At 39.8% G+C, this 144,179-nt stretch overlaps 1 protein-coding gene and 1 long non-coding RNA gene across 3 annotated transcripts; one reads left to right on the top strand and one right to left on the bottom strand.

Annotated features, from left to right (window-relative positions):
- Window positions 1-34,997: 34,997 nt before the first annotated feature.
- cibar1 (CBY1 interacting BAR domain containing 1) lies at window positions 34,998-46,884 on the bottom strand. 2 transcript variants are annotated; one of them, XM_041809258.1, is made up of 9 exons: window positions 46,717-46,884; window positions 45,618-45,852; window positions 45,444-45,512; window positions 42,705-42,806; window positions 42,529-42,534; window positions 41,951-42,055; window positions 41,550-41,663; window positions 38,425-38,544; window positions 34,998-35,398 (listed from the first exon to the last, which is right to left on the bottom strand). In XM_041809258.1, exons 1-9 carry the CDS (start codon window positions 46,743-46,745, stop codon window positions 35,282-35,284), a joined length of 897 nt encoding a protein of 298 aa, XP_041665192.1. In that variant the 5' UTR covers window positions 46,746-46,884; the 3' UTR covers window positions 34,998-35,281. The 2 variants fall into 2 exon arrangements, with proteins under 2 accessions (XP_041665192.1, XP_041665193.1); XM_041809259.1 differs by lacking the exon at window positions 41,550-41,663.
- Window positions 46,885-46,887: 3 nt separating this feature from the next.
- LOC121524075 lies at window positions 46,888-66,871 on the top strand. The gene is made up of 7 exons (XR_005993085.1): window positions 46,888-47,019; window positions 48,596-48,657; window positions 49,481-49,574; window positions 50,870-50,965; window positions 59,452-59,550; window positions 59,687-59,829; window positions 66,776-66,871. It is a non-coding gene; the product is annotated as an uncharacterized LOC121524075 (long non-coding RNA).
- The last annotated feature ends 77,308 nt before the right edge of the window (window positions 66,872-144,179 follow it).

The raw sequence follows: 144,179 nt of genomic DNA, 5'->3' as shown, positions 1-144,179 counted from the left end.
CTTTTTGAAGCAGTTAATCTGTATTTATTTTTTAGGACAACAGATTTCTGATCAATAAAAGAAAAAGTTGTATGAAATGTTAAAAGGGCTTGTGCTAACTCATGGAAAAGTTTTAATCTAGAAGGAAGACCAGGACACAACCTTACACAGAACAAGAAGAGAGATATTGTGCGCTGTGTTAAGGATGAATCTGTCCAGATGAACTCTCATGTATCCTGTCCAGTCTAAACAGGATACTTTATAAATTTCCACACACTTTTCAGACAGACGATCTCACTGACTCAGTGTCTCTCTCTTCCTCACTCCATCTGTCTCTCTCTGCTGATCATCTGTCTTCTCTCCTCCTCGTGCATTTGTTCTCTCGGGTCGTCCTCATCCCGTTGGCTCATTGTAGATAGGCTGTTTCATAAAACTTGGGATGTTTACATACACTGACAAGTTAAAATAAGACAATCTAACCTTAAATGGACAGAAGATGTTCCCAACAGTCATCGATTAGAAGAAAAAATTTTGACTGAGAGTTTTGGGAAATGTCAGACATCATTAAGGAGATATTATGGGCTAGACTGGTGTGACCACATAGCTTATTCTAGGAGCAGTACAATGACAAGACATCTGAAATTATAAGTGGGTTTGGATCTACTTTGTCCTTTACATTAATGTTTTAAATTAAGTTTAGTACTGTGAAACATTTGTATATAAGTCAAATCTTTCAAGTCAAAGGGAGCATTATCACAACACTGACCTCAAATAAACAAGGCTCTGATGTTGTAATAACAGAGCCTGAATATAGCGCTTTTTAAATACAGGAACAGAAAGAGTTAGAAATAATGAAACCAATGACTGTGTGGTCTGTACTTCCCAATATTGTAATGAAATCAAAATGTCAAGATTCCATCAATGCATTCATCCAATTCTCTACAGTCAGTTTGTACTGGAAATGTTGGTTAAGTTTGAAAGTTGTCTTTATTATCCCTGTGAAGAGCAGTTTACTTTGCTGTCAGCAGACGTCAATACATCAGGCCAGTGATCAATACAAAGGCCAACAATAAATACCAACAAAACAAAACAAAAGATTAAAATGACTATGATTTAGCATAAAAACAAGCCCACTAGATATTCATTTAAAGTCAGTAGCAGCTGGGACATATGTCTTGTGAGAGGGCAGGCTGGATCTGCGGCTGAGGTCAGCCGGGCTTGACTAAACCTTCTTTAGATGGATTTGATCTACTGAACTCCACGTGAAATGCACACATAGACTGTACATAACATGGATGCAGTCTTAGTGAAGGGGAGTTTTGGAGCCCTGTTGTGGTGGTCTAACCTTGCAAAGCAGATGGATTGGGGAGACTCCATGTCTGTCATCAGGCTAACAGATCTGGTAAAGTTCCTGTCTATAATATTTGTGTAAGACCCAAGAATAGTTCTGACCAATCAGCAGCATTTTAAGAGAATAAGGTAACTGCTAACAGCTGAGGTACTCTGTGCTGGACATCGATCCCAGTAGAAGTAGTCACAGAGTTACCCTGGAGGTGCTCTGCTGACCACTCAACAGTCACAGAGTCACTCTGCTGACCACTCAGCAATCACAGAGTCACTCTGATGACCACCCAACAGTCACAGAGTCACTCTGATGACCACTCAACAGTCACAGAGTCACTCTGATGACCACTCAACAGTCACAGACTCACTCTCATGACCACTCAACAGACACAGAGTCACTCTGATGACCACTCAACAGTCACAGAGTTATGCTGATGACCACTCAACAGTCACAGAGTCACTCTGATGACCACTCAACAGTCACAGAGTCACTCTGATGACCACTCAACAGTCACAGAGTTACACTGATGACCACTCAACAGTCACAGAGTCACTCTGATGACCACTCAACAGTCACAGAGTTACCCTCATGACCACTCAACAGTCACAGAGTTATGCTGATGACCACTCAACAGTCACAGAGTTATGCTGATGACCATTCAACAGCCACAGAGTCACTCTGATGACCACTCAACAGTCACAGTTACCCTGATGACCACTCAACAGTCACAGAGTTACCTTGATGACCATTCAACAGTCACAGAGTTATGCTGATGACCACTCAACAGTCACAGAGTTGCCCTCATGACCACTCAACAGTCACAGAGTTATGCTGATGACCATTCAACAGCCACAGAGTCACTCTGATGACCACTCAACAGTCACAGAGTTATGCTGATGACCACTCAACAGTCACAGAGTTATGCTGATGACCACTCAACAGTCACAGAGTCACTCTGATGACCACTCAACAGTCACAGAGTCACTCTGATGACCACTCAACAGTCAGAGAGTTGGTTTGCCTTTAATTGTATATAGACAAGTGGTATCGTACTCCTAACCTTTTTTTGCCAAGAGACGATGAGCTCAGCCACTAATTGATGGGAGCATTCCATTTAGAGACACCTGTAAGAAATGTCTCGTCTTCCTCTATGAATATCCACTTAGAGCTGTGCAACAACAGTTTCAACAGAAGAGCCAAACAGTCTAAATTTAGCCCGACTTGTCCTTGTCTGGTCTGCTTCAATAGATACAGAAGAACAGACTACACAAGAACAAGTTATTTTTACAATGTATGAAAACCACAGCAGGTCTGATGGTAAGGAAGAGGCCGACTGTTACTGGAAGGGAAACCTTTCTGATGACTTCAGACCTCTGCTGTCAGCTGCTGCTGAGCAGAAATCATCTATTTTCTCTGTCCATGTCCTCTACTGTATACAGGACAGCATTCCATACCTAATATAGCCAGTTATTTACGTAGGCTGATGAGAGAAAATGACCGTAATGACACATTGTTAAGAGAACTGAACGTGTTATGAGAAGAATGAGCTTACTTTACTGTCTCAATACTTCTTTCTCTCCTGAACTCTCTCAGTCATTCATGGGAAAATACTCATTTAGCTCAGTTGAAAATGATTCAGCTGTTTATAGTAGCTCTGAAAAGTTTTGTGTTTCCAGCTTTGACTAAAAGCCAAAGGAATGATTCCACACAGCTAAAAAATGAAGCGTCTGAGTAGCCAAATGCTCCTAACAGCCAGATAATGAATGTAATTCTTACTGATTTTGATGTTGGCGAGTAAATGGCGTTCACTTTGAAGTCACCGTTCATACGAGGCTGCCCTGTGATGTGCTATGATGATTCAGACATGCCTGTTTTCACAGACACTGCTACATGAATATGAATGAAAGGAAAACAGCCTGTTTTGACCTGAAACAGGCTTATTAAGGAAAGAAATTCCACCGCTCCCCCTCACAGTGTGTGGTCTGAGGCATTAATCAAACCAAAAGGAAAAAAAGAAAGAGGAACATTTTTACATTTCAAATCTGCTGCATTTCAAAAGCTTCTCTGTCCGTGGGTTATGCCGGGTATACGGCTGGCAGACAAAGAATTGCACAGGGCGAGATGACTCAAGTGACGAACGGGTGGTAAGGAATTTGCTCATAACCGGAAACCCATCATTACTGGGAATATGAGAATATCAGAGCAATGCTACATGCAATTAAAATGTGACCGTGGGTTTCAGCCTAGAAATGTGGCATACTTTTGAATTTGTGTATATTTAAAACACATATGAGCCTGAGTCTAAATGAGCTTCTTGCAGACAATCAGCACATGCAGTGCATGAAATTCAAAGAATAGAGTGTAATATAAACAGTCATGACGTCCCACCTCTTCATCTCAACTTATGACTCAACAGTGATGGCACGTTTAGCAGCTTTTGATCAACTCAGAGGCCCAGTAACTGGAGGAATTCATCCAGTGTTTATAACGATAGAACAGTGAGGATGTAAATCATAAGAAAGCTGGGTTTCTCCCTCATAATAAACAACATTTTCATGTCGTGCACACTGGCAGATCAAACAGCTGGGGAAGTTTAGTGCTGGCTTCAAAGCCTGATTCTGTAATTACAGCGCAGTAACCACCATCGCTCATTTCTGCACTTTTCCTCTCTTATTAGTCGCCACAGGACGGTGATTTTGTTCGTGTGACGATTAAACAGTGTGACTTTCCAACTGGGTTGGAGCGGCCTTAGGAGAAGCTCTGAACAGATGAGTGACTTACATCCTGATTAGAGGAGGAGCAGACATCCGTATGTTGCTGCATGGGGAAGTGCTCTGACTAATAGGCTGTCATATGTATGCTTAGTGACTGTGAGCCATCCTAGTACCAGGCACTGGCTGGTGTTTGTGTGGTCAGCAAACACAAGATTCCCATTGATAAAGGTAATAACAGGTTAGGTCAGCGTGTCCAAAGGACAGGAGGAAGAGTTGAAAACATCAGGATCTGTTTGGTGTAAGTTTCACAGATTTCCCAGGAAGCCTGGAGGATTGCACACACATGCAAACTGCTGCATAGTTCAGTGTTGACTGTAGAGCTGAAAGGGTTAGCCAGGCACTGAAACATCTGTTTCATCACGCTTCATATTTGTCTTTCAACACAGGTGTTCTGCTTTCCTGTTTGCTGTGGTCGGGTCAGGTTTTTACTGCAAGTTAAAATAAATCCACTCACACCACACCGGTTTAGTTTGTTTTCTAGATCTAGTCAGTTTCTTTACTGGGGTGATTCGTGAAAACATCTGCAAAAAGTTGATTTATATCATCAAACGTCTTTGAAAAGAGTCCACCTATTTTACATCCAATCCAAAACTAACTGATAAAATTTATGACACAACTTGGAGATTTGTGGATTTATGCTGCCATGGGCTTTAAACTATTTGTTTTCTAGTCTTGGCTCATTTATGATCTATGTTTAAAACAGATATGGGCGGAGCTTTCTGTCGGGTTGGTGGGTCCTCTTTGTTCCATACCTATGTCTGCACGTTGCAAGAAATTGCAATATCACTGGTAATCATGGGGCAGTGTTAAGAAATTAAGCCTCAATTTAAGCCTGAGCATCAAAACACAACAAAAAAGTAGCAATGGGAATTACAGCTCTTTTCAGTGATCAGGATCATTTGGCTCGGTTCAGCAAAAAGAGCCGGCCCCCACGTGGCTCTTCATTCGAGTACCAGTTTGGCTTTATTTGACCTGCCAGTTTTAGTAATATCATAACCTTTAACTGATATTCAGGCAGGTATTTTACTACAAGTAAGCTCAATTTTTAAAATTGCTGAAAATATCGCTGAATTATTTTTCAAAATATTCTGTCTCCCCAACAGATAGATGAAATCTGCTCACTGGCTGGGCTGTATGACACACCTGAAATAAAACATTAATGTTACACCATCAAACATGAGTCCTTAATGAATAGTGTGTCTGTGGAAGGGAATAAAATATTATCCTTACTAATCAATCAAATAATACACAGACACAATCAACATAAAAACAAAATTGGTAAAAGTAATAATTATATGAAACGGCTCTCAAAAGGAATTAGGCTCTTATCATTCACGTTAAAGAGTCAGCTCTTTAAACTGGCTCATTGACTGATGACCCATCACTACAAAGCAGCATAATTTGATAAAATAGCAGAACAACTTCCTTTAGAAATACTGCTAAATATATATTTTAAGTTGTTGTATATGGCATTAGCTCACCTGGGAACAGAGACCAGGACAATCTGGCTGCAGATCACACTCTCTTGCAGACCACTACTGTGAGAAGTGGCTTTTGTCACAATGGAAATACACACTAAAACTTCCGAAGTAAAATCTAATTAAACTTCCAGTTAGGGTTAGGTTTAAGGTAGGTTAAGTTAAATGTCAAAAACCTGACCTGCAAAACCTGAGTACAAAACATCTAACAGATTCAAGTAAACAGCCTGGAAAAAAGCTTGTCTTTATGAAAACACTCCAACGCAGTTAACCTAACTAAGGCTAAAGCTAAGAAGCTAAGATAGCTACTTAAGCTACATAGGTAAGACTGAACACCATTTACATTAACCCATATTTTATTCAAGCAAAATAACTACCAAGCTAACATAGCTAAAGTTTACACTAACAAAGCACATTTACAAAAGCTAACTTAGCTACATTGGCTACATAGCCTATGTAGCTACATTAGCTTTAGATGCATTTGCTAAAGCTCACATAGTTAAAGTTAATGTAGCAACATTAAATTTTAGCTTCTTTGCTCAGACTGTCAGTATGTTGATCCCAGGGTAAACACTGTTATTCTGGTAGATGAATGCTGTATGTTGTATTTTTTATATATATTTTGTCTGGATGCCTCATGAACTATGAACATGCACCTCCAAAGTATGTTGTTTTTATCTTTCTGAATAGCTCAGTGACCTCAAGTGAGGTACTGTGATGGATGCCACCTTTGCAATAAGACGGTTGGTGAAATGTCATCCCTGCTGGATATTTTACAGTCAACTGTGAGTTATATTTTGAGAAAGTGGAAGAGTTTAGGAACAACAGCAACTCAGCCATGAATTAGAAGACCAAAATCTCAAAGCAGGGCTAAATACTGTGTATGTGTACACCAGCTGAAGAGTTCTTATCTTCCATTGGCATTAATGTCAGCACTAAAACTAAAACTTTATGAATGGGTTTCAATGGCCGAGCAGCTGCATGCAAGCCTTACATCACCAAGTCCAATGCCAAGCATTGGATGGAGTGTTGTAAAACACACAGACACTGGACAGTGGAGTAGTGGAAACATGTTCTGTGAAATAATGAATCATGCTTCTTGGTTTGGCAATCAGATGGTGAGTCTGGGTTTGGAGGATGCTGGTAGAACATTACCAGACTGACTGCATTGTTTCAGCTGTGGAGTTTGGTGGAGGAGGGATAATGGTATGAGGCTGTTTTTCAGGGTTTGGGCTTGGCCCCTTACCTCCAGTGAAGGCCAATCTTAATGTCTCAACATACCAAGACATTTTGGACAGTGCTATGCTTCCAATTGTGTGGCAACAGTTTGTGGAAGGCCCTTTTCTATTTCAACGTGACTGTGCCCCAGTGCACAAAGGAAGGACTGTAACGACATGGTTTGATGATTTCAGTGTGGAAGAACTTGACTGGCACACACAGCGGCTTGACCTCAACCCCATCCAGCACCTTTGGGATGAACCAGAATGGAGATTGTGAGCCAGGCGTGTAAAGGACAATTTAGGATGGGGCTGTTGTACTGGATTGCATTTGATTGCATTGGTGGTGTTGTTAATTTTATGGCTGATTGTTTTTATCCTGTCATTTTAACATGTTTTACATTTGAACAATCTAAACCCACCTTTGAAATATCTACAGAAACTCTTACATCACTGTCTCTGATGCACAGAAAGCATCTTGATACCTGTTTTCTGATATTTTTTTAACTTTTGCTCTTTGAGGCTGTCATTTACACTTTCACTTTTCAAACCAGTGAACACGCAAAGCTTGAGGCTTTCACCTGGAAACCTGCTGCTTCCACAGGTTACGGTTATGCAGGAATGCAAGCAGACTTACACGCTCTTACAAGTTGAGCCAGCACCTATTAAGCAAGGCATTTGTGCAAGATGGATGACCTTTTCAAATATCCCAAAGCCCACAGGAAGCCTGTCATTATAGTCCATGATTTAATCTCTATTAAAAAGACTGCAGAGGTCTCACATCCGCGCTCCTACGGTGTACTTCAGAGAGCTGTTTTTGAAAGGAATGCCACAACTGTTTGTGACCTTTATCGAAGTGTTGCTCAACATCAAACGTAACAGAAAATTGTGCAAGGCCGGGAGATTTAATACGAATGACACCGGTGGAGAAGCATAAAGGAAAAAAAGAACATGAAAAAAAAAAAAAAGCTTTGGTAGAGCAACAACCCTCCCCCTTTCTCTTTTCTTAGAATGTTGCTATTTGCTTTGGGCAAATGGGCTGCAGTTGCACAACTGTGTAGCCACCAGCTCCTCTACACTTCACACAGACAGACAGAGGCTTTGCTGCAAACTCAGGTCAAACCCTCAAATTTAAAACACCTTATGCTCCTGTGGAGGGCCGTGCCACACATACATTCTCCTGTTTTTATTGAATCATAACACGCACAGACTTCAGTTTCATAAGAGCATACTGACCCCAAAAAGCCTGTGAGAGTGTGTTATGGCTGCAGACGTTATATATTTAAGCTTTGTTTGTATCTTACATCACAGGAATTCCCTCTTAAGGATAAGCAGCTTTTAACTCTTGTTATTCATGGTGAAATGTGCTTTAGTGAAAGTCTGGTCCAGATTAGCTGCATTTTGGGGACCTCCTTCTATCCAGTAGCTGATGGATGGGTGGTCTTATGTTTCATTTTCAATGCCCAGTCTTCACTGAGCTAATCTTAGTGGTTGCTTCAGGGATATACCCTCCTGATCTAGCTTGGATTACCAAGAATGAAATGAAAAAAGAGAAGTTACTCTCACAGTGGCTCTGGGAAAATCCAGACTTGTGCTGAACATGTCTGTGGCTTCTATATCCCTTTTTATGGCTTCAGTTCTACTTATGATGTAAATTAAGCATAAGCAGTAATGCACCATCAAATATAAAAATGAATTTCACTGGAACTCCCATGCAGATCATTCTTAAATTGAGGTTACGTTGATTTTCATCGCTTTATTGGATACCACCCTTCCTCTCTTTTTCCTCTTACTTTATTTTTCTTTCATCCCAAAAGTTGTCAAATTTGTGATCTCTCCAGAGATTCCACACTGGCCCTCATATCTATCCCTCCTCCCTCTACTTGCAGTCCTGTCCTTGGCCAGATCAGGCAGTTTCCCACCTCAGGGCCTGGCCATATGCGAGTGCCCACTCAGTCCCCCATGTGAAGGTCAGGCCTGACGGGACATGTGAGCCCCAGATTGTCACCCCTGGGGTAGTGAGGCAGGGCTAATTGACTTTAAACCAGACTGCATGACACACATCAGGACACAGTGACTGAACCACTGGGGGACAAAGGACAAATTCACAGAGGGATGTGGTCACCTAGTTGAACTTCCTCAGTGTGAAAATATACTGAAACTGAGTGGATTTCAGAGGAATGAGAGTCATAGTACCACTCTCAGAATACTAAATGAAAATATTTCGGTTAATCACCAGGAATTTCCCCTAGTATACAACAGAAATAAAAGGTTGGCATGCTGGAGTTTTTTTTTTGCTTTTACCTGATACAAGACAGAGATCAGCAAATTCCACATGTGCTACTTGGAAATAGTTTAACATTACACAGGGCTGTACTTATTTCAGGGACTAAAAATGTGACTGAAAAAAACAGCACATTGACATGAGTGTTTCACAGTGATATTATTTTTTCAATTTGGCTCATTTAGTCAGGTTTAAGAGAAAATGTATGTATTTATCATTTATTTTAGCAGGGAGGACTCAGCAAGAACAAGGTTTCCTTTCCAGGGGTGCCCTGCAGCAATACAATGAAAGAAAGAAAAGAAACTATAGAATGAACAATCCCTGGTACACTCATAGACACACCCTCATTCTTGTAGTCCCATGCCCTGAATAATAAATCATATTTTGAAACAGTGGCAAACAGTTCTTTGAAAACAATGTGTGGTACCAGAGAGGGCAACCTAGCCAACATTTGGAGGTTATCCCATATAATGGGTGCAGCAACACTAAAGGCAGTCTTTCCCCATTCAGTCTTAGGCCGAGGGAGTTTACCTGTAAGTATCCTGTAAGAAAACAGAATACTGGGCTGTCTCCTACACTGACCATAAGAAGGCCAGCCAACTGACTGATACAGGAATGATTCGTTTTTGAGGTGTGTAACTGTGCTGTCCCTTACGTCTTTGGGTTGATAACTGAAGGATCCCAAAAGTTTAAAAAATAAAGCCCTGTAAACAGCAAACCTTACATGCTGCATGGACTGTTTCATATATCCATTGCATGGCTATATTTGGCATTAGTCTGGGAAAGCTCCCATAAAAACGTTTGGAGGCAGGACTTTTCCACAAATTCCCCAAGGGTCATTGGAGGAACATTCTGTTAGTCACATTCATAACAGGCCAAACAGAGCCATAGATGATGTTGTGCGCATACGCTACACTTGTGCTGACAGGCCTTCGATTGTTCATGGCGGAGCTTGTGGGTGAATAAAACTGATGCTAAGACAAGCTTTCGGTGTGGCTCTTTTCTCTTTTTAAAAAAAAAAATGTGGTTCAGTTCTGATTAAACTGCTGCTTTTCTACAGCTACAGCCAAGCTAAAGGCTACCGTGGCAGCAGCCATTGGAGACCCCACCTGTAACGATCGCAACGATCGTGTGCTGAAGCAGACCGGGATAAGAGTGAAAACATCTTTTCTGTCACGACAAGCTCTCAGTGTTGCCCTCTGCCCTTGTTTTAATAAAGACATGTTTTCCAGTTCTGTGGCTAAGTCAGAGCTAATCACTCCACTAGCAGCCATTGTAAATACCCTCTCAGACAACGCAACCCTGTCCCCCCGTAACTATCACACACTCATGCAGAAGCAGGTTGGCAGAGGAGCGAAAAGCTTTTATTGATGTTTTTATTCTTTTTTTTATTACAGAAACATGTTCCAGTTCTAGTAAACTGATGCAATGCTGAAGCTACATCTGAGGTAAACACTGCACTGGAGGCGACCATTACTGATGGCTTTGAGTACAACTAAACCCTGCCCATAGCACAACTCTGTATGTATGGCTCTGAAAGTATTGTCACTCACTTACTCGGTCAGTTAGGCAGACACATACAGACCCATGTGTAGGGCTGACCTAAGCCGTCAGCCAAAAACCTATCACCAGTGTTAAAACGAAAACAGGCAGTGTAGTATCCTGAAATATCTTGTTTCGATTACTCATCGTTACGCAAGACTTATTCCTATGAATACACCCTTGCTGGGGCCTTATTTTTCCTATTAAATTTGAAATGTGTGCTTTAAAAGACAAATTCTGCTCAAGCCAAATACCCAGATACTTGAATTCTTGAGCACGTTCGATAATTTCATCTTTTAGTGTAGACAAAATAGCATCATAAGGGGTAAAGTTCTGTGTGGAAAAGAACATGTTTTTGTTCTTTGTGGGGTGCAAAGTGAGCTTAAGCTTAATCAGAGCTTGTTGTAATGAATTTGAATCATGTTGCAACTGAGAGAGAGAGATTGACTGTATGAAGGTGCACAAGTATATCAAATCATGTCATCAACATAAAGATGAATTTTACTATTTTGTATTGTTTCTAACATTGCAAAGCAGATGGATACGCCTGTTTCCTTGTTTTTCACTGGCGAATCCATCTTGCAAAGCTCCCATCTTAACTGTTTGAAAGTGACAGGACCAATCGGCGACGAGGGGCAGTACTTTCAGCCACGGCAGAGTTGTGACGTAAACAAGCAGCAGCAAGAGGCCGGTGCAGTTATGGCGAAAGAGCTTAGCGTGGATGCTGTTAAAGCACCAGTTTTATCAGAACTTGAAGACATTTCTTCGTTAAAAGAAGAACAAAGAACATCAGTGAGTTGTTTTCTTTTCAAAAACAACAAAAAAAGGGTACTTTCGCTTCATTCCCACAGACTGTAGAAAAAACGGTTGTTCCTCGGTAGCTGCGCACACGCAGCTCGATAGTGGCTACGTCACGTGTTTTGTTGCTCTGGTTGGCCTGTAGAGATGTGACAGACAGAACGTTCATCCAATCACACTCCGAGCTTTTTATCAAAGCCTCTGCTTTTTCCCAAACGTTTCTTATTGAAGCTTTCCCAGATGGATGTATGAAACAAATCCATCTGGCGTGTCAGGTTATTGTGTCAGTGTTGCCGTCAATATACAGTGAGAACAGAAGTGATAGAGCCCTGAGGCACCCTGTACTAGTTACCATATGAGGTGACTTTACATCACTGTGACAGCTGACTGAGTCTTGTCAGTCAGATAGTTGGCAAACCAAAAACTGTTTTGAGGGATGTTTTGACAAAAACTGTAAGTGCTTTTTATCGACTAAAACTGGACCAAGATTTTAGTTTCCTGAGCTAGATTTTTCCTTAAATCTAAGGCCCGTGCACATCAAGAACTACACAAATAAAAGGAACTAAAATGTCAATAATTCAAAGATGAAACACTGACGCGTTTTTTTAAGCACTTTTGAAGTGATGTGATTTTCTGAATAAATTATGACAAAATATTTATCTTTGTGGATTTAAGCTTGTTTCTCTTTTCTTTTTTTTGGGTGGGATGGGGTTGTGGTGGTGTCTAGTTTTGAATCCAGACTTGATGGTCACTAACCTGCTCTCAAACACACATCTACAGGTATAAGCAGTAGTCATTCAACACCTGTCACTCTTAGCCTCAGCATCATAACCCCTGTCAAACAGCTGACCTCAGTGTTGTTAAATCCCTCAATGATCCTTATTGCTCTGGCCTCCCCTCGGCTCCCTGTGCTACTTCCATCTCTGCTGGGCCATGTAAGGACAAATCAGAGGGAGAAGCGGGCCACTCTAACGCTGGTCTACGTGATGCTGGATCAGACATCCAGTCAGGGCTGTCTGCTGATGGAGGCAGACCAGGGGGAAACATTGTGCAATCAATTGGGTCGCTTAATTACAATAGATCAAACACGAGCGCCATGGCAACCCCTGCCACATTTTCCAAAACAAAGGTCTACGAGGTATTCAGCATGCACGCCGTCGTGACATGGTGTTGTTACACATGGCTGTTAGAAGGACCATTAGCAGTGGCACAGTGTTTATTTCCAGGTATGGGTGCAGAGCTGGTCTATGCTGTCACTGTACAGCAGTCATTAGCAATGTTACACAATATACATTACACAAGTAGAGAATATCCTCACAGAGAGAGGGATGTAAGTCAAAATGGTTTAACACAAAGTCATGTATATATTTACCAAATCAAAGCTTCACCTTGGCTTCATGTTTCATATTAATCATTTTTCTTTTTTATAGTCAATGAAGATAATTATTTGGGTTTAAAAGCTTGTCATGTTTTGTTGCTCTGATTGGCCCCTGATGAATGTGACAGACAGAACATTTGTCCAGTCACCTTCCCAGTTTTTTAAAAAGTCCTGCATTTCCCAAATGCCTTGATAGCAAGCTTTCCCTGATGAATGTGAAAAATCCATACAATGGATATATGGAACAGTGGTGTGTCAGGTTAGTTATTTTTATGATGCACTTTATTCAGATCCATAATCTGAAAAAAATCCATCATGCACTCAGACCTTGCACACTGAGTCCGATGTGTTTATTTGTATTCACTGTGAAAAATGTGGCAAATTGTTTAGTTCTGTGAAGATGATTTTGTGGGTCTTTGACTTTGAATAAACACAGTGGACCCATCCATCCTGTCAGAGAGCTTCATATAGCATGAACTTGCGTGTCATATTGTCAAAATGGAGCGAAGTAAAGAAACGTTTTAATTCGGTTTGTGTTGTGTGGCTTAATATAGACCTTTGGTTTTTGCAACCTTTAACTTTTTTTTTTTTTTTTAAACACTTTTCACTACTTTAGTCACCAATTTTGCCTCTTTTTGGCACTCATAACCCATTTTTGCCACAGTTTAACCACCTTTCACAATGTTTAGTGCACATTTTTGCAACTTTAAGCCAGGTTTTGCCACTTTTAAAGATCTTTTGCCGCTTTAAGTAAAATTCTTGCCAGTTTTAACCCATTTGCCACTTTTTAACTGCTTTTCATCATTTTTACTACTCATTTTTCGTAACCCAAAGCCAGTTTTTTGCCACTTAACCACACATTTTTGCAACTTATCAGCCATTCTTTGAAATTTAATGACTTTTTCCCACTACTTAACAGTTTGTTTAAACTTTTCATTTTGGCTTAAGGTTTTTGCAACATTAAGCCATTTGTTTTCACATGAATCACATTTTTACCACTTTTAACCTTTTGTTGGTGTTATTAAAACTTTCACTACTTCAGCCCCCCATTTAACTCTTTTTGCCACTTTTTAAATGCTCTTCACTGTTTCTACTACCCATTTTTACAACTTTAAGCCAATTTTTGCCCTTTTGACCCCTTTCTGACACTTTTTTTTACAGTTATTCACCATGATACTGCCCATTTTTGGCATTATAAGTCATTTTTGGGCCTTTTAAACCAATTATTGCCAATTGTAACCAATTTTTGCATCTTTTTAACTGCTTTTCACAATTTTTACCACCAACTTTTTAAGACTATCAGCCTTTTGTTGCCACTTTTTAACCAGTGTTTGCCACTTTTAACAGTTTTTCACAATTTCTACTGTCAGTTTTTGCAAGGTTTAAATTTTTTTGACACTGTAAACCCCCTTTTGCCAATTATAACCACCACAGTCACTTTTTGACTGCTTTCACCATTTTTCCCTATCCATTTTTGCCAATTTTTTTCTCAACCCATATTTGCTGCTGCATCCCTTTTTTGCCTCTTTTATCCAATTTTTGCACCACTATTCACTTTTCTCAATTTTGATTTTTTCTCAAAAATCTCACTTTTATTATATATTTTGCCACTTAAAACCCATTTATGCCACTTATTAACTGCTTTTCACCATTTTTAACACTATTAGCCCATTTCTTTCCACTCTCAGTCTTTTTTTGCCACTTTTAACCCATTTTTGCTATTCATTAACCACTCTTTGCCACTCTTTAGCCATTTTTCACCACTTTTCTGCCAAATTTTACTTTATTTTGCAACTATTTAAATATATTTCCTTTAATGTTATTTCAGTGTCTTCTGCTTTTTTCTGTGGTATCCTGAAATGAATGAACATGATGGTTTAGCTGTGAAGTCTTACATTACTTTCCAAATGTTTTAGTCAGTGTGCCCATCCATATTGTTGACATCATCAAATTAAATGCAAAAGTGTTTTAAGAAAATGGGTTTATATTTTAAAAATTCAACATTGTGCTACAGCATAAATAAATAAAATACATTTTGATATGAGTGACTATTATTCAGGTTAAATGTAAAATATGGTTATCACTGCTTAACTTTAAAATGGATTATAGTTTTCCTGACTTCCGTGGGCCCCCCGTTTGGCTGGGCCCCAGCAAGTTTTCCCCTTTATCCCCCCTTATGAGCGGACTTATCCATGTTTGACATCCACTTAATACATGGTCAAATCATAGCTCTGGGTAAGTGATGATTTCTGAATTCTTGATTACTCATCTAAACGGCCTGGACGGATGCAAAAAGATGCAGACACCACCTATTCCAAAAAGGATGACAGACAAAAGGTTTGAAGTCCGTGTGTAAAAACACGATTAGAACAACATGAAATATTTTTTATTCTTTAATGTGTGGAAATTTTGGATGACCAAACTCAGTGTGTAAAAACCTTTGTTTTTTTAGGTTTTACAGAAACAATTACAGCCAATCACATCTTCTTGATTCTTGCAAAGGAATAAACATACATCAGTAATCAAAGATTATGGGAGAAGCACTTCTCTTCATGTTTTTGATGACAGATTTTCTCATAGTTTCTTCATGTTTATGATCATATTGGTATTTGAAGTTGACTTATGGGCTGTACTGTGGAGGGCTGTATGTGGCCACCCTGCACTGAGATAAACTCTAAAGAGCAAACTTCACTTTTCTGGTTTTCAATGACAACATCTATGGAGGGAAGATGTGTAGAAATGAACGATTTCAGTGTTGGTTTTTGCCTTGTAATTACAGAATTAGGCTGTAAAACCACCAAAGGCTTCCTCTTTTGTTTGTTCGGCATGTTGCAAGAACAAAAATATTCTTTGTAAGGAGTAAAAGCACCACTTTCTGATGATTTGTTACTGTATAGTTGTAATACTGTACTTCTGGGGATAAATGCATACTAATTTGAAGACATGACTAGGCCCCTGGGTCAATAACAGACTGTCATCAGTGAGACCTCACCAGCATTCAGTCATGTGTGGTATTAAAGTGACGGCGTTTTATCCTGTATGATTGTGTTTATGTGTAGTCCATATGTCAAGCTAAAATAGTCAGTTGTTGTCTGAACTCAGGTTTTAGTTTTATAGCATAAAGAAGAGCTGCTTTTACTGTTAAATGATGAAGTTAAACTCTAACACTGACCTCAGAACCCCTGTGAGAATCACAGTAATGAGGCGCTCAGTCCACAGTGGTGGGCTCATTTGCGTGTTCTCTGGGAGAGTCGTGACAGAGCCGGACACTCATGCTGTCAGTCTATCAGCTAGCAGCAGGACTCATCAACAGGCCACCAACGACGGGCCCCGTCTGCTTCAGACACCAGATCTGTTCTAGTAAACTCGCTGAAAGTTGGCTCACGTATCCAAACCCAGAGCCAATCTGGAGAACAAATGTTAAGTGCAAATAAAACTCTGAGATTTATCTCCTCACAAGTCAGTGTCCATCTCTCTTTGGGCTGCTTTCCCTCTCTGACCCTCCTGTGCCCTTGTTTATTTATTCCTCCTCCTCATTCTGTTTTCTCATCCCCTCCTCTGCCTCTACTCGCTCTCGTCTCAAATTAGTGTCAAATTCCCCAGTGGTCCTGTTATGTTTGCTTTTAATGCAGTACCTAGCACATTACAAGTGCCCTATTCTTGGCTCCCCTTCCATCGATTCTCATTCATGTGTAAGAGGGCAGCTTTGGGACAGTAGAGTAGCATTGTGAGTGTGTGTTTGTGTAAGTGTGTGTCAGGGCAGGTCAGTCATGAGAGCGGAGAGCCTGCATTCCTCTGTGCAGTACTAAATCCTCATGGGATAGACCTCATTAGTGGACTAGCTGTTCCCAGGCTGTCTCATAGTCACTCCAGTCAGAGTGTGTGAGTGGAGGTGAAAGCATTTGTTTACATGTTCACACATTATTTTTGTGTGTCTATATCCTCTTATGAGAATCTACTCGTTCTCTGTTTGTTTCTGTGACGCTTTTGTTCATCATAGTCACACGGCAGCCAGTGTGCTCTGATGCCACGCTGAGGGTTGGGAGCTAAAATGGTCCGATAATGTCATAATGTTGTTTCAGGACACAAATCAAGGACAGAATAAGACAAACATTTTCTATTCACTGCAGATGATTGATTAGAAACTACATGAATAGAACAGTTTGGATGGATGTCAAAACATAAAGCCCTTTTAATCATTAAAACACTGAGACCACACAAGATTTAGGGTTGAAAGAAACATTCCCAAGCTTTATTGAAAAAGTCATAAAAATATGCAATCAATGAAAAACTCAAAGAAACAAAAGACGCTGGACAAATGTATCAAAAGAAGGAGGCTAGTCGAGCCAACCCTGCAGTGGGTCATAGGTCAGTGTATTTCCTAGCCGCTCTTTTTCCTGGTTGAAAACAGGCTATAAAATCAGAAGAAACTACAGTTATTCTGTTATTTCATTTTGACAGAAAATGGAAAAAATGGAAAAACTGAAAAAATGAGCCATTTTCTGATTTTTTTGTTGCTTTCATAAAAACAGAAAAATAAAAACAAAACTTTTAAAGAGGGTTCAATTTTTTTTAATTCCATGATTTTGTTTTCTTGAAACACTGTAAGGAAAAGGAAATCATGTGACCTTTTGGGAAAGGTGAACATTAAAAAAAAAAGCCCGCATGTCAAAATTCAAGCCCATATAGCCATCCACTAACCTTTCAAAGCAGATGGATATGTCTGTTTCCGTGTTTCTCACTGGTGAATCCATCTTGCAAAGCTCCCATCTGAAGCGTTTGGGCCCGATTAGAAAGGGACCGGACTAATCAGGAGTAAGAGGCGATACTTTTGGGCGCGGCAGAGTCGTGTTGCAAGTAAGCAGCAACAAGGGGCCGGTGCAATTATGGCGGAAGAGATTAGCGTTGATGCTAAAGTGTCAGTTTTATCAGAACTTGACGACATTTCTTTGTTAAAAGAAGAACAAAGAACAGCAGTGAGTTGTTTTCTTTTCAAAAACAACAAAAGTCATGTACTGACATGTCTATAGTCGCCACTGTTTACGCTATGCAGTTCTCTATGGAGGTTACGTCTCGATAGTGGCACACCCATGAACTGTAGAAAAAATTGGACAAACCCTGTGTGACGTCAGTCGTCTGCTTACAATAGGTGGACTCAAACGGCTCTTGAAGCCAATCGGTGGAGGCTTCCATATTAACCGAACGTTGGATCAACCTAACGGCCCGCCCACTAAGCATGACTTCCTGTCAGCCTGCTAGCCATCATTCCGGTTGACAGAAACGTAGCCTCTGCCTGCCGAGCTATCTGTCAATCAAATGAGACGCGCCAATCAGTTTTCATCTTAAATATAATCCAAACAAACATGGTACAAAAAAATTCACCCCCCGTACAGTGGGAGCACAATAAGACACTATAGCTAATGAGACATGTTTGGTGTGGCAAAACAAAAATGTGACCCCTTTTTAAAAATATTATTTGTTTTTCTGTGATTTTTGAGTCTGGTTTCAACCCGGAAATGGATCTGATAGAAAATACTCTGACCCCTTGGCTCTTACAGGCATTTACTGTAAATCAAAATGAGAATCAAAACAGAAAAAATAAATCATTTACCATTTCTGTTTCTTTTTTTTACATTTTCCGAAAAGAATAAAAAATTAAATAAAACAATCCTCCATCTTTTTTTTTCTGTGTTCTGATCAAAAAAAGAAGATCAAAGTACAAAACACTGGAGATGTAGTTCTTTTTCCCACTTTTTTTCACATTGCAAAATAGTTCCAAACACAGAGGCTTTCTGGATGAAAAATAAAACTCCTAAAAATTATTTTCTATAGTGTACAATCAACCTGGGGGTTGGGACCCCCTTAGAGGATGCAAGACACTGAGAGGGGGTCGCCAGATGCCCTCCAAATAAAAAGACTATTTTTAAATGATAACAAAGGGTATATTTTACCCATTTTTCAAATAAAAATAGATGCACAAAATCAATTAAATGTAAATTAAACAAAGTCATTTGGTGGGATTTATGATAAAATAAAAAAATGTAAAAAAATAAAACATCATGGCTGTATTCAACTATGCCTCAACCACTCTTAGGTACAGAAGGGGCCTACGTTCTCTGACACTGCTATTTTTGGGGTTGCGGGCCAAAAAGTTCGAGAAACCCTGGCTTATACAACCCAACTTGAAACAAAAATATCCAAAATATTCCTTTAAGACTGGCACGGCTCAGCACTTTTCACTTCCTCAGCCTTCTTCTCAATATGATGTCTAATTTTAAAATGAGGACTCACTGAAGGCAATGAAAAAAAAATGCTTCCTGGTCAGGCTGTTAGTGACGCTAGACCATGACTGCTTCAAGCCTTACATGGAAGCGCCTCCTTTAGTGTTTTTCTACCTTGTTGTGAGAAAGTAAAACAAGAAGAATTTCTGTTTAAGAAATATGCCTCACAAGGGGCCATTTTTATTGAACAGTCCTCAAAACAAGTAATAAGCAGCAGAGCTGGCAAGCGCTGGTCTCTACTTCTCATATTGTTATTGTTTTGGTTGAGAGCCCCCTGGTGATGGAATTTAAAATACTACCGCTGTTTTGGGATGAACATGGGATCGTTCTTTCATACGGTGTACATTTTAGGACATATTTAGGTCTGGAAGTGAGGTGTTAGGTGTCATGAAAAAGCATCAGGTCTCAGGAAAAAAAAGACATCAAGATAAAAGGTGTCAGGACTCAGGAAAAGCATCAGAAAAAAGGCATCAGGACAAAAGGTGTCAGGCCTCAGGAAAAAAAAGCACAGTGGAAAACAGGCATCAGGAAAAAGGCATCAAGTCTCAGTAAAAAAGGCATCAGGTCTAAGGAAAAAAAGCATCAGGTCTCAGGAAATGGCATCAGGAAAAACGATGTTAGGTCTCAGGAAACCAAATGGGTAACACTTTTTATGCCCTCTCTCTCTATAATGCTTTTTTTCCTGAAGCCATTTTTTCTGGTGCCTTTTTCCTGGGACCTGACTCCTTTCTTTCCTGACACCTTTTTTCCTGAGACCTGATGTTTTTCATATGACACCTGACACCTCATTCCGAGACATGGGGATGTCCTAAAAAGTTCTTTCACTATGTGCTACTGACCACTGTGATGTTAAAGTCAATGTAAAGCTACTCAATTACAGTAATTTGAGTAAGTGTTCCCCTTCAACAGGGTAATGCTAATAACATGATGCTCTTTATTTAAAATTCTATAAACATACAACAAATAGTCTACTTGCTTCTTAGGTATCATTGCTTTTAAATCTCACAACACAGACGTAAGGGTGCAACTTCATTGCAAAGCTAAGTAATAGAAACATTTGCTAGGTGATAATTAAATGCTAAAGTAAGCAGTTGTGACTTAGCTGCTACCCTAAAGTGATATATAAAGAGAAAATGTGTGAACTCTCAGGAGCATAAGATATAATAGCTGACATTCACGCTTTAGTTTAAACCTTTATGTGAATCTGGATCATTGCTGCAGAGTCTGACATCTTGATGAAACAGCTGTGATTTAAAAGAGTTTGTATCCTGTGTTATTATGTGGATTGAACAGACAGGTTGGACTGCTGTAGCTGGTTTCCTGCCCATGTTTTGACATGATGTGTGACACTGAGTAACGGAGCATTTGGAGGTCAGTGAAGTCTACAAGGGCATGAGATATACTCTGGGGACTAAGAAGAGACTCCTCTCAACCTTGGAGAAATCATAAATGGACTCACACACACACACAAACTCTCGGTCCTCTCTTTATACCATGCTGTCATGTGCTAAAGTGTCCCTGAGAGACACTTAACACATCACTCGGTGACTCTTTGGTTCCAGACATAGCTTTGACCCCCTGTGCTTGACTTCAGCCGGCCCTGACAGCTTCTCATGTCACATTCTGTCTTTGGTTTCACTTTATTTTTCAGTCTGGGGAGCGTCAGAGAAGAGGAGGGGGTGGGGGGCTCTGTGGCATTCAAGGGGAACAGTTCAGATTTTTAAAAAAAGTGGAAGGAGATCACGGTCTCTGTGGTGCTAGAGAGCAGATGAACATTTTTTTTCCACTCCTTGTGACCTCAGTGTTAACATGTAGACACTTTACACCCTCCTCTGAACTGTTACTCACATGAGACATGAAAACCACTGCAGCCTGAGCCTCATGTTTCTGCAGAGAGAGGGACAGTTTCACCTCTTTAGATGTTTATCTAAAAAAATGAGACTTCTGTTTTAAAAATAGCTTCAGTATCAGGCTGTCTATCACCGTTAATGTACATCTCTGTCTCTGTACTTTTATAGAAATATTACATCTGCATGTCTGGTCTGCTTTCACCTGGACGCCAAACAGAGACATGCTACTTAGTGAGCACCAGTGCTAAATAAATACTGTCCACTAAGTCTTCACAGTAATCTGCAGAGCACATGTTGTACAAAGAAAGCTCAGAAAGCCTGAAATTTCAGCATTAGACTGCAAATCATTTTATGGAGCATACAGCATTACTTTCCATAGCAACATCTCTGAACAGAAAAAATGGACAGATGTTACAGAACATGACCCTTCACAGCTAACTTTCACCTAAATGACATGTCAGAAACAGAGACAGGACTCTTCTGTGTAGAGTTTTACATTAAATACATGTCTGTTAGGTATATTTTGATTTTTTTAAATAAAAAAACTAAACAAAGAAAGACTCACAAAGACAGCTGCTTAGGCATCTAGTCTTTTGCATGCTCTTAAATAGTGGTTCCCAACCATTCTTCCTTAAACAACAAAGATTCTTTCCCTTTTAGCCCATATACACAGTGTCTAAGATCCACTGCTTCTAAAAGTACATTTAGACTTTTTTCCCATCATTTCGACTTCAGTCTTGAAATCGAATTTAGACTTTATTCTTGAAATTTCAACTTTATTCTCAACATTTCAACCAAAATCTCGAAGGGCCCAGCATTATTTTTCCTCCACTTGTGTGCCTAATCTCCTTTTATCAGGACAACCTGGGCTTTATGGATATGTGGGCTGCAGTATTGTCACTGTAATTTTAAAATGTTGTGGGACTATAAAGACAAAAGAAAAACAATAAATGTATATTAAAACTCAAAGATTTTCTTGTTTTACACACACAAAACAATAATGACATAGACTTTTTGTACAGACTTGTTCAGCCATCTCTTTTGGACCAAAATTGAAAAAAATAAAATCAGTCTGTGACAAAGTGTTCAAAAATATTGTCATATTTACAAAAAAAAGCTTTTGCGATTTTTGGAATTGGCTTTTTTTGAGTCATCATTTAAAGTGGTACCTGTCTGCAGAGAAACAGAGGGACACGTCACAGCCTCTCTGTGTCTCTTTCTTTCTATTATGAGTAAGACAGACCTCCATTTTTAAATTCAAGATGGTGGCTAATGCTAAGCTAGCGTCAGAGGCGATCGAAAATTGATTACATTATGGATATTTACTGGTGTGGAGTTCATCTTTAAAGCCCAGAAAGTCACCCAAATTCCAGGCTCACTAGAAAAGCTTCTGTAAGAGCTACGATTGCGTAGATAGCGTCATTGCAACAGTGAAATGGAGGGCTTTCACAGGGGAAAAAAGGGCACGGCTACAATTTAAGGTTCACAGTAGCTAATTAAAGAGCGCTCACTGGCGATGGCGACAATTTTTATATCTCACCATTTTCACAGGAAGTTGGCCTAACTCTGATATGAAACTTCCAGTTTGCTTCAAAATGTACATGTATGATCAGGGTCTGCCCCATTATGCATTAAATGCTAATTTCATGGTGCTGTAGCGCCACCTACTGTAAGATGCCAGGAGCAACTCTTACAGAATACATCCCATTTTCTTTGTATTTCACACAATAAATAATGGTTCCTCTTTAATCATCTCTATATATCTGCATCCTCCTTTGTCATAATGCCACCTACTGTTGATGGGCGGTACTACCTCATATACAAACTGCAATGTTTTTAATTTAACCATAGTCCCACTGTTGCCACAAATCCTGGCATACGCTGGGGTACAAGGGCCTTGAGTGCTGCTTGCAGCCCTAGTTGAGTTCAGGTATTTCTTTACTGAGTGCTTACCCTCTCAGAAGGGCTCAATTCTCATGTGTTAACTTTAAATGTGGGTTGGAAAGCGACCAAACTTCAGCCTAAGTGGAAGTGTTTTTCTGCAATTAATATTTCAGAGTTGTTAAAATTGTAAGATTGATGGTAGTGAGGCTTTTAAATTAAAATGTTTGTATAAAATGTCTTATTTTTGCTTAATGATGCTCTTAATATTTGTCATTTTGAATGTTTAAAACACTTTGTGTGGCTCTTTATATAAATGGTGCTAAATAAATGACCAATTAAGTTTTTTCCCTGTTTGTCTTTCTGCTTAATATCGTCTCCTTTTAGCTCACATGAGGATCTGATTTGCAGCAATCTGCACTATCTAAATAATGCACATTTTTAGGACAGAGTTTTTAAAGCTTCTATTTTTAATGTTTTTCACTGATTAAATCCTAATATGGTATTGCATGTATTTGTTTTGCTGTATCAGCGGTAGAAAAGCTCATTCGACCTGTAAGCTTAATGTTTAGCTAAGTTAAGGAAATGTTTATAGAGCTAAAGTGCATTAAAGTGTTGATATTATGATGGACTGTAGCCTGGCTACAATAAAGATAATAAGTTGTGGGTTATAACTGATAGGGCTGAAGTGTTATACTAGGAAGTGGTTGAGCAACTGTAAACACACCTGCTGCTCACCTGGCAGGAGCCCCAGGTTGGCCAACACACAAACAGGCTCATAATGACCCTCTGGAACCAGGATGACGACTGATGAGAGGTGCAGGATAGAAAAACAAGAGGGCCACATGCACACAGATGTGCACAAAGACATGCACGTTTACCCACACAGCTCCTGGCCAAGTCTGCAGCGACACTGAGCTCTTGAACAGACCTGAGCCGAGGCCTCCCTCTCTGATCACAGCACAACCACGGCTGATAAGCATCTTGCGCAACACAAAGATGTAAGTCTGCCGTCACACATAAAACACACCAAGACTCCTTCTCTCTCCTTCTGTTCACTTTGAACAGAGATGTTTTCATTACTGGCAGCCACAGACTGGGAGGAAGAGAGTGAGGTCAAAGCTGGACTATAGGTCAACAAAAAATAAACGTATGAGCGTCAAAAACATGACCTGAAACACAGAAAAGCACACTCTTGTTTTAAACAGGAATACATTTTGTATTTACATACATAAACTTGGAAGTATGAAACTTTTATTTTACCTAATAATCACACTTTTAAGCTCCTCTGAGCACATTTTGGTCTGTGTTGATTTGGCGCCCCTTGTAAACAAACACTCAGTCCTGATGCTTGTTTTCTAGTGTGCCCTTTGCCCAACAAAGAGGGGGCTAGTGGTGAGATCATCCAAAATGGGACAAACCTTCAAGAGCTCAATACGTCGAGAATAGCTGTTGACAGTGGTAAGTTTCCCAAGCCTTGAAAGGCAGATGGATTTGCCAGACTCCATGTCTGTTATCAGACAAATCCATCTTGAGCAGCTCCAATTTACAAAGTTTGAGCTGAACTAAGCATGGTTCTGACGAATCAGCAGCATTTGGAAGAATGAGGCGTTAGCTACAGGTGGGGTGTAGTTCTACCTAAAGCTGTTAGCAATGGTTTCAGCTTGTGCAGCAGTAAGCTCGGTCATATCTTTAGTATAGCAGCAGTTTTATCAGAACTGGACCACGTTTCTGCATGAAATAAAGAGCAAAAAAGCATTGAAAGCTCTTTATGATGAAAAGATGTTTTTGATCTGTTTCATCATGAGTGCGTCCAGTGAGGGTTTTGCTGGTGTTTACAGTGCCTGCTGCTGTGGTAGCAAATAGCTCAGATTTTGCTGTAAAAAAACAACTGTAGATGGCAGAAAAAACCCCTGGGACAAAACACTGTATGGACTTGGCTGCTTGACCACCAACAAGGACTTTAGCAGCTATGCAACCACAACTCTTCTTGGAAGGCTTTCTAAGAGATTTTGGACTGTTTCTGTTGGAATTTGTGCACATTCATTCTGTAGAGCATTTATGAGGTCAGGCACTGATGTTGGACCAGAAGGCCTGGCTGACAATCTCCGTTCCACTTCATCCCAAAAGTGCTTGATGGAGTTGAGGCCAGGGCCAGTAAAGTTCTTCCATAATGAACTCATCAAACCATGACTTTACTAATACAGTCCTTGCTTTGTGCATTGGGGTGCAGTCATGTTGGAACAGAAAAGGGCCTTCCCCAAACTGTTGCCACACAGTTGGAAGCATAGCAGTGACCAAAATGTCTTGGTATACTGTCTTGGTATACAGCTCCACAGCTCCATCCAATCCAATGCTTGCCATTGCACTTGGTGATTTGAGGCTTGTATGCAGCTGCTCAGCCATGGAAACCCATACATGAATCTCCAACTGCACACTTTTAGTGCTCACATTAACGCCAATGGAAGGTCAGAACTCTCAAGCTAGTGTGTTGGTGACTGTTACACAGCCGTTGACCCTGCTGTGATTTAATGTGGTCTTCTGCTTCATGGCTGAGTTGCTGTTGTTCCTAAACTCTTCCACTTTCTAATAATATCACTCACAGTTGACTGTAGAATATCCAGCAGGGATGACATTTGATGACAGAGATGTCTTACTGCAAAGATGAGACTGGATTGCTTGGTAATTTTCCTGTCGATTTTGGCGAAAAGATGTACATGACGGGTGTGTGAGACCCAGTGCTCATGCAGTTCTGAAAGCCCTGACTTACTTAACATGCTGAAATGAAAATCAAGCTGTGATGCAGACGTTATGCAGCTGCCATGCACCCAGTCTGACACAGCAGTAAGTAGTAGGGGTTAGGGATGTTTTGGTACTAAGCCATAAGTAGTCTCCCGGCCAGAAAGAAAAAAAACCCTGCTATCTATAACCAGTCACATTTATCACTACTTCAGAATCTTTGCCATGGAAAATGTAAATAAAGCCTGTTTGAGCAGCGTCCTGTTATCTGATAACGATTACAAGAATTAAAAATATGATCTGATATGAATAATCAGTCATGTGGCTGATGGTCTTGCTTTATTTAATTGTTCATAAAGGGTCATCAGCGTTAAGTTTATCCTCTTAAACACTCCTCACGGGAGCTTTAAGACAAACTAAAACTACATTAAAAGCACTTTTTAGAAGCATGGTTTGCATTTCCGCCCTCTCATATTTCTCAGGATTTATGACTTTCTCCATAATAGTGTGTCAGTAAAGAACACACACCCACCAGGTTTCTCACTTCCCTCTTATTCTTTGCAAACAGGGATTTATGCTGAGCAGGGACGTCCAACCGACGCCACTATCAGGTTTGGGAAGTAAATAAGAATTCTGCTTTATCATCAGGAGATGATATACTGCAGCCGAGCATGGCGGTAAAATGTCGACATGTACAGATTTACAGCGCTGAACTGTATGCTTGTTTAAAGCACAGACATCCTCTGATTTACGTGTTTACCTGTGACGCTGGTATGCAGGACAGATAGTGAACAACAACTGTCCTGACTTACTGCCCTGACAGCAGTACGCTGCCTTTTATGTTGCTGCATAAATAAGGCAAACGGTTGTTCATGTAAAGAGGACATTCCATAGAAGCTTGAGGTTTCCTATCTTAATCACAAACACGTGACTGGGAGTGCATATACAGCACTTCTGTGCTTACATGAAAACACACAACAGTGCTTTAAGCAGAGGGAGATGAGACATCAACTTCCTTCTTTAAGAGATAACGGTGGCATTTTTACACTGTCATCTATGGTTTTAGATTTGATCTATAGCCAGGTTTAATGTGTGAGAAGCAGATTTTACTTCTGTATTACAGACTGAATAACAATTCATTTATTCTGCCTTTAGAGGAAGTTAATTTGTTAAAAAAAATCTTTCCTTCCTGTTGCATTTCTATCATGTAACTTTTATGTTGAAGACCAGGGTTATTTTGTACATGTCAGACATTTAAAGCTCCTGTTAGGAATTCTTAGCTTGTTATGGAACAGACTTAATACCGAAGCCTCTTTAAGAGCGAAAAACTAAAACAGACCACCAGCAGCAGGTTTCATTATTTCTATGTATTTGCTTCTAATGTTGGGTGGTAGGCTCCGTAGTATTCTGCACCCTTTTTAAACATTTATTCAGGGCCAGGATTCCCTGTGACAGGCACTAATTACTCCTCAAAGAGGCCAAGATACTGTTTGGCATCAAAAACATTTCCAGGACAAGATCAACACAGCAATGAGACTTACTGCTTCCACAGGAGGTGCCAAACTTGACACAAACCCAGATTTCCTCTCAGGAGCTTTAAACTGTTGACTGGGGTGTGATGGTTCACGGGACCGGTATAAAAATTAACTGACACTGGTGCAGCTTCCAGTGTCTCCCATGTGGAGCTCAGCAAAAGTTCAAGCAGGCTGTTTCTACTCGTTCATATCACTCCAATCTTTCTCTCGTCCTGCTCTGGTGATCAGCTGATTATGGGCCTTCACTCTGTGAAGTACTCAGCTAATCAGATTGTGCCACAACCAGGTTTGACCAATCATCATGCACCTGTCATACTTAAAATGTCAATCTGTCTTTCACAGTCGTTTCAACCCTCCTCCACCCCAGCCACCTCCATTCAGTTCATCAGCTTCTAGTCCAGATCCCCACAGGTCTTCTGCTTCTCTTATCCTGCATACTTCCAGGACATGTCATTGGCTCCTGGTCCAGCTTCTCAGATGTCTACTCCATATATGATCTCTCATCAATACCACCGCCAGTATCTGGACTCTATAGAGGGGTATCCTATTCCTGCTGTTTGCCTCCCTAACCCTTCAGGTACAGGAAATCATCACTAATTGCCAAAGACAGTTCTCTTCTGGAAGAGTTTAGGAACAACAGCTACTCAGCCATGAAGCAGAAGACCAGGTTAAATCACAGCAGGGTCAATGACTGTGTAACAGTCACCAACAAACTCGCTGAAGAGTTCTGAACTTCCACTGGCATTAATACGAGCACTAAAAGTGTGCAGTGGGGGCTTCATGAATGGGTTTCCACAGCCAAGCAGCTGCATACAGGCCTCACATCAACAAGTCCAATGGCAAGTGTTGGATCGGGTGGTGTGAAGCATATCGACATTGGACTGTGGAGCAGTGGAAATGTGTTTTCTGGAGTGACCAGTCACGCTTCTCACAGTCAGATGGGTAAGTCTGGGCTTGGAGGATGCTGGCAGAACGTTACCTTCCTGACTGCATTGTGCCAACTGTGAAGTTTGTTGGAGGAGGGATAATGGTATGGGGCTGTTTTCAGGGTCTGGGCTAGGCCCCTTATCAGTGAAGGCTAGTCTTAATGCTTCAGCATACTAAGACATTTTGGACAATGCTATGCTTCCAACTGTGTGGCAACAGTTTGTGGAAGGCCCTTTTTTATTCCAACATGACTTTACCCCAGTGCACAAAGCAAGGACTGTAAAGACAAGGTTTGATGAGTTCAGTGTGGAAGAACTTGACTGGCCTGCACAGAGCCCTGACCTCAACCTTTGGGAGGAACTGGAACGGAGACTGTGAGCCAGGCCTTCTGGTCCAACATCAGTGCCTGACCCCATTAATGCTCTACAGAATGAATGGACACAGAAACACTCCAAAATCTTGTGGAAAGCCTTCCGATAAGAAGGAGGCTGTTGTAGCTGCAAAAGGGGGCCAACTCCATATTAAAGTACATGGATCTGAACACAATGCCATCAGGCAGCTGAATACTTTTGTTCATATAGTGTTCGGCCCATCTGTTAACATGAGGGAGGCGTGCTTTATGACCTTTACTTTAGCCAGTCAGCTGGGGCATCTCTACACATCCTGGCTTCACTCCCAGGCAGCTGTTGCTCCGTCCATCTTCATATACAGTCAGTTAAACTCTAGCAGGTGATCTCTACAGTCTGGTGATTTATAATTCACGCATCACTCTCTACTGCAGCTTTGTGATGCTCTAGATTTAATATGACCTTATGTAGCTTTTACATATTGTGTGTTTGTGGAGTCATCAGACTGCGGCATTAAGCTGAGCTCTCATTGGCTCAGAGTGAGAGGCGGCAGCGGATCACGACTGCATTGATGATGTGGTTATCTGCATATTTTACTTTTCTTCTTTGTCGTGTGTTTGCATTTTTTCTGTGTTATGTGCAGGTTTTTTTTTTTGTCTGCACATAGACGACATACAGGCTGCTACAGGAAGAAGCACACACCCAGTCGCACACATGTGTAACCTTATTTACTGGTGTGAACTCCGGGGATTGTATCAGAGTTCAGAGTTCTTAGAACACCAGCCACACTCAGCGGGCCTGCCAGAGGAGCCACAAAGAGGCAGACGCTCACACATGCACAGAAACATACACACGCCACGGCAGCGCTGTCAATGAGTCAGTGCGTGAGTCACACTCCGGCTATGCTGCCTCTCGATTTTATAACAGCCGCCAGCACGGCACTGTATCAAATATTCCAAACAACTGTACTGTGGGACTGTGTGGCACCTACACTTTCATATGCATATATACTGTACTTACACATTATACATTATACATTCACATACATCTCCTCCAGCCGAATACGCCTGCACAGGCTGAGGAGGAATATTCACACATACAAACAACACCTTTACTTTAAGATCCTGCATACACGCTCACTAATAGACGCACCCTTGTCATTAGGGATGGCTGCACATGAGTCAGAGGGGGAGTGGAGGGAATCCTTACCTGTGTGTCTGCTCTATAAAAGAGCCAGTCACAGGGTTCTGCAGCACAGATACAGACTCCATTAGAGGTGACCTATGATTCACTCTGTGTACTCACAGGAGAGCTCGCGGCTTCAGATAGAAAGGTGGATTATATAGAGGGTGTGTGCACAGAATTTCACATCATAACATGCATTTATATCAGCATCACAGTGAGAGGTGGAATATTCAGTTCCCACCTGTTACACTTTGCTAAATCTACAGGTAGGCAGGTAGCACTGACTGACATGGTGCTAGATGAAAAGGACTGTGTGTCTTATTTATCTGATTCTCTGTAGATACCCTCTTCTTTACTTTAAAGGTACAGTTTTATCAAATAATGTCTTTTGCATATCCTCATCCATCTGTTATATCAGGGAAATGCCACACTGTCCTGCAGAATGACAATAAACTCTTGAATCCTCAAGTTTACGTTCTTAACGTGTGCAAAGTCTTAGCATAAAGTCCCAGTTTTATGAGACAGCAATGTGACACATAATCGGATGTTTTCAAAGCTCAGGTTTGTGTCTTTCTAAACACAATCAGTCTGTTTTTATAGGGAGTTAACAGATAACACACAAACACACCACAGCTATCTACAGGTTCAAAGGAACAGGATGTCTCCATCAGTTTCCTAAATTTTACCATCCAGGTAATACATTTTTTAATCATCGCCCTCTGGTGGCGGCTTAGAGGAAGTAAACAACCTCAGGAACTTGACACTTCTAACTCAAGGTGTTCTTAAGAGAAGAGTGGTTCTGAGCTAGTCCAGCCAAAGGACCCGCCGCCTTCAGAGATTGAAACAGAGATCCAAAAAAAAAAATCAACTATAAAAATTAGTGTAATAAACAAGTTACATTTTAGACTTAAGATGGAACAAAAGATGATTGAACAAAGAGACTGACATATTTTCTTTTACTCTGCCATTAAAACCTGATTCTGGATGTTTTCTGAACGTCTCAAGAAATCTAGACATTATCATAGAAAAAGCAACTTTCTTCAAAATACTTCTATCCAAGATAACAGGATAAATATGCCAAATTCTCAGATAAACACCCAGAGTTTACTCCTTATCCTGCAGAATAAAGAAAAATAAATACATAGGCAAATGTCTGCCTAGAGCTTCAGTACATCCTAGATATTTTACCATAATTTTTTTTTCCAATCACCAATTTGTGACCTGAAAACAACCTTGCGATCCACTTTTGGGTCCTGCCCAACCAGTTGAGAACCACTGTTTTAGAACAATAGATTAAGTCAGTTTTAGTTTTTTAAGCTATCATCACAAAAACTGGAGTGTTGAATTCTCCGTGTTGAACATTTCAGAGTTGATTTTAACTCCATTTTGAGTGAAATAGTCTTCAGTACTGGAGTTATCTGGCAGTGTTGATCCACCAGTGTTAGTTTGACTCTATAGAGTAAATCTATCACTCGTCTTACATCAGTCACTTTGCCCTCATGGTTCCAGTTTTAGACGATTGTTTTTTGGTTCAACTTTATTCATAAGCAAAGTCTGGCAGTCACTTCATGAAATAACCACACTACAGACTAAGGAATAGTTCATGAACAAAACAGAAAAAAAGTCAGATGTTTAATCTGGGATAAAATTATGTACAGACCAGATTTAGAGGTAGGCACACAAACAGTGGCTCGCTTTATCTCTGTCAGTTTTAGCTAATGTTAAAATGGCTACGCTAGCTATGTTACCTCATAAGCCTACGCAGCTAATTTAGCTTTAGCAACAGAAATTTGGCAAATGTAGCTAAAGCTCTTTTAGCCATGCAGATTACACGCCAAGCTTGTGTAGCTGCCTGTGAACTTAGCTTTAGCTTTGTAAACGCTGTAAGCTACGTAGCTCCGTTATCTACATATCTTTTACAGCTAACAGAGCTATGTAAGCTACACTTACTGTGTTTGACTGTCTTCATGGAGGGCAAGGATTTTTCCTGTAAGCAGACTGTTTACTCCACTTTTTTAAATGTTTTGTATTCAGGTGTTACAGGTCAGGTTTTTAACTTTAACCCTTTGGTATCCGAACTCTGAACTGAAGTTTAATCTAACTTTATTTGAAGGTTTTAGCATGTCTTTCTTTTCTGAGATAAACTGCGTCTCAGATAAACAGTCTGCAGCCAGACTGTTTTGAAAATGCACACTACAAGACAGTAAACATATTAACCCTTTCCGAAGTGTTAATTTAACTTGGAATCTGTGAGGATTATATAGACTCAGAAATGTGTCAAATTTAAGTTGAGTTGAGTTGATTTAACTCTGAAGATTTCGCAGTGGGATTTTAAAGTTAGGGGATGCTCAGCTTAATAAATTTCAATCCTTAAAACAGACTTTGAAGTGTGAGGAAGGATGACTGAATGATGAAAAAGACTTCAGCTGACCTACGTCTGTCTGTCCAGACCAAAACTCCACTCACTTATTTGTTCGTACACCCAATATTACAGCTGATATAGACAGATTTTTATAGCCAAAATGTCGGTTATATGTATCTGCAGAAATGTTCATACTGATATCATACCGATAATGTTGTTAATCCCTAATTTATAGTTTGCTATTTAATTTAACTTTCCCATTAGTTCCACTAATGGCAGTGTGCAGTGATCAGTGTTTACTGAAAAAATAAAAAGACCAAAAAAGATTCATGATTTTAACACATTTCATGTCCAGGAATGAGCAGAGAAAAGACTAATCTAAATTTGACTCACTCTTACTCCAAACACAAGTGAACAATAGCTGCTCTGTCTGATTGTAATTACTTAGCAACCAAAATCACAGGACCATGAGCCAAAATAAACAAATAAATAAATAAATAAAAGCAAATGTCTGGTCTTTAGTCTTTGACTACTCTTCCCATCAATAAAACAAATGATGTGTAACGTTTCATATAAAGGATGTGGATTTTAAGGAAATAGGGATTCATTCCATTGATAGTATGGTTGCAAGATGTGCAAAGCTGTATGATGTATGCTGACTAGCCACGATCAGAAGTATAGAACATGCAAGGGCAGATTTACACGAGGGGTATAAGACGATTTAAGATGGTTGATTAGGGTAAATGTACATGAAGTGAGGCATTTTACTTCAGAGAGCCTTCTTATAGCATTCAAGATATAGTAAAGCAGTAAAAGTGCAGGATGTTTTACATTAAGAGGGGCTAAGGTGCTTGTAAAATGAAAGTTCTATTTTATGACACTCTGTTTAGTGGTCACCAGCATAACTCTGTGACTAAAAGAAAACAAAAGCAGAAATGATGACTGTTGTAGGAAAGTCCAAATGTAATGTCCTGACATGTTCATGCAGGGTCTGAGGAGGTTAAAATTCTGAGAGGCTCTTGAATTGTTTCTTTTCACAAATATGTTCATATTGAAACCTCTCTGTCATGTTCTGGACTTGTGTTTGTCTTAGTCTCTGTCCTGTGGGTGACTCAGCTGTTTTTCTTTTCATTTATGCTGTAGTAAAATATATCCTTTTCCAAAATGTAAACCCCTTTTCATAAAACATATAACCGTTTTATTAATGATATTAACAACGTGGATGGGCAAAAACGTCAGGATGCCAGAAATTAAAGTAGAAGAAACTGAGACAACATTTTTTTGGAAAAGCATAGAATAATTGTGAAAAGAGACAAAAGATGGATGGAGGTAACAAAGTGCAGTGGCGGAAAAATGCGTGAAAAATGGCAAAATGGAATAAAAGTGGCAAAAAGATGTTGAAGAAATGGGCAAAAATGGGGTAGAATAGCAAAGGAAGCGGCAAAGATGGGAAAAAGCTGCAAAAACAATGCAAAACTTTGCAAGTGGCAAAAAATGGATTAAGTGACCAAAATGGGCAAAAAGGTGGCATCAATAGGCAAAATGGGTTTAAACTGACAAAAAAATGGGCGAAAAGTGCCAAAGAATGGACAAAAAATGGGAAAAATGCAGCAAATTTGTGTAAAAATCAGCAAAAAATGGCAAAAGATGGCTAAAGTTGGCAAAAGTTGCCAAAAAATGTTGCAGAAATGCACAAAGAAGGGCAAAAAGTACTAAAAAGTAGTAAAGCAGCGTCATCCTCTGTGCTAAAAACTTTTGCAGACTTTGTGGTACCTTTATTCCCTGTGCACAACTTTGGGTGTCTGTAGTTCAGCTAAACTTTAAAGCATTAATTCTCCCTTCATGGTTATGGGTGAAATCTGAAGACATGAGTGATCTAGTTTGCCATCTCCAGAAGAAAAACCTGTGGAACATGACAGCTCATGGCAAAGTGAGATCAGTGGCACACGCAGCTCTAGGGAGAGGTAGCGCATATGAAAGCAGCTGCACGAGTCTGTGCAAGGGTTGACGTGCGCCGTGGGTGATAGATCTGAAAGGAGTGGCGTGACGCTTATGGGCAATGAGTCAGAGTCAACGATAAGGACCCGGGGTTATGACTGACCTCTCTCAACTGTCCCTGTTTTCTCCCCTCCTCCTCCTCCTCCTCCTCCTGTTTTCCCTCCACATCTGGTTCTCTGCATGAGCTTCCTTGTTTGTATTTTACAGTCAATGACTCATAACTAACTCCCTCTTCCTTTGTACCCTTTCTCTTTCAAACCTTCTCCTCTCGGCGATCCATCCTTCCTATCAGTCCTTCCCTCTTGTGATCAGGGCGTGGAGCCTTCAGGTTTACCTGCAATTGGAAAAACTCTGACTCACACAAACACACTTTATAGGCGATGACTCATTGCAGCAGAGACCATTCAGATCCACAGTAAACCAAAGACAAACTGGTGTTAGCGTGACTGTGTTTGCATACACATTAACCTTTATATGCATCAAGGTGTTGTTGCACAAAGGATTGATGACACACCACCTACGCAGCTTTTAAAAGGCAGAGGTAATCAGCTGTACTGGAGGGGGAATTTTTGAAGGCTAAATATTTGTTTTACCAGAATGAAAGAAAATCTTGCAGAAAAACAAAACAAATCTCAACTTGTGCATAAATTGCTTCTATTCAGACGGAAAATGATCTAAACTTGTGCTGTTTGTGCGTACGAGTCCAGAGGCAGAAAAGTGTTGATCATGACACGAGCAGCCGAGGAGTGATGAATGTGTTGAGTGGCTCACAGGAGCCATCAGCCAACACAGTGGCAGCAGGCTCCGCTGTGACAGACAACACATACTGTAACGACACTCGCACATACGTCCTGATAAGCACAGACTGTGTGGTGCAAAATGTCCCCGGCTTCATTTGTACCACTCTTTGCATGTCTGTGGAAGAGATGAGTCACTTTCAACAGCGGCCGTCACGTAACTACTGCCACTTAGACTGATTCACATTTGCAACAATTTTCTAAAATAACAATCAAGCTCTCTGCAGGCGTTTTATGCAAAGTGACTGAGGGTACGCCGTGCACTTATTATAGAACAGCAATACACTGGAACAATGCAAAATAAGAAAAGGGATTTATTCATAAAAGATGGCAACATGAAGCAATAAAAAGCACAATGATGAAATACTTAAAGAGCATTTTGACTCTGTTATGTACAAAACTAGACTGTTTTTAAGGCAAATGTCCGTCTAGAACAGCACGTTCTCTATCCCACAACTACAACGTACTTTCACTACAATACTGCTCTGAGTGCCGGTTTCAGGTGAGTTTGGCAATGACTCAGCTCTGCTTTTACAAGGCTGTAAAACATGAACAAACCTTTTTTTTTCTTCCGCACATATTAATTAATTTTCATCATCTGTGTCATCTTCTTCATCCTCCTCTTCTGATTCCTCCTCATCCTCCTCGTCTTCCTCTTCCTCCTCCTCTCTCCTTGTCTGCCGGTTGCCGGTTCTTTGTTGCTGTGACAACAAATATATAGTCACTATGCAACTCAAACACTTAGCAGGTAGTCATTAAGCACAATTGGAGCTTCCGCTCGGTTGGTTTTCTCTGTTAATGAAGGATGTGGTTAAGAGTGGAGATAATACAGGTAAGAACCTGAACACAGAATACCCCCATGGTTCTTTTGTTCTAAATTTGTAGTCGAGTACTTTTGGAATATAAATGTGTCAATGGCTTTAAGAAGGTGAACATGTTTAATCAAAGAAAAAAATGTGTATGATTTACTTTTGTTAGCAGTATTTTTTGCATGCCACCTGCAGTTCCAGCTGTTTTCATGCAAGTCTGTTATTTGTCAAGTGATGATTACATTTTTTTCACAGGATTCATCACACTGTCATGTGGTTTTGTAAGCTATAATCTGGACATCTGTAGATAAAACATATGAAGAAAAGAAGATGGCTCTTTAAAGATTAAAAATGCTGCTTTTAAGTAAGTGAAGACTAGCTGTTCAGATCTGTAAGACAGTGCAGAGTCATCACTAAGATGCTGGAATAAACTGAACATAGAGATAAATGCATGAACCTACAGTTGTGCAATGACATATAAGTAACCTTGTAAAGCTGATGGGTTTGCCAGACTCCATCTCTGTCATCACACAAATCCATTTTGAAAAGCTCCAGTCAACATGCATTGTGCCTAACCGAACACATAATCAGCGCCATTTGTAAGGAACAAGGCGGTAGCTAGGGGTGGGCCTTAGTTGTAGTCAAAGCCATTTGTAATGGCAGCCTCCAGGGCGATGATTAGCTTGACTGTAGCTTTAGCATAGCGCCAGTTTTACTGGAACTGGACCATTTTTCTGTATGCAATAAAGAATGAAGACAACACAAAGTTTTTATGATATGAAAGATGTTTTTTCGCTCTCCTGGCGACCTGCTTTGGCAGGAGTTTGTGAGAGTTATGGGGGAAAGGATTAGTTGTTGTGTGAGTGGTTGTGCACAATGGCTGCTAGTGGAGTGATTAGCCCAGACTTGGCCACAGTGGTAGTTTTCTCCAAACTGGATGTTTCCTTATTAAAACAAGGGCAGAGAGCAACACTGAAAGCCTTCCTTAACAGAAAGGATGTTTTTTCGCTCTTCTCCTGGTCTGCTTCAGCATGAATTTACAGTCATTAAGAGTGAGGTTTGCCAGTGTATCCTATGGCTGCTGCTGCAGTAGCTATTAACTAGTAGCTACTGGAAAGCACCAGTTTAATTGGAGCTGGACCATATTTCTTATTAAAACAAAAGCACAGAGCCACACTGAAAGCTTTTGCTAAGAGACGGGACATTTTTATTTTATTCAAGGAGGAGCTCCACCATTGACAGTCTAAGGCCTCGTCCACACGGAGACAAATTCAGGAGTATACGCGAAGGTTTTTTTTTGTCATATCAGCATACCATCCACATGGAAACGGCGTTTTGGGAGGCAGTAACTGCTACTTTTTGAAACCGGGTCCCAGAGTCAACAAATACTGTTTCTCTGTGTGGACAGCCAACTGCATCTTTCTTGAAACAATTACATCATACATAGCATAGCCCACTTACACATGAAGCGCGAGCCCGCTGCTCCAGCTGCTGAGCTGAAGAAAGGATGAGTGACAGAGATCAGTAGAGAATAAGTAAACAGCTTTATTTCAGCTGAAAAGTGTGTGTATTTTTAAATTACATCTTAAATATGTTCACTGTTGTCAGTCCAGATCCTCAGCTGATAAAAATCAGTTTATAGAAATGTTTGGAGCCATAACAGTACATTAATAAAGACACAAGATGAAGCTGGACTATTACAGTAGATAGAACAAGCATTCAGTTAGAGATGAATATAATCTAAACCCCACTCCATTCTCCTTCCTCTGACCTTAAAGGAAAATTAAGACCTTAAATTTCAGCAGATCAATGAGGGGGTAAAAAAATATCTAAGGTGACAAGGCATTTAATGACAACGGACTGTGCTTAACAGCTGTACAAATAATCCCATGATGTCTGATTAACACAATGGTTTTATTGGCGAAGGACTAAAAGGCTGAAGTCCTTCAGTATTTATCATAGATTAAATAAAGGAGCCTTTGTAAATTAACCTGATCTTCATTTGGTTAAATACTGAAGTTATTTTTCTGAGTACTTAATGAAGTGAACATATGCAAATGAATCATGCAAATGCAAAAAGTAATGCTTAATCTATTCAGCTTGATACAGAATTAAGTATTTTTCAAAGTGCAATGAACATAAAAGTTTATGGTTATTTTAGTATTTTTATTTGCATCTAGGTTATCATATAAACACATCTAGTGATGTATACCAATTTTGAGATAAATATAGAAATGTGTCTATTTTTCATGATCTCATGGCTGATTGTATATTTCCCTCATTTTTACAATTTCTAGATAGCTGAAATTAACTTGAGGGCCACCTAAGTGGGGGGGGGGGGGGGCCGCATGTGGCCCCTGGGCTGCCAGTTGCCCACCCCTGCACCAAAATATCGAGGCACACTCTGTAGTCCATCAGTGGTTAATTGTACTTTTTTCAGGGTAAATTCATGTCTCATCTTTAACATCTGCCTGGTGTACGTGCAGTTTAATTCCCTCAACACAAGGACGCTCTCTTTTCCTTTCCCCTTTCTCACACCTCCCCTTGACCCTGTGACATTTTTCAACGAGGCCAAGAAAAGATAGAAGGGACTAAGGGAGTATATCTTTTTAGAAATTTTGACCAGACCCTACATATATTTCATGAGACAGATGCACAGGAGAAGAAAAAGCCCATCAAAATGGCAGGCAAACTGCTGCACATTGTCTAAGTTGCACAAATTTGCAGTCATTTTTTGTGCAATGTAGACCGTGTGCGGGACTTTTCTAACAATATTCTATAAAACGAAAAGTCAATGCAAAGGACTTCCATTTTTTTGTAGCTTTGTCAATGCAACAGGTGTCATTCTCCTTTGATGTTTACTAGTATTATACTGCTGTTAAAACACAATATAATGACAAGCCATGTCTGCATCTTACCTGCAAAGTCCCTGATGTACTGAGGAAGGACCCGGTCCGATCAAGGGAGGTTTTGGAATTAGCTCTCACTATGTCTAAGCGTGATTGGTAGTCAGGGGGATGCAGCGAGCTCCTGAACACCTGCCAAAGACAGTAGGCGCTTTATTATTCTAAAGAGAAACACGAGGATGGAAGCAATGCCCACATCTTTATCTATAAGCTTTATATGTACAATGAAAACAATGCATGAAAACCTGGATTCAAACTGTAAAGAGGACATCAATGTGAACATAAATCATAGGTCGGCACACGACAGTTACGAGATCTTACGAAACCTTTGGACTCATTCAGCTGTTGTCATGAGGAAAACATAACACAGATTCTTTACAACCTGGAATATCCTGCAAATCAACTACTGGGCAAGAAATCTTTCCTCAGTCATCAACAAACAGCTCTGAAGGAATGCCTCTGATAGCACAACAAACTGCCGTTCAAACCACACTGATGGTTTTTACAGTGTTGAAAATAAATTCCCCAAGTGCTCCTGATCTGGATTATCTTCATGCCTGTCATTGTGCATCTTTCAGATGATTCAATCTCTCATGCTTTGTTCTATGAGTCATTGAAAAACAGCCCCATCTGGGTGAGGAGTTTCGCTTCGATATGAATGGAAGCAAGATGATTCAGTGCAACAACACACAGACGAGATGGCGAGGGGTGGAGGAAAAAAAAGCACAAGGGCATCTGCAGGAGGAACCTCACGCGCTCGAATATCATTGATCCTTTGTTTTTACCACGGCGGGTTTTGTCTCAAAATAGTTCAGCAAACAATCCAAAGCAAAGAGTAAACAGAAGAAAGGAGCTAGTTCTGCTCTGAATGGTGCCTGATCCACCGCAGATTACTTCAAAGTTACCACATCAGTGAGAGGGCGTGGACGATAGAGTGACTGTGTTTGAGCGATGAGTCAGAGAGGAAAGGGTGCACAAGGTCATTATATGGCCTGGACCTGCTCGTATCAGACACAGCATAGGGCCCTGAAAGAGGGTGACTTATCCCTGATACAGTTTCATACATGTACAACCTGTGCCACTGACACTTCAGTGGATATGTCAGTCTTTACAAAACTATTGATGCTACCATTTATCACTGTTTTAAACGTGGGCTGTGCAGTTGAGATTGTTGCCACCTCACAGCAAGAAGATTCCTGGTACATATCCTGGTTGGACATCCTGTGCATGTGCAGATTCTCTCTTGCTTTTTCCCACAGCCCAAAGACACGCTAGTTAGATTAATAAGTTGTTTGCGGATGATGTCCTGTTGCAGCAAATAATTTTTTTGTTTGTTTGTCTCTAAATGTCAGCCCTGCGATTGATTGGCAACCAGTCCAGGATGTGACCCACCTCTTGCCCACACCTGCCGGGATAATTGGAGTAGATAAAGGATAGAATGGGATATTCAAAATGTCTAAAGACTTTGAAAAATTGCCTCTTTAGTCAAACAAAAACAAAAAGTCAAGAAATATTTTGGCCTTTGTTACAAAATAACAGCTGACAATAGAGGCCACAAAAACATTTCAAGGTGAAAATGCTAAACTTTTGTTGCCTTTTGGTTGTCTGTCTACACGAGATCGGCAGTGCCTGAAAACAGAACAATTTGGAAATGAGCTCCAGAGTGCAAAGTTTATAAAACACTCCTATCACAGTCTCCATGTAGACTGGCAAAACAAGACTTTATGAAAACACACATGCACTATGGTCGTGCCGTCTGCAAGTGGAAGAATTTGAAAACAAAGATGGAAAATAAAGCAGAACATTGTTGTGCAAACAGGGCCAGAGACTGGTGAAGAATGGTGAACAATGAACAGTACTCTGGCCTTCCCCTCACAGTCTCTCACTGAGCCCCAGAACTAGCAGAAAAAATAATCCATGTTTAAACAGACCTTATGCGCAACACTAACGCACACCAGACTTTATGTCTTCTACTGACCACTGCACACTCTGTGTGCTGCATCCTTTAGGATATTGTACTGCACCAGTAAACCTTCACATCGGTACAGTTGTTCCTTTTGCACTTTAGCACATACTTTTTTGTGATGTTTTTACTGTATTTTATATTTTGTGATGTTTTTACTATATTTTATATTTTCATTCTTCTAAGGTACTTTTCTATGATAATCTATTTACGTTTGTAGCCTCTTAATATTTTTACTCTTCTTCTGTGTTAACTTTTTTGCATGAAACACCAAATCAAAAGCAGTGTATGTGAAAATGTACTTGGCAACAAAACTCAATTCTGATTCTGGTACAGTGTCTATAACTACAAATGACTAGAACTGCTGAGAAGGGAAAAAATATTGTTTTAATTTCTATCCTATTTCACAGGATAACAACTGGAATGAGTCACTGCACTCATATGAATGTGTGGTGAAACAGTTATCCATGTTTGTGCTGGTTTATTTATCTATTCATCTTTCTGTTCAGTTAAGTTTGCAAGATTTTGGTTTGCTTTCCTAGCAGGTAGAAATTACTTACTACTGTAAACTGAGCTATATTTGAAATCCATTAACCATTTCACTGTCTCTATGCATACAAACTTACATATAACTATGTATGCATCTTCTGTGCAATATTACATACATAGATTCACTTATGTATGCAATCCCCGTGCAATAAAACATGCATAAACATGTCTATTTATGCAATTTCCTTAAGCACATACTGTACATGATCATGTGCAATACACTATAGCACTTTACCATCTACCTTACACACTGTAATTATCGCTTTATTCCTGGTCAGTCTTAAGCATAATCAAATAGCCACCTTCTGTACTGTTATATGTGGGTCTTTGTATATACATGTTTATACTGTTTGGTCTCTGTGTGTTTTCTGGTTTTATGTATATTGTTTATTTTCATTATGTTCACGCTTGATGTAAACTTTTAAATGCATATCATCAACCTGCCAGGGACTATGGATGGATATTAGCCTATGGCTACAATCAGGCACATTTACATATCCATGTCCATCAGTGTGCACTGTCCACTGTAATAAATAAATGAAAGGTTGATGTGTCCTTTCGCTGTCTTTTTCAGCTGAGGTCACATTTCCAAACTTCAACAAACAGGTGTGGAGCACCAGCTTACCTCCAGGTCCTCCTCCTCATCTACACTCTGAATGCTCTGGTAGGCCAGTGTGTACACTTCCAAAGCCTTTGCATGGAATGACATTTCCACTGTCATAAACTCTCCAAAGATCCTCTATGAAGGGAAAAATAAAGATGATTTATCAGGACTGAGTTGTCTTAAGCATTGTCTGAATGAATCATAACTGTCTGGTGACCAAAACACAATAAAAGTTCTGAAATGACAAAACGAGAATAGTTCCAAACAACTGAAGGAGGATAAAGAGATGTGGGTAGCTGTCAAAAGTCCAAAGCATCACTGTCTGGTATCACTTCACTGCCTCCCACTGCTTCAGCAGACATTTGTTTCTAACCACTCACACTGTTCATTTGAACTGAATGAAAAGACTCAGAGCTGCAGACCTTGATGTCCCGGATCTTCTGCATCTCAAACTCGTCTATGGTCTCCTCCAGCTGCCTGGTGGTCCGTGTGGCGTCCATGGTGGCTCTTTGGAGCTCGCTCTCAGCCTTAAAAAACAATTAGAACACACAACATGCTGAATAAGAGGTTTAACAAAAGTTTATCACAGAATAAGTTCTTGATGATTCATCAATCAGAAAGTAAATACCTTCTATCCTGGCTTGTTTTTGACTGTACACATGAATAAAAATGTTTGTCACATGCTTGAATGAAGTTTACAGCTACACATTACTAAAAAAAACAGGTGCCATGTAAAATCAGCTGTTGTAATGACTTTTACAGGTGTGGGTTGGCATGCATACAGTCATTCTTATAATGACAGATTCCTGAGTTTATAGAGATTAGAGAGTGATTTATAAGTCAATTAATGCTGGGCTCTGCATGTGATAAGGACAAATGAAACAATATTTATATATAAATCTATCATACAGCATCCATTTCATTTCAATGTACATCAGAAGTGTATTCATATGTGCCGTCACACATCAGCAGTGATGAGATTCAGGTTAATGGGACAAACCTGAGACTGAAGCTTCAGTCAAGGAAAAGAAGAAGTGAGTAACAGTCTACTTTCATATTTATTCTACAGGTTGATCCTGATACTCTGCAAAATGCCAGCAGCACTTTAAAAGAAACAAGCCTGTTGTAAAAGCACAAAAAAAATCTGTTTAAGTCTGAAATAGGAGGAAAGGATACAATGATCTGCCTGTCGGAGGGGTTTCTCTGTCTAGTCCTCTCAAGCTGAGCCATCTGTTTGGCCTCTCTGTCTCTGGCACTCTGAGTAGCTTTCAGATCTTCCTGCATGGAGTGACAAGGACACAAGCACAATGTTTTTATTAAGAAGGATAAAGCAGTGATGGTTTTATGAATATGTAAGGATATGATCAGAAAACTCATTTGTGAAGCTCAGAGTTTCTTGATTACACCCTGGATGTTAATAAATGTAGCCTATTTAAATTACTAAAAATAACTGCTCTGAATATTTTTTGTAACTGATGCTGAATAGGGATATTATTTCCTATTACATAATAATAACATCTTACAATTTTGGTCATCTCTAGACTAAAATGTCTTTCGGTTGTGGTTAGGACTCAAAGAAGGCAGAGGGGAGTTATGGTGAAGACTGTGGAGAGGTTTGTTGGGCTTGTAGGATAGTTAACTAATACTGCCCTCATGTGGCCATGAAAATAACAGAAGATGAATGCTCCACAGCTTGACAGTCTTTTTTTCTTATTTTCTTGACACATTTGCTGCACATTTAATCTTCAAATATGCCTACAACTACAGAGGCCCGGAAGTGCAATACACAATTACAAATTACAATTGTAAATTTGCTACAGAAGTTGTAAAAATGTTCTACAACTTGTAGATCTGCCTCAGCTCATGCAAAAGTGTTTCATGTTTTTAAAATGATTTGTTAGATGTAAATTATTTTTCAGCCTTTGTAACAGTGTTTTAGAAATTTAAACTGTTTTATGAAATGTAAAAATGTTTCAGATTTTATTGTTTTAAATTAGACTTTGTAAATATGTTTGGCTAATGTAAATTTGTTTCATAATTTGAAAAAGTGTTTTGTGAAATATAAAAATGTTATGTTTAATGTAAATTTGTGTCAAGCTTTTTAAAATTTATCAGACTTTGTAATTTTGTATTAGACCTCCAGGCCACCATATAAATAGGTAGCTGTAGTAGTTTATATGAATAAAAAACAGGACTTTAGGTAACAGGATATATACAGAGATTCTGATATCAAATTGAATACTTTCAAGACCTTTCCAAAGCCCCTCTCAATGCTTTTTAAGACCCCATTGGATCTTCAATTTTCAACCAGTTACACTAGCAACAGTTATGTGCATGTTTTGTGTGGACTGTAAGATAAAAATGTGACGGACTAGTCATGATAATGCAGATAATATTTTTTAACAAATAAAGGTTTTTTGAGATGCTAGCAGTGCTAACATTAACATACTCTGTGCTAGTATAACAGTAGGCATAAGCTCCATTGTAAACCTGCTTTTTATTTGCTAAATCCTGTGAAATGTTAACAATGACTCAAAGAATTCTCCTCCAGCCACCTCTCAGAAAACTTGCATTCACCCTCATTTACATTCACACAGCACTGATCTCATTGTTTACTTTCTATCTGGGGATAGCAGCTGCAGCAGCCTTTTCTGTCTTTGAGTATCACTGCAACTAAAATGTGATCTCTTAACAAGCATGAGTAAGACCATGAAGTTGTGTTGTTTCCCTGGATAATTACAAAAGAGTCAGCTGTCAATCGATTTAAAACAGTTACCATGATTTATTACAAGCTAAGTGATCAGTCAGTCAAAGTTTATCACACAGGTGTCAAACTCAAGGCCCGGGGGCCAAATCTGGCCCATGGAACAGTTTAATCCGGCCCGCAAGATTATCTCATATTTCTGTTATAACTGGCCCATCAGTATGAGGTCTGCAGATTTCCTCAAGTATAAAAATGTGAACTTATCCTTGATGATTTAAGATATCCTTGTTAAGTCATACAAACTAAAAAAGGGGTTAAATATTTAAATAAGAACTCAGGAATGTGGGAAAAGAAATTAATTTATGTTTTTATTTTACATTTTAGATTTAGCATCTCACAATTAAGACTCAAACGTAGGATTTTGACTTTTAATTTCATACTTTGAGAATTTCAAGTCATAATTTTGACTTCTCATATAATATTTTGAGCTTCAAGATTCATAATTCCAATTTTTAAGTGATATTTTGACCTTTTAAACTAATTATTTTGTATTTTACCTCATATTTTCAACCCCTTACTTTGACTTCATAAACCCATAGTTTGACCTTTTAGACTCACAATTTAAAATTCTGAATCATGTTTTGATTTTTAATTTCATGATTATAAATTTTAGTTCATGTTTTGACCTTTTAAACCAATGATTTTGACTTCTTTTAATATATTTGTAATTAAAAACATTATTTTTCAATTTCAATTTCATGTTTTGACCTTTTTGAACTAATAAATTTACTTTTCTCAGATTGTGAGCCTTTAAAACTTATCTTTTTAACCATTTAAATGTCAAAATCACTTAGCATCAGTGCTAAGTTTTGTTCATATTTAATTACTGGTGAAACAAGGTTGACAGTTTGTGGTTAAAAAGGTGACCCTGTTAGGCCCTCAGGTTAGTCCTGAATGCAGAATCCCGCCCCTGCTGTGATTGAGTTTGACACCCCTGGTTTATCACATCTATCAATAACATGAGTGTATGCATCACAGAAAATAGGTAAATTTGCACTTGTTTCTGGATTATGACCTCTGCCTATCAGGTTTTAATTTGACCCCATCCTTCACCTTATGGAGGGTTATTCACAAACTACTTTAACCTGATGGAGATGTACCATTCAACAAGATTACTTCCTAACATGACAGCAGCTCAACGCAGCACTCACCCTTTTACGTTTCACAACAGCTCCATAGCTTTTTAACGGCTCTATGACTTTGGCTTCAAGTCTTTCCACCTGTATGGCAAATGATTTCACACAAGGATTACCCATCACATTAAGACTGTTGCTGTGAATACAGAATTATGATAGCAAGACAAAATTAAAAGCCTGCAGTTTTACCTCAGCTTGGCGGTAGTCCTCAACCTTAGCAAGGTGGTCAGCGAACTGCTTCAATCCCTTTTTCAGGTTTGGTGTTTCTGTGTCTGCATACACGCCTATTTCCCGAACCAGTAAATCGGCCTTGTCTCGTAGCCGTGCTGTTTTACGGGCGTAGGCAGCAAACAGTTGGCACATCTCTCCAAAATGTTTTTCCACATTGGTGATATTTTCCTGGATCTTTCTTGTCTGGTTGTCCCTGGAAAGAATGGAGAATAGCACTGGTAAAAAAAAGGGCTAAAAATGCAAATGCAATCCATATTTGCCTGCAAAAAGGAATCCTATTTTTGGTCTTGTATACTTGTTCATAATAGATTTTAATATGCAACCACATAAGTATACAGTGCCCCTGTCTGCAAACGACCAAAACATCTTTCAGTAAAGTTTATTTTGTCCAAGATTATTTGGTATTTATTTACCTGGTATATAAAACACAGATGGATATGACTGAGGTCACCCTTTTCCAAACATCCTAGTTTTATTTTAGATGCTAACATTACTTTAATTTTGTACACAGAAACAAAATAGTGTGACAAAAGAAAAACTGCGTCAGTGTGTCTGGAACTGGGAATCTGGAAAAGGTGGAAGGAATCATGAAGATCAAGGATATGTGAAGACTTAGAAAGAAAACCGCGATCAGGCTGTTATCCAGCAAAAAGGAGACACAACTGACTATATGTATCAGAGGATCATCATTTAAACCCTTGTAGTTTTTGTCAGGTTAGAATGAATTAACCTTTTACTTCGTTTTATTTCGTGATGAAGCGCATATTTAAAAAGCTAGCGTTTTCTTCAGACAAAAAAACTCAGCCAATAACCGATCACCTTTCATGGACCACGACGTCTTTAGTCAGTGAGCTCAGAAAATAAAGCTAACTCATCTCTCAGTTTAACACAGTCTCAGTATGAACCCGAAGAAGAATCAGTAAAAAGAAGAACTAGAAAACAAACCTTGATTCGTTCCAAATGGTTGTATAATAAACCTTAAAGCTACCTATTGGTGCTCCAGTTACCTGAACAGACGTAATTTTAGGATTTAGTTAGACGGTTAGCCTTCTCTTACCTCGCTCGTGCATCCGGTGTTCGACTCATCTTTGTAAAAATAAAACGGATTCAGTGTTCACTCAAGTTTACGGGGATAGTTACATAGAAAAGCTAGCTAACTATGGATCAGCTTTTCTCCACAGCTATCACGCCAGCCTGCCGTTTCCATGGAGTCTCAGTAGTTTCCGCTTCAGCGTTGCATTCTGGGAGATAGAGTTTTTGGGGACCACGCTGTTTTCCTGCTTTTAAAACCACCTTAAAATTTAAGCTAGTTTACTCCTTCCTTGTCTGAACAGAGTGTGCAGCTCTTAATGGAATCATGGTGAGATAAGCATGTTGGTGGCGATAGTATAAATACAGTTTACCTCTGTGATATTTGCTTTACAGCAGAAGGAGAAAATAACGACCACAAATATAGGCCTAATTGTTTCCATGTGGCCTTGCTCACTTGATATGTTTCTATTAATGCTTCTTTGTAGCTCCATGTATGGAAGCCCATTTCCGTAATTTAAAGAAGAAAGAAATGTATGTTTGGTAATTCTGAAAAAAGAAAAATTATGAGATAGTCATAATTATGAGACAATCGATCATAATTAAGAGAGGAAAAGTGATATTTAAAGTCCTAACTTTGAAATGAAAAGTCTTTATTATGAGATAAAACGTCACAATTTAGAGGTGAAAATTGATAATTATGAGATGAAACGTCATGATTCAGAGAAAAAAAAGTTATAGATGTAGGATTCAAAAATGCGAAATTCTGAAGTATTCATAATTATCAGCTAATAAGTCATAATGAGATAAAAACGTAATTATAAAATAAAAATTTCTAAATCATGAGATAAAGTTATAATTATGAGATAGGAATTCATAATTTTGAGATTAAAAGTCATTAATATGAGATTTAAAATTCAAAATTCAGATATTGCAATTCATAATTATAAGATAAAAAGGCATAATTATGAGCTATTCGTAATTATCAGCTAATAGGTCATGATGACAAAAAAAAGCCATAATTAGGAGGTAAAAAGTCTAAATAGAAAGTTAAAAGTCATGATTATGAGGTAATAAGGTGAAATTATGGAGGTTATAATTATCAGTCCTAATGAGATAAAAAGTCATGATAATAAGAAAAAAGTCTAAATCATGAGATAAAAAAATCGAAATCATGAGGTAAAAGTCATGATTATGAGATAAAGTCAGAATTATGAGATAGTCATAATTATAAGTCTTAACAAGATAAAAGCCATAATTAAGAGATAAAAGTCTTATTTCTTGAGATAAAAGCCATCATTATGAAAATTTCAAAATTTTGAGATAAAATTCATAATCTAGAGATAAAAAGTCATAATTATAGTCATAATTATGAATGAAAAGTTGAAACTACGAGATAGTCATAATTGGAAAGACTCTTAGTTTTGTATACAAAGTCAAAATTATTGGACATCCCATAGTTATTACATTCAATTTTCTAAATATAACTCACTATTACCTAAAAATGGCTCTTTATCTCATGGTTTTCACAAACCACCTCATAATTATGTCTTACTATAGCTAATAATAATGACTTTCTGTCTCATAATTTGGATCTTTCACCTCAGAAATATGACCTTTTATCTCATATTTTTGATTTAAACTTTTGTTTGTTTGACAATCATATTTTTTCTTTTTAAATTGCTGAAATGGGCTTTCATATCCATGCCACTTGTCAGAAGGGCAAACAAGTGGCATGACCCTTTTAAGAGAAGTTTTAGTTGGTCACAGAGGTCCCCACAACATACCTGTGAAGACTGTTTCTGAAATTTGCATGTCTAAAAACCCCCTCTGTTTCAGCCCTGCTCAGAACGAGCCGTTTCTGTGGCTTTAAATGTTACTGAGATGTCTGACTCTGCCCCTTTCAGGAGAGGAGGAACCTGGGGTGCTAACCCCCCACATGACATCAAGAAGGAAAAATCTGAGAATGGTTTGTTTCAGCACACATTTTCTGAAAGGTGTGGGGTGGGTTCTGATTCTTGGGGCGATTGTGGCCAGGCCAGGGACATATATTTTGCTAGAAAAGCCTGAAAAGTGTATTTTGCATAATATGTGACCTTTAAACTTAGATTGGATTGCAATATCACAGCATTTTTCAAATTTAAGAAGGTGCAAATTTCAGTAACCTGAAATGCAAGTCAAAATAACTGCATGATACTTTTTGCAGCAAAGATTTTATGCCTCATATATCATGCGAACATTTAAGTGTCATTTTTCAGGATAATTTAGAAAAAAGTCTACTTATTTTTGTATTTTTTTCCCTAATGTCAATTAAAATGACATAAAATTTTCAATCCTGTAAGAAAGCAATTTATATTGAATTTGTTATATGAGTCACTATAATTAGAAGTTGTTCAGCAAGTGTTTAAACTGTCTTATGTTATATTGGTTATAATGTAGGGTGGTTTTTTTGCTTGTTTGTTGAAAAACACACAATATGAGGGGCCTTAAAGTATTTGCATATTAAATCTCAAAATTGTCAGCCCTGCTTGTCATTAACTCTTAATTAATTACAATGCTTTTACTTAGCAGAATAAGTCTGAAAATACAAACGATTTCTAACCAAAGTAATTTGATGCATAATCAAAGATCACAGCTTCATGACTAGTTAAAATTATAATTATTTTACAGTAATCTCAGAAAGAAACCATTCTGTAGAGTCATCCCTGATGGACTGGAACAATGTTGAATAGACTGCACTGTAATGCACGTTCATATTAAAACCTCTGTAAATGCTAATTTCTCTCTCCTAGAGGCTGTGGGGAAGCTGAGATGGATGCTGACAGGACCTTCAGTGTTGCTTAAGAAGGAGCTGGAGGTTAATCTGCCAACCCTGCTGAGCCCCAGGTAAAATTCATTATCTTGTTGCTTACTTAGATATGTAGGTTCCAATTACAAGCTTTTTCATAATTCAGTATTTTTCGTCTGACTGTGCATTTCATCCACTGAGAAATATACAGGAAACAGTTCACAGGTTTCTGTCTGGTTTTAAAGGCTCTGTTCAATAGCCCTGATGTATAGATTTATTCCTACAGAGTCTGCCTGAAGCCATGGAACCAGAACTAGTTAATGGAGAGAAAGACTGACAGTCAGGAGTGGCAGATCCTTTTTAATTTTCAGCATACTTACAAGAAATGTAAATCAGATTAATAGTTAATGTCTGGTCTTTATTTAAAATGAGACTTTAAGCTGACAAACAACAAACAATTAAACCATTGAAGAAGTCTTTGATACTGTGCTTAACTAATTAGAGCATTTACCAAAATATCAAAGAAGTAACTTGATCACCTCTGTGGTTTATACCCTGTAGCAAAAGCATATGAATATCCCTGCTGAGGAAAAAAATTGGCTGATTTTTAAGGTTTCTATAATTCCCCAAATAGATCAAGGTACATTGCCTACATTGCAACAAAGAGAGCCACAAATAGTCCTTTACAACAACAGCTCGACTGTTTTTGAGCTGGTGCCAGGAGCAGACTTTGTGATCGCTAAAATGAATGGAGGCCTCATTGTGATTCCCTCCTCTGTGTTTGGGAATGCATGAATGTCACCAGCTGCCACGTCTGCTCCTCTGTGGAAGACGTCCAAAAACCTTAATTATCACGCTTAATCATCCATGGGATTGAAGCCGGGGAGATCCCACTGTAACAGATTGGGGATGTAAAACACGGTCATTGCATTGAGCTGTGTGCCTGGAATCCCAAGTGGAGCTGGTTTATAGTCTGTGCTACAGCTGATGCTGGTATGGATTCTTTTTTTCCTTACATGCCTCTGATGCCTTTCTCTCATCTAGTTGATTGCTCATGACACCTTCCCTTTGGTTTAATTTCAAGAAAACTGAGTAAAACTACTGTCTAATTTAAGATAGAACATCTGGATGGTTCCCTGCATGCCCTCTGTTGTTCATTTACATAATTATCAGATAGAGTACTGTTCATAACTCACTGAAAAATACTAAGGCGTTTTTGTTTCGATCAAACAGCTTTGAGCAAAATATAAGGTACAATTTAAAATTATCTGGCCCTAATGGACGCCCTACGCAAAGCATCTTTGTGTGCAGTGCAGGTGTCATTTCCTATTTTCCACCTGATGTGGTTGTCATTTTCTGACTCAGCACTCATGTGTGCTTCTGTTACCACTAGGATTGTGTTTGCAGTAAGATGAGGAGTGGTGAGGCACAAAGTAGCGTGTTCCAAGCATGATCGGCCCCCTTCATCCCTTACTGGTCTGCGTTCACAGTAAGTAAGAGTGTTCTGCACACTTGCATGTGTACACAGTAGGTGCAGATAAGCACATATGGTTTGCAAATCTGGCAACAACTTGTGTCGACATTTTTCTATGTTCCATGTGTACACTGGACTCCATTCTGAAGCTACTATGGATGTTTTTCTTATTTTTTAAGCTCCACCTTTAAAATCCACCTTACAGCTCAGGTAGAAACGTGTCTGTGCTGCAGCGATACAACATTATCTGAATTATTTAAATTTATTTAACCAGGAAAACATAATTGATATTAAGACTCTCATTTATAAGAGTGTCCTAGCCAAGACAGGCATCAATAGACAGGAGACTTAAAGAACTGCCTTTACAGCTCTACCTGCTGGCTACTCTGTTCTCAGGCACGGTTGCATTCACATCTTCTGTGTGCTGTTCCTGAGTTCACATGGGTGTACCCGAGACCAACTCTTTCAGCAGACGCAGGCATGGTGCCTGAGTACGGTACACTCGTACTCACACTGGTCAATTGAGCAGGACTTTGAGGTCAATTGTACTTTGATCTGGACCCAGTCCCTTATGTGAAACCACAAGGGCTGTGAAGTCAGGGTTCAGTTAGCACCTCAGTTTTGGGTTCATGGTTCAGTTTGGTTGTTTTTCTTTTTTTTTCAGCCGACAGTAGTGCAGCCTACATTTTTTCTCCATGCAGTGTTATGATAGCTGGTACAGCCTGTGGTGTAATAAACATGAGACAAAATGAGGAAAACAAAAAAGTGTACAAAATAAAAAGCAACACAGAAATTAATAGTCTAAGATTTGACATTCTAAAATAAATACAACATTGAATGCAAATTTAAATCAGTGCATTTAAGAGCAACGTATCATATTTATGATCTAAGGTTCAAGAGTCTCTATTAGAACCCAAAAAGGTAAATTTGCTTTGCAGACAGGAGTTCAGCATCACAGAGACAAAAACAATAACAGTGATTCACGACACAAGACACCATAACACAAAATCCATCTAAAACCAGCATCAGAATGTTAAAACCAAACAGTAATGATTAAAGCCATGATGCTTGCTTTGACACTGTCACAGTTACCAGTAATTAGCTGATGCATTGGTTACTAGTGCAAAAGCATGACTTGTGTACACCTGTGTAAGACCCCAGACTAGCTTATGAAAACAGCTTATTGAGCAGAGCGCTTAAATATTTGATTGTAGCTGGTGTTCTCTACTTCTACAGGTCTGTCTATAGCCTTTAAAATGTATTATCAGTAAGATCTGTGACTCTCTCTACTTTTACATCTGGCGGCTTTTAAAAAAACAGAGCAGAGATAAGGAGAGGGAGAAGAGGCCAGTGGGTCTCGCTGCTCTTGCTGCGAGATTGAACTTTAAACTTTGTGTGTTTTGTTGAGCCAGTGTTCTGTCGATTTCTGTAATCTTTTAAAATGTGCTACTTTCAAAGTTTTGTTTCCACACCCATCAGTTCATGTAACCTTGTAATCCAGATTTAAGTTGAGGAGAGTTATTTCCTTAAAATCCCTTTTCATTACACTTTCGACCTGTTAACATGTACACGCATGTATGTATTTGCATGAGATCACCTAATGTTGGCATGCAACATGTACTGCCTTACCTGTGATATGTGGTCCTAGCATAACATAATAGTGAGTGACCCCTGAATATCTTTAAAGTCCATTGTCACTGCACTTTCGTAGATCTTACTGTTAGAGTTCTGCTTTTACTGGATATGCATAAGTGGAAATGAAAACAATATGGTAGAATTTTTAAAGGGGAGTGCAAATAGACTCTGCTATTGGTTCCTATAGCAGTAGCAATTTTCAACAGACCACCAGAAATCAACAGAACACCAGCTTCTTCCTCATCTTTGCTGATTGTCAAATAAGTGTTTAGCAAACACTCATGAGCATCACTGCAAAGATTGGTGGGTAAATACTCAGATATTTTGCTTGTTTTGTTAAATAGTTTGGATGTGTTCGTTGTGGGACACTTGCACCGACTGTGATGGTAGACTTTCGTCCACCATCAATATATTTCAAACAGTGTCCCTTTTACATTCAGCATTTTCAAAGCCACAGCGAAAGAAAAGGAGTCAAATAAATTAGCGGGTTTTTAGCCTGTTTAAGAATACTGACAGAAATCTGCCATGTGAATACCAATGCAACAGCCTCAGGCGCATCTGGCTCTGAAAGGGAATGAGCTGACACTGATTGGTTTAAAGTATGTTATTCCCAGAATGTACACTGATGAGCAGATGTTTCTAAAAAAAGATTATCATAGGAAAGTTTATTTTTATTCTACAGTTTTATTCAAAAAGTGAAAAATTATAAAATTATTTTAAAAGTTTGTTTTATTTCCGAAGGCTGCTATCATGCTTTAGAATGATACAAAGTATCTGCAATGTTTTGTGAGAACATGTTAAAGTTCTTAGGCTTGTTACTGGCACCGATATCTGTTATTGGTAACTTTGCACCCCATTCCCTACATAGGATCATAGATATCAGACAGATTTGGTGATGATTCCAGATCAAGAAGGCTCCAACTCCATCAGGAGCGCTAAAATAATCCTAAAGACTTCAGGCTTATTTGGAGCCCTGATCCCTGGGTGGGAAGGGGCGCAAAAATGGACTTTAAATGGTCTAGAGCAGTGTTACTTAACCCTGCTCAACCAAAGAGCCAAATTGTTGAAAAATACCTTTGCAAGAATCACAATCTAAGTGGTGAAAAGTGGTGAAAATGGGTTAAAGTGGCAATAAAAATAAGTTGAAGTTGCAAAAAAATGGCAAAAATTGATACCAAAAAATGAGTTACAGGTGTCAAAAATGGTCAGAAAGCTGTAAAATGTGGCATAAAAGAGTTAAAAGTGATTTAAATGGCAAAAAACAGCAAGAGTGGCAAAAACAGGAAAAACTGGCATTCACTGGCAAAAGGCAGCTTAAATGAGGGAGAAGTGGCAGAAAATGGCACGAAGGGGGAAAAAATGCAAATAGTAAAAAGCAGGATAAAAGAGGCCAAACCTGGTACAAAAATGGTCAACAGTGTCAAAAAGAAGTGACAAAAATGGGCCAAAAAAGTAGAAAAATAGATTACAAGCGGCCAAAAAAGGAAAAAAAAGAGGGGGTGCAAATAAGCGCAACGGAAACATACGGACAAAAAAATAAAATAAAATAAAATAAAGGCTTTAAAGCCAGTGGGAAACAAACTCAGCTCATAATGGATAATTTCTGAGGTCAAAGTTTACCTTTTTTTAAGGTTTTCTGGGCAAATAATGTTTCAAATGAAGGCATAGAAGAGCTACAAATCATCACAAAAGTGCCACGGGAGGAACACTGGTCTAGAGCCTTAATTTCCCAACCTGGGGTACCAGAGATTTATCTTTGCTCTGAGGTTGTCAAAATTAGATTTGCATGATGAAAAATATAAAATGTAATTTATTCAAAGGCTTTATTGGTAAAAATAACGCGTGTAGACCTATTTCCTTTAGGTTTTGTTCATGAAACAGTTAATATGTTTACAGATTTTTGACAGCATGGCATCTTTGTTTTCTGGGTCATGGGGGTCTCAGCTAACCTTGCAAAGCAGATGTATATGCCTGTTTCCTTGTTTCTCACTTGCGAATCCATCTTGCAAAGCTCCTGTCTGAACTGTTTGGGCCTGGTTAGAAAGTGACAGGACCAATCAGCGAGGGGGAGGCAGTACTTTTGGGCGTGGCGGAGTCGTGACGTAAGCAGCAGCAACAAGAGACCGGTGCAGTTATGGCATTATTGGCATATTAAGACATTAGCGTGGATGCTGCTAAAGCAACAGTTTTATCAGAACTTGATGACATTTCTTTGTGAAAAGAAGAACAAAGAACATCACTGGGTTTTTTTTTTTTTTTTTTTTCCAAAAATGACAAAAGTTGTGTACTGACATGTCTACAGTTGCCATAGTTTGCGTTACGCAGTTTTTTATGGAGTTTACTCCTTAGGTAGGGGTGCAGGTGCAGTTCGTTAGCGGCTAAGTCACATGTTTTGTTGCTCTGATTGGCCCGTAAAGATGTGACAGACAGAACGTTCATCCAATCACCCCTCTTTTTTTTTTCAAAGGCTCTTACCGTTCCCAATTGCTGTCTGTGAGTGGTTTTCCAGATGGATGTGTGAAACACATCCATCGTGTCAGGTTAGGTCTCAGCACTTACAGGTACATATAGGGGGACTTAAAGGAACAAGAATGGGAACCACTGGTCTAGTGTGTAGCCAGCCTTTGGCCAGCATGGGCATAAAAGTGGTGGCAGCCAGTGTCTTTGGGTTGAAAATAAAGGTGAGTTTTGATTCAAACCTGCTAAAGATGATGAGACGTTAAAGAAAGAGATCTGCATCCCTGCTGAAGAGGAGATCCAGGGCAGACTGTGGGGTTTAAGTATTAATTATCTTTACCTGTCATTAAAATATTTTCCTAAAAGCATTCAATCATTCCCTCCAGTGTTTCTCTCACTTTACTTCCAACATATAAACACAGAATTCAGTTACAGTCAAAGAGCCAGTGGTCAAAGCAGCGTCTGTCTCTTTGGTGTAATTACACTTTTCAACCACTGGATGGCAGTACACCTCCATCTGTCAGTGTGGCATTAACCAGTTGTAGATTTATTCAGAGCTGTTTGTGAATTATTCCTTTATGAATCCACTGACTCACATCCCTCCTCACTCTCTTCATCGTCATATGTTTACATTATTCAGCACTCTCTGGCAGTAACCCAGGACTACATTCACGATCCCTGAACATTATAACAAATAGAACAGATGCCTGTCTAGCCGGTGTCCTGCAGGATCTCTGTGTTAGAGGAGCCGGCGGCTGTGCTGTTATTTGCCTTGGCTGCTGGTGGATGTATTCAGGAGTGGTGGCATCTTTTTCATCCGTGCATCTGACTTTCTGCAGGAACAGATGGTGTTGTTTAAAACTAGCAATTAGAAGCAGAGAGCAGCAACAAGCAGCTAGCTGAAGCTCTCTCTTTCTCTCTTCATCCATTTCTCTTTTGTCCCTTTGTGCCCTCTCGTTCAGTTTAAGTCTCTTTCTGACTTTCCCTCGTCTAAAGCACAGTTGCAGAGCCACGCTGGAGAGATGTGAGGCCTGCTGAACAGATTGGAAGTGACATATGTCAGACGTGGGGGGACTTGGTGGGGTGACCAAGTGTGTGTCCTCCAGCATGCGCGTGTGTGCGTGTGTGGTGCTGACTCTCAACCTTCAGGTGTGAGTCCTGGTGTGAAGACCCCACACTTGAGGCACACAGAGGCTTTCTATTCCCTGTGAATAACAAGAATGAGTCGGTTGGAGGTTGGTGTGTTCAGGGACGCTGAGGATTATGAACAGTGTGATATCTTGTTTGCCACTTGGTGCATAAAATGAAATTACAAGCCAAGAGTCAATATCTCATCATGCTGCTTTTGGCTAACCTTGCTCTCCTCTGAATGGTACATTCAGTTTAACCAGATACATGCAGTATTTTTATGTACATAGCAGGGTTGTTCTCATACTAGAATTTTATACTTCAGTAATCAAACAATATCCATCCCTGTATACCAGAGCAACTTTTAAATAGAAGTCCTAACCAATTTTTGACTCCCAAAGAATGCTAGCAAAAAGTTTTCTGTTTCTGATACATGTTGTAGTTAGCATGCAGGACTTTGTTTGCAATCTTTGATTTATTAATTTCTATAGGCACCTGTCTTATTAAATAGACTTGAGCCCTGTGTGGGACTCTTTTCTTAATCCCACTCTCGCCCACTCCCACTGGAAGTCCGATCATTACCTCCCACTCCAGCCTGCACCCACAACAGTCGTGTCAAATTCCACCCGCATCCCGCACAGATTCTCCATGTTAAATATTCAGAATAACAGATAGTGTTTTTAATTAAAAGCAATATTGGTATGTTCACTTAGGCTCCACCCTGATTACGTTTCCTCTCTGAATGAAGGAAACCCTAAGAAAACAACCACATCCTTGTCCTGTGTAACAGTGCCACACATATATAAAAAAGGCAGCTGGTTGTCTCAGACTGATTTAACTCCTGGTTATGGCTTAGTAATAACAATGCAATATAACAAGTAATATTCAACCCTTATGTATCATCAATTATTTTAATGTCATACAGAGGTGGAATTGCTCCCTGATCTCTGGAAAGTTTGGGCATAATAAAAAATGCAGCACACTTCCATCAGCTCTCACAGACAGTAGGTTAATCTTAACTGTATTTATGCCATGGTGTTACCATCCTGGGCTTCATGGTGGCGCAGGAGTTGGCGCTGTTGCCTCAGAGCAAGAGGGTCCTGGTTTGCTTCCCAGTCAGGGCCTTTCTGTGTGGAGTTTGCATGTTTTCCCTGTGCATCCATGGGATCTCTCTGGGTACTCCGGCTTCCTCCCATCACCAAAGACATGCTCTTTAGGTTAATTGATGACTCTGATGGGCTGTAGGTGTGAATGTGAGTGTGCCTGGGTGTCTGTCTCTATATGTCAACCCTGTTATAGACAGGCAACCAGTCCAGGGTGTGCCCAGCCTCTCAGCCAATGATAGCTAGGATAGGCTCCAGCACCCCCGCAACCCCCAGGATAAGTGGTATAGAAAATGGATGGATGTTACTGTCCTCATCATAAGATGCTTAATGCAATAAGGCATTAATAAGGCAAATACCTGCATAATGGCTCAGTGTCTCTGCGTGCTTGTATGTATATGTGGTTACAGGCCAACAACACAATAAGGGGATTATTAAAGGTGTGCCTTTTAAATTATTAACAAAGTTTTAGTGCATGCACTTTATTATGGAGCTTTAACAAAGCATCACATAGCCCACCAGAGACTGACTGATATTCAAACATGCTTACGCAGCACGGGTGACTACAGCGGACAAGACAGCAATTAAACCGTGATTTCTAACAGCAACATATGACACATCTGCTGTGTTATCTTGTTTATTACAAGCGCAGAGAATTGCTTTAAAGAGAGCTTACTTTGATCAGGGATTGTAGAGCAGGTCTATCATCTTTTTCAAATACGTTTCCCTGTGGGCGTGTTTCAACAAAGTCAAGTTGTTTTCCAGCTCGGTCACTTTCTCTTATGAGCTCATAGCAAATGGAAAGCATTCAACTCAGGTGTGTGTCATTCCAAGCTTAGACCTCTGAGGTAAGTGGAACGCAGAAGTCCTTGAATGTTGACTTGCTGCAGCATTTTTGGATTTTATAGAAAATTTACACATATTTAGGATTTTTTAATGGCATCAGTTTTGAGCCAGGACACCCAGGAAGACTTCTGAGAGGTATCATGGACATTGGAGCAATGGTGTGGTGTGCAAATCAACACAGACGGACACACCACCAATTACAGTAGTAAGATGTAGTTTATGTAAAGCGTCTGTTTTCTTGATACTATTGTTTATTGAATTATTGTTGAATATGTCGGTTTAAATCCCCTGGTATCCTGAAGTACTGAAGTATTGTACATATTGACAACCTAAGTGTAAACACTGACACAGCTGATAAGACTCAGAGTCAATGTGCATCAGCCTCTCCTTTCAGCCACACAGAAGGCAGAACCCTCTAGTGATGAGCTGATTCAAGGAGCTGGATCTTATATGTGAACAGTGGGATCTAGATCCTGTTTTAGAGCCATTTTGTATTATTTGACCACAGGAACACCATGCAGTAAGGACTTGTGCTTGACCAAAGCCTTTAAGGATGAAGCAAACCTACAGAAAAAAGTCACCAATCACAAGATGCAACCCATGGCCAAATCTCTGCTGTCTAGTCCACTAACTAACTCCGATGTGTGATGATCAGGAAAAAGTTTATTTGGAGGCACAGAGGTTGCTGCTATGGATGATAAGCAGATGTGCTGACATCAGGGCATCAATGCACACTATCATAAACTGTCATGATTATAGTTATAAATAAAGTTCACTACCAGTCTGATACCTAAACATGAATTTATATGCAATTAGAGTTCGGGACAATTAGGATATTTCTAAATTTTTAAAGCAAACAAGGAAAACATGAAGTTATATTGAAGTATTTTTTTACACATTGTAAAAAAGTCTGCTAGATTTGTGCTTTTGAAGAGCAGAGTGTGTTTTAATGGATTCAATCAATGCCAAGAGATGAATTTCAAATTAAAAATGGATTTTTCTGATGCAATTAAATGCTCCCCTGAAGACTGTCTCATTAAAAAAAGCAAAGCTCCAAAATCAATATCAAACAAACAGTCACAATGCCAGTCTTGTTATGTGCAACTACACTTCTCCAGCTCAACTGTCAGCTTTGAATAAATTGCAGTGATGAAGCATCTTTTATCCCCCCCCCATATATACATTACTTTGACATGATGCATAAACAAGATGTTCTGTATTTTTTTTTCTTCTGTACAGATATGTTCTGGTACTCATATTTCAGATATGAAATCCAGAGAAATGATTCCCCTTTAACTCCAGCAACCTTGAACCAAAGTCCTCTCTCTGTAGTTAAGCGGGTGCTTGAAGGGCAAGACAGCGAAGACACGGTCCAGCGCTTTTATTGACCCAGAGAAACCTCCCTGTGTCTCCGGGGGGCTCCAAGCTCAGGTTAGGGTCTTTGTTGTCTGTGCTCATTAGTGTCTCCTTTAACATCCCTCTCTCTATTTCTTTGGCTCTGTCTCTGGGACTCTCCCTCCAACACCTCCTTTTCTGACTCCCTCTCTGCTGCTCTTTTACCCCCAAGGAGCCGGAGAAGAAAATGTCACCAGATCAAATTAGTGGGAGCCTCCAACGCTGCCTGTCTGCATCTGTCTGTCTATTTCACCGGGTGATGGCATCACTCATGGAAGTTTCCAGAAGTTTTTGTGTCTAAACTGTACTCCCAAGGTATGATGGTCGTATTTTTTACTATATATCTTTCTAATGGTATAAGTTGGCATTTTTCAAGAAACCTGGTTTAAAATGCTACACTTGGAACATTAATAGAGCAGATATCAAATTTATTCTTAACTAGAAATGCACTCGGAGAGCGCAGACCTCCGCCATTAGTCCTATCTCCCAATAGTAAATATAGTGATCCGGATCACTCCCAAAATCTAATCTGTTCTTCCTTTTGCCATTTCTGACATTTCCTGAAAATTTCATCAAAATCCGTCCATAAGTTTTTGAGTTATGTTGCTAACAAACAAACTAACAAACCCTGCTGATCACAAAACCTCCTTGGCGGAGGTAATAGATCTAGTCAAAGAAACCCCCTCTGGGTTTGTTGTTCTCAGCTCAGCATTCACACTGATTAGATTAGTGAATTCTTTAGTTTCATAGATGTTTTTCTATCAAGTCCCTCTCTGTCCGCCAGTCAGCCCTGCTATCATGTAGAGCAGGGGTGTTCAAACTATGGCCCGGGGGCTAAATGCGACCCGCGGTCCACTTTTGATTTGCCCACAGCAAATTTTGAAAATAAAATGAAATACGGCCCACATTAGAACATGAAGCTTTTAGTCGACTGTATTGAATTACTGGTGGTGCTACCATGCTAATACTGTAAACAAACAAGAATTTATTGACTTTTTAAAATTTGTGACTAAACTAAGATGACACTTTAAATGGTAAACATTGTAATTGGTAACCAGAACAAAAGATTAAAATACCCTAATAAATTACAGCAGCATATAGCAGCACCAATAGTGTTCTAAGTGTGCAGCCAGTGGTAGCCAGGCCCCCCTGAAATCTTATTGGTCCACCCAAAATCTTTGAGTTAATTGACTGTTTTCCTTGTCAACAACTAACTAACCATGTGAGCACCCTCAATCACTTAGAATATCTTAATCTACATTAGACTGGTTCCTAACTTTAATATCCTGAAGGTGTGGTGGCCAACAGTAGCCCCACCATTCTCATAAGTTTTTGTATGTAGCCCTCAGTTGAAAAAGTTTGGACACCCCTGATGTAGAGGAATAGAGACAGCCCTGCTAGCTGTATGTAGAGGAATATGGCAGTTTTGTTGCAAGAGTACAATTGAAAGAGTACCGACAAACTTTCCAAACCAAAGAAAAGACTTTGTTTGGTGTTAAATGCTTTAAATAACCCTGATAGCTATCCAAACTCCCACAAATTAGGTCAACTTTACTCAATAATCAAGTTTAATTGCAGAGTGAAGGAAAGCATTGCACTCTTGTTTCAGGTAGTTTACTATAAATAAACCAGTAACATCTAAAGGCTGGGCTGCCAGTTTACTGATTCACACACTGTCCAGTAGGTGGCAGTAAGCAGATTAAAGCAACACTCAAACAAGCAAAAGAAGAAGAAGAAGAACCTTAACAGTATGAGCATGCATTGAGTAAACAGAAGCAATGAGGACAACACCAGATTTCTGTGATTTCAGCTTTTGTGCAGCTTTATTGATGTTTTTGAAATTATAATCTAAGTTCTAGGTGTTATAAGGCCTAGAATCACATTTTTTAATCTAAGAAGTTTGCAGCTTTTTAATATTGTGCAAATCCTTAAAATGTGGCATTTAGTCAAAAATGTAAAAAAAAAAAAAGGCCCAGTCGCTGGCAAAATTTAAAAGGCTCTTTAAGAATAAAACGCAGAGGACACGAGGAAGCACTGGAGGCAGACATACATACAACAAACTGACAAAGAGAAACACAGAAACTAAGTTGACTGGGAGTGATTAGGCATGGAGAGACAGGTGTGGTAATCTAGACACAGGTGAAACAGGTGGGGGAAATCAAAGTGAAGGGAAACCAGGGCAGGAAGAACAACAAATCCCACGAAAGGGAAGCAAACTACAGAATAAACAGGAAACACTGAAGATTTAATAGAGATAGAGAATAAAAAACATGCAGAGGAAAAAATGATAACACATAAATAAAAACTAAACTGGGAAAGACACCAGAACAAGGGAACACAGGAGGTTCAAACAAACAGAGAACTTTGGAAACAAGAAACTATCATAACAATGAACACAAGAGAAACCAAAACTGTGAATAAATGCTTTTATCTGTGCACAGATGTGAGCAGGGCATGAAAAACTCCTGTTTTCCTACTCTGTCTGTTTTTGATACAGTAGTAGAGAGGAGAAACCATACATCCAGTTGCATTACTCATACTGGAAAAACCACAAAGCTGTCCTGCAATGTAAGACTGAACAGTTGAAGGTTGTTAAAAATGAGTTGTGTTAACTATACTATAACTTTGATATACAGTGGATGGTAGACAGAACATGATGGGAGAGGACTTCCTGGTTCAGTGTGCACCTTCCAGTTACTGCCACTTAACCTACTACAGTAGTTGATTGTACTTGAAACTTTTTTAAAGCTTTTTTTCCAGACAGAATTAGTCTAACAAAACTTAGAGATCTTTGGATACCTATTTGAGTCTCAATAGAGATACTTGTATCAGTACTGGCATCTGAAACAGTACTACACAATTAAACTGACATGTAATGATAAACTAAGACAGCATAGTGCTACTAGAAAGTTTAGTGTTACCCAAAGCAAGAATAATTTTAGTAATGCTGTTTTTTTCTGCCAGCCATGTAAATATGTATCCACAGAAAAATAGTTTTTCCATGGTTATCAAGATCGGTATCCAGAAGGAAAAAAAAAAAGTTCTAGGAAGTCTTTAAGAAAGACTTCTATCCTACAGGCCTTTTCTGCTTCTCATTTAAGAGTCTACATGCAAACAACTCATTAATTAATTATGTTAAAATTCACTATCACCCTGAATGTGAGAGGCAGCTCCTCTGCATTCTGAACAATCCTTCATCTCACGCCCAGAATTTTGCAGTGTCACCACCACCATATAACTTATTCATAGCACATTTCATATTCATAGCCTTCTTTACTTCACCGAGACGCATCGGACATAGCGATTTGTCTCTCTGCAGGGCAGTATTTACCTTAATGCATTTTAGTGGAGAGAGAGCTGAGTGTTGTCAGACGTCCATCTCTGCAAACAGATGACTTTAATGGATGTTAACCTCGGAGGCAGTAAAGAGCTTCACCATTATTCCTCTTAAACCATACTGTGTCTGTCAGAGGTCCACTGGGGGGAAACTGAAGCACTTCCAGGACTCATTGCCAGCTAGCCACAAAAAAAGGCTAATTGAAAATGACTTCAGACTGTTGAAATAGAAGAGGAGACTCAGCGGGGCACAATACTGTGTTGTGAAGAGGCCAGAGCCTTATTGTTGTTGTTGACTGTTTTCCTTCTATTGTATTTGATGTTTCATACTGATACCTATTAGGTACTTTTAAAGAAACTGTGCAAGAATGCAAACGCAGGAATCTCAACTATTCTGGAGTCCTAACCAGTCAGCTTTGCGCTGGTTTGAAGTAAAGAGAGAGAGAGAGAGAGAGAGAGAGAGAGAGAGAGAGCAGTGCTGTTTAAAAAAATGTCTGCATTGCCGCAAAAATATATTTTTCCAACAACAGTCTGTTGTTCCTTTAATAAATAGGAGTTTTCAATCACTAGAAAGCAAGCAATGTAAGTAAAAGTGAAAAGAATACACAGAAGTCCTTCTCTGTGGTGCTCCATCACAGACAGATGAAAGTGCCCACTGTCCTTCTGACATCAATATGCAAAAAGGAAAAAATGGCCCTTGAGTGTGGGGAGCAGTTCCCTCAAGTGCATTCATTAGCCACCGTTAGCATAATTGATTCCCAGTCCTGCCATAAAGCTGGTCGTCTCCCTCTGGGGGATCCTCCAGAGAGCTTAGGGGCTAACTTCAGTCATAAATCATTAAAGGACACCACTAGCCAATGGACTGTGCCGAGGCCCCAGAGACATAGAGCAACAGTAATACTGTCACTGACGTCTAAATCATCGATGTGACATAAAGGTGCCTATAGGCTAATATATCCTACTCCACCTCTCTATCCTTGTCTCAGGGTGGTAAAAATATATGTGCTCTTTAATAAGATGGTCCATACCTGAACAAAGCATATGTCACACATCCAGCTTTGAATTTTTACAGTTTTCTTCTGAATGTAATATGTACTTCAGTTAGCTGGAATAAAAAAAAGATTGGAAAATATATCTACTGTAAAATCTTGTGAAACTTCTATAAGAGAATAAAATAAATTAAATGTCAATACACATTAATCAAAGTCTGCCCGTGTGCAAAAACAGATATCTTAAAAACTCAAAATTTAAACTCATCTATTACTGAAATGAAGACAAAACAAGTTTATGATAAGATTAAAGTGTATGAAAAATAAAACAGGAAACACTCCTTCATATTAACAATTATACTGGGAGGTATTTTAAACATTAAAAGTAAATGGTAAATGGACTTATAACACTTCTCTATGGAGAATTGGCTATCAGTATTAGCTAATCCCATTTATATGCTTCTATACCCAGTCTGGATAATGAATTCAAGAAACCACATGGTGCTGAATATAGCGATAAACATGAAAAATGGTTCAGACTGCTTTTGGCCATAAGTATTAAGAAACACGCCAGGTAGAATTAACACGATACGGCTCTATATTGAAACGATCTATCATATGGCAAAATAAGTTATATTGCCCATATTATAGGAATTTATGATAAGAAAGATATAAAGTTAATGTTGCACATGATATAAAAAGTATGTTGCACATGATATAAAAGTGTAAGACTGCCTAAGATGAAAAGAGCAATATTAGACATGATGTGAAATTTGCAAAAAAAAAAAAAGTATAGCAGATGTTTAAAAAGTAATGTTGAACATGATGTAAAAATAAAATGCATATAGTTTAAAAGAAGTTTGACTGCACATGTATGAAAGAAACTTGCACATGATATAAATAGTATTATTACACAGGTTACAGCATAAAAAGGCATGTTGCACACGATAAAAATATGATACTAACATAAAATCCGTGCCGCAGGCACACCCCTTTGTAAATGGCTTGGTAATTTTTGAACCATAAGTCGTAGGCGCCAACTTGTCGTCCTGTGAAAGCGCTGCGTTTCGCCTTCCTAAATACGTTCTCCATGTATTCATAGCTCTTACAGAACATTTTCTAGTGAGCCCGGAACTTGGCTGACTTTACGGGGTCTCTTGAGGATGGCGTTGTCGTATACAACAAGTGACACCGTTTATAAAAACATAAACAACTTTTGAGCCATAAGTCATAGACACTCTTTTCTCCCCCGAATGCTGACCTTTTGCTACCCTGTCTCCGTAGCCCTAAAGGACTCCGTTCTGGCAAGCCTGGCACTTTGGGGGCCTTTCGGGCTCTTTCAAGATTAAATCCACCTTGTTAAATATGACAATAAGCATTTTTTTTTAAATCAATTTTGAACCCATTTTTGATCATTTACTTCGGCTTTCTTCCATGGGCATCACCATAATGTTTACCCGCAATGCACTGTGGGAGGGGTTGTCAACCAATGGCAAGCTGTTGCGTCTCTTGGGAGAACAAGTCTGTGCAAAGAAAAGGCTTAGTCATTAATGTTTACTGTGTGTTATCAATAAAAATCTTTGAGTTTCGAATTCCGATTTGTTTTTTTTTCTTTTGTCTTTAGAATCCAGTAGCTTTTTAAAAATTCAAGTGACATTGCAGTAGTAGATATGTTCTTAAAGCCCAGGTTGTCCTGAAAAAAGAGCTTGACCACAGGGTTTGATGTTTTACAAACTTTTTAAGACAAAAAAGGGTAAAAGTTTTCATTGCACATGCAATTAAGTATAACGGGATATGGTATATTAGGTAATTTGCAATTGATATAAATGTTATAATGCACATTATTTAAAAATATTGCACTTATGAATAAATATTTTGTTTTGAAGATATAGTGGTTAAAAGTTGTACTGCACATGACATCAAATATTACACATCATCTAAAGGTGTGCACATATGCACATCCCTAGCATCAGGCCATAACCACGTATCTCCATTTTTCAAGTTTTTAATCTTTTTTGTAACTTAGCGCCATTGGTCTCCCTTCACGTGTCAGTGGGTTTTACACATTTTATACATATAAGAGTGTTAAAAGATGCTGACTCTGACCATTCAGCGTTGAATCATCCATCTATAGATCTATCTATCTATCTGGAGTCTGGAGACTTGTCAGAGGAATTTCCTTCTGTGCACAATCAGAAAACACTGTAAACCCAATGAGTATTCTATGAGGTGCACCTCAGTCATAATTTACGTTGGTAATTAAATGAACATCAGGACCATAGACTAGTTACTGCAGAAGTCATGATAGCTATTAGCTCCAGCCGTATTTCTCTCCCCAGCATAACCATTCAGAGCAGGTGTGTGGCTTATTAAGGCTGCTATTAGAGAACAAGAGAGAGAGAGAGTCTGTGTGCTAAAAGATTATTTTTTTTCATTCTTCTCCCTCCAACCTTCCCTCCATCTGTCCATCCATCCATCCTCCCCATCCCTCGTCTATACGGTCTAATTAAATTCATCAAGTCGTGCAATGAAGGTTCCCAGCACCTCAGAGAGAGAGAGAGAGGGAGAACGGCAGTGGCATGCTCATGATGTATCGCCACCTCGCAAAATAAAACATATTCATAAAGAATATTCATTACCTCCACCAGCCATCCCCCAGATGGCCAGAAAATTGGCTTTGTGTTGAGATGTGGATTCAGGCAAGCATATTAATGGAAGACAGATGTAAACGCATATTCATATTCTTTGGCTCCTCTTTTTCGTGACAGACAAAATGATAATGCATCCACTTAGGAGAGGGGAAAAACGGGGCTGCATCCGGGAAGCGATTCACCTCTAATGTGCTGCTGGGTTATTGGCTTTTTGTCAGGCTGGCAGTGCGTATTTGTGTGAAGTTGTCCCATCTACATTTTAAGTGCTTTCCCTCTTTCTTGCAGATTACTCACTGTGAGGGTTTGACATGCAGGTCACTGCAAACTCCACAGAGAAACATTTGGCTCTTCGACAGAATTCCTCTCTGTCTTTGTTTTTAGGGGGAAGCTACACTTTGTGTTCTCTGATATGTATATATTTGAACTTTTAGACAGCAATAAAAACCTACAAAAAACATAATATTCAATATTTTTATTCAAAGAGACAATACATCAAGTCATGCACCAGTTTAATTTCTACCATGCAGTCTGGTGTCACTGGTTTTTAAGAATGATAGTGTAAAATTTCCTGTGTAACACTGTTTTCACCAACTTCATCCCAACTCAAACACATTTGAGACTTTCTGTGTAAAATATTTGGTCTTGAGGTGCAGATGACCTAGTGGTTAGGTCCCACCCCATGTACATAGGCAGCTGAAATTCAAGTCTGGCCTGTGGTTCCTCCCAAGTTCCTCCTGAACCTTCTGCAAAGGCAACATTTGACAAAGTGCCCTTTGAGTAAACAAAATGTTCTCTCCTAAGTGCCCTATAATGGACAAAATTTGATCCCTCTTTGTACCCTCTTAAGTGCCCCCTGAGAGGACAAAACTTGACATTGCGTTCCTTATTGCCCTATGAGTTTAAAGTGCCCCACTAAGGGACACTCTGAGATCACAAAATTTGACAGTTTACCCTCCTGTGTGTCCTCTAAGTGCACTAAATTTGGCAGTGTGCCCTCCTAAGTGCCCTTGGAGAGAACAAAATTTGGCAGTGCCTTCCTTACTGCCCTATGAGTGGGCTTAATTTGTCAAAATGCCCTCCTAAGTTCCCTCTGGAGTGGACTAAGTTTGGCAAAGTGCTCTCCCAAGGGCTCTCTGACAGGACAAAATCTGACAAAGTGCTCTCCTAAGGGCTTTCTGAGAGGACACAATTTGAAAAACTGCCCTCCTAAGTATCGTCTGAGTGAACGAAATCTAACAAAGTGCCCTTTCTAGTGCCCTCTGATTGGACAAAATTCTAAAAAGGACTGTCCTCAGTGCTCTCTGAGTGGACAAAATTTTAACTCAAATTTGACAAAGTGCCCTTAAGTGTGCTCTTTAAATGGACAATAAATGGTAAGTTGCCTCCGTCACTGTCCTTCCAGTGGAAACTAAGTGATTAAAAGACCTCTAGGATTTTCCTCCAGTGAGCAGGGTGTTCTTTCACAGGATCAAACCTGAGAGGGAACATGTCCAACAGAGGAGAAAACGCAGATAAGTGCTCTAATTTCCCTGGTATAAAGTTTGTTTTCACTAACATCCTCTCTAGTGCATTTCTGTAAAATCATTAGTTAAATAGTTCACAGTACCTCGTCTGTTTTATAGAGCTCTTGTAGATGTAATCATAATAAATATTGTTGGATCTTATCCATATTTTGTGATTATTTCATGTAAAATATTTGACAACTTTGTTTCTGCTCCTCAACTGTCCTGGGTTCGCCACTGATCTGATTATACCTGAAATATTTTGTCCGTGGTTATAAGAGGAGCATCTGGTGATAGATGATCATCACCAAACCATTTCTTTTTAATGGCAGCAAATAATCATACTTGTTATTTAAAACTGACCTCGTCTGGGTTGTCTCTTTTTAAATCAGATGTAGAATTTATTTCTCACATCTGTGATAGAGCTTTATTCAGTCAATAACATTTTTTTCACTCGATTATGACTCACTCATATAAAACTAGACATTGTTTTAGTGCCAAATATTGCAGAAATTGTTAATTGTTTTGTCTATAGTTAGCTAATACACATTTTTATAAAGCTGGGAGCTCAATTTATTGAAAGTATTGATCATTAAGGGTATTTGCAAGGGGTCTGTAAGGGAACAAGCCATGTAATTTTGAAGCCATTTGATTAAAGAAATATATATTTAGTGTCAAAAAGAGTTCAAAAACAGGTCAAGATCAACCCCAGGATCACATAGAGGTGAATTTTACTTTATTCTTACTCTTCTTTCTCCATCTCTAGCTCCACAGCCTCCAAATGCTGCTATGTTTACTTCCACTAGAGGGCAGTAGCGCTCTCTCAGCCTTTACTTTGAAGAGCAAACCACAAAACTCCTCCATCTCACCTTAAATGGCTGCATAACTTAATATTGGTGGTATGTGAGCAGATTTTGCAGAGAGCAGTGAGTGTAGATGTAGTGGGACGACCACATTCTGCTTGGATAAATATTATTCTCATGTTTAAAGTAAAAGAAAAAGGGACAAATACATTTAACAAACCAATTGCACAATAAATATAAACAGTGGAGGCACTGGGGATAAAAGTGATTGTCATCACTTTAAGGCTTTGAGCTATTTTGTGGCAATGCCACCAAATGTTGAGGGTGTCCGATGCATCTTATAATATCTTGCGTCCAACATGCTGGGTTCATGCTTTGTCTGCAGTATTTATTGCTCTAGCATCTTGTTTGTTTTATTGTAGGTTTTCTAAATTATGAGACTGATATAATTTCTTATAGCCCTCTTTATTTATTTATCATGCAAAATGTTCCTGCCAGTGTTTATGTGCACACTTTGTCATGATAAAGAATGAAACCATTGCCCTCATGACCTCTACACAATACTGTTACTACTGGACCGATTACTGTTCCCAGTGCTCCCCTATACATATCAGATCTCATCTCCATGTTGCAGCCTATATTCGTCAGTGTAAGAATAGGGGAGGTTTTTAATAGAAATGGCCCCATAAACCCTGAATCCTTTAACAGAGCGCTGCTCAATTCAAATAAAACCTTCTTTGTGTGAGTGTGCGCCAATATGGAAAATTAAAGACAGTTAATAAATGAGGGCCATAAAAGTAACAGGGTGATATTAAAATGTGTGTGTGGTGTGAGTAGGTGTGTGTGTGTGTGGGGGGGGGGGGGGGTGGAAATGGTGGCAGTAACACGCTGGGCCTGAATTATCATGTTAATTTAATATCCCGTCTTGAAATGAAGCAGAAAGCCCAATAAAGGTCAATTAAGCAACTAGCCTCCCATCTCCATTTAGAGTTTTTATGGCCTCATCTAAATCATAGAAGTGGGGCCAAGTACAAGGGGACCCCGTGCGGCTGAGGGAGACCTTAGGGACCCTATGAGGACATACACTTTTAAAATCTAAGACCATGATGGTGGTTGGTTTGGACTGGGACAGTTTAGTGGCTGTAGCCCCACCATGCCCTCTCATAATTATGAATAATAGATGCCATTGTTACTGCTGCACTAGAATAAGGTTTACATATTCTGGTCCCATTTGGTGAATGGTTTTTCTGACCCTGTGGATTTAAATACGGGTGGGAAGCAGGCTTTTGGTTCCATTTTGGCGTTTGGTGATTTGGGTAACTTTTTACATCTGTGCTAAGTGTGGCATTGAATTAAAAACCTCTGAAATAGCTTACTCTAAAAAGCAGCTCATATTCTATTTAATGGATAATAACAGGCAACAGCTGAACTTGTACAGAATTTTAAACTCAGCCATAGCAACATAAATAAAAGTCCTACACCCTGATATTGGGAAAGTCACTGTTTTATCTACTTAACCCTCCGGGGACCCCTGAATGACCTGAATGAACCTTTTAGGCAGTTTTTAATCTTTGATAGTCAATATTTTCGTTTATGTTAGCTAATGGCATGAGATTTTCCAGACGTTAATGGTTTGGCTCAAGGTTAAAAGTTGCGTCCTCACTTTTCATCATACCTTCAGGGTTTAGTGATTTAGCACATTTTCTGATGGGACCCGTTAGGGTCCCAAGAGTCCAAAGTGTGAGTTGTTGATATAAACCTGTACTGCTCAAAAAATAATAATGCAAAAATCCACGTTGTTTTAATTTATTGATAAATATCAAGGCTCTAACAACTTCATCTCAAACGTTCCACTCTGGAATTCATAAGCTAGATTTTGCATTTTTCTTGTTAAAGTAGGGGGTGCAATTATGACAAAAATGGCATAAAAAAAGGTCAAAAATCAATAAAATTACACTTCTGATTAGGGTTTGAGGTGACTAAAATATTTAATCTTTGAAAGTGGAAAAAAAAAATTATATGATTTTTATAGCACCTATTTCTGAGGGGACCTGTTTGGGTCCCAAGGGTCCTAAATATGAGTTTTTCTGGGGGGACCCTGGAGGGTTAAAGAAAATGACAGCAGCTTTCTGCACATTGTCTAAGTTGCACAAATTAATTGACCTGGAGTTATTCCAACACTACACAGCAAAATCATCAGAGTTAATTTAACTCCAGGTCAGGTATGGGACCTGTTTGGCAGTTGGCTGCTTCAGCCTTGTTCCTTTACTGCTCCGGGCTCCTGATGTCCATCCTTCAGGCCTGCTCCAGGCCCGTGCCTCATCTGTCTTTAACACTTCTAATGAGTTATATAATTTTCATGGGTTTCAAGTTAATTAAAAATTTTGGAAAGTTTTAATATTTTAACTCTCTTGTAAAGTTAACTTTTAACTCTAGGGGATGTTTTTTTTAACACAATATTGTATCATTTCCTTTCATTTTGGGTGTACATTTTTGGTATTTAAAATTGTGATTTTTTTTACACAGTGCAAAGCACTTTTCATAGTAAATACAAACTACCACCTCACATTGAACACGTAGCAAAGCCAGGTGTCTTAAGGCAACGATGGAGCAAAGAGACTGATGCAGAGCTGGCTTCCTGTGCCTGAGTTCAGATCATAGACCTCCATCCATCCATCCATCCGCAGACAACAGCCAAAACTGCTGGCAAGAAAAATGAAGAGTTCCATCGTCTATCTCATATCAAAGGCTGATGTTATGGCCTAAAAAGTGACCACATTAACTAAGGGTGTAACGGTATTAATAATTCGTCCTCAACACCACGGTTCAGGAGTTGAAGTAAATACGACTGACAAATATGCCAAACTATCAAAAAAAGCATGAAGAAAAAAGAAAAATATTTACAATACAATATCTAGTGCCAACCCAGGAGGCAGGCATGTTCCTAAGTGTTTGCTAACCGCTATTAAACAACCCACGAAGAAGAGGAAGAAGAAAAGTCGCAAGGAAAAAAGGTTTGCTCCTGAAGCTAGAGCTGCAGAGCAGCGAGACACGCCGGACTTTTCTCCCTCACTTTTTAAAAGCCTCCAGATGTGACAGCAGAGGTGGTCAAAGACACTACTGTTGCTAAAACATTTTAAAAGCTATGCATGGACCTGTAGAAGTAGAGGTAGAAGCGCCTATTTAAGCGCTCTGCTCCAGCTTCGTTGCACATTCCCGTCTTGTGTTTACATCAGCCAGTCTGAAGTCACTGACAAACATGAGTCATGATTTTGCGCAAGTAATAATCACTGCACCGGTATTTTACTAACAAGGGTGTTACAGCACACTTCATCAGCAATAAATATGATGCATTGCTCTAAAATACTTGTATTTAAATTTGCACCAGGAGATATTGGATTCATTTCTGTGTTGCTTTACACTCTACTTAACACTAAATGGACCAAACCTTAGTTTGAAAAATAATGAATGATTAGGTAAATGTAGAATCATAAACCTGGGACTTTATGTCCCTTTTTTTTATTGATGAATCAAACCGTGACCCAAAATTATATACATTCTACTAAGTATATCAGAAAAAAAGTATAAAGACAAGTATACTGGTAGACTCTCATCTCTAGTGATTAGGATTTATTTAAATGACATTTTTTAACTCGATCATTCCCTGTAGTATTTACTATTGAGTTATATCTTTTTAATCTCTGTACATATATGTATTGGCTGGTATATATGCAGATAATTCGTGTGACGGTGCTCCTGGATAGAATGATTGATTCAACTAACCCTAGGGCCCAAAAATCCTGCTAACGTATCAAAAACCAGATCGAAATAATGACAGGTAGCCTCGTCTCCTGGCTATAATGAGACTAGTAAGTGAAGTTCAATATTGATGTGGTGTGACATGATGGCGAATGAAGAGTCAAAAAGAATGATGAATAATTCTCATGTAAGCACAATAAGTATCGACCACTTATTGACCTCCTCCAGCCTCGCCTCAGCAGCATCGACATGTCTTTATGCAGATCCATGGTCTTATGAATAAATCATGCAGCGCTACTTAGAGCTACTCTTTCAAGGCTCTCAGTTAATAAACAAAAGAAGCTCTGCTAGTGTGTGACCTGAAACACAATACTGTTTTAATTACCTCTGAAGGCTGTGACAACATACAGATAAAGACTTCTCATGACTTCTTCTGACCTGATATTAACTTTTGATTTAATGCCTTGAGCAGATTCTGTGTGGTGGCGCATAATTTTCTGTTTGAAGAGAATAAGAAGATGATTCGGGTAGCCTCAGTCAACATTTTATTAAGAATCAGTACTGGAGATTATTACGGGATCACTTATTAGCACATTAAAGCTGAAACAACAGAGGAATAGTAGTACTACTTATGTTTTTATTGCAAACAAAGCCTGCAAAAGCTATTGATCCCCTTGGATGTTTTACCTTTTTATTGATTTTATAAATCAATCATGGTCAATATAGTTTGGCTTTTTGACCCAAAAAACTCTTTGATGTTGAAGCAAAAATAGATATCTACAAAGAAATGTCAATTAAATAAGAATATGTAATGTAAAATAAGTGGCTGCATAAATATTCACCTCCTTCAGGTCAGTATTTAGTAGAGTCACCTTTGGCTGTAATCACAGCACTGAGTCTGTGTGGATAGGTCTCTATCAGGCCCAAACATCTGGACACTGCAATTTTCCTCCATTCTTCTTTGCTAAACTGCTCAAGCTCGGTCAGGTTGCAGTGGGATTGGACGTCAACAGCCCTTTTCAAGTTCAGCCACAAATTCTCTGTTGGATTGAGGCTTTGACTCTGCGTCTCGATAACATTCCCCTTGTTTTCTTTAAACCATTTCTGTGTAGCTTCCGCTGTATTCTTTGGCTCATTGTCATGCTGGAAAATAAATCTCCAAAGCTGTAGTTCCCTTGCAGACTGAATAAGATTGTCCTCCAGGATTTCTCTATGTTTAGCTGCATTCATTTTGCCCACTAACTTTACGAGCCTTCCAGGGCTGGCTGCTGAGAAGCATCCCCACAGCATGATGCTGCCACCGCCATGCTTCACACAGTGGGTATGGAGTGTTTGGCCTCTTGTCTGAGGGCCAAAAAGCTCCATTTTGGTCTCATCAGACCAAAGAGCTTTCTTCCACTTGACCATGGAGTCTCTCACATGCTTTTTGGTGAACTCTTGTCCAGGTTTATTCTGAGGTCTCTTCAACAGTGGCTTTTTCTTGGTCACTCTCCCATAAAGCTTGATGCTTGATGAAGTTCTTGTATGTAGTCTCTCTCATCTCAGCTGTTGAAGTTTGGAACTCCAACAGAGTAGTCATATGTGCACTTCTTGCACGCTCACTCAGTTTGTGAGGACAGCCTGATCTAAGCAGATTTACACATATGCCATATTCCTTCTATTTCTTGATGGTGGATTTAACTTTCATTTTGACATCGTTTGTTAAGAGTGTGGATCAAAATGGGAAAAATCCATTGTTACCATTACTCTGTGAGTGAAACTGAAGCACAAACCCTACTGAACCATCCCATCGCTCCTGAAAGCAGCAGTTGTGATGAACACATGGCTTCTGCATCTTTAAACATGCTCTCTGTCTGTGAAGCACTGCCATACAAAATGCATAATATGCAACAATTCAGCTAAATGTTCTGGTGGAAAGTGAGCATCTTTGCTTCGTTCCACATGCCACACATCTGGATGGTGTCTGGCTGCATTACATGAGTGAATGGGTTTGTGACCCAGATTCTCTAATGGGATTTTAGGTGTCTAAAAAAGTAGTTCTGCTTTTCTTCAACTCTGACAGATGCTCTTCTTTGTTGATTGCATTTACTGTAATGCAGGAAGGCATTGTTACAGAGGAAACAGGAAAAAAAGTTTTTTTGAATTATGATTGGGTTTTTGATGTTTTCTTTCACTTGCATGATACTTTAATAAATCATATATCTCATGCTCTCTCTGCCCAACTTTCTGGAGTCACATGGACTTAGTTTATCGGTTGGAATAAGATATCAAATATTCCAGCACGCACAGTCTGTGCTGCTTGAACGTGCCTGTGAAGCCATGCTGTGCTGAAGGCAATCTGTCTCCCCCACCCATAACCACCATCTGTCGTTACAGGAGATCAATGGAGATGATAGATGGGGAGATCTTGCTGCGCTGACAGAAGCGGTGAGACATAAGTCCAGGAACAGCCACGGTTAGGGTGCAGGGTCCTGACCCAGCAGACAGACGCCCTGATGTTAATTTAGCATCCATGCTGAGGTTGGATTGATAAGAGTTTGGAGTGTCAAAAAAAAGCCACAGCCTGGCCTTTTGAAAATTCAAATCAATTTGAGTCCGTTTTTGAGAGTTGCATATGTTTGGCACACTCACCCACACGTCTTTACTCCCATGCCAGAAGTGTTATAAATTCTCTCTGAATAATCCATTTTCCTAAGCACTTGATGGGTTATTCAAAGCGTGTCATATGGAGTTGATGTAAAACAAGGCAATAAAACGGGCAGAGAATACAGCGTGCCAACTCTGCCTCCACACATCTCAAAGCATGACATCCCGACAACCGGACTAAACAGGTTTGGATCCTCTGGGTGAAATCAAGAAGACTGGACATGATTTGATGAAGCCCATTTCACACTTGCTGAGTGAGATGGACGGTCCAAGGCCTGTTTAAATCCCTGAGGCTTTTGGACAAGAGCAGCAGAGGATTTTCAACACTGCTCATTCTTAACACGGAGGAGTAGACAAAAATGAAGGGCTTTTCTCCAATTTTCGCCACTGAAATTGAATTCAGAGGTAAGAGAGGCTCTCCTGTGGGATTCATACTTCATCTGTATTCAACACCCCTCCAACATCTCACAAATTCTGTCATCTTTGCATTTCTTAATCAAATCTGTGGCCAACTGGATCAAATCTTGTTTAAATACTACATGAAAAACATTAGATTAGAACATTAATGGCTCGTTGAACTACAGCTCTATAACACTGCGAGCTTTAACACTCAAGTCAAACTATTACATAGATCAGATTTGTTTTCTATTATTTTTAAATGTGACCTGTATCAGAGTTGCACTTAGCAGAGGAAAGCAGACTAAAAAGAAGATAATGCAAACATTTGACATCGTTACCTAGAGTGCATTGCCACAAATGTGTTTATATCAGTGTTAATTTTAACAACTAAAATATTACCCTAAAAGTTTGCTGACAACCTTATTTTCTGTAAAGAAGACAGGATGACCTTTGATAAGAAAAACTGTAAGTTTAGATTTTTTTAAGGAGACACAGCAAGACTAAAATGTTAAGGCTGAACTTTTGTACATTCAAAATCAATCAATTAATCAATAAAATTTCTCTACTACTTGCAACACAAGCCAAGGTGAGTTAAGAGAGCATTGATGGTGGTGTTGATGAGGGATCAGATGAGGAGTAGACTTAAGGGAAGCTGGACCAGGAACCAATGAGGTGGCCTGGAGGAGGAGACTGAGATATGCTGGATGAGATGAGCAGAAAAAAAAGTGAGGATCTGGACTAGATGCTGATGAACTGAATGGAGGTGGCTGGGGTGGAGGAGGGTTGCGGCGCCCACACTGAAACAATGTGCTGACTTTGAAAGAGAGGATGACAGATTTAAAATATGACAGGTACGTGATGATTGGTCAAACCTGGTTGCAGTAGAATCTGATTAGTACTTAAGAGAGTGAACGCCCATAATCAGCTGATCACCATAGTGGGGAGAGAGAAAGAATGGAAGAAGGGAGAGAGATGAACAAGTGGTGACCAATGAATGAGTAGAAACAGTCTTCCTGCTTTAACTTTTGCTGAGCTCCATTAGTTAAAGGGGCTCTATGTAAGATTTTTACTTTAAAACTTCCCACTTTTGAGTATATAATGGTGCACACTTTATCCCGATGTGAAGAATGAGGCTCTTTATGTCTTCCTTGTTTGCCTGTATAAGCCTGTGGAGTCGTTTCTCTGTGAAGAACTCGGGCCAAATTTTCCGCGAAATCTGAACGGAAGTGACGTCGGGTACTACGTAATGCGCACACCCCGTTGCTCTGTTTATACCTGACAACGGCATGTTGAATGGAGAAGGCTGCTTCCGCGAGTAAACGACCGGCTAGCTCAGCCCAAACACCCACTCAAACTCCTCGAAAACATAAAATACTAAGACAGTTTTATCTGCTGAAGCCCGTCAAGCTAAAAGAGAGTGTAACCGACGCAAGGGGAAATGGAGGATAAATATCGAGGGAGCATTTGACAAAAAGAGGGAGCTACGCTCGGCGCTCGGGATAAGTACCGATCCAGAGATAGCCGTCTTTCTGTGGAAAAGGTAAAACATCACTCTGGACCATGAAATACAATGTAGTGTTTTATGTTGTATAAACCATATGCTACATCACGTTAGCTTGCTTACAAAGATGCTATCCAAACAACGAGAATGTCACGTTACTCACTGAGTGTTTTCCGGATAATATTTCATCTTTTTCTTGCTTCCTGGCACTGGACTCAACTTACTGAGTTTATGTTTGATACTTAGTTTGTAAAATATCTTCAACACACAATGTCAGCTATCTGATATCCATGGTCGAGGCACCATTATCAGAGCTAAGCAACGTTAGCCCTGTTGCTTCTGCTCTAAAACGCATCCCATTCAATACACATCACACATTACACACGTAAAAACACAATTAAATTGGTCAGTGCGGCACTAAGTCGCTAAGTTGTTCATTCATAGAAATGGTCGCGAAAATATCGTCCTTTTTTAATAGCCTTTGTGCCGTGTCCGCACTAGAGGTTCAAATATGCTTTATTCATTTTCATTTTTAGTTGGTGGAACTTTAAAGTGTTACTTCACTTACCTCCTCTGTATACTGGATGCCGGTAAATCACCTTGGTCTGCGTGTGTATCAGCTGATAAACCGGAGGCTCGTTCATGAGCAAGGAGTGTGCCGTCGTGGACGAGCAACACAATATTGTTGTAGTTTGCCTAATGGCCGGCGGTGTTGCTACACTGATATTTTTCTAAATCTTGCATAGAGCCCCTTTAATGAATGAGATGACAAGATGAGACTTGATGTTGACATAGTTATAACTTACGACCCAGAGTCCATGCAATGTGTTGTATTTGAAAGTTGACTGGATACTTTGAATGTCTTTCAGACTGTTTTGATCTGCTCTATCTGGATTGACATGGTTTAGCAGTAGGGCTTAGAGATTTGAGAAAATAATCTAATTGTAATTATATTTCCCAATACTGCAATTTAATGTGATTATTTTTAGTTTCCTCATCTTATGTACTGTTCAACAAACACAAGCAATAAATCCTTATATAATGTAATTGGCACAATATTAGATAAATTAAACTAGGGATGAAAGGTTTGAAAAAATGTATATATATTTAATCGTGATTTTGGCTCATAGAGCAAATTTGATATCAGTTGCTATACTAAAGGGGATGATAAGTTTTCACGTTGTTCTACTTGTGATTTAGAAAGGAATATTGTTACGGCTGTAGCCGTTTTGTGTTGCGTTATTGTAGTACTGTGTTTTGTATTTTGTATTGTTCTTTTGTGTGGGAGTGAGTGCTTTCTTGTTGTGTGGATCTTTGTCTTGTTTCGACTGAAAGTGTGTCATCTGTTCGTCCCGTGTGTTGTGTGAGTGGATCTTTGTATTTTTGCATAGTGTAAAAGTAGCTTTGATTTTATTTTGTGGTCCTAGTTAGTCCTTTTCTGATAATGGGGGGGGGGGTTTGGATAAATTTTACTTTTGAGAGCTAGATTGCCTCCTTAGTTTGGATCCAGTCTTTTGTTTGAATTTATTGGAGCATTTGAATTATTGTAAATTAACTTGTAAACTAAATATTGTAAATAAACTTCATTCTAGATCCTGCCTGTTAGTTTGGGGACTGGGAAAAACATAAGTTCTTCTACAAATAAACAGGTGCATAACAAATATACATGAACTGGAAAAGTAAGATTTTTGTAAATTGTTTCAAAAAGTCAAAGTTGTTTGGTTCACGTGAATGCATGCATAATGTGTAGAGCAAAGATCCTCCTCTTAGCTGGCAGTGAAGAGTAGGAGGGCGGAACTGTCTTTCAAGTGGGTAGGGCCAACTGAACCTGGGGGCGGTGCTAACTCCCCACATGACATCATGAGGGAAAAAATCTGATAACGGCTTGTTTCAGCACACATTTTCTGAGAGGTGAAGAAAGAGGGGGGAGGAGGGAATGGATTTTTCTTATTTTTGTTAGAAAAGCCTGAAAAAGTGTATTTTTCATAACATGTCCCCTTTAAAGGTGCAGTGTGTAGAAAGTAGAATTTCAGCAACATCTAACGTTCAGATTTTAGAATGAGCCCATCTGTTACCAAAACATCAGATCACTAAGTGACGAGAGCCTGTGAAGACCAAAAAGCATATCATTTACAGCAGTGACGAGGTGAGGGTTTATTCATTCATTTTTGTAACCATTATTTTTATAAATTATAGGTCAGTCTTCTTCTCCGCCTGCCTTCCAGGTAGATTTCAGGCAGGTTCATATTTAAAATTGCGTTTCGCTCTTTCTGTCCCCAAAACGTTGCTGTAGACAACATGGCGGTTCGTTATGTCAGCCTCCGTGAGCGTGACCCACGGTAATGTAAATTTTAAAAGCTTTTTTCTAATTTTGTAAAAAGAAAATGAAAGTTTTAAGGGGATGATTGTACACTTATTTTAACATACTTCATATAAATATATAAACATTGTATCCCATTTACACCGTTTCTGTTAGGCAAAATGCTGCCAACTTCTACACACTGCACCTTTAAATGCCTCGCCCTATTTTGCAGCAGCCAGCGCTGAAAATACTAGACTTGCAGCATATATCCAACGAAGCAGAGTGGAGTGGAGCTTCTGGAACACACTGGAACTTCTGTGATTGACTACAGAGGGAGCGATTTCCTCTGCAGTGCGTTTCGACAGCAGATCGTGGTGCAGACGTTATATGTGTAAATTGGAGGTGAGTCTACATCCATACTTTATTCAGTCTGTGACAATGACTAGATGAATATATTGTTTCATTATTCATAGATGTGTTACATGAAAGCATGCACAACGATCACAAACCACTTTTAATTCCTCTCCCTGTTATTCCTATAATAAAACTAAGTCTATACAATGACACACAGTCACATGGTCACAGTCTTGCTAGAACACACACATTTCTACGCACTTACACACACTCTGTTGTGCCTTCTACACCCGGGCAGTGGGGATTGCTTCAGAAAAACAGCACCTGCTCCTCCATTTGAAAACTATTTAGGGAGGCATCAAACTCTATCAGGGCAGGTCTGATTGCGGTCGCCTCTTCACAGTCCCCCAATCACTCAGTGAGTCAATTAGCCTGCCGCCCCGCCACATGCACTCGCACAGACACGCACACACAGATAGGATATGCACAACAGACTCCCATTCCCCTCTGTCCGCTGTGGGTTCCGCCGGGGAATGAGAGTCCATCGGCGGCCTCCTAGCAACACCTGAGGCCCTCCCCCTGGCCCACAGCCCCCCTCCCTCCTCCCACTGTCAGCTAATAGCGGTGCTCCAAGGGCACCCGAACCACAATGGCATTCAATTCACCCCCATTGTAACCCTTTTACCAAGCCTCATAGCTGCAGCTCAACAGCTATTTAGCAGATGATGGGAAAAGAAAGAGGGAGCGCAGGAGAGCGAGGGAAAGTAGGAAACGAGCGATACAGCAGCAGGGGTGATGCGTCCGCTCACCTCTTGCGATCATTTACTTTGTTCAATTCGATTGTGAGCTTCACTGTGCATGTGCTCGTGTCGCTCTTCGTCTTTGCAAGTATTAAGAGTGTGTTTGCACACTTTCAGGCGCATTTTTTCTCGCTGCTTTCAATTTCACCTGTGTTTGTGCGCTGAGCCGACGTTCACTCGACTCTCCGGGTTAGCGGGCGGCGCTCTCTCACAATCGCTTATTTATTCAGGGCCTTTTGAAATAATCGAGTTGACACATCTGTCAGATGGTGAGAGGAGGAATGCTAAAAGGTCACTGGGCGAGGTACCAGCTGCTCCCGCACCAAACCTTTCCTGCCTCCAAATAGCACAGTCATTACACCACAACAGATGGGACTCCTGCCTTTCATTTCAGCCTCACACGCACACGACGACACGCACAGATACGTAGGAACATACACACGAATGTGGCCAAAAGCCTGCACACATATACAGGAAGGTGCAGTCACACTAGACACTCGTCTCAGACAAGTCAAGCAAACAGGCGGGGACATGTACTGTACACATCTGCAGACGTAAACACACCATACACACCTTGATTCTTCCTCCTGTCACTGTCTCCTTTTGCTCTCACCTGAACGCTCCTTCTCTGCAGGTCTTATTTCTGTGTACAAGGTCAGTTTCAGCTGTCTACAGGGAACTCTCACCAGAGCCCAACAAAAGGACCATTGCAGTCGCAGTGAGGACAAAAAGGTAGAGGAGACGTCCTCTCTGCAGTCTGAGTCTTTATGTCTGAGTTATTGTTTGATTCTAAGCCTCCGCTCTGATAATAAGTTTGTGCAATAATATAAAAACAGTCTTTAATTGATTTATATGTTGAATCAGCATTGTTTTATCAAAAGAAGTTTGCTTTGTCTTGCCTAAAGAAAAGCCTGAAGCCTTGCTTCAAGTTGTGCCTTTGATTGTGCTCTGTGGGTTCAGTTTTACTTGGATAGAACATCTTTTTCTGATGACTGCAGAAAATTATTTCCTCCACAAAGCACTGAAGGCAACATACAACCCTAATAACCTTATAGAAACACCAAACTAATTCAGACATGCTGCTCGAAGTTCCATCACTGCTCAGCTGCAGCTGGTTAATCCTTGTGCATGTCATCCGGTACTGTAGAGCAGTGGTTCTCACCTGTTTCAGCCCGTTACCCCCAAAATAAAGGGGCCAGTGACTGGGGACACCCACTGTACCCGAAGGTGGTTAAACACAGCCATGCATATTCAACTATAGTCATGTGCTTACAAGGCCGCCCATAAGAGGGGATAAATGGGAGAGCTTTCTGAAGCCCAGCTAAACTGGGAGATCATAGAGGTCAGCAAAATTATAGTCCATTGCAAATTTAAGCTTTGGCATCCATATTTTATATTTCACCTGAAAAATAAGTCCTCTTATCAAAAAAAAAAAAAAAAAAAAAAAAAAAAAAAGGGTTAGAAGTGGAAAAATTAGATAAAAGTGGCAAATATAAGCAGAGGAGGCAAAAATGTGTTTGAGTGGCAAAAAGCGGCATAAATAGTGGTAAAAGGGGATTAAAAATGGTTGAAATGGCTTTAAATTGGCAAAAATGGGTGGAAATTTGATGCAATGGGATGAGAAATGTATATAAACTGACAAAAAAGGGTTAGCTGAGACAGAGAAATAGACTGAAATTAGCAGAAATAGGTTAAACTGGCAAAAACTGGCATATCTAATAGTGAAATGTTTTTAAAGTGGGCAAAACAGGTGTAAAAAGTGGTTAATAGAGGCAATAATGGGTCAACAGAGGCAACAATAGGCAGTTTAGAAGTGGCAAAAACAGACAGGAAACAGTGGTGGAAAGGGTTTCAAATTGACAAAAATGTGTTTTAAGTGGCAAAAATTTGTTAAAACTGGAAAAATTGGTGGGAAAAAAAGGTGAAGACGGGTTGAAATTCGGCAAAATTGGTGTAAAGTGGCAACAGTGTAATTCATAAAATATTCTTATTTTTTTAGGGCATCTGGAGACCCCCTTGTCTCATGACCCCCACTTTGAGAACCACTGCTATAGACCAGTGTTTCCCAAACTTTTTTATTGATGACCCATATTTTTACAAGGTACAGGCTATCATGACCCAACAACTTCATCTCGTTCAGGAACACTCTCATCATACCTTTAACCATTTTACTGCAAAATAGATCTTCAGATTTACTTGGTGCTGAGAGCTCTCCTCAAAGTTTTCGCCCTGGGTTAGCCAAGCAGCATTCTTTAACTTTCCAGGGGAGCACATAGCTAGAAACCTCCAAATGGATTGACACTCTAATAACAATGCATATTGAATACAATAAAATTAGTTCAAAAGTAATTAATCCATAAAAGCATGAATCTGGTTATGAAGGTGCAACAAGCTTTAGTCTATAAAGGAGGATGCTGGGGTGGAGGAGGTTAAGTTTTGCCAGCAGCTGCAGCAGCGTGCTGGCAACAGCAATAATGCAAGCAGGAATAAATGAGAAGTACTTCATATTTAAATACACCACTGTGTTGAGAGAAAGAACTGCGATTGACTGTGCGAGCAAATAATTGGGATCAGCTGGCTGTCAGCTGATCACAGCTGGGCATATGACTAACGTGTTCTGCATGAACTACCGCTACGCTTCATTTTCTGTACTTTACAGCTTATCAAGTGTCATTCTGGTCCTTACCCTGCACTTTCTGTTTAACAAGCTGGAGGAAGCCACTTTACCTCCTTAAGATAGTCTTTCTTTGCATGCTTGACCCCTTGGGTCTTTTTTATTAGCCAAGCATCCATAACTGATTTCCTCACCCCTATCCTGGCATGACCTCGCTCAAAAAGACATGACAAAACAGTGGAAATGTACAATAACAATCTACGATAGCAAAGCAATGATTAACAATTCAAATAAATTGTAGCTGAAACTAACTGAATAAACTATTTAACAAAAGCATGGTGCCACAAGGAATCCCAAGATGCCCCAGGACTGACAGTTGGACAGGGAGGGGTTTCACTCAGAAGTGATGTTGGAGCCTACAAGCTGAAGCTGTCCTTCTAATGTGAACACTGAGCTTAGAACAACAAACCCAGAGGAAGTTTACTTCACTCTTCTAAGGAAGTCAGTGCTCAAGGGTGAGATGTATTTGATTTTTGCCAAATTAATATTAAAAATCATGCGTATTATACCTTTAACTGTGCATGTAGATGTACTGGGCGTACTTGTTTTCTTTCACCTAGAATGAAGTTTAGGAGAAGCCTTTTTGTTTAATTTTACAAAGGTTATTTTGCTTTAAAAATTTCTTTGTTCTGGGCAAATCCTATCGTCATTTGTTGTTGCCAGCTTGGCTATTGTTCCGGTTAATGAGCTTGAAAGAACTCAGAGCCATAATGTAGGAAAGGGGGGCTGGGAATTTGTGTGCAACAATGCAAAGCTTGCTGTATGCAAATATGTTTTAGTAGAGTTTAAAAAGCTGAGCCCAGTTCATTAAAACTGAATGAATATAGCATGTTTAGAATACAAAAACTACACTAAAGGCATGTTAAGGAAAAGTCTGTATTGTTTTACGTAGGACTAAAACACATCAGCTGATTTTAAATGAAATAGCCACATAATAATGTAAAGCTTGGTATGCACTTTTAATAACAAATAAGTGTGCAGGATAATAATGCACCATGTGTGGCCAGCTATAAAGTAGCCAGCAGGATGCATTAAAAGGGTAAAGAGCATAAATCATGTAAATGCACAGTTAGAATATAGCCAGTGGTTTTTATAGCGTGCTGTATGGGAAACATTATTCAGATGTGTCTCCGGCAGCAGGTTGACACATTACCATTTCCCTCCCTGCTCTGTTTGTGCACACCTCTGTGTTGTAAAAAACCGAACCCTCTCTGGATGGACATTACGTCTTCTGTGTTGTTAACAGAATCCAGTGCATATTTTATAAGTGACATTTATGAGCAGAAAATGAAAGTACCAGGTACACAAGGTATGTCCTGCTGCACTCAGAGGCCTTCGAGTACATCAGTACCATCATTGGAAAAAAAGATGGAATTTTACCTTTGAACATGACACATTTATGGTTACACCTATGGCTCTTTATAGTTGAACAGTTTATGCCCTGTTACACAAGCTATTAAACATCCAATCTGAATCAACACTGATGAAAAATCTAAACATATATGTCTAAGACAATGACAGACAGGCTGTCTCCATTGAGACCCCCTCTGCAAGCATGAGTGAGAACGTCTTTGCAACATCTGTGAGTCCAGGGATCACTCAGGTCGACACAGTCACAGCAGAGCAGATTCTTGTTTAGGTTTAAGCGGACAGTCATATTTAATCAGTTACATGACTTCATACTTTCACCATGACAGTATCCAGGTTTGACAAAAATGTTTGGATGGGTCTCCTTTGTCAGTAACAAAACAAAGAGTCCATCTCATAGCAAGGCAATGCATACTGGTAAAGAATATGTACTATGCATCCTTTAAGATCACTAAAGTTACAAGTGGGAGTTCTAACTCACTGGATAACTTCACTCATGGTGCAAATGTGTCTACCAACAAAACCAATAATCCTCTGGAAACATGACCAAAATATCCCAGCAGGGATCACTGTATAACAAAACACAAGTAAACACATAAAACACATCTATACCACAGCTCTTCATGGATGTGAAGTGGAAGCATTCAAGCGCTATGTATGACTGTGCTAACCTTGCAAAGCAGATGGATTCGCCCGTTTCTTTCTGTGTTTCTTACTGGCGAATCCATCTTGCAAAGCTCCCATCTGAACTGTTTGGGCCCTGTAAGAGAGTGACAGGACCAATCAGTGTCGAGGGGCAGTACATAAGCAAGCAGGGACAAGAGGCTGGTGCAATTATGGCAGAAGACAGCATAGATGCTGCTAAAGCGCCAATTTTTTAAGAACTTGATGACATTTCTTCATTAAAAGAAGAACAAAGGACAGCATTGAGTTGTTTTCTTCAACAAAAGTCATGTACTGGCATGTCTACAGTCGCCATGGTTTGCGTTATGCAGTTCTCTATGGAGTTTACTTATCAGTAGCGGCACACCTTGGTTTGGGGCTATGACGTCACATGTTTAGTTGCTCTGATTGGCCCGTAAAGATGTGACAGACAGAACATTCATCCAATCACCCTCAGAGTTTTTTTTCAAAGGCTCTGCCCTTTCCCAAACACTGTCTACGGGAGGTTTACCAGATGGATGTGTGAAACAAATCCATATGGCATGTCAGGTTATGACTGTGCAGTCAACAGAGGTGGAAAAAGTACAAGAGTTTTTATTGTACCCAGGTAAACTACAGTAACTCTGATTAGAAGTACTGATTTTAAAATGCACTCAAAAAAGTACAAGTACCTAAAAAGAAACTACTAAATCACAGTAATTGGGGTAAATGTAATTAGTCACTTTCCACCTCTACATATTGTATCTGTAAAGCCTGTCATCTCCTTGTCACATGGCGTTCACATGTTCCTGGTCCGTGCTTCATTGCTTATCTACCAACAAGCCAGCACTTGAGGTCCATAAATTTAATCTAACAACAATAAACGTCTTTATTTCTAATATGAATACACAGTTATTTGAATGTTACTTAACAGCGATGATTCATAACATTTTCTATTACGCCGCTCTTTGGCAAAGTTTAGCACTCTTGGAGATTTCAGGTTGGGGCAACATGCCACCCCAGCCCCCACCTGATCACACCCCTGCTCATCCACAGTTGTTTTTGTCTCTGTAAAGTAAATTTGTCACGCCCGTTTGTGACCCATTAACACAACCATAAGAAACATTGACATCACAGAGATGCCTCCCAGCTCCTCTCTGTGTGCACACACCAAACTGCACATGTCAACATCATGTATGTGCATGAAGTAGTGAGGAAGAATAATGCGATGTGATTTGACAGCTGATAGTAGGCTAGTGGTGTCATCAGTGAGCGTGTGTAATTCGCTCCACTGTCATAATAGGCAGCTGCCTTTAATAATAACCATTCATCTGACTGTCCATGTATACAGCTCCTTCCCCCTCCGTGTATGTGGTGTACATTTACATACATGTTCACCACATGTGATTGATGCCCTTTGCTTCACACCCCTTCAGCGCCTGTTCAGATTTACGGCCCCCAGGTTCCCCGCGGCCCCGCCCCCCCAAAGCACTGTAAACATAAAGCAGCCGATTTGCTTTATGAGTCCTGTTCTCCAGACCTTTGGTGGATTTACTGTCATTTTTATGGATTAGCTGGTGCTGGAATGTGGAGGGTGATAATGACTGACAGTCAGCCAGTCATGAAGCAGGGGTGTTGGGGGGTGGGGGCTTTACTGTCAGCTTTAATGGAATCAACAGAACAGTAGACAGGATTCAATTAAACCTGGTTTATTATGGAGGTTTTTTTTTTTTTAACCACAATGGTGAGGGATGTATAGATGGCATTAAAGACTATTTCAAGGAGGGTTCTTTAAATTACAGAGTAAAATAGTTTTATTTGTGACATTTTTAACCCTTACTGATATTAAAAGAAAGATTATTATAAACTCTTTGAAGCACTTTAATCTTTTAGAGTATTCAATCCTTTTAAATACCTTGTTAGATTTCATCGCTGAAACACCTTTAAAATAATAATAATAAAAAAGATTCCACATGTTAACAGTATCTTGTGTAAATATTTAGTCTTAATAATGACCTAATACCATTTTTGCCTTCCTGGTACTGATTTTGATACCAAGGTGTCGGGTATCCGCTGATGCAGAGTACCGATCTGATACCAATGTGAGCTTTCTGGACTGACTGTGCAGACTAACAACTTATTAAGACCTATATTTGACTCAAACCAAGGCTAAACAAATAGAATCATAATGTACAGCATCTCTGTGACCCTAAATTTGTTCTTCTGCTGATTATTGAGTTTTAATGCTAAATATTAAAATAAAAATTATACAGGGGGCTGCTTCACAGGCTATCTCTCTCTCCATTATGCTCTACTCAGGCAGGATGACGTGATTATAGAACAGCCTGCTATTGGCTGACAGACCCGCACAATGGCTAAACAATATGACAGCATTCAAGTTAGCAGCAATAAATGATGATAATTGAATTAAAATGGATAAAAGACATTCAGCATGGGGTTTACTGGTGTGGATTTAACCATTAAAGTCCTGAAAAGTCACACGAGTTCAAGGTTCGCTTAAAATGCTGCTGCAAGGGATTCAAAGGCATCAATAGTGTCAATGGGAAGGCACAACAGCTAGCTGCAAAAGGAAAAACAAGTAAGAGGCAGTGATTTATGGTTCAAAAGTTATTTAACTTTTGATAAAACTGTGTCACTTCTTGTCGTGTATGACAGCGTGGGTCTGGAATGCATTTTAATGATCATTCAGAGAAAAAACTGTCATGCAGCCACCATTTTTTGCTGCTGCAGTGGGTCCTTCGGTTCTTCTTTGCTGCTTTAAAAGCAGTGGCTTGTGCATGCAGTGTTTTTCAGGAGCCAAAAAGAAGTGATTTCCAGTTTATAGTACTAACATTTAGCACAGCTAAACGAAGCAAAATAAGACAAGAGTTGTCAGTTAAATTGTCTGATGGAGCTTTAACTGTTGCTGGACTTTTCTCTGCATATATGCATATGGATCTTTGTTACTCACAATATCTGTAGTTTACACATGTGCTCCACAGCACCAGGGTTTTGCTCCAAGCGAAGGTGAGTGACCTCGCACACAGGAAGTGTGTCTACCACAACGCACAGCCCTGATCAGCCTGAGAAAAGCGGGAGGAGATCACAGGAGAACTGTGTGTTCAGGCAGGAATAGTATGTCAACAGCGGATTATTCTGCCTTCATGGGGTTGATTTGCTGTTCATTTGGACATGATTCATGATTTGTTTGCTTCTACCCCAGGTGAGTACATTAGGAAGTTAAAAGGTTAGCGTTTGCTACAAGGAAAGTGTGTTAACATGTAAAATTCTATGGTTTTTCACTTTGAATAGTTAACTTTCCCATATCAGTGGTGCTGCCGGAGCTCTGTGACCCACTGACCACCCAATGACCTTTTGCTTGGCTGCAGGATGAGACGTAATGTTGATGTGGTTATGATCAGGAGTCTGTGCATTGTGTAATTTGAAGTTGACCAGATACTTTTTTCTGGCCTCTTGGATCGGTTTGCTCTACGTGGACTGACACAGTTTGGTAGCGGCTAGAGCCAAAATAAGACCTGCAGTGTATCTCTACCAAAGTGGAGCGGAGTGGCGCTTCAGCAACGCGCTGGAGCCAGACTGGCGTGCGGACAGTGGAACTGCTCCAACTGACTAAAAAGGGAGCGGAATGCTCTGCAGTGTGTTTTTTTTTTTCAGGCATTGTATGCGGAAATTGGAGGTTAGGCATGTGTTGGTATGATGTCAGAGTTATAAAATGATGTTGCTGTTAGCATCCTCTGATCAGTTTTAAGTTTGTGGGTTCTTTCTTTTCCATCTGATATTCGAAATGTCTTCTGCAGTTTTGACTAACCTGCTGTCAACCTCGTTTCTTCTCCTGTGAGTCTCCACCACTATTTCTCTGATCCTTCCTCTCGTCTTGTCCTTCTTAGAGTCAGGGTGGAGGCAATGATCTTCTCTAATAGCAGATGACAGCTCCACATAACTCCTGACATTAGCTTTTAGCCATCACATTTTACAACTCTGGGTCTTAGCTACAGATATGCCGTCCGGCAATAAAGGCATTGCCATTCTGTTTCTCTCTCTTTTTCTCTCCTAATGGTTTTGGACAAGAGTAGATCTAGGGCCCCCTCTGCATACTCCTTAAGTACAGTAAGGGGCATGCAGCCCCATCATCTCTTTCTGCTTCCCATCACAGTAAAGTTGATGCACAAACAGCCACGCTTGTCCCCAAAGGGCTGAGACAAGCAAAGAGAGACATGCCTGTTCAGCAGAAAATACTCTTTTCTCCATCCTGTGATATATTTCTGATTTCAAAATAAATCCATCGTCACAAGTGTTAATAGTAAAAACAATCAATACAAATGGAAGTAAGCAGCTTAAACATGATGCATTAAAACAGCATTTTATGTAAAGATCAGCGTTTGAGCTTTCATTTTGTCGAACCGTTGACAGTCTGGTCCAGAATGCTCTCAACAGTAGGTAAATGAATCAAAAGACACTTAAATGGCACATTTTCTGCTGAAGAAATGTTAGAGGACTCATGGGATCGATAGAAAACTAGAGCCAATGTCTTCATCAAAATGGGACATCAGCCCTGATCCTTCATTAAAATGCCTTCCAGCTCTGATCACAAGGATCATGTAGAGCAGTGGTTCCCAAAATGGGCTTTGGGCCCCTCCAGGGGGGCGCGAGGTCATGATGGGGGGGCGCAATAAGGCAAGGCTTAGTAACACAAGCTGCTGACTTCAGCGCTGCAGAATTGCAGTAATTCATTGATATCACCTCAGATTCAACAATGCCATTGAGAGCGTGGCCACACTATTTCCTTTTGCAGCATCCTACCTGTGTGAGATAGTTGATTTTTCTGCTGTTGCTGCTATTAAGACAAAAAACAAATCAAAGCAGGGCATGGATGGCCTAGTGGCCTAAGGCGCGCCCCGTGTATACATGGTCAGACTGGGTTCGAAGCTGGCCGGTGAACTCTCCTGCTTGTCTCTCCCCAGCTCTCTTATCCCTGTTTCTGATTCTATCCACAGTCCTCCTTTAACATTAAAGGCATAAAAACCAAATATCTTAAAAAATCTTAATAAAAAAAAAAACCTCATCAAAGCTGGACATTAAAAAGGGCCTGAGATTGTCAGCCTCACAGCTACACACAAGCCTCAAGAGATCTGTAGCACCAAAAAAGCCCCCGTAGTCACTGAATATATGGCAAGACTTATAAATCTAAAAGATGTTTGCTGATCTTCAGAGAGTCAGCATTTTCAAACTATTTTTTTTTAAACATTTTTATGTTGTGATAAATTCTTAGAAAAAAAAAAAAAAGGAATTTGTGTGCAAAAGTTGTGAATGAGGACAAAAGTTTATTTTGATTGTTTAACATTTCAGTTAGTTTGAATTGGGGTTTTTAGCTTTTTAGTCATTCATTCTGAGCTTGGCTTCATGTTAGTGTAACTAACCTCATGCTTAGCTGTTGAAACAAGCTTCTAGCCTTGAGCAACCGACCTATAGTTTCCACATACTGCACTGTGCTCTGCAGCACAAAGATTCTGCTCCGACCAAAAGCAAGCAACCTTGCACACTGGAAGTGCGTCAAGATGTGTACATCAAAAACAGCAAATCCTTCATCTTCATCTTCAAATCTACATCAAGCTGTGTGGCAGTCCACAGTCAGCTCAATGTAAATAAGATCAACAAGAGATTTCTACACATCATTTCGAAGGAAAGAATACAATTCACTGACATTCAGGGATCAGTGTTTTTTGTCTTTCTGTTAAACATCTCTTTAGATAATTGAGCTTCAAAATCATGAAAATTAGGCAGTAAAATCTGCTCTAGACTGGTGTGGGTGTGTCTGCTGAATGAGCTGAAGCCACCCACTCATAAGAAAAACAATCCTCTTGGATTTAAAAAAAATGCTACAACCTGATTGGAGGAATAATTTGTCTGCTTCGCTGGACCTGACAGCTCTCCGTGTGAGCCACTAGAGAAACAATCACATTTGTGTCATGATGGGCAGTTGTGACAATTAACCTTTCTCAAGTTAGCGTTAAACACACAAGGGGGAACTTTTAAGGAAAACAGACAACCTTCATATGTAAAGAATATATGACAATAAAATTAAACAACAACTCTGAACATATATAATTAACAAAGCTTTCCAGAGAATGTCATAAATTCAAGGAGTTTCACATTTAAATAACACCTCTACCAGAACAAGTGGGCACATTGTGCATAAAGTGAAATGAAAAGTTGCTTACAACAAAACCCAAGATTTAATATCAGTCTTGATAAATTCAAAATAAACTAAAAGTCTCAATCTAACAAAAAAGACAAGCTAGTCCTTATACAAGTACTTTTAAGTGTCTTTCAAGTCTTTTTAAAGTCTGCAACGCACGCAAACACAATCCATATAATTCACAGGGAACAAAGGAAAGACATATCAGACGTCTTTATTGTTAAGTTGCTTAAAACACTCAATTTCCAGAAGGTGCTCTTCAAAATGAGAGTCTTCAATGATCATTATCATTGGAGGTTTTTACTTTTATTATTATTCCAGACTTGTCAGGAATAGGCCGTGTCTATCAGCAGATACTTTACTAAACTTTAGCATCATAACACTAACAGACAGGAGAGATTAAACTGTTGCTGCTTTGACAGAGACAGTCACTGTCTGCTTCTTTTAATCATCCAGGACTAAAGACAATCAAATATGGATTAAAACACACCTTCAGCAGGTAAGATATTTGTTACTGCTGCATCAGCCCACCTCTCTGATTACTGACCTGAAGAATGACTGACCTCCACACTAAAGGAGCTGAATCATCATTTCAGACTGCTCACACATATTAGCATCCTGGACAAAATAGAGCAGGTTTTGGAAGAAAAGGGAAGCTGATACTGAAGTTGCTCCAGCTTAAACCAGCAGGGACAGATACAGGTTCTGAAAAAATACACTGGTGAAGAAATGTGATCCATGCCCATGTGGGATCCTCCTGCTCATGGCACACTTCAGAGAGTAACCCAAGAGATGTCTTTGACTTTTTAAGTTTGAATTATTATCTAGTTAAACATTTTTAAAGTAACAGGTGTCATTCTTTTAAGCCCATCCAAACTTCCTAGCGGAGCTGGCAGCGGTCTTTTTGACTTAACTTCAGTCTGGCGTACCAGGAGTAAGCTCTGTGCAATCTGGACTTCATTCAAAGGTTTGTGCTTGAATTTAAATTCTGGTGGGTCATTATTCTGCTCATAATCAATACCATAAGTCAGTGGTTCTCAATCTTTTTTCAGTCGTGTACCCCCTGTGAAGTATTTTTTTCAGTTAAGTACCCCCTAAACAGCGCTAAGCTTTTTGGCCAAAAAGAAAGACATTAAAGAGTGCTGTGACAGCCGTCTGATCCATCCAACTTTGTAACTCATAAACACTTTCAAATTACAAATATTTTTTCAAACATTTTAAATGTTAAAAATGCATGACTAAATTCATGGCACATCTCATCACTAAATGTGGGAATTCAAATTAATGTATTGAAAACTGCGACTGGAAAGTCATAAAACCATTTAAACCCAGAAGTGTGCAAAACTCTAGGCTGCAGCAGTCTCTCTGGAACTATTTGGAAATAAAAACATAGAACTGGAATGAACTAAAAACCTGTGAATAACTAATTATAAAAAGACCACTTATTGCCCTTTTTGAGATCATAATAAAGATCTCTTCTCAAACTGAAATCATGAACTTAGTTATAGGTCAGCATTTCTTCATAAAAAAATAAATCAAAAACCTTTTTATGAATGGAAAGTTTCGCTCCAATAAGCACACATGGTGCTGGTGCCGATTTTTAAGACAGACGGAGGAACAAAAATGTTCTCCTCTCTAACACCACCCAATATTTGTCCTCTTCTCATAACTGTCTGTAGTCAGTGCTTGTGTTTTTGCCTCATGTAGCCTGGTAGAGAGGGAAACAGGCAGCAGGCAGCCCGACATGTCCATATGAGCGCAAATGCGCTTCTCACACAGCTGGAGCTGTTTCCAAACTAACAGGACTTTATTCCAGTGAAATATTTACCAACACAGTCTCCTCTGACCTCAGACTAGACTTATAAATGCTCCTGATCAACCAGCTCACTGAAATGACTCCTCTGACCAGTCTGGAACACAAACAGGTGAGCCAATCTGTACCCCCAGGGGTACGCATTCCCCCATTTGAGAACCACTGCCATAAGGAATGGATAGGATTTTTTTTTAAACCGGGCAGCACAAACTATTTTTAGTTTTCCATAATAGAAGTGCCAATGAAAAGCTTATTTTGTTTAACATAATGTGACCTAAATTATGAACTTTAAGTCAGACCCGATTTTAGTCCAAGTGGGGGAGACAAGACAGCAAAACTCAGTATGATCGGCTGCTTCAAACCAGTTGGATGAATGTTGACATCTTTGTTGTGTTTTTTCATATAACTGCACACACTTGCACAGTAGAAGTACCATGAGAAAATTCAGAAAACTTTGGAGCTTTTTTCCAGTATAGAATCTTGAACCGTTTCCACAGTCACTAACAGCTTCTATCATTTAAGATATGATTGAGCATTAAATATCTACATACTTTTAGCTGACAGTTAAGACCAACTGGTCTCCTAACTTCCAAGACATTTACAGACTGTTGTTAAAAGAAGAGGGGATGCTACACAATGGTAAACATGGCCCTGTCCCTACTTTTTTGAGATTTGTTTCATGAAATGGTAAAGTGTCTCAGCTTCAACATCTGATATGTTGTTTATGTTCTATTGTGATTAAAATATGAGTTTATAAGACTTGCCAATCATTGACTTCTGATTTTATTGACATTGTACACAGCGCCCCAACTTTTTTGGAATTGGGGTTGTACTAGAGAGGAGGCTGTGTGTGACACGCAAGTGTTGATTTTGCAGAGTAATCTTCTGCTGGGAAGAAATCCAAAGAAAATGACTTCATCCAAGCAAAGCACCTGTCCAATTTGTTTGGGAACATTTCTGGCAGACATGAAACCAACCATACCGTAGTTTAGTTTTATAGCAGCTTGTTACTGTGTTAAAGATACTTGGCTGAGACAGGACTCCTTATGTTCACACCAGTCACACAGATCAGACACTAGACAAATGTTTCCCCATAAGACAGTAAAAATAGTGTGCATCATCTGTAAAAGTGGATGGATTTTATGTAGAAGTATGTGATCCTGAGGCTGCATTTAGAGCTGTCAGTGAAGCTCCAACAGTGGGACGAAGCATGGGGATGGAGTCTAGGGGGTGACATGGGGGGGGGTGTGTGAGGGTGTAGGAGTGGGGGGGTTGCCATATGGCTGCTGACAAGGAGAGGGGGCAAAGCTGACAGGGCCAAGGGAACAGAGATGGCAGGCGGGAGGGAAGAGGAAATCACAGTGGAAGGACAGCATGCTCCCCTTCTGCCAAGGCGGAAAGCAACAGCGACCTGCGTGTATGCGCTAGTGTCTGTGCCGCTGATTGACAATGCAGCTTATTGAATCCAACATAGAGGCCTGCGTCCTGACAGCAATGATGACACGAGACTGGACAGAGCCTGGAGAGGATGAGTGACTGAGATGCAAAGACAGAAGAATAGGTGTGTATTGTATGTGTTTCTGTGTGGCCCAGTGTGGGTGTCAGACTGCCTCCTCTGTGTGCCTGAGGAGACTCTCCACCAGCTGGGTATGCCAGGTGCTCGGTTGCCCCCTCATGCCCCCTGGCCCTCCCATTACTGCTGCCCTCCAGGCCCTCTCAGTCAACTGCCACTTGCTACTAGATCAATATTAGCTCACACGTAGGACGACATGTCATTCCACCACTGAGAGGTCAGACTCCCCATTGTTTGGCAGCATCGAGTACACAACTGTATCGGAATGGAGGAAAAGGCTCCTCTGCACACGTCTCTTCTGCGCAGGCCATTCCGTCCTCTCCGCTCGCAAATTCTGGAGGTAGTCTCTGATAAATTATAAGCCTATGCTCAGATTGATAACAGCCAATTTGTACATGGAAATGAGCATACACCCAAAATTTTGGTGTACACACATTTGATAAATGAGGGGCTTTGACCCTACAATCCAACTGCCATAGGCAGAATCTGGCCTCATTGCTGGAAGACAGAAGCACCTCAGTGTCATCATGGACATGAAGGTTTGAAATGGTAGGTCTTCGGGGTATTAAGTGTAGTTTTTTTAATGGAGCAGAGCCAAGGGAAGTGGGAACTAATTCCCATTCGCCCCTGTGTACCCATCACCCTTTGTGCTCCACTTGGCTTGATCTAACAACATGAAAACAGTGGATATTCAACAAGTGGTGAGGGAGAATCAGTCTTTGGGGAAACCTGAGCAACATAAGTATTAAAGATTGCGGAGGCTCTAGAGACATTTAAATCTTACGTGTGGAGCATTTTGGTTTCCTGGTGTCAAGAAATGAGAAAGGAGAAAAGGTGACGGACAAACAAAAACAATACTCAGACCCTGTCGGACTGTGTTGGCACACTTGATGGAGAATATGAGAAACATAAGGAGACACTTGGTTAAGATATGAAGAGCAGAATCTGACCAGATCAAAAGACTCTTTAAGAAGCGTTTACTATCCCACTTCACCGCAACAGATTACAAGGTGTATCTGTGAATATATCACCAAAGACCTACAGCTGTTTTTCTGTGGTGAAGAGCAAAGGTTTTAGAAGGTGAGTAAACACTAGCGCCAAACTATTGTTTGGGCATAGAGGCATCAGCCATATTGTCCTGCAAACCTTGACTGCAAATCTGTAGAGGACAGTCTACAGTTCGGTCTTTTTGGGATGAAATCTTCTTGGGACTGTCTTTGACATTATGGAAATTGGCCTTCAGTTTGGAGATGGTACTAAAGCTTTCTCCAACTAATACTGCAACTTAGTTTTGTGGAACACCAGCTTGGCTTGGAGTTACTCTATCCACATCAGTCAAACGTGGCATGCCAATTCTTGGACAATCATACATCGGTTCCACCAAGTGGTCTGGCTCAGTTTGGTGCGGAACGGCACACATTTTTTTGCAAAAGAGCAAAAGTTGGCAAGGGTCCCAAAAACTGACCCATACTGTCCCACTTTTTGGCACCCTTCCACAGGGGTACCAATCTTACCTATCCGTACCAAAAAGGTGGAGCTACACACACAACAATAGGGGTTTGCACTGACATAATGTCAGCACGCGACACTGCTGCTCAGCTGCTTGGCTCTGGGCTGCAAAATACGGAAGTCTGCGCTGTGAGGAGCAGCAAAAATGGGAGAAAAACAGACTAATATCTGCTTAAATCGGGGATATTTGGACTCAACAGAGATCCAAACTGCTAGTCTGTGGATATTGGTATTTGGCCACAAATCAAGTTTCCTGACATATATCTGGACCCGATTTTACACAAAGCAGAGCCTGGTCACATCAGCCTGGTCTAACTGTGATGGATGTGAAACTAAATTAACGCTTAAGTTTTGTGAATACGAAGCCTTAGAACAGTTGATTCTCTGTACTGTAACTAGTTATTCATCTACTTCTTACTTTAGTTAACCTGTGAAAACATTGCTCTGTGGTTGTTAGACGTGTTTGTACAACTTCAGGCTGCAGACTATTTTAAAACGAGATCAGCACATCCAGGATTTTTGACCTAATCTAGTTTGATTTTAACACCAGCTAAACTTTTACCTTATTTTTGATGTGGCGAATTCTCACAGTACAGCGCTAAACTTTCATATTTTGTCATATAAACTGTTATAGACTAGATAAATTCACATATTAATATACAGTTACAATGCAAAACGTCTCTGAACACGTATTCTATCAGCTGAGAAGTTGTACTAACAGGGGGTAACATCATTAAGATGTAGTATTTTTTTTAAAAGCACTCTCAGCTGAAATAAAGCTGTTTAATGCTTATTCCCTATGATTTCTGTCACTCATCCTTTCTATAACTCTGCGGCAGGACCAGCTGACTCGCACTCTATGACTTCATATTCATCGCCTTTACATCCCGCCCACCAAGTGAGGGCACGGGTGTCTGTGGAAACACAAACTATTTTGGGGTTTAGCATACCAAACTGTACTGAATCAAACTGGCCCCCCTGATGGAAACACGGCTTTACTGACTACTGTAGCGGGCCCATGCTCACAGGTGCTGACAGTCAGCACCTGTGAGCATGAGTCCTGATGGGGGTATCAGAAGCTCAAGCTAACAGCAGAATAAGCTGCATTGGTAGAGAAGATTTGGCAAATTTTTCATGGGTGCAACCCACATACTCAGCTCTGCTGCTCATCCCACAAATGCATGATCCTTACAAATATGGCACCATTTCAAAGGGAAATAACAGGCTTTTTAATGGTATAAGATTTGTTGCCAAGAACCATTGTTTTAACAAAGAAATAATCTACCGAATACTATTTTCCTTACTTTATGTGCTATGTTTATATACATACATTCATATTTGGACACAGGATTATACAGCACTTCTGCCTGTTATACAGCCCTACTAATATTATCACACAGTTCTCCCTGTATTGATCTGAACAACTTTTCCTCTCCTCATGACAATAATCGACATGATTCATCATCTTTTAATAAAAGTGAACATCAGCCAAGTAATTTCATGATAGTCTTTCCATGCATCTATGAAGGTGACTAAAAGTTACTGCAGCATTAGTCTCTTCATCTTAGTGTTCAGTCTTAGATAAAGTAAGTCATCTTCCTAATTTCCTCATTCTGTGAGTAATTCCTCTTCAATAGCTGACATGAAATGAGCAACCAGCCAATGTTTGATGTACCCACTGTTACCTCCAGCATCATTTGCATTAATTGATCAGCAGCCAAAAATGCATTTTCCATGATAGTGACTATAGCATCTTATTGAGCACATCTTGGCTGCAGGAACGCGTTTGCTGACAAAGCTCCAAGGACGCAGATGAGCTGAATGCTGAATGTGCACATCACTATTGCTTTCCTTTTTTGTACATGAGTAGCGACATGAGCACCAAGATTGTTTTCATTGCTGCTTAAGTAGTGGCACAAAAGTGATAAGAAGGTAATGACTTGTAATTAGCAATGTCCCAAAAACATATCAGCAGTAATCAAGTACATTCCATAATGTTTCTGAACATCTGCGCGACACTGAGCGTTTCATCAGCGCAGGTTGAATGATGGCCCTGTTTTAATGCGGCATCAAACTCTTAATAGCTGCTTTGTACCTTTTCACGTGCGGGTTCACTTTAGAGCCATCTAATTCAAAACAGGGATTCTCAATTATGCAACGTCCCATTTACATATGCTAATTAGGATCATATTAATTATGTTGAAATTGGGTAATTAGCCAGTCTCAATTGAGGCATTGTTCATTACACTAAATGCACAGGAAAGGTGTTTGAAGTTTTTCCCCATGCCTTTATTCATTTCTCTGAGAGTGTGTGTCTGTGTGTGTGAAAAACTGGGCTGTCTGCCACATCTGAATCAAGCCTCGGCGGTGTATTTAATAATTTAAGCATCCCAGCTCTTACAAGAGATGCACCCACAGCTTTCATCGTTACCAAGCATATGGTTCTGTAATGAGCCTGCTTGCTTGTAAAATAGTAATGCCAGTGCAGAGCAGAAGAGAAGAGACAACAGCCAGACTTTCTCTGCTTTTTTAGAAGCTCAGGATAGCTGCGGTGCCAGCAGTGGCCGATGCATTATACAGGCTTGTTTGGGTAAACATGTTGCTAAGCTGACGCTGCGAAGGCCAATTTGCAGCAGCCATGAAAGGAAATAAAGAAATAAAACACAGAGGGAGGATGTAAGGCAGCAAAAGAAGAAGTTAAATGCAGATTTTATGGACAACTAACAGATCACCTGGAGATTTAAATACAGCTCAAACTGCTCAGTGCTGCACAAACATCCAAGGAAAGCCTAGAGTTTACATCCCCCAACTGCAAAAGTCAAATCAAATGGAGTGTATTTGTTTAAACTTAGCTGTAAAAAATCTAATCAGATACATTTTAAGCCAAATTTATGACAACTCCGGATAAAAGTTTATTTTGTAATATAAAAAGTAAAAATAAGGCCATCATTGCTAGTAGTTAGAAAAAATATCTGCCAATGTAGCAAGCAACATTTGCTTGAGTGCCTCTCTAATGTCAAAGGGAAATCAGATTTCTACAAAGTAATGGCATTAGAAAAAATCTGTAACATAAAATGAGGTCCAGCCAATTGGCTCACAAATAGTGAAATGGGGCTCACCTGAGTGCAGTGAATGTGTCTCAAGTAGTGGTGGGAATATCGATTCTACAGCATCGATATTGATCTGTACAAAGTACGCTATTTGTATCGATCCTTCTAGTAAAGTACGGATACCAAATGAGTACTTTAAACATTTGAATTCATTTTACAGCCTGTGATGTGAACCCAGCTGCCATTCTCACTCAATGTGGTCCCCAAGTACATTTAAAATTGTAAGAAAACATAAAAACAATACCGAGACTACATGCCAATACCATAAAATGTATGAACAATCTGTATCTGTATCTGTATAAGAATCTTTGATGACTCGTATTTCTTATAACCTTGCAAAGCAGATGGATACGCCTGTTTCTGTGTTTCTCACTGGCGAATCCATCTTGCAAAGCTCCCAATTGAACCATTTGGGCCTGGTTAGAAAGTGACATGACCAATCAGCAATGAGGGGCAGTACTTTCTGGTGCAGGGAAGTCGTGACGTAAGCAAGCAGCAACAAGAGACCAGTGCAGTTATGGTGGAAGACATTAGTGTGGATGCTGCTAAAGCGCCAGTTTTAGCAGAACTTGATGACATTTCTTCATTAAAGGAAGAACAAAGAACAGCAGTGAGTCGTTTTCTTTTCAAAAACGACAAAAGTCATGCACTGACATGTCAACAGTCGCCATAGTTCACGTTATGCAGTTCCTTATGGAGTTTTATTCCTTTGGTAGGAGCACAGCTCGACAGCGGCTATGTCATGTGTTTTGTTGCTCTGATTGGCCCATAAAGATCTGACAAACGTTCATCCAATCACCCTCTGAGTTTTTTTTCTCAAAGGCTGTGCTCTTTCTCAAACGTGTATGAGTGGTTTTCTGGATGAATGTGTGAAACTAATCCATCTGGCGTGCCAGTTTTATATTTCTTACATTTTTGCTTGAAAAAATGCCCTTCTATTTGAATTTTTTTTTAAAGAAAATAAATTTGGCATTTTATGTTGTAGATATTTAAATTTTATGTACAAGTTTGTGCTATGATTAAATTTTATTTCTCACCATATTTATTCATTTACTGCATTTTAAACATTTTACTTACTTGAAGTTTCTCCCTGAATGAATTTCTGAATGACCTACATACATTTTTTTTTAATCTGCCTAAAATGTGTACCTTTGAAAGTATTAGTAAAATTACATCAAAAAGTATCAGCATGGTATCAAATTAAGTGTAAGTAGTATAAAGACATGTCTGGAAGGTCCAGTCACTGGTTAATCAGTATTCCTGGCTACCATTACACCATGAAGACAAAAGAACACTCCAAGAAACTCAGAGAAATGTATGACAGGATGGCTAAAAATAAATTTCACAGGCACTAGCTGTCCTCACAAACTGAGTGGTCTCATTTGTAAACGTGTATGCACAAAACAGGGCCTAAAGTTGGCATTTGCCACTTGCCACGCAAAGTTTGTGACACATAAACAACAGACCTGACCGTAAAATGTGCGCATCTGTAAGCTAACTCAGACCCATGTGTACGAGGGTTTTGGAGGCAGAGGGACATTAGCAACACACGGTGAGGTGGTGAATTGGGCCCAGTTAGTTAGTTATGCATCTGAAACTATTAATTTCCCTAAATTAAAGCTTTATTCCAATGTTTATCTCATCATTAGAAGGCAGATTTGTTTTTACGCATGCCTATCAGGACATATTTTTCTTTTTATCATTACCAAAATGTATGCTCATTTCAAGACTTTCAGCAGGTTGACAACACATTTGCATGCAGAAATAAAAGATTGTCTATTCATATGAATATGAAAGGATTGTCTCTTATAACAAGCAATTCAGGCCTTTTTGGTCATGATTCTCTGAAATAAGATGTTTATCTGCACTTGTAAGGTGAGCGTGGCTTATGTAAATATAGGATAATAAAATATTTTTGACTAGAGGTCAGACATAAACACCTGACCAGTTTGAGTTTTTGTGATGTTTACATTTATTAAAAACACATTTTCATTCACACCATCCTTTTAAAGAACTTATTTAAAAGTGAGTTCGCAGAGATGGAGTAATAGCATGTAATCTTGCCGCCATAGTTATTTTTTATGACTTTTGTGAATGCAGCAGGATTCTGGGTGTTCTAACTTCCTGGTACAGCGCCTAAGGCATTTTGGGACATGAGGTTTCTCTCTCTGTGTTCTGGGACAGAGTCTTCTCTTTATCTCCTGAGGAATTACAGTTGAATGTGTATGTTTGCATGTGTGTGTACTTTCATTTGCATGTGTATTCAAGTCTTAGTCACAGAGGGGGATTATCATCCTCAGGGTGCCAGGGGGAGATGATGAATGACGTTTTGCCCTTCGCCTGTTCTTGAATAGTAAATTACCTTTCTATCAGCTCCTGATGGAGAGAGAAGTCATCATTCACAGTTTCTGTATAACAGTCAAGGTCAAAGACCTAAATACAATGACCTTAAAGTTCCTCACATATACATGTCAATAGGTGACAGCAAAATGATGAAAAAGAAGCTGTTCTTGATGGACTTTCAAGGCTGCCATCACATCACAATCTCATCTTTTACCTAGATCATTTACATACATATTTCCAACTGAAAGGCCCATATAAATGGAAAATATCAGGCACAGAACATTTGGTGTACATCAACTTTCAACATATAGAAATAGAGCTTTGAGAGAGCAGCTCTGTGCTTTTACTCTTAATGTATAAGTACAGATATTTTCCTGCAGGAATACGTTGGGTTGGAATAAATTTCCTATCTCTGAAACCTTTATTTAACCTGGATCCTGGCTCAAACAGGACTTTTCTTCTCTTAATTTTCTGCCTCAAATGCCTCCATGGAGAGATTGCACCCAAAGAGTCCCTGTGACATTCCCAAGTGGCTCTCATGTCGGTCCAAGTGGCCCGCTCTGATCAGCCCGAGAGCCCTTCTGGTTTGTCCCAAATGTCCTGTGTTTAGCTCAAGTGCCTCTTCTGTGTCTTCTTCCCTCACGGTCAATAATGAGGAGGTGGGCTTCTTGAACTTTTCACATTTCCAATCAAAAGCTGGTGAATAACTTTAGTGACTGAATCCTGATTGTGGTTATCTTCACGGCAGTTTGTGCTGTTACACAGCTGTGGGAAACATTTTTCAAAAATGACTATAAAAAAGCATTATTTCAGTCATAGCACATAACTATACATTCATATACATGTATGATCTTCTCATTTCAGTTTCCCTGACCAGTCTTTATCTGAACATGAAGATAAAGGGTAAACTTCCATCCACATCATTCTGGCATGGCTCTAAAGATGAGTTTCCTCCGAACTGTTTTGTTCACATTGATTCATAATGATACTCAATTATTCATATTTCCATTGCCAGAGGCTGGGAAAAGTTCAAAAGTCACTGATCCATGATTCCCTACCTTTTTTTGTAATTTATATCCTATCCGGATCTTCAAAATAAATTCAGACTTGCTCATATAGCAAACTTTTATAAATACTTACAAAGGTAGAATGTTTAAGAAAAATGAACAACAAAGAGACATTTTAAGTCCGTCTTCAAAATGACCTCACAAAACTCATAAAGCCTCAGTTTTATAAGATGTTGAAGCACCTAAACAAGAGACAGTTGTAACAATCTCAAAATAATACGGCAGAGCAGGCTATCAATGCATCTGGAGGAGGATGAGTGGTTAGATATATCAACAGCAGGAAAAACATTAGAGAAGCAAAAGGAAAACTCATGAAAGCTCGAGTAGAATCAGCTCTACTCCCCTTCCCTTTCTGTTCTTCTCCATGTTAAAGATCCGTAGCTCTGCCCCTCTTCTCACATACCTCCTTGCAAATGTGCGCCTCAGCTGAATTGAATACTGATGGTGGCAAAGCTCTCGTGGAGTGATTTTGCTCCGCTTTTCTGAAATCTATGGCCGAATTATAGGCAAGAAAACACTTTATCTCAGCATGAACAATTTTTACGTAGGACCAAACACCGCTGATAACTTCGCCCATGTATCAACTTCTCACTGAATTGAGGCGCAAGCGCACCTACTACAGCGACCAATAGGAATGCTCCCTCCGTCCTGACTGGCCTGTGATTGGCTGCGAGTACTAACCTCCTCATTGGCTGGAGCATCGTCCCTTTGTGGTTTTCCTCAAGTGAGAGGGCAGCGTGAGGAGACGTTGCAGAAGTGTGTTATTCTGTTAGATGGCTTCAATAACAAGACCCTGACAGGTTGTGTTGTTTTTGTGGGCGTATGACACGAAAAATAAACCGCTTACTGCAGCTTTATATAGAAAATAATGTGCTGATATCATTGGACACTCTCTAGACTTCAAAAATGGGAAATGCTGATGACAGCAGATGTTAGAAGTATAAAAATGAGCTTGGTTCATATTTACACATGATCTGGGAGTGTACCATGGGGCATCCATTATGGATTAAGGTTTTGGAGATTCTAGGAGGTTTACTTGGGTTCCACTGTCCATACATCCAAAGCTCTGTCTCCTTGGTGACAGGACAATAGTACCTTATGTATCTAAGAACGTTCAGGATTCTAAAAATTGGCTTGAACACAGCTGCAAGACTCGTACAACAAAACACCAAGATGCCCCACAGCAAAGAAATGGATGGATGAAATAGCCAAGATTTCATAATGAACACATGTAGGGAGAGTGAATACTGGGGGGAAGACAACTGAGATTAGGGGTCATTTTTGACGACACGTTGAACTTAAGTTGCATTAAGTAATCATACATGCCCAAGGCTGTATTTTTCTTTCTGTTTAAGAATGGATGTCACTTTTTTAATGTATTGTGAAATAAATGTATCAGAATGTGACGCTGTTCTATATTGTTTGAAAATGAATAAAAACGTAAATTTACCCCCCCCCCCAAAAAACACCGACATTGTCAAATTTAAAAACTTTATTTGTGAGATGTTTTGAACTATAAAAGTTGTAAATGTATGTGAACCAAAACATCGAATTTGTGAAATTTAAAACTCCAACTTCTGTTTTAAGTTTGGTTTCTTATATAAATATATATTTTTACTTTGCACTGTTGTAAATTCACATTTAAAAACTTAAAAAGTCTCTAGGATCACAATTTAAGACGTTCTAATTGTTTTTTTTTTTGTTTTTTTTTTGAGGTTAGGCTTTTTAAACGTTCAAATTATGAGTTTGCTTTCTTGTAAATACATGACTCATGACTCAACATTCTGATTTTTTTTCCTTTAAAAATTGACTTTGCACAAAAATGATATCGGCCTGAATACAATTATGTTTCTAATCACAGATTTAAAATTATATATATGTACATCTAATATTGACAACGTCTGGGCAGACAGGGTCCCACGCACCTCAGATTGGGAACCACTTACTGAAGCTATTCTTGCCTCATTTTCTGTGTTTTGAATCTTTTAATTAGATACTTATCTGGACCTTTTAGGTGAATTTGGCTTAAAATAACCATCAAAACTTTTTTCTTTACTACAGATGACACCACTAGGCTTGTTTAGATTTGAGTGTTTGCAGTGAAGCTGCAGAAACATCTGCAGACTTTCATGAATACATTTTTAAATTGATGAGTGATGCACTGTTTTTGAGTCCATCATAATTCCTCTCTTAAAACCTGCCAATGAGATTGTATTTCTCCCCTCCACTAGGGGGAGCTGTGGTATACTACTACAGGGCTCATTGGGGTATTTTGTCCAAAAAGATGCCAGAGAATGTTGGCATTAACATAACATGTTTGATAGCTGGTAGATGTGAAATATTCCACATATACATTTCAAAATAAAGGATGTTTGGGAGCTCAAATAATTATGCATATGAGTTCTCTGCTATTTATCTGCATGGAAATGGGCTTTGTTTTGTCTTCTGTAATTGCAATTTTCTGTACAGCCAACCAGCAGAGATAGACCCGTGTTTATCCCCTGATCCATGAGCTTAACAATAGGAGAAGCAAAGATAGAGAAAGAGAACTCAGAGGTAACATTTGTCACTGGCAGTCTGTCGCTCGCCTGATTGAATTCATGGAGAAAAAAACCGGCCAGACTCCACTGGGGCAATGCTTGAGTGCCTCTGATCTTCATTTTCCACCTCCCCTGTTATTTTTTTCTTTTCTCTCCCTCTCTGTGTCTTGTCCCTCTCATTTCATTGGACTCAGATCTCTCCATCGCTCTAACCTTTCATTATGACAAGACAAAGCTTTAATCTCTCACGAGCCATTTCCCCTTGTGACAGGCTGAGTGAGCGCCGACGGCCATGACACTCACACACACATTCACTGACACGCTCAGGAGGTGTGTGCGCATGTGATGCAGGTATGCCTACGACTGACCCCAGGAACAGTTAGTGCCACAGAAGGAAACAGAGACAAGAAAGGGAAAATCTGAAGGTAACAGCAGAGAGAGACAGAAAAAGGACCAAAATTTCCTTTTTATGCACTCACAATGTCCTTCTTTATCAAAATGATCTTGTAATTAAAGCAGCAGAGCAGGGCCGAGTCACAGAATGACAAAATCATGTTCAAGCCAACACCCCCGACGTAAACAATAACGCCTTTCATCTGCCGTCACCTTTACCAAAGTGCCATCAGTCGTCAAATGGAGATTACAGGAACATGCACATCTCTGATCTAAATCTTCAAACAATGAACGGTCAACCAAACAGTGTGTCATCATGTCCCCTCCTCGCCACCCGCCCCGTCTCCCTTACTTTGCATAGCATTCACACTTCATAGGGACTTCATAATCACACCCCCTGCTGAGGTGACAGCCTGATTGGATATCTGAGGGAGGCACCCGCATGAATTTGCATACTAATTGACAAATATGCCCCCCTCCTTCTCTCTTTCACACACATATTTTTATCCTTTTGTCTTCTTTCCTACCTCTCAATAAATTCGTGTCATGCTAGTGTGTGTTCTGTACAATGATTCGGCTCTACAGCATCATTAGTTGAGTTTATTCCTACATTGTAGTTAATCCATCAATCACTGCAAAATCTGAAATATCACCAAGTTAATATAAACCATGTTCACTTGGTAATTACTGACTTGTTAAATTCAAACAAAAACATCACGTCTGCTCTGTTTGAAGTTTCTTTACTGGTTTAACATGTTTTTTAATTGATTGAAAATGGTTATCATGACATGTTGGATGAATGCAATCTACCTACAGTAGACACAGAGCAGGTCTTCAATGTTACACTGAACTCAAGCCACCCTTCTGCAAGCACTTTTGCAACATTGGTGGATAGCCATCTGCCAAGACTGGCTTTTTAAAAGGTCCTTGCATACCATTTTTTGTGCAAATTATTTGCAAGAAATAATTTTTAGACAAGATGTCATTTTTTTCTAGATTTCTTTGTCATTTTTTCTAGGTTTTTTTCTTGATTTTTGTGTCATTTTTTTCTGGTATATTTTGTCTTTTTTTTCCATTAATTTTTTGTCTTCATTTTTTCGAGCATGTGGTGGACAATATAATTTGTAGACCTAAAGTTTTGTTCCTGATATGCACACATCTAACCATTCAAAACACTTTGTTGCCTATGGTAGAAGACTTTTATGGCAAAAGGACCAAAATGTCCTCATCTGCATGCACCAAATATTTTCCCCATTTTATTACATGTATATATTTGTCTGTAGCAAATGGTACGTTGTTTTTAGTCTTTAAGCTGATATTAAGTAACCCTGATAGAGGCAAGCAGCCCAACATGTCCATGTGATTGTAACTACACACACAGCTGGAGCTGTTTCCAAATTAACTGAGCTTTTCTTCAGTTAGGCGCTTCCAATCGACCAGGAAACCCCCAGAATGTGCTTGGCACGTCCTGGTCGATTGGAAGTGCTTATTTCAGTGCATTTCTCCCTCATTATGAGAAATTTATAAATAAAAACAGAACAATAGTTTTCTTTTTAGAAAACATGCCTTATGATGTGCTGTTTTTATAGAGCAGATTCCTCAATCCAAACAAGAAGCAAACGGCAGAGCTGGTCTGACTCGCCATACTGCCCCCTGGTGGCTGAATTTTACATACTGTGTGTTTAAGTCAAGTGTACTTGGATCAGGGCCTGGGTCCCTAATGTAAAACCACCGTAAAGGTCTTTACATAGAGTCCATTACTTTCGGTGTTGTTGTGGTCCACAGTCTGGCAAAAAAAGAAATTGAAAAAAACATCATGCACTCAATCCTTGCACACTGAGTATGATGTGGTTTATCTGTATTTGCTGCAAAGATTTGTAAAACATAGCAAATTGTTTCATACTAGAGAAAGAGAAAAAAAGCAGGATGATTCTGTGCCACTTTCACTACTTGAAAAACAAGTGGGTCCATGTATCCTGACAGATTCTTATATAGCGCCATAGCCATAGCGCTGTGCCAAGTTGGAGAGCTTGCAACTTTGACCACCATTCTGTGGAGTCAAAATCTTATGCTGGCCTTGCACCAGAAGACTTTGCTAAAACTCTTAAAAGACTGAAAAAAGACTGACATCTGAAAACCTCACATCTAAAGACAATTTGTTGGCAAGCCATTGAGTTTTAACTACAAGACTAGAATACAACTCCTTTTGAGATTATTTCCTACCACGCATCTGGGGGAAATTCGCAACAACACTTTTTGAGCAGATGTAGGAGAGATCGCCTTTGAGTTATTATCTCTAATAATCTGATGATTTTAAATCATTGATATCGAGTAGAAACAAAAGGAAAGTTAAACACTGAAGCAACTTGTACATTACTGCAACAACCAAGGAACCATCCAATAAACACTTAAGAATAAAAGTACCTTATGAGAACACGACTCGTCTCACCATGGAAAGAAACTGATTGAGCTTTTACTTTGAAAATCCCCGTGGCGGTTTACCATACCTTCCATGTCAGCCTGGAATGAACTGACGGACAAGGCATGCAAACACACAGGTGCAGAGATCTGACTGCAGCTCTGAGCAGAAAAGTGTTTCAATCTCGAGTCCAGAACAGATTTTCAGCGGCTCTAGATTGATCTACGTTCATGTTCATGTTTTGAAGAATGAAGTGACTTAATGTGCTCATGCATAACACTGGCTCACATTAGTCATGGGCGATGGTCGTGTCACTGAGAAACCCAGTTTGCATATGACCAGACTTAAGACTTAGGATAATATCAAACACATGTAACATTATCCTAACGCCAAGACTGAAGAAAGCCTGCCTTAAAATGGCTAAAATCAAGTCTTATGACCACCTTACACCTAACGACTGAGACAACGGGAGCGAGCTGCGACTCTAGCAAGACTTCCATGATTTTATTCAGACTTTGGAATTTTGCCTGCAATTTTGAAATTGAAGGAAAAGTTGTTAGGTGTAAGGCTGGCCTTAGTCTGAGACCAAAAACTCAACAGGTTGTTGACAAACTGTCTTTGTAAGTGAGAGGGTTTCAGAAACCAGTCTTTTTAGAGTGTTTTAAGAGTTTTAGCAAAGTCCTCTTGTATAAGGCCATCATTACTTGCCAAATCTATGCCTTACTGCAGCCTTGATTTTTGGCCCAAAGATCTAGAAATTTCAAGGAGAGGCTAAAAAAATATCAAGAATTCAGGCACAAGAGATTTGCTGTTAAAGCTATTGGATAGGCCTGATGGACAGTGATTACAGAAATGAATGGGAACATTCAATTCGAAAAGAGAGAGGAAAATAGAGAACCTTGCTGAGCGAAAACAGTGAAATAAAGAACATGCCAAACATGCCACCCTTGCAACCCCCCAAAAGGTGTCCGCATCTTGTTCCCACACTTAGCAGGAAAGCAGATACATACAGCAAATTCACTCCAATAAACAAGTGAAAACACTCTATGCCTGTTCAAACCTCTGACGCATGCAGAGTCACAGGTTTGACACCCTGTCTGGATGTTAGCAGATCCTCACCTTCCTGCGATCACTAATCCCCCCCACTCATGCGTCGACACTCACGCATTCGAACACAAATGTATTATGCACCTACGGGTATTTCATATTTCTACGCCCACCTTACCCCAGGCTTCTCTCCACAGTCGCTGTTTTAATGACATGTTGCGAGAGCCGGTCTGTTCACTCTGCTCAAAGACCACGCCGCATCAAACCAGGACTGTTTGTGCACACGGCAGAGCTGAACACAAATCACCCTCGGTGAGAGGAAAGTGGCGAAGAGTCATGGTTGAAGGCCTTTAGCTAACGTATTTTTCATCTGATCGTGAAAGCTGCAGGAAGGTCTGGAAAGGAGAGGAGAGGGAGAGAGCATGAGGGTGAAACTGGAGGGAGATTTAATTATTTTTAACCAGAGGCAGGAAGATAAAAAAAAGAGGCCATGGACTTAATGACTTAATTTAGACGTTTAATTAGTCGAGCACGTATCTCTCCGGCTTCTGCCCCACGTAATCTGTGAGGAAGTTTGTGAAAGGCGTCAGACCTGTCCCTCTCTCTACCTCTCTCTCTTTATCTGTCTTTTCCTTTATCTCCCTCTCTTCTCAGACCACATAAATAATTCCCATTGCCTCTGTGAGCATGCACGATGAAATATGTATGGATACACGCCATGGCGCTTTTGAAAAGAACTATTTCAAAGGTACTGAGGTCTGCTGAAATCTTCATGAGTGTCTCCTCGCACTCCTTTCTCTCAGCTTGAGAGGACAGATTCTTTGCAAGCCTCCATCAAATCTGCAGATAAATACCTACACACAAATGAGAGCATGCTCCAAGAGAATTAGTTGACATTTTAGTCATGAACAGAAGGAAATGCACGGAGAGCCACATGATGAGACGCTGTTGTAATATTTCCAAGAGTTTTAAACAGTGCTGACATTCAGAAAATTCAGAAAAACTGCAGCAGAGGTTGAATTAAAGCTCCTGTGTGGAGTTTTAAATCTGGTTAAGAAAAAGACAAAAGCAAATAATAATAACTCTGAATGACCCACAGGAGTAAACAAGACAATTTGCACAGAGCTTGACTATTTTCATGTATTTATTAGTAAGTCTGTCACCTCTGTCAGGGAGTAGGTGTCCCAAGAAGCGTGTAACAGCGCACTGCTGACACCATAAGAATAATGAGAATATACTTTTTTTGTATTAATGTTTCCCTCTGTTTATAAGAGTTAAAATGTTTTATCTGTTTGAGTTCAGATTGTCTTTGTTTTTTGGAGGATATCCCCATTGGCATCAGATTCATTATCAAATTTTCAGTGAAAAAAAACAACAACAAAAAAAAAAACCCTTCCATATTTTTAACAGCTACATTTTATTAACCTAATACACCAGATAGACTGTTTCATATCTCTACGGCATGAATATATTTCACATTCATTTACAAATCTCTCTTTTGGTAATGATCACTCTGTCAAAGTATCGATAGTACTTAAAATAGTGATGGGTCATTCGTGAACGAGCCGGTTCAAAGAGCCAGCTCTTTAATGTGACAATAAGAGCTGGATCCTGTCCGAGAGCTGTTTTATATAATTATTACTATTATTACATGTATTTGATTGATTTATAAGGATGGTCTACTCTCCCACATGCACACCATGTATTAGGCACTCATATTTGGTGGTGTAACATTAATGTTTATTGTCAGGTGTGTCTGCCAGTGAGCAGATTTTGTCACAGGTGGTTTTGGAAGACCGTAAGTTTTGTAAAATAATTACATGATCTTTTCATCAATTTAAAAAAGATAAAAAAAAAGAAGAAATGAGCACTGTTAGGAGTAAAATACCTGTCCAAATATTAATCATTTGTCATAACATTGCTCAATTTGGCACATCAAATGAAGCCAAACTGGTACCAGAATAAAGAGCCGCTTGGGAATCGAAGCTAAATGATCCAGATCGCTGAAAAGAGCTGGACTTCCCATCATTACTTTACAGTACATCTTGCCCTCACTTCTCCCCTGAGTGCTTCCCTGGCTCTCTGTCCTCCAGAGTGTGTTGACCAGAGCTGTTTAGTAGATATATTCAATGGAAATGATGTTACCTTTACTGCTTGCCACGTGACTTTGAAGACATATCGGACATGTCTTCCCTGTCATACCATGTGACTCTGGGAACCAATCATACACGAGTAACAGATCTCAGCAGCTCAAGTCACACACATATGAAAAGGGCCATCTTTGACCTTTGATCTGCATCGCTCATTTTCCACCTAAAGATGTGAACAGACAGTTTTCATTGAGCCAAACCACAGTTATCTCTGTCAGTCATAAATACCTGGAGTGAAATAAGTTCTGTTTTGACCCTTATGCAATAACAAGTTATTTTAATTTACTCTAAAATCCTCTTCATTACTGTTAGCTAGTTCCCTCCCCTGTATTTTGACTGCCTTTTTTCTAATTAGATTATTGTTTCAGCCTTTGTGCATTCACATATTAAGTAGATTGCAGATTAATGATTTACCCCTTAAAGCCTGTTGTATCAAATTTGATACATATTTTTTTGATACCTCTATCTAATCAATATGATCATGAATTACTAAAAACAAAACAAAACAAAACAAAAACTTCTGAATACAATCTGATAAATGATAAAAATGCCCTCAAGTGGATTATCAGTTACCAAAAACACCTAATGTATCAAATGAGATACAAAAAATGTATATATTAAATTTTATGGTAATTTTGATTTTTTTTTTATTTCATTAGAAAGTGAAATAAACATTTCAGTTCCAAAAAATTTTGAATTTTCTGGCTATAATTTGTGTTTTCAGGCTTTAAAGGGTTAATTAATACAACTAAAACATTAGGTATAGTGTAGCCTATAAAATAGATCAAAATAAGTCCCATATAACTAATAATGAGGGGGGAAAAATCAAATTAAATCCCTGCTGTTAAAAATAAGACCCCGTCAAGATGATTAGTTGGGTTTCCATTACAGTTTTTTTGCAAAATAAAAGTGATATTTTTAAAATCTGGACCACTTTGAATGTGTTTACATTGAGGAAACAGGGGTGAAAGAACGGGGGTAAAAAATGCAGGAAAGGAACATGAGCCACCCAAGTACATGGGGCACACCTTGACCACTGGGCCACCTGCTGCTTTTCTACAGCTACATCTGAGCTAATCAGTACACTGGTAGAAGCCATTGTATACACCGGCTTATAGTACAACTTAACCCCACCTGTAAAGATTGCAAAGTCATGCTGTGGCAGATTTGAGCCCAAATTTTAAGGATAAGATGAAGGACAGGGGATCACTGCTGTAAAATAAAACCACAAAAATAGCCTTATATCCACTGACGAATTATCTTCACGGTTTTTAAATTCACTTTATTGGATTCATTTTCTGTATTCTCATTGTTTCAAACCTCAACTAAGAAAAAGCATCAGTACCTCATGTCTGTTCTCTAACCCATCTCTCCTCAGCTCTCTCACTTCCTCTCTACCTTCTTTCTCCTCTTTTTCTCTATTCAGTCTCCGGGGAATGACAAGAACTGGCGTGAACCTCTGTGTCACTTCCCCCGCAGGCTTTTTCCTGCCTTGCTATTTATTTATTTTTCCCTTCTTTGCAGAAGGTAGAGGCAGGTTTTATAGAACAGGACTTTTAATAAAGGGAGAAAAAAATGTAAGGGATGGTACAGCGCTTTCTCTCTCTGCTGTCACAGAATGCTGCGTCCTTGAACCTCAAAAGAAAAGCGAAGAGAGAGAGAGAGACGGACGTAAACAGACAGATACTTTTTGCACAACACAGATGCCTTTGGCTAACAGCAAAATGTCTCTTTTCACACTAAACAAATGCACACTGGCTGAAATTCGCCATATTTCTCCTCAGACTGGAGGACTTGTGTTGGTGTTTGGTGTGTGTGAGCAGAATGCTAAATACTTCCTAGGTCTGTGGGGGGGTCGACACGGCATGTAGAAATTTAATGGTGCCCTCTGACTCATCTGCAGGTAATGCTGCAGGGGGCCAGCATCCTATCTGCACTGCTGAGAGGAAACATGCAGTGTGTACGTGTCCGTCTGTGTGTTTATATCATTGCATGTAGAACTCCAACAAGTCTGTGTGCTCGGTTCTGGATGTGTTGTTGCACCCAGGTTCAAGTATTTTCAGTAATGAGTCTGCTGCAGCCCTCCAGACCACACAAACACAAATAACAGATTCACACAGAAATACTGAATTCTGGTTTTGGTGCATGAGGGAGGTAAACAAGTATGGGGGCCACACAAAACAAGGACAAGTAGGACAGAAAAACACCGCCACATGTGCGCTGGATGCCTTTTACAGTGAGATGTATCTTTTTTGGTCAAACTAAACAAAAAGTACAAGATTATTAACAAGAAAGTGTCAACCATAAAATCAACTTCCTTCAGCTGCACTTTCTGAATTTCTCTGTATTTTATCATAGATGATTTTGAGTAATATTAAATTGACTACTTGATGTGATATTTGAACAAACTATATTCATTTTAGTTGCTTAGCCCAGTTCAGACCAAAGATTTGTGATGGAAAGAGACCCTTGAAATACTGAGTTTTAGTGTCAGTAGGTGGTTTTTGGATGTTGTAACCTGGGAAAAGTGAAAGATAGTCATATGCTTAATCCATGCTGTGAACTTTGGAAATTATTACATCATCTTATTTTAATAAAATAAGCTTTTCACACAGAAACCTCTGTCCGATGAACACCCCTGTCCCCTCCATCACTTGTGCATAGTAGGATATCAGGAGTTAAAGCATGAGAAATTAAAGGCTGCAGCAGCTATTTCTATGTGAAAAACATATTGTTTTCATCAGATATCATAGTCATAAGATACAATGGAGAGACGTTGTGTTTATGGGCCGTGAAACTGTACTGCCACACTTTGATAGTGATGACCAAGGGTAGTAAGTGATAAATTACCCAAACGCTAACCTTGCAAAGCAGATGGATACGCCCATTTCCATGTTTCTCACTGGTGAATCCATCTTGCAAAGCTCCCATCTGAACAGTATGGGTCCTGTTAAAAAGTGACAGGACCAATCAGCATTATGGGGCAGTACTTTCAGGCGCGGTGGAGTCGTGATGTAAGCAAGCAGTAACAAGAGGCCTGTGCAATTATGGCAGAAGACATTGGTGTGGATGCTGCTAAAGCGCCAGTTTTATCAGAACTTGATGACATTTCTTCGTTAAAGGAAGTACAAACAACAGCAGTGAGTTAATTTCTTTTCAAAAACGACAAAAGTCATATACTCACGTGTCTACAGTCGCCATGGGTCGCGTTATTCAGTTCTTTATGGAGTTTACTCCTCGGTATCGGCAACAACGTCACGTGTTTTGTTGCTCTGATTGGCCCGAAAAGATGTGACAGACAGAATGTTCATCCAATCACCCTCCAAATTTTTTTCAAAGGCTCTGCCCTTTCCCAAACGCTGTTTATGAGAGGTTTACCAGATGGACGTGTGGAACAAATCCATCTGATGTGTCAGGTTATCCACATGCACGAATCATATAAGAAAGAAATGAAACTGGGGGACTGGCTGCTTTAGAAACAATCCACCATCTCCTTCAGTTGAAGTGCTGTAAACTGACAGACTCAAATCTCTGTCTTTGGTCTGATCTTTGATTTAGAAATCAAAATAAACAAAGAGCAATGTTGACTTTAAGTCAGTGTCAATGCTGACAAACTGGACCCTTCAAAATTCATACGGGGGGGAAACATTTTCGGCCTCCTAATGTTAAAGTAACTAAGCATTTCTGAAGATTCCTTTTCTCTCGTGTTTCTATTTCAAATGTCCAACACCTCACTTCCTCTTGTGCATGGTTATGGAGACGAATCAACCGGAAGTCCATTCTTATGAGCATCTCCTTGATATCCATCATGCCAGAACTCCTCCCGAAATGTTTCAGAGAGACGGGCTATAGCTAACAGGCTATGACAAGTCATGTTTACCAGCCTGATATGTGAACTTTCTGGACTGACTGTGCAGACTAGCAACTTTTCTTTAGACCTATATTTGACTCAGAAAATGGCTCGACAAATAGAACCATAATGTACAGCATCTCTGTGACCCTGAAGCCCTTTTCACACTGCCGCGCGGTAACTACCCTGAAAACCGCCTCCCTGCCGGAAGAGTCCCCTGAAATGCAGAGCGTTTTTTAAAGCGGCTGCTGCTGCTGCGGTACAAGGCAGCAATGACGTAGAGGTGCTTTGGTGAACGTCACAGCAGAGCCCACCCACAAGTCCATCACACACCCCTCCCCAAAAACATGTAGAGTACCTCACAATCTCCGTATATTAACATGTATAATGTACTATAAAACGAAGGGAAAAATATGGTTCTGTCATATTAATAATTCCCCCTAGTAAATACGTTTCAATGGTTGGTTCCACAATTTTTCTTCTAGTTGTCTTTGTACGATGGTAGCCGTGTTGTAGAGCTCAGGATATTCATGATACACCAGTATTATGAGCTCCTCCATTGTTTGCTGAAGCCTGCTTTTTCCGGGTTCTCTCCCTCCTTGGCTGCTGCCAGGCGGCTGCCGCCAGAATGTTCAACACGGCAAACTCCGAGCAGCAGGGCAAAATCTGTGCGCGTTCACATGGGCGGCAACCGCTTCTGGGTCCTACCGCCGCGGTTAAAACCACTTCCCGTCTGCTGCCCGTCCCTAATTAAAATAACTGGAGGCGGCGAGTTGCTGCGCGGTGGTGTGAAAAGGGCTTAAGTTGTTTTTCAGCTGATTATTGAGTTTTACTCTTAAATTTTACAATAACAGTAATACAGGGAGCTGCATCACAGGCTCTCTCTATCCATTATGCTCTATCCGGGCAGCATGGCGTGAGTACGGAACAGCCTGCCATTGGCTGACTATTAACAGATTAAAAGCAAAGCTAAAAACTATAAAGAACAACAAGCCTTGAAAATACTAAAAGCATATATAAAAAGTAAAATGATTGAACATATACATGTCTGATGGCTGCCAGGAGGAGAGACTTCCTGTGGCTGATGCTCTGTCCAACACCTCAAGAGCATGAAGTGAGTGTAACATTTTATTTATGATTACGTTCAGTTTAGAGATCATACTCGCTTCAGTTCAGTTACCTGAGTCCCAATGATGAAGCTTACTTTTTTTAATATTTTGCACTCACAATGCTGATATGTGGAGGTATCTATGGATTGATAACAGGGCCAACAGTTATTGGTCTCTACTCTTTCTCTTCCTTACCCATAAGTCTGTTCTCTGTCTGTGCCTGATGGCTGCAAACACAGAAAACAATCTCAATCTCAGAAAACTTTCATCCATACTTCAGTTTTGAATACCCCCCCCAGACTGCAATTGTTCCACGAAATCCGAAAACACTTTTGAAGTTTTATCGCCGTCATGATTACAATCTCAACACTATAAACCTTTTTCTGAGGTATCTTTTGAAAAATAAAATCAACAAAGGCTGTAAGAAAGTCTTTTAGAGAAGTACAATAGCAGTGTTTCTCAGCGATAACGGTCCAGACCTAAAATAGCCTCATTGATGGTTCCTTGTGAAGCCGTGCTACTGCTATTACATTTTAGTCCCCAATCGTTAAAATAAAGCCGCTTCACTTTTATTAAGTGCTATCGGGATATTTAGGACTGATCCAGGTTCATGTGACGTTTACGGCTGCACTGTTCTACCAGGAATACGGCAGCGAGGGATAATAAAAAGTTTTCCATTTCTGCACTGCTGAATTGAAGCCATGTGTTCAATCGATACGAGTTACCCAACTTTTCAAACTGTATTTCTGCCTCTCCCATCATTCCTCCCTACAGACAAAATCTCTCCACTCTCTGGCTTTCAATCCACACTTTACCTGCCTCTCTGCACACAAACCTGAATTAATCTCCAAGGTTTTTCCCTCCTATCCGTCGGTGTGTGTTTTTATGTGTGGGAGTGTGCTGTGTACATCTCCTCCTCTTCGCATTAGCGATTCAGCAACCCGACACGATACCGTTCCCCTGCCTGCAGCTCTGGGGCTTTCTGTGTGAGTGTTTGCATTGCACAGGCTGTTCTCTCACTCGTTCAGCCCCCACAGGGACTTTCTTTGACACCGTCAGCCCTTTGAACTCGCTGTGACATCAAGCATCAGGTCACTTGTACACAACCTTCACACAAAGACAACTGGCACTAATTGGTCCGCATTCACCTGAGAGATGGTCGGGACATCAAAGTGCTTCACCGCCCAGCAGTTTAAAGCTTTGACAGGGTGACTTTGACACAGTAGAGTTGTGTTTCATACACTAGAGAAGATCTACACATTAGCTGGTAGCTGTTGGTTATTAGCAGATTCACATGCGTGTAACTTTCTTTCTCTCATCATCAACAAATGTTCTAACTGGGAATCCTGCAGGGAGCCTTCAATCTGCCGAAGCCCGTAATAAAGACTTAAAAACATACAAGTAGTAGGTATGATTAATTTATTTTTTTTAGTTTGCTAGCATCACACCAAACCCATTCCCCAGCTAATGCAAGTCTATGTTTTCATATAACATCTCCAATTAACTACATTATTTAAAAAAAAGAAAAAAAGAAAATTCAATTCTTTTCAAGTCACGTGTCTTGTAGCTATACCAGAGATGGGAACTCGAGTATGTGACTTGGACTCAAGTCACACTTAAATCGCACACATCAGTGACTTGAGACTTGACTTGGATTCATGCACAAAAGACTCGAGACTCGACTCGGACTCGTGATTTGGGACTCATGCAGAGTCTTCGGTTTTTAATTTTTTCATCATAATCTCTTGTCCCCGTCACTCTTTTCCCCTTTCCTCCTCTTCCATTTGACGGTTTGTGTGTCTTTAATGCAGCACCAATGGCTGCTCTCCTTTCTTTCTCATCTTCTTTCATGCTGCATAAAAAGGACACACAAACGCTATAGTCACGCACACACCTACTCTGAAACGCACACTAAAATGTTGGTAGTGCAGACTTCAGGCTTCAGTCTGTTGAGGGCAAAAGTTTCAGAATACCTAAACTCTTTTCTCCTGGGTTGAAATTCCTCTTTGACCACGGGGGATCAGCGTCAGCGCTGTTTGTGTGTGCGCTCCAGCTGTGTGGGTCTCTGTGTCGCCCACGTGAGCCAGGGGTGTGTGCAATGTTAAAATATTATTTGGTTAATACTCCCTTACTATATGTTTATGGGGAACAAATTGTCAGAATCTTTGCATTGTCGCTAATTGATAATGAATGGACATAAATGACAATAGGACAATTAAAACTTTAAATACAGTTCATGGAGGCAGCAAGAAACAGAGACAGATGGATAAGAGGCTGTAACAGATAAGTTAGTAACTAAGGAGTCCAGGAGATTTCAGCTGAATAAAGTAGAATTTTGCTTGTTAAAGACCCTGTAAAGTGAAAATAAATCTGTATTTAGGTTTGTTGTATGACGTGTCACTGGATTATGATCCCCAGGTCAAATTTCAGTCAAATAAAACATCTCTAAGTTTATAAAATTAAGCTTGAAAACCATGAAAAATGAGGCAGTAAAATCTGCTCCAGGATGGTGTGGGCTTGTCTGTTGAATGAGCTGAAGCCACGCCCACTCAGGAGAAATATTAACCTCTCAAAATAAAAAAATACATTCTGAATCAAGGAAAGCACTCACACTGTTAGCCTGCCTCTTGACCTTTTGTTGACCTCAGAAGAAGAGACAAGCTCAGTTTTCTGGCTCAGATCTCTGTTATGGTACTTTAAATGATCCATAGACCACTGTGGCTGATATATTTGACAAATTTACCTCACAATGAACAAAAACTGTATTTAACTGACCGTTAACTTTCAATAAAGGCAGTGACATCAGCTAACAATAGACTGTACCAAGATAAACTGCTCTGTGATTTTATATTGTAGTGTTAGAGGGGCGGGGTCATTCCCCACCCACATATTGGCCCCACCCACATTAAACCTAGCCAGGAAAGGGGTGAACAGCTTTCTAATGGTCTCAATCCAAAATTCAGTCACAAGTAGATTTCAGTGTTTTCACATATTTACAGCAAGCATATTCCAAAATATCTAGTGTGTTAAGACACAAACTTTGGATTTCACTTTACAGGGTCTTTAAAGTGTTCACTACTTCTTTAATGTGTTCACTTAAGCTCCAGCTTGACAAAGTTTCCTCCCTGAATGATGGAAACCACTAAGAAAACAACCACATCATGGATTAAAAAAACACAGCTGCGGGTTTCAGACCAATTTAACTCCTGGTTATGGCTTATTAGCAATGTCAAAGTAATATTTACTGGCCTTATTTAGACATTATTTATCATCCCTTATTTTAAGTCATACAGAGGTGGAATTGTTTCCTGATCTCTGGGGTTTGTGCGTCAAAGAAACTGCAGCACACTTCTATCAGCTCTCACATTCAGTAGACTAATCTTTACTCTATTGATGACGTTCTGTAAACTGGGTTTTCAATATGGGTGTATGGATCCCCATGGGGGTTGCAAGACACTTGCAAGACACTCCAAAACATAAACATTTTTGAAAAATTTAAAATAGTATATTTTACTCATTTTTATAAAAAAAAAATTTCAGTATGTTGTTTTTAAAATGTTTATATATATATATATATATATGTTAAATGTAAAATAAAAGCATGGTCATTTGGTGAGACTTGCACGCTTGTAAAAGTTATGTTTAAAACTAAAAAAAAATGTAAGTCTGCACATGACTATTTATGAAGGTGCATGGCTGTGTTCAACTATGCTTCAACCACCCCCAGGTACAGTGGGGATCTCTGGTACCCTCATTTTGGGGGTTGCAGGCTAGAAAGTTTGAGAACCCCTGCTATAAAAGGGCGTTTTTTTCTTCAAATAACAGCATAATGGCTCAGCGCCTCTGCACACTACTGCATGTTGGCAGTGATTGGCCTAAACACTAAAGGGGAGCATTAAAGCTGTGCATCTGGACTTTTTACAAAGTTTTAGGGCATGCACTTTATCGTGGAGCTTTAACAAAGCATTACAACATTTGGCTGCATGTAGAGAGACACATATTCAAATATGTTTATGCCACATGGCCAACTACAACCGACAAGTAAGCAAATAAACCAGGATTTCTAACAACACCGAGTGACACATCTCCTTCATTGTCTTAGTTAAAATGAGCATAGAGAGGTGCTCTGAAGAGTAGTGTCCATCTTTTAGCATGTTTTGGAGAGTGATAGCTGTCTCCTTTTCAGCGTTGTGGTGGAGAGAGTGTACACAGGGGAAGTGACGTACGGGGGAAAGTGAGGGGGCAAACTGAAGTGAAAGGAGCAACAATTTTGGATTTAATAAAAATTTTGGTAATCCTAACTAACTTAAAACAGAAAAAGTTCGGTCTGATTTCATGTCAGACAGTGAGGAATAAAGGCTCTGTGTCTTTTTTATACAGTGTATGTAAACTTCTGGTTTCAACTGTATCTATAATAAAAATGATGTTTTGTAAACAGTCTTGAATCAAACATTATGAACACTTGAATGAAGAAAAAAGTGTGACAAATCAATTTAGCTGGATGCCCAGAGCAGGGTCTCATTTTCCCCTCCAGACTTCTGGCTGGCTGCTGTGTTTTTGTGTGACCCTTCATCCTCTGGAAGGTGGACAGGTGGCGGCTTCTGGTGAGCCTGGAGGGTCCTGTCAACCCCATACGGTTCAACAGCTGACCAGAGAGAGAAAAAAAAAAGAGAGCAAGCAGACGGGTGGAAGGAATACACGGGGGACAAAAGAAAGCAGAGAATGGAGCCAAAGTTGAAGTAAAGTGTCCGAGCTGGAATCGACTTAAAGGAGAGAGCGCTGTGTCCGAGCCTGAGCGAGCTGCTCTCCCCGTCACAGTTTCAACAGGAGGCTACGTCCCCTCATGACTCCAACAGGCGTGGCTAAGCAATTGGTTTCGGTCCAGTATAATGGCCGGCTATGAATGCTGAGTGTGACTGCGGGGGACCATTAGGGTCGACAATGGCCGACAAGACACTAAGCACTCCCCAGAGGTCTGAGGGGCCCTTTCATGCCTGTCCTGGGGGCTGCTGGGAGCTGGTGGCCAGCTGGTTCTCTGGCCCCAGTGCTGCCTAATGCCATCAGCTCTCTCTGCCAGATTTAAACCTCTGGGCATGCGGGGACCCAGGGGTGCAGGGTATTTGTGACACATTTGCGCACACACCTGTTTTAGAATTAACCAGGGCTGTGTGTGATGATGCTGCAGCCTCATTCATGAATCAAACAACAAAACAAATGAAATAAATGATGGTGAAATCTTTTTATTTAGCTGTTCTCTTTAGCTTTATTTCATTCTGTCTTTGCGGAGATAAGTAGCATATCTTTAGAGCACAGTATAGGGAAAAAAAGGCTGTGATGCAAATGCTGTCACACTTGATTTGAGTCTTTTTGGATGGATGCTGCGGCTGCTTCGTCTTCCTCCCTCCCAGGTCTTAAATCGCTCGCGTCTGCAGGCAGAAAACTTGTTTTGTCGACAGCCTGTTTGAAAGGCAAGCGTAATAAAAGGCTTTTCTCTTTGTGCTCGGCGGTGGCAATTTCATAGACTTCTCGGAGCTGAAAGGGCTAGAGAAAGGAAAGTTAAAAGTTTTACTAATTGACGTGGCTGCAGAAATTCAGTCGCAATTTCAGGCAGTTGCGATGAAAAGCCTATTAAGGAGCGCTTTATCAATTACTTCTGCTCATTTCTATATGTTGTGGCTCTTTTAAGTGGAACTCATTTGTGTCTTGTTTATTCCCTCAACCGCCATGTTGTGCTGACAGCGCGCACAATGACAAATTAAAGCTTTAGTCTCACAGTGATGACATGGAAGGTCTCACGCTTTATTGTGAGGTTTGAATGAATGCCAGCTCCTGATAGCTCATCCTTGCTTTGTTGATCTGATTTTGTTTCAGTGCATTAAAACATCTATTGAATTTTTTTTTATGCTGACAGAGTTTTCATGAGCCGTAGAAAAATCCTGATGAATAACTGTGAAAATTATTCAGCCCAAGGTGTCTGTAAAAGCAAAACAAAACTACTTTAGAAATTGGTGACGGAAAAATTAGTCAATTTGAAGCAATTTCACATGAAACATCAAGGCATTTTTATGCTCCAAAGCAGAATTTTACTGGAATAATGGCTGCAAAGTGAAAAGGATAAAATGTTTTACACAATAGTGCTCTCGTGTGACGTAGATTGCAAAGTTTTGCAAGTTCACATGCAAATGCCATTTGAAGAGTAATTGCTGTCAAATCGTTGGCTCTGACTTGGAGCCTTTCAGGCCCGCATGACACTTCTATATCAAGATGGATTCTTAGCACAGGCTGTTTGGCTTCTTTGAGTTCTACTCCTGCACAGTACCGACATGTGTAATTTATCCCACTATTCTGTTCTTATAATACATCTGCATTCTGATATTCTTCCTTCACCTTCATACAAAGTTGCCTTCAATAAAACTAATGCCTGGTACACCTTAACCTCCTGAGACCTGAGCTTTTGTTTGGAATGCACTTTTAGTTTCTCCCACTTATTTTGGTTCAGGAGGATCTGTTGAGTGAAAAGCTAAGCCTTGTCTTTGAACAGGAAGTAGTTTCCACCAAAATAATGATGTCTCTATATGGAGCTTACCAGGCTCATGTTGCAAAGAAACATCCAAAAAATATAGATTTAAAAAGATATGACATACATTTTGAGTGTGTCTGCCATTTGGTACTGGGTCCATCAGAAATAGTGTCAGTCATCCAGAGAGGTACAGTGTTGTCCTTTTTTCTGATGATCAACCACAAGAACTTGTTAAGGCCAAGTATGAACTATATTTCTAATAAACGTTTTGGAGATCCTGGAAATTCCTTTTACAAATATTGAGAGATTCCCTTAACATAAAAAGTAACCTAAATTACCAAAAACGTATGTGAAAATTCAAAAATACCCCAGAGTATCCCCAATAGATTTACATAAAATTTTATCCAAATATTCCTGATGATTTTCAAGAAAATTCCCCAAATTTCTAGTCAAATTCACAAAAAAATACAAATAAATTCCTGCAAAATTCCATGAAAATTGGGTAAAATTCCCCAACATGTTCCTCCAAAATTCCAAGAAAGTTCCACACAAAAATTCCATGAAAATTTAGTGGGAATTCCCTACCCAAATTTACGTACAATTTTCTTCAAGAAATCGTAAAACTTTTAAAAAATTTCCCAAAATTACTGATCATATTCACAAAAAATGACAAATTAATTCCTGCAAAGTTCCATAGCATCTGTGGAAAATTTCCAAAAAAATTTCCCCAAAAATCCCAACATGTTCCATGAAAATTCAGGAAAATTTGGAATAAAATATCCTACCTGAATTCACATACAATTTTCTCAGAAAAATTCCTGAAAACTTTCAACAAAATTTCTAATTAAATTTGCAAAATATATATAAATAAATTCCTGCAAAGTTCCATGGAAACAGTGAAAATTTTCCAAACATATTCCTCCAATAATCAAAACAAATTCCCTAAAAATTCCATGAAAGTTCAGGAAAATTGAAAAAAAAATAAATCCCCTACCCAAATTCTCAACCCCCCCCCCCCCCAAAAAAATGCAATACATCACTCAAATTCCCATGAAAATACTGAAATTTATTTTTCCTGTTCCCAAAGAGCGATGTTAATAAAAAATGTATCTTGGGTTACACAGAAACGACTGGCTGAGGAGAAAAAAGGAGAGAGATAGAGTCTAATACCTGGTGTCATTTGGTGTTAAACTGCATCATTTTTACTGCATGTTGCTGTAAACGCTGGCTCGTAATGAGGCTGGTTTGCGTCTGAGTGGAACAATTTGTGCTGAGTTTTGAACATTCCTCTTTCCACTCCTCATTTATATAAATGTAAATGGGACAAGGTGCTGCTTGCTTGGCTGAGCAGTTTGCATGGATTTCCTTTTTGCGTGTGTTCTGTGGATCAGACTCCTTTTTTCTTCCACTTTCACAGCTAAAAAACCTTTACAAAGCCGTGCTTTTCTTCAGTGGGTCTGCACCTTAGGCTGATCCAAATCAAGGTAAAGGTAGTCACAATCATTTTTAATTGATGAAATTAATCCACGGAGAATAGCTTTATGACTTACTTTGGACTGGCCCACTAATTGAACACCAAGCGTCTAGAAAACACAAAGCTTTAAATTTCCTAAAGTACTCACCCATAGTTGGACATACATTGAAAAGAAAAACAAATCAGCCCCAAGAAGTCAAAACAATCCATTTACTCTCACATGAACTTGACAAATAAGCCTCTCTGTGTCATGCATTCTTAAAGATCCAAACCAATCTGTCTTTGTTAATAATGCTTTGTATTAAAATACCAGGGCATGGTTGGAGGAGTATTCTCTGACAAAAGAAGCCTGAGCAGACAGAACTATCTGACAGAGGTCAGCTGATGTCGAGGTACATCAGTTTTATGAACCCTCGCCGCCCTCGAGAGCTCGCTGCCACTCATGTGTTAAATGGGTCTTGTAGACAGAGGAGAGCGCTTTTGTGCTGAAATAAATGGAGGGGAGAGAATGGGGTTAAGACGACTCCTTTGAGGTGCATCAACCTACATCTGTTCCAGCTTTTTTCTCCTATTTTTCCTGTAAAATCTGCATTTAAAGGCTTTTGATGGTAAGACAATACAAAACAGACGTCTTCTTTCCTTACTACAGTATGTAAATGACTCTATTTATATCTCCTTTATGAGATGCTGTTGCCTCGCTGCTTTCTTCTCATTATTTAAGTGACACCGACTCTCAGTTGATGCCAAAAAAAAGCCTTCTTTGACATTAAACATTTAGACATGTGGTAAATTATAGCTTTCTGTATGTGTAAAAATATCACTTCTCTGCTGAAAAAAGGAATATTCTTATTTTTCTTGCTGCCAGAGACGGATCGACCTGAGAGCAGGCTGTTGTGACAGATGTTCAGCTCAGCTAAACAGAGGCTGTAAAAACACACAAGGACACAAATCACATCCACACCTCTTATACACAGGTGTGTCAAAGCATACCTGCAGCTACACACAGTACACACTGAACAAACCCCATAATTTACTCCCTCTCCCCAACACACACATGGAGCAGAAATTACTTTGAACTTGGTGTCAGGCATCGTGAATGCAGCTGGGAGCAGCAGGGTCATGCAGCTCTTTGAGAGGTGAGATGAGGTCCAGCCTCTCCTCCGCTGTCTGTCTGTGTCTGCTGTGATGGCTGAGTATGTGTGGTCCACTAAGACCGTCAGCCTCGCCATAAGGCCCTCTTTGTTACACATGGCTTCTTGCCAAAGCAGCAGACTTTGATGCAGCTCAGATTCACTGTCACACAAGCTGCCAAGACTACCGTGTTCACTTTAGCCACCTAAAACTCTGAAATATCTTTACATACCATGTAAAGACAAATATGATGTGTTTGAAGTAGATTTAGAGAGAAGAATTTGCTGAACATCATGCATTTTCATATACATGTACAGTTAAAACACAGTCTATTCAACCAGCAATCTCTGCGTCAGGGCTCCATACCAACTGTATTTATCACTGTACCTGAACTGTCCCTAAAGAGCTTAAGTAAATCTAAATTATCTCCAAAAAACAGCGTCTTTATTTTATAGCACCACTGAATTATTAACCTACAGTGGCATGGCCCTCAGAGACAGTGATGTGGTCCACAGAGTCTGTGATGTGGCCCTCAGAGTCTGTGATGTGGTCCAAAGAGTCTGTGATGTGACTCTCAGTGCAAGGGTACGGCCCGCAGAGTCTGTGATGTGGCCCTCAAAGCCAGTGACATGGCCCGCAGAGTCTATGATATGGTTTCAGAGCCAGTGGCATGGCCCGCAGAGTCTATGATATGGTTTCAGAGCCAGTGGTATGGCCCGCAGAGTCGGTGATGTGGTCCACAGATGTGGCCCTCAGAGCCTATGATGTGGCCCTCAATGCCAGTGGCATGGCCCTCAGTCCTTGAAGTGGCCCTCAGAGCTTGTGATGTGTCCCTAAAAACCAGTGACATGGCCCTCAGAGTTTGTAATATGGCCCTCAGAGCCAGTGGCATGGCCCTCAGAACCTGTAATGTGTCCCTCAAAGCCAGTGGCATCCATCAGTCCTCGATGCGGCCCTCAGTCTGTGATGTGTCCCTAAGAGTCTGTGATGCGGTCCTTAGAGCCAGTGGCATGGCCCTCAGATTCTGTGATGCTGCCTTCAGAGTCTGTGAAGCGGACCTCAGAGCCTGTGATGTATCCCTCATAGCCAGTGGCATGGCCCTCAGTCCTTGATGTGGCCCTCAGAGCCTGTGATGTGGCTCTTGGAGCCTGTGATGTGTCCCTCAGAGCCAGTGGCACAGCCCTCAGAGTCTGTCTGTTTGTGTGCGGGATTTGTTAGTGTTGTTTTGGTCATATCATTTTCAGTATCTTTTAAAATCTTTTTATCAGTGCCATGATTTAGCCATCCTTTGAGGAGAAACAATTTAATAAAAAAAGGCACTCCCTCTTTACAGGATTTCCAATAAATCCACAAAGACTTCTTATTTCAAAACCCAAACCCAATCACACTGAAGGCTTAATTGATTATAACTATGAGAAGTTTTATTTCAGGGTTGGTGAGCAGAGCCGGAACGGCTGCCAAGATGTTTAATCATGTTTAATAAATTGCGACAGACAAAACTGTCTCTAATCTATTAATAGGCCTACATCATTACATTGTGATTTGCATCTGGAAAGATTCCAACTGTGGAAACGCTCACACTGAACAGAGCGGAGAGCAAAGAAGCCAACAGGGTTATCATACAGACCACTGCTGTTGTGTTACCTACTGCTGTGTTACCTACCAGGGAATGCATATGCCATTACAGATTTTTCTTCATGCATTATCTACACTAATAGTGTTTTTAATTTACCAACACTGCACCCGTTTATCCGTGTGCAAAAACTGAGCATGCAAAAAGTGATTTCAAAGAACAATGTTGTCAAAAAAACACAAGGATGAAGATTAGCAAGGGCGAAACAAAGGGAGCTTCAATAAAAAGTGAGCATGTGTGTTCATCTGCACCCCCCCCCCCCCAATAGATGCACACAAGCCCACACTGATTAATTGTGTTCTTCATTCATTGTGAGGAGGCCTGCTGCTGATTAGCTTAGGCATGGTTTTGCACATTGTATTTATTTAATTTCTTCATGGCATGCTCCACAAGAAGGTGTAATTTGGAGTGAGAAAGGGTCCATTTCTTGTAATGTTTACACTCACAAAGGGCTGGAAGTGAAGAGGCTGATGCTGCTACTGCAGGAACTCTGTGTTTCTGAGCCAAGTGCAAAATGAACCAAACAGAATCACTTGTGTGTGGCTCCTAATTCATGGCAAGAACACAATAATGTCAATTTATAAGATGGTATTTTCTTTTTACAGTGATCCCTTTTTGTATATTAAATCAACAATGAAACAGTTTTGGAAGGTTTGTCTAAACTAAGGTTTTTGTATTACTATAATTTCAAACTTTGATGCAGTTCTAGTAAAAATCAGTTGATTTACATGCATGTTTCTGTATCAGCAGAAATATGTCCCACGTTCCCAGTACGGGGAATTGTTTTTTTAATTACATAAAACAACAACAAAATAAACACATAAGTTTGCAAGGACTACTCTTGCACACTGTCCTCATGTCACAAATATGTTGGTAATGTTTGGATACCAAAACACTGCAACAAATTTGTGCAATTTACACAGGTTGCAGGAGAGATCATTTTGACAACAAATAATATGCTGCAAAATTCTCAACAGCTGATGAATTTTTATATGACAAAGAGGAAGTAAACACAGATCTTTTACTAAAATTCTGTCTAAAAATAAATGCAGTCATTTTCTTTGGGAGACAAGACAAGACTGTAATGTTAGTGCTGGTCTGTTGAACGTTCAAAACCAAGGACATTTCCTCTCTGTGTTTAGGATCAATCTGTCCAAATAGCCTACAAGCTATTGTAGCTGAGATAACAAGAAGTTTTGAACAGAACGCATTTAACTGTTTTCCATCCTCATAAGTGCAGCCTGTATAATCTATTTACTGTTGCAATACACAGGACCTCAATGCCCTTAAACCAACCCTGCCCACCAGGAATTCTCCCAGTTCTCCAGATTAAACTTAACTAACTTAAGTCCTGTGTGGGGCTTTTTTCTTAATTCTGTTCCTGCTGCTACGAATTCCAAAAATCTATGCTAAATATTCCACAAACAGACAGTGGGTTTAATTAATGGTAAAATTGTTATGTCCAGTAAGCACCTGACCTTGCAAAGCAGATGGATTCGCCTGTCTCCATGTTTCTCAATGGCAAATCCATCTTGCAAAGCTCCCATCTGACCAGATTGGGCTCAGTCAGAGAGTGACAGGACCAATCAGGAGTAAGAGGCAGTACTTTCGGGCACGGAGGAGTCGTCACGTTAGCAAGCAGAGACAAGAGGCCTATGCAATTATGGCGGAAGAGACTGGCGTGGATGCTGCTATATTATCAGTTTTATCAGAACTTGATGACAGTTCTTCGTTAAAAAAAGAACAAAAAACAGCAGTGAGCTGTTTTCTTTTCAAAAATAACAAAAATCTACAGTCGCCATTGTTCGCAGCGTTATGCAGTTTTTTTCTCCAAAGGCTCCGCCCTATCCCAAACACTGTCTATGGGAGGTTTTCCAGATGGATGTGTGAAACATATCCATCTGGCGTGTCAGGTTACTCAGCACCACCCTAATTATGTTTCCTCTCTGAATGGAGGAACCCCAAGAAAACAACTACATCCTTGTCATGCGTAACAGTGCTACACATAGATAAAAAAGCATCTGGGAGTCTCGCGCTGATTTAACTCCTGGCTATGCCTTAGTGAAAGCAATGTTAAAGTTACTGACCTTATTTACACATCATTTGTCATCATTTGTTTTAAAGTCATACAGGGGTGAAACTGTTTTGTGATCTCTGGAAAGTTTGTGTGTCATAAAAACTGCGGCAGACTTCCAGCAGCTCTTACATACAGTAGACAAATCTTTACTCTATGTATGCTTTTATTGAATTTGTTAACCCCTTAAAATTTGAGACAGCCAGCATATACAGGAGAAAGGGTTAAGTTAGTCATGTGTTCAGGGGTCCCCTTATAGTCCGGAGCCCAGGCAATTACATACCTTTGCAGCATCAGCAACTACAGCTGACAAGACAGGAATTGATTTCTCAGTGAATGATTCCAACAGCAACATGTGACACATCTCATGTATTGTCTTGTTTAATATGAGCACAGAGAAGCGCTTTAAAGAGGACTGACTTTGATCGTGGAACAGATGTATCATCTCACGCATCCTTGTGGGAGTGTTTCAACAAAGTCCAGTTGTTTTCTGGCTTAGTTGCTTACTCTTATGAGCTCGTAGCTAATGGAATGCATTCAACTCAAGTGCAACGTCATTCCCAGCTCTGACTTCTGAGGTAAATGGAAAGTAGCAGAAGTCCCTGAATTATGACCCAACCCATCATTTTGGGATTTTTAAATGTGTATTTTGGGCATTTTTGAGCCTTCGTTCGACAGGAGGACAGTGGATAGAGCCGGAAACAGAGACGAGAGCGGGGGAGAAACATGCAGTAAAGGGCCTCAGGCTGGATTCGAACCCGGCCGTCCACATACATGGGGCACACCTTAACCACTCAGCCACCTGCGCTCCAACATTTTGGGATTTTATTGAAATCTGTACATATTTATGATTTTTCCATGGCACCAGTTTTGAACCAGCACACCCAGGAAATCTTCTGAGAAGTATCAAGGACATTAGAGCAACGTTGTGGCTTGCTAATCAACACAGACAGACAGACGGCAATTATAGTAGTAAGATAAGCAGCTTGGTATAACGACTAGAACTTCATCAAAATCTAAACTAGCTGCCAGAATTAACACTGGTGTGCAGGAGCTTTTAGCTAAACTAAACAATACAATAAGGACAATATAATATATTTCAACAGAGATTGCATCATTTAAAACACATGACAATGACAAAGTCTGAAAATTTTTTGACATTTTCCTCAATAGTGTTTTAGAGAAGGGATATTGTAGAACTCTGAAAACACATGAATTCAAAATAGCCCGAGAAGATGGAACATTTTCTTCTAGATATGGAAAATGGCTCCTTAAAAGTTATCTCTGTGGCTGAAGTCAACAGTTCTGCAGAATAAAGAGAATATTTTTAGGTGATTGGGCATCCAGCTGAGTGTGTCTGAAAACACATTCCATATGTATTGAGTCTTATAGTGAAGAACGACTCAGAGCGGTTTCTTTTCCTGCCAAATTGCAGACCTCATCCTTGCATCTGTGTGAAGTTCTACATTTCTCTCTCTGCCATTGCACCAGCCTGCTTTTGTATCTTATCCTTTCACTGAATCCTTGCAGATATTTATCGACCTCTAATTGTGTGTAGCTCTATCACAGGATAATCTAGTGAGCGTCTATCAGGTGCTGTTTCTCCATCCATGCTCACGTCCGGCTGAAAGCAAGCGACAGATGGTTGGACTGTGGCCGCTTTAGTCCAGTCCTGTTTGCTAGGAAGTAATTGTGTTTTAACCTGGAGAGAAACTAAATATTACAGCCATGCAAGCAAACAAATTATAGTCACCTCACTGGCCGGCAGATGACTCTGTTTGTCCCAGGTCCAGATGGAGTCCCTCGGAAAGAAATGAGCCTGTGATGCTGCACAGAATGCCTGTCTACTGTTCTGTCTACCTGTTTATCTTCTCAGCAGCTGTCTCTCTGCTTCCTCATACATCAGCCTGTCTGTTTGTGGATGGTGGCAGATGTTTCTGTCCTGCAGCTCTTTGTATCAGGCAGGAAAAATAAAAGGATTAACGCTTGCATGCATCACCTTAGCATTATGCACCAAGTTGTCTTTTAATGCCAAGCACAGCCCTTAGGGACCTTTATACTCTATAGATATCCATTTGGTTTGATAAGCTTTACAACAACAAAAGATCTGCCATGCTGATTTCTCCCTAAATGAAGCCTCTGCTTCTCTTTCATGCCTTCTTGATTTTCAACACACAGTTTTTATAAAACATTCTTCAATGAAGTGTTCATTCACTGTCAATCTCCATGCCGTGTGCCAACTGTGTACATCACAAAATCCCCAACAATCTTTGTTTTGGCTAGCGCGAGGCGGCAAGTGATTATCTGGAGTGCTTTCGGAAGTTAATGTTCACGGTCGACACAGCGGGATTCGAGGAGTGATGACAGAGGAAGCGCCTCAGGGCGAGCGTCTCTTAGCTGCCATCTCACTTTCACTGTTTCTGACAACGCGTTTACCCCAACAGATGGCTCCAGTGCTCGCACACAGGCACTGTGAGGCTATGAGAGACTGTGTGGGCTGGTGACACACAAAGATCTGCTGTGTCCAAAAACAACAAGTGTGAATAACTGTGAAAGTGACTAATGGGATCTTAATAGTCAGTAATGTGTTGGAATGGTTCGGTCAAAGGGCTGCATCAAGCTGACTTATGACAAACCATTTCTTAATCATCTCAAAACTTAATTTTACTGGAACTTTTTCACATTTTGAATGAAGCACTATAAACCTAGCACAAAAAAATCATTAAATGAGTATTTGGTAGATTATTTCTTTTTTTGAAATTATGTTTCTTGTCAATAAATCTTATACTGTTGGAAAGCATGTTTATTTCCCCTTTAAATGGTGCCACATTTGTAAGGAACACACATTTGTGGGATGAGCAGCAGAGCTGAGTATGTGGGTTTGTCCATGAAAAATGTTACTGATCTTCTCTGCCAATGCAAAACAGCTTATTCTACCACTGATTTTTTTTTGGTGGATTGGACGATTGAAGCCTGAAGAAACAAGATGTCAATTTTACAATTTCATCATTTAACAAACAGCTACCCATGCAACAGCCTGGCACCTCTTCCTCATGCTGGTCACCAGCCTGGTCACACACTCCTTTGAGATGCCATCCCATTCTTCAACCAGCATTTTTCACGAGTCTGCCAGTGCAGTTTTGTTGGTCACTCTGGCACACCCAAGCTGATCCCACAAGTGTTCAGTAGGGTTAAGGTCAGGACTGCTGGCAGGCCAGTCCATCCTCCCCACTCCCAAATTCTGGAGGTAGTCTCTGATAAACTCCACTCTGTGGGGGCCAGCGTTGTCATCTTGGAGGATAGAGTTCAGTCCCAGACAGTGCAGATATGGGATTACCACAGGTTCAGAATCTCATCTTCATATCTCTCTGCTTTGACATTTCACTCCAATGATGACAAGCCTTGTTTTTCCAGTGAGGGACACACTCAGCTTTGTTGCTCATCACACAAAAGCATGTTCCTTACTAATGTGGCACCATTTAAAAGGGAAATAAACGTACTTTCTAATGGTGTAAGATTTATGAACAAGAATCATTGTTACAACAAAGAAATATTCCAAACACTCATTAACTTACTTTCATGCTGGTTTTAAGTATGAGTCTTTGCAGATCATGATAAATGGAAATAAATACATCTATGTTGACAGAATGACTCAGAGACGCTTTGGCCCCCAAACTCATCCTGTCATGTGATTCCTAAAATGTTTTCTTTGCATATCAAAGAGGAAGAGAGCTGAATTTTCTCGAAAGCAGGACGTCAGCATGTGACTTACTAAGCAGGAGGGAACAGTGAGTGGTTGTGTCATGATCACACTGCAACCAAAATACGTCAAACATTCATCATCAGTCATTGTCTTGCCTCTCTAAATTTTATGTCCAAATTTTTCACACGTAGGTCTGACTCATATAAATATAATAAGATGATACTGGCACGAATTTGGCAAGCAATGATTTGTCATTATATCCTTTATACATACAGTATATCAATCCAACATTTTATTTTACCATTAAAGGCTGGCCTTTTATCAGCCTCTAAATTCCTGCTTGTGTCTTGTCCTAGGAAACTAACAGCACCCTTATTCTTTAATTTTAACAGTCTACACACTGGAAAACATTACAGTACAGGGATATTAAGCTTATTAAAAAAACAACACAATTTAAAAAAAAAAGAAACATTTGGCTTAAAAGACTCAATCAGTTAAATATTTATTTGCAACCCCCCCTCCCCCCAGATTAAAAAAAAAAAAAAAAAAAACTACTGGGAAACAGATTAAAACCAATACAAAAAAGCCCAAAAAGTTTTTTGTAAGATTAGAGTGCACCATATATTCTTAACATTGGTTCAAATGTGTTAAATGGGTTATTTAAATGAATGATTTCACTTGCATGTAACAAAAGATGATATAGAAGTGTATTTCATTCACTTTAGATTTTTTCTCTGATATTCTGAGATCATTTTATTGTTTTCTCAGTCCCCCCATCCCCAAAGTTAATCACCTAACAATCTCAGGAGGAGCTCTCATGCTGGTCTATATAAGCTCAGTTTTTGGCCATGGCCCCACTGTTCATTTGAATTCAGAGCCTGTGATGGGCCCTCAGAGCTGTGATGTGGCCCCCAGAGCCTTTGATCTGGCCCTCAGAGCCTGTGATGGGCCCTCAGAGCTGTGATGTGGCCCCCAGAGCCTTTGATCTGGCCCTCAGAGCCTGTGATATGGCCCCCAGAGCCTTTGATCTGGCCTTCAGAGCCTGTGATGGGCCCTCAGAGTTTGTGATGATGCCTTCTGTATCTCTTCAGACAGGGATTGTTTTGAATAATGACACATTAAAGAAAACACGGAGAAGTTCAGGGACTTTTTTGTAATTATGTGAATATGTTGAAGACCTGTTCTTGCAAAATGATTGTTTTTTTCACTTTTTTGTCCTCAAGAGTTGGAGAACAAGTCTGTGCCAGAAACATCTTTGTTATTCTTGTTTACTGGGTGTCACACATAAAAATCGTGGAGTTTTAATTTCCGTTTAGATCTGTTTTTTTCTCTACAGTCTCTAATTATTATTTTTTTTAAATTCCAGTGACATTACTGCAGCACACATATTCTTAAGGCCCAGGTTGTCCTGAATAAAGGGATGTTAAGAGCTTGACTGTGCACCACAGGGTTGATGTTCAACTAGATTTATAAGACAAAAAGTCCAGAAAAAACTAAATGGTTAAAGATAATTTTTATAATTTTTTTATAAACCATTTTTGTTTATTTGATAGCTGTACCTTTGTATTTTTACCATGTAGAGACCGGTGTCCCCACAGGGCCGATTCCTCCCCTGTGTCCTCAGACTGAGCCTCTGTGATGTCTGTGTGGATAGGTAAGTGGACATCCAGGTTATCGCCTCATCACAGTGTCAGCTACAGCGCATCATTACCTGTTCACTTTGACAGGTGAGACATTCACCTCACACTCCACTGTGGTCATTCACTCACTCACACATATACAGTCCCCCAGGCTCCCTTTCACACTAACCTGGCTTGTCTCCGTGGGTCCAGTGGAGCGTGCTGGTGTGACTCTACTCTCAGGGTGTGCTGATGGAGGAGAGTGCTGCAGCGATGGAGAGAGGTGGTGGGTGGTGTTGGTGTTAAAGGTTAGATTTGCACATGCATAAGCACTGGGAGGAAAATTGCCCACTGGCATTTGTGTTTAGTTAGATATACTTTTATTTGGGAGTTGGATTTCAGCCTGTTTATTTTTATTCCACTAAGAAATACAATTATAATTTAAGTATATCGAACATTTGACCAAGTCTGGATACTCTCAATGCAAAAATTTTAGATTTACACAAGTGATGTATTCAACACTTTTCTTAATTCATAAAAAGCTAGAAGGAAGGTCAGCGTTGATTCTTGTGGTTGTATTGTTATAGTCTTTATTTCCTTCAGTCTGTTATGCCGATTTCTCTTTGTCTGTTAAGATGGTTATTGTGTCAGATTAGGTGATCTCTGAGGTACATGTGCCTCCCCAACACTGAATCATAAATGTCATGTCACATTCTGATAACACGCAAATGTCTTTTGAATGTCAGAAAGTAGGGGACAGTTGTGAGGAATGACTGGGAACAGAGGAGAGTTAGAACTTTATCAGCTCTAAAGGGACCTGTACGTTGTAATTGTCACCAGAAATCTTTTGCATACATGAGTTTGATCCCTACACTTCACAAAAGAGTAATTTTTACCACAGTTTAACTATTTTACCTGGAGAAAAGGTGATCAATAACACAATTTACTCAGTCCTGAAGACCTCCTAGTGAGGGTCTTCTAAAATAAAGAGGCTAGCTGAGCTCCTCTAATGTCTGAAAATCCTCATTTTGTCACAAATATGCTTTTAATTGAAGCGGCTCTATAATGTGAGCCACTGTAGCTATAGCTCCTGTTGAGTGCCAGTTTTCTTGCCTCCATCCATCATTATTTAATCCACATTTAAAAAGCCAATCTGGTACCAAACGAAGAGCCGTTTGGGAGCCAAACAATCAGCTCTACAGAGCTGAGCCAAATGATCCAGGTATCTAAAAAGAGACGGATTTCCCATCACAACGAGAGAGACTGGACAAACATCAGCTGAAAAAATACGTGCCTGATCATTTCCCCTTTTTTGGGGACACAAAAGTAGCTTAAGAATTAAGAATGTTTTCATTTTTGCACTTTGAACCCTCGGCATAGTTGTAAACAGTTCTCAACATGGCCTTTTGGTAGAGTTTCTCCATGCAGAAATCACTACCTGCCCCCCTAGTGGAGTTTTCTTCTGCTGCGCGGCATCATCTACAAAAAAACTCTAATCAAACATGCAGTTTTTACTGTACTGTATTTGTATGTCTCCACAAACATCATGCTAGCTTGATGCTAAAGCTATGAGCAGCACCTCTGCTTCTTTATGCCAACAGTTCTCTTTTTTCAAGCTGCCATGGTCATCCTGCAGAGCTCCAAAACTCTCATAGGTCAACAGTGCTAACTGTAAAGCAAAGCAAAAATCAGACTTTCTCTCCAGAGGTCTTGTCTACAGAGGTGTTTCAGACCTGTCCTTGATTGACCTTCACTATGACACATTACACAACAGATTTTCAGGTCTGACAGATCCCAGAGCCCCACCACTGCCAGGTCAAGTCTGATCTCTGCTTAAGAAAGATATGGAAATTACATCTACTAAAAATGTTTTTATCCTGTTGACAATAATGTGATCAACTCCTGATCTCAGCTTCCAAGTGTGATTTTGGAATAGCACAAAACTTTGCTGAAATCAGTAGGAGATCCTCAACTTTGTCTACCTTGGCATTTCTATTGCTGAACTTTTACAAAAATTCAAGATCATGACTTATTCTGGTTCTTTCGCTACAAAGGACTCCTCAGAGAAATCCTTGGTTTACCAGATTTTAATTCAATAACATGAGGCTCAGCGTTAGTTCATGCAGGACACAGTAGTCGCCCAGCCGTGATCAGCTGACAGCCAGCTCCCACTGCATATCATAGTGCCATCCATATGGGGATTCCTAGCTGTGCACACCCTGGAAAGTCAAAGCATGCTTCTTGACTAACCTAAGGAAGATCTTTAGAGCAGAGCCTTCTCTGCCAAGTAAAACATTAGATCCATTTTGCAAAAAAATGGTAGAATGTATGATGAGATTGTCCATGACTGAAACACAGTTTATATTAGAATAGCATGCAAGCAAAGGACTGCACTTGCTTGGTGTAAAGGATGCACATTTTAAAAAAATGAATAGATTTTTGTGTATATTTTCTCAATTTTTATGACTTTAGACTGTGAAATAACCGAAATGCCCTTACCACCTCAACCCAACAGAAAAGATTTATCCTAGTTTTTTTTTTTTATTTTTTTATTTTTTTTTTTTTGCAAAAACACACAGTGAAAAGGACATACCCCTTGGTGATTGGACATTCACAGTGAATTGCTCTGAAATGAGTTGACTGTAATTATTCTCCCTTGACCTCCCAACTGTGAGAGGCTATCACAGAGAGGTCAGTGGCAGCTGTAATTACACATCAGCCCTCTTTGTACCGTTTTAAACCACAATGGTAACCAAGTGTGGAGGAATTGTTCACATCTTCATGATTAGTTGAAATACAGGCTTAAATTAGGTAACATGCTATGTTGCATTTGAAAAGACATAAAAATGCAGAGACTGGACGAGCTGTGAGGATAGTAACTTTACAGATTATGTTATTGTGTAAGTGCATTTTAAAGTGCATCAGTGTAGAACCAGTGCTGGGTGGTTTTTAAATTCACAAATGAGACTCTTTCCTATGTCGTGGTCAAATCTATAGCCTCTTCATTCTTGCTTTTAGTTTGACTAAATTAGCCTGTGCGTTGGTTAACTGGGCTAAAAACATTGCCTATTAAAGGTAAACAAGATTGTACTCTCTCCTGTCTCCCACATGGCTCTGCCTCTAACCAAATTAAGATGTTCATTTGCATAAGCGAGATGGATGAGATAGGAAGAAAATACTTTGCTCTCTAGGAAATAAGTGCACTGTTACGGACAAGGCAGGAATCTCAGATGAGGTGTCGCAGCCTGTTAGGACGGCAATGCTTCATTATTTTTTTCATACGCCGTAGCGCTGTAATAACTTTAAAGTGTTTGGAGCTCTTGATAAAAAGCTTTTGCTGATAAAATGGCAGAGACTGTGATTGTGAAAAGCAAGTTGGGAGAGTGCTTTTTGTTTCATAATGGATTGTTCAGGGATAAAACAGACCAATATGCACTGCAAAATTACATTTCACATGTATTTGAATATTGTTGTAATTGCATGCATGAATAATGCATTTGCTAAATCTTTATTTTACCCCTAGTTAGGATTCACAGACAGTTCTAAAGTTGCATATTAAGTATAAGTACTACAATATCAGACTTAATTCATGCAGTTTATTGCCCCTCAAACAAACATTAACAATGATTCTGTGCAGCATTCCTTACATTAAACTCCATGTTTCCACCAGGAGACTCTTCTTCCTCCTAGGTCCCCCCTGCTCTGAGAACAGAGCTCAGTCAGACACAGTCAGGTTTGTTTGTGTACTAAAAACAGCACCACAATTTTCTGCAATCAGACACTGTGTATGGGCCGGGGCACCTGGGGCGCTCTGTGTGTGTGCTCCCACCCCGTGGTGAAATTGCTGTCAACACTTTTCCCCTCCTTTCAGCGTTGGTAGGCTCTGGTAAGCAGCCTTGCTCTGTCCACTATCAACCCCTCCCCCACTGAGAGAAACAGCACGTTACATTCAACATTTATACCTTTAGCCCCACAAAGGGTTTTTGTTTTCTATTATTCTACATTTTCTTTTTGTACCTTTAGCTTCTATTTTTTTCTGTTTAGCGTTTACACTTAGATGTGACTCTAAGAGACGATTCTTTTTAAGGTTGTAATTTGAAGAAGAAAAGACAGTGTGGATGTAAATATGATATAATATTTCTTTAATTGTCAGCACTGCTGCTGGCAAAAAGCTGCAAGACAGTCTGGCTGCAGACGCTACATTTCAATCACAAAGACCATTCATTTGAGCCACCGTATATCTAAAAATGGAAATATGTGCCAAAACTTTCTAAAGAAAATCAGATTGAACATCCGTTTAGGGTTAAGGTAAGGGTAAGAATACCAAAAGTTAAAAGTTACAGCCCTGACCTGCACAACTTGATTACAAAACGTTTAATAAAACCAGGAAAATGGTCTGCTTAGAGGAAAAACTCCTCCAGGAAAACCTTCTAACGCAGCAACTGTCATCTGTGTTGCTCCATTAGCTGCATGTGCTACTGAGATAAAAGAGAGACTTAGCTAATGTAGCTAAAGCTTAGCGCACAAGCAGCCTTGAAAGCTACATATCTTTGTTATCTACGTAGCTCAGTTAGCTATAGATAACAGAGCTACATAGCTAATGTGGCTAAAGCTTAGCTCACAAGAGAGCTTTGATAGCTATGTAGCTACACAAACTATGTAGCTACACTAACTGTAGCTACATTTGCAATGTAACATTTAGCTGAAATTCAATAATTAAGTTCAATGGAGCTACTTAGCTAATGTAGCTAAAGCTTAGTCTATGAAGTAGCGATGTAAGATTCATAGATATGTTATCTATGTAGCTAAGTAAACGTTAGCTTTGGTTGCTAGATCTTAACTTAGCTATAGATAAGGGAGTTACAAGGCAAACAAGGCCAAAGCTAAGCTCACAATACAGCTACACTAGCAATGTAGATTTTTTTATCTACAGTAGTAGATTTTTTATATCTACATTAGCTAGAGCTGCATTTGCTAAAGCTAGCATTGATAAAGTTAACTTGGCTATAGATAAGAGATCTTCATAGCTAATGTAGCTTAAGCTTAGCTATGTTATCCCTGTTGCTACACTAGCTGTAGCTACTTTTGCTGAAGCTCATGTTGCTGAAGCTAACTAGATACATAGCTACCGTAGCTAAAGCTAAGTTCACAAATCAGCTATTTAAGTTATGTAGATGTTACCTACATCAGCTAGAGCTGCATCTGGTATAGCTAGCATTGCTAAAATTAACTTAGCTACACTTACTTATGTAGTAATGGTAACTACAGGCAGCTTGCATAGCTACGTTAGTTTCAGCTGAGGCTAACTAAGCTTAAAGGAGCCACCAGTCATGTAACTACTTCTGGAACGGATCTACACATAATTAAATCCTGGTTTAGACCTCTGGTCTTTTTCTCTGTGTTATTTATGAAATTTTGTTCTGTCTGTAATGTTTGGTTATTTCATGAATGTAACTGCCAGACTTTGTTTATGAATAAAGTTGAATAAAAAAATATATATAAAAATTGAAATACATTGTTTTGGCAAATGACAGCACTTGCTTTCTGAGATATAGAATTGTGGTCTGCAGCTAGTCCTCTCTCAAAGGCTGCATCACTTCAATCAGGAGCTTTAAGTGGGAAACAAGTGCCAGTACTCCTCCTAATCACCTGTTGTCAGTGTGTCACACAATCAACAAAATCTGATATGGAACAAGAATCATATCACATATCTAAGATTTTGCATTTGTCATGTTTCTATGGCACCACAGAAGGAACCAAGTAACAGATACATTTTTTTTAACCTTTACTGGTTGCCACAGTTATCAACAGAGCAATGAGCATTACAGAATTGACTATTAGATTATAATTATGCCAATCTTACACACTACACCTTTAAACAACAAGAAGAAAATTGAAAAGCTGTTTTCCTATTAGACTTAATATTTGATTATTATCTGGTCAATAAGCCTATTACTGTTAGTAGTTCATACTCCTAGTATTCCTGACTTTCTCTTCCTGATTTCATATACCATCCTCTGTCCTGTCCTCTCCAGATAAAGACAGGAAGCTCTTCAAAAATAAAACATAATACATAATTATAATAAAATAAAAATATATATCTAAAAGATGAATGGGATCATAAAAAAATATTAAAATATCTTATCCTGTGAGGCTGTTTTGCCTCTCCACTCACTGACACCCTGAGTCTCTGCTGTTTGTGAACTAACTTTGCCACCATCCACCGGGATGTTTTGTCTCTGCCATCAAACCGGCTGTTCTTTGAGCAAAAATACTGTCCTTGATCCTTTGACCAGCAGTCTGGGCATTGGTTCTGTTATTATAATTGAATATTATTATTGTCAATGCCTTTGGCAGCAGTATCATAAGGAGCAGGTGTTAGTAGAGCATCAGGCTCCTCAGCAGAGGTACTGTCAGTCAAGCTGGTCGAGTACTGGACTGTCCAGGAGAGGTACACACTGGCCCACTTAAAGCACTGTTTTCACCACAAACATTTAGTTGAAATTCAATTATTCAGTGCAGAATTCTTCCCTTTAGTGACAGCAGACACCATAGCATACCACTCCTGTCAGCTTAGAAAAGGAAAGTAGACAATAGAAAATCAGAAAACTGTTGCCTGGTCTGATGAGTTCCAACTTCTGCAGCAACATTTGAACCGTAAGGTCAAGACCAACGACAACCAAGGCCGTTAATTTCATTTATTCTAAATTAATGTGAGGTATTGCTGTATTCTGAGGAGACTATGAATTTCCTGTTAACTTTGTCTCAAGGATCTGTACGATGCAGTGACTCTGACAGGAGCGGCTCATCGACTCAGACCATTAGTGAGATAATGACAGTTACCAAGGAGAGAGAGAGAAAGATTCCCACTTTGCATAACCCCCTGGGAGAGCGTAAGAGTGGCGTTATGAATAATTCATCACGGTTTAATTTATGGCCAAACTTTAAATAGCGCTGTGATGCCACTACATGAAAATCCATTTGGTTACATTATTTGTTCATATAGTTGGCAGTGTGATTAAACCACATCCCAACACATAGAAACACAATATCATTTCATTTTAGTACTGATAACTACAGATGTTTTCTGATTCCTGCATGGCATTTATATCTCTTTCCTCTTCACCATTGTATGCATATTATCTTTTATAATATAAAGCTGTAATATCCAAAACATGCTGTGATAGTCTGTTGGTTTTTGTGTCTGTGGGTGCAATGAAGATATTGTTTTAGGCCAGTATGGAAGACCGCAAAATCAATAAGTTCTGGCAGAAAACTTAGCAAACAGAATTTTACAGAGCCCCTAAAGGGATGTTGAGAGAAAATATTAGAAATAAGTTTGCAAAAAATGTTTCCCAGAAAGTTTTCTGTGCTTACAAAAAAGTTTTATTGTGCACACAGAGAAATCTCTGATATCTGGGCAGAGATGAGTGGATGCAAGAACTGTCTAGTGCACATGTGACACTGTCAGGATTACCAAATAATGATAATCATAAATGCAAAAAATGACACAAAAGACACAAAAAGTTCCATACAGATTTATCAAAGCTTCCTTGCATTGACAGTATAAAAGCATCAATATAGAACTGTCATTTAAATCACACCCACCAGTGTTTTATTTTTGTTGCCTGGTAACTTTAGGTTGGAGGCTATGGAGCATGCAGAAACTCAAAAGTGACATGCAGTGAGTTCAAAAACAGCAACAGGGAGCTGATTGCAGCGTGTGCAGCCTACCTTCACCCATCCTCTGCTCCTCTCCTCCGTGGTAATGAGGCGATGAATGGCAGCATGTCTACAGGCAGGGGAAGCAGACGCGCCATGCAGCTGTGGACTCCTACGCATCAGACACACGTTTTTCATACCCTTCCCTCCAGCTCCCACCCGAGGGGGCTTGCTACTTAAATGGCAGAGGAGGTGGAGGTGGGCAGGGTGGATTGGCAGAGTCTGACACCCCAGGGTGGTGGCAGGAAGGAAGAGGTGTGACCGAGGTGTGTTGTTGTCGTGCGTCCCTTTGTCCTCCTTATTGAGCCCTCAAACAATGTAGATTGTGTCTCAAATGCATCCATGTCTGCAGGGTTTTTTATATTTGTATTAAGAAATGAAGATACTCTGCTAAAAAAAGCAGCATTCTGTTCTCTAAAACTCCAAGATATAGCGTTACCTCACTCAAAGCAATTAAAATGACGGATGCTGTCAGAAACTTCAATTAAATCCAGAGTCTAGAAGACTTGCACTGAGTGGAGGAAAGTTACAATCCTTTACCTTGCTGTCAGTTTTCATTACATCCAACGTTCCTGTCAGTTTGTTTTAATTGTTCACCGCAGTGACAAAGTGCTTCTTGCTGAACTTTCTGGAGAGATTTACCCTGAAAACTGCACCAAATCCTTTACTTAAATCTTCTGAATTTCCTTCCTGTCCTTGTTTCAGTCTGCTATAACACTAAGAGAAGGAAATGATGTTTCTTTATTTCAGCTGCTCTGCCACAATTGTGTGTGATATTCAATTATTAAAGGCCTTAACCTGCAAGGAATAAAGAGGAACAGAGAAGAGATAAAGCACTGTATTTGAATAAAGCAGTGTTATCAGTGGAAAGTAAATTCAACAATTCAGTTTTAGTAAGATTGTATGAGGAATACTGTGTATTCTCAACATTGCTTAAATAATGTGGTGATAAGCAATAAGGTCAGTTAAAACTGCACTGAAGGGATGTATGACAGAGTTTGTGTGGCTATAAACAACATGGCTGGTTTGAACAGGCCGAGTTTGTGTGCACACTTAAAAGAATGAACATCATTCGCCATTTCCATCTCCACCTATCATATCTACTTTAACAAATCGAGTGTATAGCGTTAGTTCATGCAGACCAAGGAGTCAAGCTCTGCCATGTTTGAGATCAGCTGATCTCATGCAAGCCCTCATCAGCTGATGGCCAGCTGATTATCTCTAATCAAACGTAATCAAACCGCTCTAGTCTGGCTATGCTCTGCCACTCTCTCTGCAAGCTGCTACCCTCCTCCACCCCAGCTCCTCCTTCATTCTGCCTCTGACTTCATCACTGTCATGCTGTTGATGCCTGCTCTGCTTTGCTGTCTCTCTCTCTGCACAGGCTTTGCATATTGGCATAGGGAGCAGGAACATTTGCCGTTCCTGCTTATTGCTGTCCACAAACGCTTGTGAAAGGGCAGGGGGATCCCAGTGCTAACTGTTAAAAAAGAAATATTCATAGCTGAACATCCTGACTGAACTAACATTTAAGTATTCAGTTTCATTCCTGCACTGCCTTTTTTATTTTAAAAGTAACACAAAAGTGGAACCATGTACATATTTGAGCTTTAACCTTTAAGAACTTAAAAAGGTGATCTATGCCCGAAGTAGAAATTAAAAATACTAAAAAACAAGTATGACAGTGAAATGCAAAAACAAAGCTGTAAAGGCCTTTGCACATCAGCACAAAGTTACAGAGACTAAATTTGTCACACCTTTCTATTCACATTTAACCCTTGCAAAGCTGATGAACTAGACTCATGTCTGTCATCAGTCATCTGAGAACAGGCCTGACCAATCAGCATCATTGAAAGAAAATGAGGAAGTAGCTACTTACTACTAAGTCTTTCTGTGCAGCGTTAACAAGCCAACCCGCTAATT

The sequence above is a fragment of the Cheilinus undulatus genome, linkage group 16 (assembly GCF_018320785.1).
Source record: "Cheilinus undulatus linkage group 16, ASM1832078v1, whole genome shotgun sequence".
Lineage (NCBI taxonomy): Eukaryota > Metazoa > Chordata > Actinopteri > Labriformes > Labridae > Cheilinus > Cheilinus undulatus.
This window is presented reverse-complemented; position numbering and strand designations above follow the sequence as displayed.

Bases quoted from the DNA above. Each gene is read 5' to 3' on its own strand.
- cibar1 (XM_041809258.1), bottom strand. From the start codon at position 46,745: ATGAGTCGAACACCGGATGCACGAGCGAG. The intron at 45,513-45,617 runs GTAAAACTGCAG...TTTGCCATACAG, and splicing joins AGGACTACCGCCAAGCTGAG to GTGGAAAGACTTGAAGCCAA. The intron at 35,399-38,424 runs GTAAGATGCAGA...TTGTTGTCACAG, and splicing joins GTACATCAGGGACTTTGCAG to CAACAAAGAACCGGCAACCG.